The 105,839-nt window shown below is 46.6% G+C and overlaps 2 protein-coding genes and 2 long non-coding RNA genes across 7 annotated transcripts in view; 2 read left to right on the forward strand and 2 right to left on the reverse strand.

Annotated features, from left to right (window-relative positions):
- Positions 1-536, reverse strand: part of MMP7 (matrix metallopeptidase 7) — an 8,522-nt gene extending 7,986 nt beyond the window's left edge. Inside the window, exon 1 of one of the 2 annotated variants that reach the window (XM_035008805.1) lies at positions 270-536. In XM_035008805.1, the coding sequence (XP_034864696.1) occupies positions 270-380 (111 nt within the window). In that variant the 5' untranslated portion in view covers positions 381-536. The remainder of the gene's footprint in view (positions 1-269) is intronic. The other variant, XM_035008804.1, reaches the window with a different exon arrangement.
- The window catches only part of LOC118013153, a 17,205-nt gene extending 1,320 nt beyond the window's left edge, over positions 1-15,885 (forward strand). For 2 of the 3 annotated variants that reach the window (XR_004679931.1, XR_004679933.1), the window contains 3 exons: positions 13,900-14,228; positions 14,501-14,644; positions 15,229-15,885. This is a non-coding gene — a long non-coding RNA (uncharacterized LOC118013153). The remainder of the gene's footprint in view (positions 1-13,899; positions 14,229-14,500; positions 14,645-15,228) is intronic. The other variant, XR_004679932.1, reaches the window with a different exon arrangement.
- An 11,472-nt stretch (positions 15,886-27,357) lies between these two features.
- Positions 27,358-29,608, forward strand: LOC118013154. The gene is made up of 3 exons (XR_004679934.1): positions 27,358-27,436; positions 27,874-27,979; positions 29,591-29,608. It is a non-coding gene; the product is annotated as an uncharacterized LOC118013154 (long non-coding RNA).
- A 3,916-nt stretch (positions 29,609-33,524) lies between these two features.
- Positions 33,525-81,559, reverse strand: MMP20 (matrix metallopeptidase 20). The gene is made up of 10 exons (XM_035008803.1): positions 81,434-81,559; positions 73,359-73,606; positions 70,086-70,234; positions 68,050-68,175; positions 67,112-67,273; positions 64,843-64,984; positions 52,879-53,015; positions 51,796-51,952; positions 34,822-34,925; positions 33,525-33,625 (listed from the first exon to the last, which is right to left on the reverse strand). Exons 1-10 carry the CDS (start codon positions 81,557-81,559, stop codon positions 33,525-33,527), a joined length of 1,452 nt encoding a protein of 483 aa, XP_034864694.1.
- Positions 81,560-105,839: the final 24,280 nt, after the last annotated feature.

Below are 105,839 nucleotides of genomic sequence, written 5' to 3' on the forward strand. Positions count from 1 at the left end.
CCTTCCAAGGGCGCGCGTCGGGCACGGACAGACAGACTGCCCGCCGAGCCCGGAGCGCAGCGGGGCCGCGGTCGCCCGACCCCGAGGTCGCGATCGGGACCCCGAGGTCGCGATCGGAGCCCCGACCACGCGTCGGTCGCTCCACCGCCCGGCCGCCGGGCCGCGCGCTCCTCGCAGCTACCGGACCGGACCGGACCGCCTGCGCCCGGAGGAACCAGCTCAGCCCGAGACCGCGCCTGCTCGCGCCCGGGGCGCGCGCCGGCACCTACCTGAGCCCGAGTCCGCGGCGGCCCCCGCGCGCCCGCAGCCTCCGCGGGCAGGGGCCCGGCCGGCCTGCGGGGCAGCAGGCACAGGGCGCACAGCAGGGCGGCCGGCCCCATGGCGGCGCTGGCGGGGCGCTCGGGCCTCGCGGGGCCCGGCCGGCCTGCACGCGCAGTTGGAGCTCGCGGCCCGAGCGTGGGGACAGGCGACTCGTTGGAGGCCGCCCTTTGCCTTCAGCGCCCGCGGAACTGGAGGCGCGCGCCCCTTTTCACTAATGGCAACAAGGAAGTTTTGTGTCCTCACTGCAGGAAGCACACGGTGCATTTGCCTTTCAGGGGATTTTTTTTTTTTGGCCCTGTTTGCTGTATAAGTTTAGCTCATCTTATTGGCTGGAATCAAATTGCTACTCAGACATGTCTTCATAATTTAAAATTTGGGGGGCATAACCCGGGACATACTGTACCACGCATCTTAAAAGAATTTTCAAAAATTTTGAAATGCATGGAAAAGTGCATAAGACGTACAAGCAATCAAGTAATTGTGAAGCAAACATTCTGTGACGGTCTCTGAAGCCAAGATTTGAGTCCAACTCCTTTATTTTTTATCAAAGATGAAGTTGAAGCCAAAACGACCGATTCGCTTATTTCCCCAATGGCACAGCTAGGTGAGAATAGTCCTGACTCCCAGTCCAGAGCTGCCCCTCCATTTTGTCATTATATTAGGCATTTCCCGGGAGAGTCCCATGGCTTTGAACTGCATTACATCATGGGAAACACGCCAGATATGCTGGAGCTGCAAAATTTACTTATTCAAATATCTCCTAAATCATCTGCAGATTGGGTGCTGTGACTTAGCAAAAGTAAACTTTCCAGAGCAATAAATTAAATTTGCTCTCTTTACATAGATGCCATACCTCTGTATCATCACAGTTCAGCTGTACTTGAGAACCTCCTACCTTTAGTCAGCATGTGGTATGTAACAGGTGCACAATGCATGTTTATAAAATAAATGAATTACTTATAGATCTGGATCAGCTAATACGGGTTTTATGAGGTTTTCCATGATCTTTGCATTGAAGGCATTCTCTAGATATTATATTTTCTATTTCTGTTAACTTTAGTAATTCAAAGAGCATTAGATATTACAAATATTTTAAATAAATTTGAGTAACTCTCTTGAACAGTCACGTCTGGATAGCAAGAAAGAAATCTTTTCTTGTCTTGTTCCTCTGAATTGTAATTAGTGAAAAATGAACAAACAGGATCAAGTCCGCGTCCCTGCCCAAAGAAGCTTATACTCTAGAGTGGGGGCACAGGACCCCCGGTACAACGGGACAAACGCTTGTAGTAGGCAATGTTACCAAGGATGGGGAACAGCTAATCCTTCCCATGGGAACTGAGGAACGATCCATGGAGGAGGTGACATTTTAGCTGGATTTGAGAGGATAAATAGGCATTCCCCTGGGTAGGCATTATAGGTAGAACACTCCAGAAGGGAAGAAGACATGATGAAGAACAAGCCGGTGGTGTTGCTGGGAGGTGAGTGGCTAGGAAAGGAGTTTGGGTTCAGGTTGTGAAGAGCCAGTCTTGTCTGCTAGGGGCTTTTGACTTTAATCCTAAACAGTGTCAAGGAATGTTTCAAAGGAAGAAAGTAGCATTATCGGATTTGTCATGTTGTAAGCAAATGTCGGTGGTTGTTGTGAAGATGGAAAATAATGCTTTTTTTATTGTAGTAAAATATGCATACTATAACATTTACCATTTTCACCATTTTAACTGTGCAGCTCAGTTGCATTAAGTACATTCACGATATTGAACAACCATCACCAATATCTAGTTCCAGAACTTTTTTATCATCCCAAACAGAAACTCTATACCCATTACACGATAATTCTTTCCCTCCCCGGTCTTCCTAGCCCCTGGTAATCTCAATTCTACATCCGTCTCTATAAATATGATTATTTTACACATATGAATTTATTCATATCAGAGTTGTCCTTTGGTGTATGGATTATTTCATTTAACAAAATATCCTCAGGGTTCATCCATGTTGTAGCAGGTATCAGAACTTCCTTCCTTTTTACGGCTGAATAATAATCCATCGTATGAATTTATCACATTTTATTTATCCATTTATCTGTCAACATCTTGGGCTGTTTTCACTGTTTGGCTATTGTGAACAATTGTGCAGTGGTCCTCAGTGTACAAATATCTGTTTGAATCCCTGTTTTCAATCAGTTTGTGCAGATACCTATGAGTGGAATTGCTGGGCCATATAAGAACACTATCATAAATAGATTAAATTCTTTTTTTTTTTTAAAGATTTTATTTATTTATTTGAGAGAGAGAATGAGACAGAGAGAGAGAGCATGAGAGGGAGGAGGGTCAGAGGGAGAAGCAGACTCCCTGCAGAGCAGGGAGCCCGATGCAGGACTCGATCCCGGGACTCCAGGGTCATGACCTGAGCCGAAGGCAGTCGCTTAACCGACTGAGCCACCCAGGCGCCCAATAGATTAAATTCTTGAGGAACCACCAAATGGTTTTCTATAGAGACAGCGTCATTTTACATTCTTGCCAGCAACATAGGAGGATTTCAATTTCTCCACATCCTCATCAACATTTGTTGTTTCCCGTGTTTAAAAACTTTTCTTAATTATAACTGTAAAGTGGTATCTCATGGTTTTGATATGTATTTCTAATGACCAGTGAAGGATGTTGAGCATCTTTTTATGTGCTTGTTGTCCATTTGTAAATTTTCTTTAGAGGAATATCTATTCAAGCTTTTTGACTGTATTTTTAATTGGGTTGTCTTTCTCTTGTTGAGTTGTAGGAGTTCTTTATATATGGTGGATGTTAAACCCTTATCAGATATATGCTTTGCAAATACTTTCTCCCTCTCTGTAGGTTGCCTTTCCATGTTCTTGATAATGTTCTTTGATGCACAAAAGTTTCTAATTTTGATGAAGTCCAATTTATCTATTTTTTCTTTGGTTGCTTCTGCTTCTGGTGTTGGATCTAGAAACCCACCACTGAATTCAAAGTCATGAAGATTTCTGCCCATATTTTAAGAGTTTTATGGTTTTAGCTCTTATATGTAGGTCACTGATCCACATACTTTATTATTTTTTTCTTTTTTTAAAGTTCTTATTTTAATTTCAGTTAGTTGAAGTACATGTAACTAACATTATTCTCGGGTGTACAATATAGTGAGTCAGCACTTCCATCTACCACCCAGTGCTCATCACGACAGGTGTGCTCCTTCCTCCCCATCACCTGTTTCCCCCATCCCTCCACCCACCTCCCCTCTGGTGACCAGCAGTGTGTTCTCTGTAGTTAAGGGTCTTGTTTCTTGGTTTGCCTCTCGCTCTTTTCTCCCCCCTATGATCGTTTGTTTTGTTTCTTAAATTCCACATATGAGTGAAATCATATGGTATTTGTCTTTCTCTGACTTATTTCGCTCAGCATAATACTCTCTAGCTTCATCTGTGTCCTTGCAAATGGCGAGATCTCACTCTTTCTGATGGCTGAGTAATATCCCATTGTATATATATATATATACCACCTCTTCTTCATCCATTCATCAGCCAGTGGACACTTGGGCTGCTTCCATATCTTGGTTATTGTAAATAATGCTGCTATAAACATCAGGGTGGGTGCATCCCTTCGAAGGCATATTTTTGTATTCTTTGGGTAAATATCCAGTAGTACAGTTGCTGGGTCATAGGGTAGCTCTGTTTTTAACTTCTTGAGGAACCTCCATACTGTTTTCCAGAGTGGTTGCACCAGCTTGCATTCCCACCAACAGAGCACGAAGGTTCCCCTTTCTCCGCATCCTCGCCAACACCTGTCATTTCCTGTGCTGTGGATTCTAGCCAGTCTGACAGCAGTGTCCATGCTTTACTTTTGACAGCCTTCCTTTCTGTGCCTTTGCTTCCCCCTGCTGTAGTGTGATTTTCTGCTTTGATGTTCTGACCAGACAGACTTGTTGTCCTACGAAAGGAGGTTGCTCAGTCCTGGTCAGTCCCCTAGTGTCATAGTGACTAAGTACCTAACCTCTCTGTGCTTCAGATTTCTTATCTGAAAAACAGGGAGGGTACCTTTCTCTTTTGGTTGGAGAGGGGATTGATGAGGGGACTAAGTGCGTAAGCACGGTAAGACTTTTATAAACGCTGGCTGGGATTGCTGTCATTGTCATTATGCGCTGGGCGTTTTTATGTACGCTAACCTCTATGAACCCAGCATGATCATCAGATAATTAGGTGTACAAGAAAAATAGGACGTTTAAGTGGTCTTGTTCCAAAAATTTTACTGATGCTGATAATGCCAGTGTTTTCTGAGACAGAGGGAACTATTTTAAATATTACATTGTGGCATGTTATAATAAGTAATTAAAAAATCATCTTATCATAGGTGCTATTGACTTTTTACTTTTTAAAATTAAAAAGATTTTATTTATGTATTTGAGAGAGAGAGAGAGCGAGAGAGAGAGCATGAGAAGGGGGTACGGAGAAGCAGGCTTCCCGCGGAGCAGGGAGCCCGACGCGGGGCTCGATCCCAGGACCCCAAGATCATGACCTGAGCCGAAGGCAGACGCCCAGTGACTGAGCCACCCAGGCGCCCGGTGCTGTTGACTTTTTAAATAAGAAAAGCATTTGTGGTATTTATCAATAAAATCTTTCGGTGCACAGTACGAACAACAAAACGTATCCAGGAGAAAAAGTCACAGCGATGAAGACAGAGTCCACCAGATGCTAGCACAAGGACACAAGTTTAATTGTAAGTGCGTGGAAACACTTCCCGTCCGGGACAAGATGGGTTTCCGTGGAGCGAAGGAAGTACCTTCGTGGAGGCGGTGGCGGAGGTTGCGCGGCCCTCCCTCCTTGTCCGGTGACAGGCGACCCCACGAGGTGGCGTCCGAGCCTGTTCTGAGGGTGGTTGGTGCTGCGCTGCCTCTCGGCGAGGTCACCACACGCTGAAGCCCAAGCGTCACGCACGGAAAGTTCTAGAATTGGGAAAGAGGAGGGGGAAGGAGCAGAGCGAGGAGACAGGGGCAGACAGGGTGCCTCAGGGCCTACAGTCTCTGCTCGCTCCTGTTCTGTGCTTCCTACCTCGTCCACCACCGAAGGGAGAAAACAGAAGCAGAACGATGCTCTTCCTCTCCACCCCTTTCTTTCCCCCGACCGTACCTGCTGGGGTCTGGACCTTGCGAAACCGAGCCCACCTCCCCTGCTTGCATGAGGAAGGGCATGGTATCTTTTCATCGGAGCTAGGTATCTTCCCTCAGTGTCGGTTTTTACAGCTTACACCTTGGAAAGAAAGGGAGTGACCGTGTCACCCCAGCCCAGCCCCGTGGACGGACGTCACTGTGCGTGCTTGACCTCCTCCGAGGGACTCGAGCTGGAGGTCTGCACAGATTAAAGGGTAGGGGGTGATGGGAGGCGGGTCACAGCCCAGCACAGGACCGCGGATAATGTGCAAGTCCGTGCCAAGCGTCCCTGTTCTTAAAAAAAACCTCACCAACGTCTTCTGCTTCTTGCCCTGCTATTTCTACGGCTTCCAACCCTACACTGTGGTTTTATTTTACTTTATTTTTAAAATTGGGGGCCTCTTAGTAATCTCCAGATTGTCTTCTTAGGATCCAAGCTCTCTGGGCCTCCCTTTCCATTCCTAAGTCGCTCACCAAGGCGTTTTTCTGGGGAAAGATGTGGTTTCTGCGGAGGAGCTCCGTGCCTCCTGCTGAAGCGGGACTCAGCCCCTCAGCCACATCGAACAACACGAGCTTACGGGCTTTCTGTGCTTTCAACAAAACAGAAGCGAGTAATTGTCAGGTTGTACCTGGACCCGTGACAGCAAACTTCCTCTGAATGTCATTTCTGGGGGGAATGGTTTTGGCTTTCAGTCCGTTGCTCTGCGAATATTTGCCCTACTCTGGCCCCTCTTCTCTGTTTAGACTGACACTGAAAATTAATTAGATTGGTGCTTGGAGCCCGAACAGTTATCGGGACGTTTAATGTGTTGTTTTATGTCTCTACCTTTAAGTGGCTTGAAAGACTAAAACCAGCAAGGGTTTTGAAGACAGCCAAGCGTCTTGGGGCGTGGGCTGAGCCCCACGGGAGGAGGACGGCCACACCGGGCCTCTGGCCGCTCCCCGCTGCCAGCTCTGTCCCCTCGGGCAGTGCCTGGCCGCCTGGACCACACCCTCCGGTTCTCTTGAGCCCAAGACTGCGGTTCGCCAAGGGTGACGTCCTCCCTCCGTTTCCTCCTGTGGTCCTGGCTCAGGGAATTTGCGGGTTTAAGTCTAGATCGGAGCCGCTTCCACGCTCGCTCTTCTCTCGGCCCCCTTCCCTCCAGCGGACGCCCCGTCAGTCTCCCAGAGGCTCCTTCTTCCTTCCCTCACTTCTCAGACATCGGCCAGGAGTGCGATCCTTAACCTCCATGAATGGCCGCAGGTTACTTGCATTTTAATCCTGTGTCTCTAACTGAGGACAGTCATTACTTTTTCAAGAAATCACAGACATGAGTGGATAGCAAGGGTCGCTGGGAAGGGACCTGCCTCTGCCGCCTTCACTTAGTCCCGACATGGTTTCTGGGCCTTTATCACCTGAAAAAAGTTTTATAACTAGCTCCTTATTGCTTACACCTGTGTTTCCCAAGGCTCTCTACTCAGGTGCCCTTGGGGGTTCTAAGGGTGCGGTCCAGAGTCGCTCACCGTGGCCAGGGAGATGTCTTTGATGCTTTATGTTTGGTTCTATATCCGAATATTCGGTAACACACTTGCCAAGCCTCCAAGGTCTACCGCCAGACCTACGAACTTCTCCAGCAGCATTTCCCAAGAACATAAAAATGCAGGGCATGAACAGATGCTACGTAGAAGCGCACCGTGGCAAAATAACTTTGGGAAAGGATTATATTAAAACAAGTTACCAGTCTTGCTTCTTGGAAGATTTTGTAGAGCCTCCAACGTGTAAATCCGTGTTCTGAATCTGTGATTTTACTTTTATTTTTTCATTTCCAAACTTATTTGACCAAGGATTTCTTTCTAATTAGGCATTTCTAAGACGCAGGGTTCCGGTGAAGACCGTGTGGGGAGGGGTGAAGGTCTCGTGCTGATCAGGCTACTTCTTGGTTTTCACGAGGGGAACCCCCCCACTGTGGGGTGCAGGGCCACTCATCCCCTTTCCTTGGCCAGAAGGTTCGTCATTTTTTCCCCTTTCTTCTTGCCACCCGAAGTCATTAAGTCTTCTCAAAAATTTCCTCAGTGTTTTGCCATTTTGCTTCCTTATTTGGGATGGGTATTTCAGTATATCCTTTTGCTGATCTGACATCCATGTGCTGAGTTGGCGGGAAGGGGGGATCATGTCTAGAAAGACAACTGAGTCCAGAGTTGAAGCGTCATTGCCCCTGAAGTCTGAGCCATCGCTTTGCCAGGATGCACCTGCTCTCACTGAACACAGCTTTCGGTGATTCGCTTAAAAAGGAGCGTCACACAGACCAGCTGAATATTGGGTGAGGGCAAGGAGTAATGGGGAAGGGACTTTTCCTAAAACCAGCTAGGAATACTTCCTAAATTGTTTTGATAACTCTTCCTTTGTAGATACATTTTTAATTCATCACAGTCACTTTCTCATTTGTGTAGAAGACTCCATTCGGGAGAGAAGGCCTTTCCTGATCCCATCTTTGAGCTGGATGGATTCAGCCCCATTAAGAAGTATATATCTCTGGGGCACCTGGCTGGTTCAGTCGGTGGAGCATGGGACTCTTAATCTTGGGGTTGTGAGTTCAAGTCCCATGTTGGGTGTAGAGATTACTTAAAAATAAAATCTTTAAAAAAAGCGTATCCCCAGATTTTTTCATAAATTTTAAAAAAATTTTAAAAAAGTTTTAAAACATTTATTTATTTGAGAGAGAAAGAGAGAGCACAAGGGGGGGATGGGGTGGAGAGGCTAGGGGGAGAGGGAGAAGCAGACTTCCCACTGAGCAGGGAGCCCGATGTGGGACCTGATCCCAGGACCCTGAGATCGTGACCTGAGCTGAAGGCAGATGCTTAACTGACTGAGCCACCCAGGCGCTCCTATATCCCCAGATTTATTCATTTATGCAACAAAAACATTAATTTATCCATTATATGAGCTTTGTCCTAGGGATAAAGGAGTGAACAGACATCTACTCTGACCTCAAACATCTTGTGGGGAGACAGAATGGGACCATCTTACACATGAAAGTATAAATGTGTAACAGCAGAGTATAATAGGGGACTTTGTTGCTACATCTGGGGGACTCTTCTTGGTCCTTATGGAATTTAATCACTTGGAGGCAAATGACGCCCTAGATTCCTGCTTTCTGTCCTACCCTGCTCCCCGTTTTCTTATTCACACCCCCCCTCCTCTATCCATCTCCTAACTCCTGGCAATCTTCAAGGTTCGGTCCCCTTTCTCGTGTATGAATGTGCCTTGGGTGATCTCATCGATTTCAGAGTTTCATTTACTGTCCACTCCATGATCAGTTCCTGGCTTGTCCAGTGTTGACGTGATCGCATCCCCTCCTTGAATTCTGGCTGATTCTGACTAGCTGTGCGACCGCAGGCTTGCACAAATGTCTCTAAACCTCATTTTCTTGGAGATAATAATATCTCATCACTTAGTTGCTGTTGGGATAAAGGACATGTTTGTAAAGCACTGACCTCATTCCCTGGCCTAAATTTGTCCTAAATCTGTCCCCTTTAAATCTGTATTTCCTGTTGCCTTCTAGGAATGTCCATATGGATGTTCCATAGGAACTACCCATCCAACATGGATGTTATGATTTTTTGCTCACCAGTTTCCTTCTCCTCTGTGTTTCTTATTTCAGTGAATGTTACCACAATTTACACTTAGCTTCTGTGGTTCTATGGGCATGATGTAGACTGTGGCTCCCAGATGCGTGGGGAGAAGCTCAGCCGGGGGCATCCCAGGACCACGGATGCACAGAGTAGCTTGCTGACTCCTAGGCTCCAGGCCGTGGACAGAGTGGTTTCTTTGGTCAGTTTATGGTGTTGTTCTGGGAGTCCTTCTCAGAGGTCTGGCCTTTCCATGATTTTTGTGAACAGGTAATTCCCCGTATTTCCTTTCTTCTAAAACTGGCGAAGGCAAATCCTGTCATTCTCAACTGAATCCTGACTGATGCACTACTTCATGGGATGATTTTGAGCAGTGAATGAAATAATACACATGCACATTTAAAACCACGCTAGACACATAATAAGAGCCCAACAATTGGTCTTTGAATTATTTTTAAGTTCCAGTCATCGATATCGTTGAAACTGATTGCTCTGGGCTTTTCTGCTTCCCTTAGCAACTGCTATATATTTTTGTACTTTATAATATAATCATAATAGTCAGCGTTCTTATAAAGTTCACCATGTCGTTGGCTTTGTGCTGTTTTATGTATCATTAAATCCTCAGAAGAGCCCAGTGGTGGGTAAGTGGTATCATCATCCCCCTTCACAGATGAAGTCACTGAGGTGCAGAGTCTAAATAATTTAGCCGGTATCACAGAGCTGGTCCGTGGAAGGCACGGCCGTCTGTCCTGCTAGTCACTGTGTAACTGCTCCTGTCGTGGGATGAAATGCTGGTTCATGAAGTGTTTCTAGGTTATTTCCCATCTCAATAGGACGGTAAGGTCCTCGAGAGCAGCGACGGGTCTTTTTTTCTGCGTGTTCCTCTCTGGAGGTCCTCCAAGTATTTTGCTCTTTTGATATTTGCCGTAAAAAAAGCTTTTTCGCTCAAAATAATTTTGTATTTACAGAAAGATTCCAAAGATAGAACAGAGAGTTCCTGAATACACTGTAGCCAGCTTTCTCGAGTGTTAACATCTTACCTGACGGCGATTCATTTATGAAGACGACATACGTTACCATTGCCATGTCATTACTGACTAATCTACAGACCTTAATTGGATTCCACTCGTTTTTGCATTTATGTTCTTTTCTGTTCCAGGGTCCAGCCCTGTACAGCAAATTGCATTTAGCCTCTCTCTCTCTTAAATCAGCAAATGAGCAAGAGAGGAATGCTAACTATGTGAGCCAACTGGCTAATGATCTCAAAAGTGTCTGGGGCTGTGTTCCTAAGGCCTCACGGCCTAACTGAACGCTCAGAGATTGTAGCTCCCAGGGTCTCCTTGGTGTTCAGGGAGACCGGTGCAATTTTCTGTTTCCTAAATTAGGGTAGTATGATGCACAAAAATTCAACATTTAAAAAGAAGAGGGTTTTTTTTGGCACTTAATAAGGATACAATTCAAGTTGAATGTATAATTCTTGTAGTTACTCTGAACTCTTCCCCTTAACAGCTTTATTAATAATAACTACTATTTGTTGAATGCCTTTTCCTACTTAGTAAATGCTTTACGGGCGATTTTGCTGTTAATCACCACATCAGTGCCGACAGATAATTCTAGTGCGAGGTTGTTACTTTCTGGTCTGCTTGGTGGCTTTTCCTTCTGTGAACCGCGCCTCTCCTGCTTACCGGGTCCTTCCTGTGCTTTGACAGGCCCCCTGCCTCTCCCCAGGGTTTGGATACAGCGAGTAGTCCAGGAGTGGTAGGTGACCCCAGAAGTAGGTGTGAGGAGCCTTTTCTGGGCTTGAGGCACAAAACTGTTGAGAGAGTTCTTGTGTTTTGGAGCGTGAGCTGTAAGAACCTGCAAGCTTGCGGCAGCTAATGGCCATCTCGCTACCCCACGGAGAACCCTTGCCTGAGAATAGAACTGAGCAGAGGCCTCAGATTTCCAGTCACACCACTTGATTCCTTAGACTGGCCCAGAGCTGAAGGGGTTCTCACCACTTGAATTTCCCAGTTATGCAAGCTGATCAAACTCCCCCTATATGTGTGGGCTGGTTGGTTCTTGAATGTGCTTGTTTGGGTCGGTTTTCTGAGGCTTTCCACCGAATCACTCGGGAAGCTGTTGTTCTCTCTCTCTGAGTTTCAGAGGTCCATCGGTAACGGGTGGTAGAGCTGGGATGGGAGCCAGGCCTGCCCGGCTCTGAACCCAGTCCTTTCTGTCGCCCATGCTGCCTTTCATCAGTTCACGCCCATTCTGTGGACACGTGCAGCCTGTTTGTTCCGCACCAGCCCCTGGGCTAGGCCCAGGGCTGGAAGCCACATGACGGGCTTCTAAGACTAGGTTTTTGTGTCATTGTGATCATCACAGTTATTAATACTGGATAGGTAATCAAATGGTTTCACCAACTGCATTACTGTCTGGTCTGAGTCTCTTTCCATCCTGATCCCAGTGTGGTTACCAAAAGCTCCCTAATCTTGGTGTGGGGACTCTAACCAGGGCTGACATGGTGAGACTCTCCAAACCCACGGGCACTGCCCTACTTATGGCCCTTAGTATCCCTCACTGGGGTGTTTGGGTGAGTTTTTTACTTATTCATTTATTTGCCAGGTATTTATAAAGCCTATGGTGTGTGGTCTGGCCTGGAGGTAAGGCTCGGGAACCCATGAAGAGTGACCCCTGGAATCTGCCCTCAAGAAGTGGGTAGCTTGGTTGAAATAGACACACAAAATTAGAACGCTACGTGGTCTGCACGATGATAAAGTGTTTGCTGAGATACTGAGGAGTGGGGAGGAGGAACAGTTAGTCCAGCTTGGTGGTGCCATGAAGATAGATTCATACCTTCAACATCTGATTTAATCAACGTGTCACAAGTGACTCGTTGGTCCCCTTGAGGAACGGTCCCATCCTGGGGGCTCAGATTCTGTGTTCAATACTGACAAGTCAGACCTGCAGCAGAGTAGCTAGATCGATGGGAGTCGGGCTCATGAGCAGCCCCCATGGCCATGACCCAGCCCTGAGGCTTGTGGGCCCATCATGTTTACGGGCAGAAGCTGGTTGACCTCCCCTGGATGCGTCATCCCATCCACACAGGTGTTCAGTGCTTGCTCCTCAGTGCGAGTTCTCTGGGGGCGCTCAGGTGAGACACAAAATCCCACATTGTGTGCTCACCTGCACACGTTCATTCAGGGGACCTTTCCCAGGCCTCCCTGTCTCTGATCTCATCTGTCTGTCATGCTCCTTCCAGACCCTGATGAACCAGTCAGGTGACTTGTGAGAGCCCAGAGCTTTATGTCTATTCTTACTTTTGCCCTCTTCCCTTCCCACGCTGAGTTAATGTCTGCTTATCATCATCGACATCAGCACCAAATGTGCTCAGGGCTCTGCTTACTGGAAGTGCTCTCACGACGTCTTTCCTGTCTTCCTAAGTCGTCCCCATGTGAGGTGACCGTCAGTAATCCAGGCACCAATGTTTCCCTCCTCTTCAGTGTGTGAAGGAGAGAGAGCACGCCTCCCCAGAGTGTGTCACTTTGGCATAAGGATTATTTTGAGCTGAAGGCAACTGAGAAGAAGCCCTCCCCCTCGTTGCCTAAAAGCGGGCCATATACCTGTAACCTCCCGCCCCTCCCCTCTCTTCCAGGAAGGACAGAAGGTAACCACCCAGGACACCGCTAGCTAGACCCTTACCAGCCTAGAGGGGCCCCAGAGGAATGTACATGCTAAACTTTACTAACTAGATTATTTCTTCCATTGGTCCCCTGATATATTTACCTTCCCCCAGTGCGCTGCCCCTAGAAACTCAGATTTCTTTTCCTTTGTCTTGTTTCTTCTCTGAAAATGTATATTTTTTTATTAAGATGTGATATAAACCCTGATTCTAACTCCTGACTTCTCAGCTGGTGCCCCCATGTGTCTACATGACACACATGTTAATAGACTTCTGGTTTTCTCCTTCATCTGTCTTTTGTGAGTCTAATTTATAGGCCCCCCACCTGGAGAACCCAGGAGGCTAGAGGAAGTTTTCTTCCCTCCCCTACAGAACTCACAGAGAACCCCACAAGATTACAAGTATGAGCTGGGGGAAAGGCGTTGGTGGACGCCAAGTTCTGGCCATGTTCATGGGACGCATGCTCTCTGGACCAGGTGGGGCCACCCCAGGCGCGTTTCCTGCCGTGAACAGGTGTCTTGCTCCAGAATCCCAGGGGTCTGCACTGCCGCTTTTGGGGGCTTGTTAGGTGTTATAGGCGTGAATCTGTAATACAATTATCCCTCTATTTAAATCTGACCCTATTTAAATCTTGGCAGCCTTGTCATTCTTCCAAATAGGTCAGAATGATACCTGCTATCCCCCAAACCTAAAGATTGTTGTTCTTTTTTCTTGGTGGCAGGAGTTGGAAGGTGCAGCAGCTTGCTGTTCACCTGGGAGGGGATATTTTGTGGGGTACAGGCCACTGGACCCAGTATTCGCTGAACAGAACCACCTGGAAGAAAAGATAACTGGTTGTCCTAATGCCATTAATTAATTAATTCATCTTTCCCACTGAATTAAACTGTCATCTTTATCCCAAATTAAATCTTTATACACTGTCATGGAAATGTCTCCAAATACACAAAGACGTACGGGTAACTTAAAAGCAAGTAGCTGAACAATATGGTTAGTATTTACATACATTCCAGTTACAGAAATAAAAATATATTTAAAGAAAAAAACGTGTGTAATAGTGATTTCTTTTGGCGAGGGGAGGGCAGTGGGATACAGGTAGAGGGAAATTTTCCCTTTTTACCTCATAACAATTGCTAAAAGCTAACATTTATTGCACGTTTCAGGCCCTGTTCTGCAGCTTTGCCCATTTTCTTTCCCGACTCTCGACAAGCCTGTGAGGAAGTTAGGAGGGCAGCATCTCGTAAACGACACTATTCCCAAATTCACACTGTGTGCCTCAGCTTACGGACAGACTATCTGACTGTGACCTGAAGCCGTTACTTCCATCCTCACCAGCAAAATGTAAATAGAAGTGGCCCTTAAGGAATGGGGTTGTTGTGAGGACCGCGTGGGATGCCCAGCAGTCCTCCCTTTACCTCGGCGTGGCTCTTGGGACTTCCAGTGACCTGAAGCAGATGGTCCTCCTCCTGCCGCCGGGGCTGGGGGTCTGCAGGTGCCTGATCCCATCATTCTATTTTATTATTAGTTACTGCTGTTAACCTCCTACTGAGCCTAATTTACAAGTTAAACTTCATCATAGGTGTGTACGTGTAGGAGGAAACACCTGATCTGTAGGATTCGGTCCTACCCCTGGTCTCAGGTGTGCACTGGGGGTCTCGGGCCGTCTCCCCTGCGGGTGAGGGGTGCGGCACATGTAGATGGCAGCCCCAGATGCTCCTGAAACCACTGTCACTGTTAATGATCATCATTGTCTCCATTTCACAGATGACAAAATTGAGGCACAAAGGCTTTAAGTGACTCGCGAGTAAGAGGTAAAGCCACGTTCTCGACCCAGTCTGACACCGAAACCGACGCTCTCCATTACTAATCAAACTGCCTTCCCAATTCTCCTGCATCTTCGAGGATTCTGTAAGCATGCTTAGGAATGAACGCATGTTACTCACGTATCTTGGAGAAATTTAAAACTGCCAGAAATGTGAAAGGAGCATAAGTAATTTTCTACAAGATGGACAGAGATTTCTAAACTATCACCTGTGTGATTTTTAAGAGAGCCTTGTAGATATTAATAGTTTTATTTAAAAACAGCTCTACCGAGCTACAATTTACATACCATAAAATTCACCAGCTAATGGTGTTTTTTTTTTTTTTTTTTTTTTAAAAAGGGAAGAATCCTAGTTAGGAGTTTTGTTTTGGCTCATGGTACAGTTTTCAAAGTCACTCTGGTATTTAGCTTCGTGTGCAATAATTTGATTCAATTCAACCCACTCATAGTTGTGAAGCACCAAGAGGGGAGAAGGCCTTGGGGAATACAGCAGTACCTGTGAAAGTCCCCAGGCTTCCCTCAAGTTTAATGCTGGTGTTTTTTGATAATTTGCATTTCATTATTTTTGTCCTCCGTTCCTCTTGATGTAAATCACGATTAAATTAGACACAATGCCCCTGCTCTTCTGTGCGTGTGATACTTAGTGATCCATTCACTGTTTCTGTTTCAGGATTTTCCTCTTCCTTCCTGTTTGTTCTGAAGAAGCTGCACTCACTCGTGGTAAAGGGAAGACTTCTCTGATGTTTACTATATTCCTTGGAAGTAATTCCAACCTCGTGTCTTAGGCTGGTCATTCTGGTCTCAGAATCTCCCTAGTCAGCAAGATTCCTGTGGTTACTATGAAACCCCACCACGGGTTTCATACTCATATTCGCGGGACCCCTTCGTTCTGAATTTCCCACATCCCGTGTCTGGTCACAGCCCAGCCTGAGCTGACATCACGCCTCCGTGCATTCCGAGCAGGGTTACTTTGTACCGGGGATAGTCCTTCTCCCTGGGGACCTGCGTCTGGCGTGTGCGACGAGCCAGAGAAGATCCAGGGGAAAGCGCACGGAGGTTCCGGGAGAGTTACAGATCGTGGGGGTGGACGCCGTGATGCTGGAACGGTTGGTGTAGCCATCAGGACAGAGTTCACAAGCCGCCTGGGGCAGAACCCAAGTCTGACCCTCTCGGTTCCTTGGTGTCGACGGAGCTGGGAGGAACACGGACTCTGGACTCAGAAACTCATTGATCCAGATCTCAGCTTTATCACCTTGGACAGCTTACTTAACGTCTCTGGGCCTGTATTCTCACCTCTAAAGTGGGTTAATAGAGAAGTTTAAAACTTTCTTGTTTCTGGTTTCCTGGGTCTTAGTAATTTTTTTTGAAGTGCCTTTGGACCAAAAGAGATGTCCAACAGTCCTATTGATGAAGTAGTTAGGTCCAAATCAACTTAAAAATTATTTATGTTCCCGGGGCACCTGGGTGGCTCAGTTGTTAAGCGTCTGCCTTTGGCTCAGGTCGTGATTCCAGGGTCCTGGGATCGAGCCCCGCATCGGGCTCCCTGCTCGGCGGGAAGCCTGCTTCTCCCTCTCCCGCTCCCACTGCTTGTGTTCCTGCTCTCGCTCTCTGTCTCTGTCAAATAAATAAATAAAATCTTAAAAAAAAATTATTTATGTTCCCCAAACGTAGAAACTATTTGAAAAAATAAACATAAATTGAAAGAAAAATTATTATTATTTTTAAAGATTTCTTTATTCCTTTTGAGAGAGAGAGCATGAGTGGGGAAAGGGCAGAGGGGGAGGGAGGCTCCCCACTGAGCCACGTGTCCTCATTCTCCTGGCACTTGCTGGGACAAACTCTCAATCTCTGTGGGCCTCTGTGGTGCTGCCCATTAGCTGAGAGAAATAACCCCTCCTCCCAGGACTGTTCTGAGCCTCAACCCTTGGCATTGACTAGAACAAAAAGGGTTCTTTCACAAGGACCACAGGAAAGAGGACCTAAATGTCCCTCGTGTGAACATCATATATCTTGACGTTGGAGTTGTGTTTTCGATCTCAAGCATATTCTTCTGTTTGCGACAAGAGTTTGTCACTCAGTTTAACTCTGCGCGTTTGCTGCCTCTTTTGTGTCGGCCCCATGATCCAGAGGCGTTTTACTTTCCCAGGGGGAATAGGGGAGAAGAATTGTTTGCCTTCTCCGATAGGTCCAATCCTTAAACCACGCAGGACACATGATTCCTCTCTAGGAAACGGTGCCTTGAGAAGTATTTTTACCCATGAGAGAGGAGAAAAGAGTCCCCAGCTCTGATAGTTGACCAGGTGAGGGGGCAGAGCCGACGACTCTCCTTCAACCTACAGACTCCTGGTGGAGGAGAAGACAGGTGCTTTCACGGGGAACGAATGAGACCTGAACTGGAGACTCTGGTTGTCGAGAACGGTTTCAGAGATCTGATTGACTGCTGGGGCTGGAGGCCTGGGGTGGACAGTTTTGTCTGCCGAATATCACTGATGGCGTTTTGATCATGAAAGTCAGGGTCCAGGAATTGGGAATAGAGGTCAAAGAAGCGAAATTGATCTGTGTGATAAAGTCATGGGAATTTCCTGTTTTTCCTGGTGGTCCCAAAAATGTGTTCAAGGGCCTCTGAATTTGGGGAAACAGACAAAGGGAGGGTACGGGCGAGAGGGAGGTGAGGGCCCGAGAGGAGAAGCAGCAGGAAAGAATGCCGGTGTGCCACGGGGACCAGAAGCTTTGACAGTGAACTGTGGCTCGTCTCCTCTTCTGCACACCTGTCTTCCCCGTCAGGTTGCCATCAACCTGCTCCTCAGTGCAGTTGTGACGGGCCGGGCGTGGGGAGCGGGGGCTGCGCCCTGCCGAGGAGGACAGCCGGCCTGGAGGGTGGCAAGCCCCAGATGCCCGCGGCGAGGCTCCAGAAGGAGCGTGGAGAAGAGACGCTGGGGACAGAGAAGAGGCAGAAGAGATGGTCGGCCTGCCGGGGCGTGGAGGTCCTCAGGGGCTGAGGGGCGCTGCGGTCCGCTGGGGGCCGGGGGAGGGCAGGGCAGACCAGGGGAGGGGAGGCAGATGGGGGGGCTCTCATTTTTGTGTTCAGGTTGTTTGAGAAAAATTGAATCGCAGCCGGCTTGGCTGGCTCGGGGTGCCCACCCCGTGAGGAAGGCCAGGCCCACGTGGGTCTCACAGAGGCACATTGTCTCCCGGGCCCTCCCCCCCTGCAGGGACTCCGGGAGCTGTGAGAGGGGGACCTCGGTGATCTGTGCACCACGGGGAGCTGGCCAGCCAGCCAGAGGCTCTGGCTCCCTGCCCGGTTTCACCTTCTGCCCCCCCCCCGGCTCCGGTCCTCAAAGAGCCTGCCCGCGCCCCCCGGGACTTCCCCGGGCGCCCGGCGAGGAGGACCGACCGGCACCAGAACGAGGAAGACAGGAAGAAAGTCCCCTGCACAAACAACAAACAGAGCCAGAGAACAAAGTGTGCAGTTCCAGGAAGAGATAGCAACCACGTCCCTGGGGACAGGTGGAGCCCGCGTGAAACCACTCTTTCATCCAAAGCCCCGGGGTCCATGTTATTCTGGGGAGCGTGCCAGAAAACCAGGCGGCTGGCGGCTAAGGGTGCAACCGTCTCCAAGTCAGAGTCCTCCACCTCCCGCTGGCCTGAGCCCTCCTTCCTCCTCCCGAATCCCCGCGCCATCTTCCCACACCGACGCCCTCCTGCAGACTCTGTCTGTTCCCATCAGCCTGCTGACAGATGCCTGGAGCCCAGGACCGGCTGCAGCTCTCTCTGTTCAGGGTGTTATGGGAGGGTGTGTTCCTGTGTGTGCGTCCGTGGGCCCTGCAGTCTTTCTCAGGGAAGGCTTCATGGCTCAGAGCATCCGTCATGGGCTGCACTTCGGGCTCTTAGGGTTCACTTAGCCTGAGAACAGAGACACCAGTGGTACCCAGTGTAGTGAGCTGCCGTGAAGATCAAAGGAAACACCTGTAAACACGTACTAGATGCTCAGTAGAAATGATCACCCACTGGATCTCACACACCACTGGGGCGAGTGTCCATTAGGACACCTGATATATCCAAGGGCGCTTGGGGCTGTATGCCAAAGCTGAACATATGCACAGCAGGTGCCCAACAATTCTACCCCTGGGTCTACACCACCCTTGTCTTTGTTAGCGTCTACGACCACCGTCATGGGAAATACGGTCTGAGTTCTGAAGAGCCAACTGACAAAGTTTTGACTTACAACCCATTCACAACTTGGGGCCTGTCTGTACTGTATTTTAATAGTTCTGTGGTTTGGTGCTTGTTGGTACTCAAATGCTCGAGCTTCACTGGCCTGCAGTTCTTGGCACAACATGGCCAGGTCAGTCATGTAGTCATGTTTTGGAATTTGGGGCTCTGTCATTAGAAGAATAATTAAATCTTGGGTAGGAATTGGCTGACATCCCCAAATAGACAAGGGCAGGTCCCATGGTGCTGGGCCACTAGGCATGGGTTCTTGGCATGACAGGTACTACCCTGAAATTTCACCGTCAAGGACACTCTTACCTGCATAAGAATCAAACTCTCATTTGGTGAAATTTAACTCAATGGTCTTTTTATTCTCTCCACGGTAGAATTTTTACAGTTGGTTGCAATGTTCCACAAATAAGGCCTTGTTGAAATAATTTTTGGTGTAATTATAAAATTGTCAGCCAATTCTACTTTGTTCCCAATTCCTTCCCTTCTTTCTTTATACCTCCTCTGTCATCTGCTTTTAGTTATTGTATATAAGTATATAATACATAAGTGTAAATAATATAGGAATGTAATATGTATATAAATGCATAGGGTAGAAATGCATGGACGTTTACATAGCATATAAATGTAATACTTATGCACACACTTGACAGATGACTTAAGTTGTGGCATCTTCAGTTTGGAAACCAGCCGAATGATATTATTCACATGATAAAAAGTTTGCATTTAAGGCACGCGGGTTGGGAAGGCTATGTCCCGGGGACCAGGCGCCCCAAAATGTGGTCCACAGAGCAGCGCCTCTGTGTATAAGCTGTTTGCTCCCAGATGAGACCCCGAGTCCACAGCACTCGCTAGCGAGCATTTGTAGCTTCCGTAAGCAGGTTCTCAGAGCAATTCTGCGCCTGTTGAATCTGTCTGTAACAATGTCTTCCGAGGACAAGCAAGGGGTTTGTCCTATGCTGCTTCTCTCCTCTTCTTCTTTCCCTTGTCCTCCTCCTCATCTAGATACAGAAGTCCGCTGTTCCCTGGGTGCGGGGGGCATAGATTGTTGCTTTCAGTTTGCAACAGTAACAGTTGACACCATTGTTGGGAAGGTCACGGAGAGGACGTGACCCCCAGGCGACTCCTGAGCTCCATCCGGGCCCTCCGAGGCCCCTCACCCCCTGCGCAGCCCGGCCCCCATCTGGGGGTGTCCATCCCGCCTGCCGGCTTCTGAGGACCGAGCCCAGCTGAGGGCTGGCGGTGACCCCTCCCGTCCCCATGGCAGGTGCGGGTGCGGACACGTGCTGGGCGCCCAGGACGAGCCTGCAGGTGAGTGGCCTTCTGGTGTCCCCCGGGGTCTGTCTGCAGCCCGTCCCCCCCCCCCAGGTCAGTCCCTGCCCTGGTGCCCTGGTGTCTGGGGCTGGTTTCAGATTTCACCGGGAAGCACCTTTCCCGACCTTCCAACCAACCACCATGTAAATACTTCCTTTACTCTGAAGCTCCATAAAAAAAAAAATCCCATTGTGTAACCAGCATTTTTAAATTATTAACTAAAGTCGACTTCTTCAGCTTGATTTTCAGGATCTTTCACGATGCAAGCCCCATGTAACAGTCTGAACACCTCTCATTTCTCCTAAAGAGTTACAGAATTTTCTCTTTATTGTCTATTTAAGCCACTTCTCTTCCCAGAGCGTATTCTCTGCTTATTTGTTTATAAATGTATTCTCCGTGTCATGAATATTTATTTAGCGTTTACTCAGTGCTGGGCAGGGAGCTCCATCCCCAGTCCTTGTTCAAACATGCACCTGCTCTTGGGGGACGCCCTGAGGCTGGCCTTCCCTGTGAGTACAGTCGGAGAAAGTACTGATACAGTCAGAGGAGAGTCGGCAGATTCGGGTGCAACCTCGGCTGTTCGGGTCACCTCACCTGCGGAGTCTCATTTGTGCACTTGTCTGTAAAATGGGGATGATAGTGATCTTTTCCTCATAAAGATTCATTTAAAAAATGATAATGAGGCAAAAACGCTTGGCACAACGTATAATACACTCCCTGTTACTTTACTCTTTTTCCTGTGAAAAAAATTTGCTTTTTATTCAATCCAATTTGGCCACCAAAGGGATGTTCTACACCAAACACCACACCAGTGCTGTTCCTGTCTTTCTGGTCCAACGTCCCTGTTTTCTGGAATACCCACTCTTGCTTTCCCATCCGCCCCGATCCTATATGTCAGGATGGGATTCAAAACCCCACCCCTCCATAATTATTCGTGGGCCCTTAACTTTTCTGGCATTTTCTTATAGAACTCCTTCAGCCCCTGGCTGGGTCATCTCTGGTGTCGTTGCTCACCTTATTTACGGGATCTTGTCTATCTAATAAGAATGAATATTCTTGGATGGCAAGGAGGACTTCCTGTATGTTGTGCGTATTTTTCTGCTCCGGGGAGCGCGCAGCGTACGGTGGGTAGTGAAGGACACGAGGAAGCCACTCTATAATGTCCATGTCCAGTGGCCCGCAGGACGCACTGCTCAAGCGTTTCTCTCGAGCTCACCGTCCTCATGATGCGAGCGTCCCAAGCCTGCGCTTTAGCAAAACAGCAAAGCCAAGTCCTCGGACATTTGTGCTTGAAGAAAGCTTTAACCTCAAAGGTGAACATTTCAAACGCCAAGGGGTTCTTATGCTTTTGATAAAACTGGTTGTACCCAAAAATACGTGATAAAAAATTTTCATTTATCCAATTAGTTTGGTATTGTACTGCCTCAGGAATAGGCTTCTCTCCAGTGTCTCTCGGGTGTGGGTTTGGGGGCCGGGTTCTGGGTGCATACAGACAAGGGAGGGGCTGCCGGTCCTGGCCTGGAAGCCTGGGGCTGGGGCTTTGCCCCGGATCCGAAGCAGCAGGGGCTGCCGGATGCCCAGCACTGTGTTCAGCTGCTCGGATGAACGTCCCTGGCGCCATCGGCCGTCGTCAGAGGCTCTGCTGCAGGAAGGTGTCCCTTCCCTCAAATGTCCCGCCTTCCAGGAGCGCTAGCCTCTAACCGACTTTCTGAAGAACGGTGTCTGGGAAAATGGGAGGAGAAACTGGTTTTTTGACTTAGAGGGCCATCTTTGAATTAATTTTCACTTTAGATATATTGTTTTTATTTGTAAAAATAACCTCAAAAGGAAATGAAAAAATTAAATACAAAGTCCTACCATAATCTTAGGAACTAATGTTAGAATTAACTTCCAAATAACGTTAGCCGTTAGCTAGCTGAATGTGGATAACGTAGCAGTGCGGACTTTTCTTAGCCCAGACGGACATTGGGAAGCCGACTGCTGGCCCAAGATCAGCGGGACAAAGAATTAATTCTATAGGACTGAATAAACTCAGGTGGGAAATTTCATTTCTGTTACTTATTTGACATTTTAGGAACAACGATTAGACTTGGAAATGGGTCAAAAAGAGAGCGCAATGAGTGTTGTTTCTGTGAAGTAGGGCTGAGTGCAGTCTAGCTGATCCAACAGGAGTATTCAATGCTGTTTCGTTCTTGACCCTCTCAGACCCGCTGGGCTGTTTTACAGCTTGCAGAAAACTAGTAACAATGCACGTTCTTCCTGTCCACAGTAACACGAACAATCTTGTCCATAGAAAGGCAAAGGCATGTCGTCCCATAGAGATATTAAAATGCAAAAATTATATTTTATGATATTAACCAGTTTTGCATTTATGAGCACGATCATGTTAGCATTACTAGTCGCACATATGTGTTCTCCAATGTCTCTTACTAGTACCCCCATTAATTAATTGAATAAATAAATTCTTTGACATATGTTCATTTTATGTTTGAGAATCATGATTTTACCTTTGAGGAAATTATAGTTTAGTAATATTGGAGGTTCCACCAAGAAGTCTGAGGTTTCTTGATAAAGTTTTCTTGACAAAGTGTCAAGTAAACTGTGTTTCCTGAGTAGCTCAGTCATGTTTGCTCAACCGGGCACATCCTTTCTTGACTTCCCGAGTGAATGCCAAGTAACAACAGAACTTTAGCTTTGCTTACTCTCTGTTTCTATGGCTTTTCGTCTCTCTCTACTGTGTTTTGTTTTTCTTTCTGATTTGCATAGTCAAGAACTTATTTTCAATTGGTTGCATCAATGATTCGGAATTTGGTTTTATAGCATAACCATTTGGTCAACTAGATGGTAAAGATGAATTCTCTGTTGGATGAGAAACAACATAGAATCTAGTTGATTAGTCTTTTTTGCTTGTCTGTTCATCAGTTTGTGAGCTCAAATCAGTACAGAATTTTGTGCCCACTTGGAAAGAGAATAGCTCTGAGATGTAGACCAGTTAATTTTTGTACTTCTGTGTTTATTCTTGACTCCTGGCTGAAATGTGAGACTGAAACTATAAGCTCTCTGGGTGCTTATGAGTCTGTATGTGTTTGTGTCTGAACTAAAAAAAGGCTCTACCTTTAATTGTGAGAGTGGGAAATGTTTTACAAGTTCTGGAAGGCATTAATACTGGAGGGTATTAAGGAGTTTGATTATAATGTCTTCTATTATTATTTTTTAAAATTTTATTTAAATTCAAGTTAGTTTATATGTAGTGTAGTATTGGTTTCAGGAGTAGGATTTAGTGATTCCTACCCTACATACAACACCCAGGGCTCATCACAGCAGGTGCCCTCCTTAATGCCCATCCTCCATCTAGCCCATCCCCCACCCACCTCCCTCCACCCACCCTGTTTGTTCTCCAACGTTGAGGGTCTCTTATAGTTTGCCTCCCACTCTGTTTTTATCTATTTTATTTTTCCTTCCCTTCGCCTATGTTCACCTGTTTTGTTTCTTAAATTCCACATATGAGTGAGATCATATGGTATTTGTTTTTCTCTGACTGACTTATTTCACTTAGCATCATACCCTCTAGCTCCATAATGTCTTCTAATTAAAGAAGCTCTGTTCTGATGATTTTTGTAGAGGTAAATAAATACTTATATAATTCTAATATTCCCACAATTCACAGAAAATAAGAAAAGTGAATTTTTAATATGGTAAATGTACTAATTTTTAAAAAAAAATCCTTTTTTAAATACAGGGACTGTACAGTCAGAAACATCTTAAGAATTAAGTTCACATAATAACGCTAAGTCTTTGGCAAATCAGAATAGTTTAATAATTGTGACTTTATGAAAAAAAGCTAAATCTTTTCTCTGATTTATCACTGTGAAGTGTAATACAAGTATGCATTTCATTTAATTTTTAAATAAGAAATGGGTTTGTTTTTTTCATGAAAATACTAGTTAATTTGTACCTTTTCAGTGAGGCTTTCCCTGGCTTATCAGACTTAAAATTACAAACTTTCCCCCCAACCCCCTAGTCCCAATCCACTGACACTGCTCTACAGTTATTTTTTCCCTTAGAATTTATCATCTTTTAACACACTATATAATTTTTTTTTAAAGATTTTATTTATTTATTTGGGACAGAGAGAGGGCACAAGCAGGGGGAGGGGCAGAGGAAGAGGGAGAAGCAGACTCCCTGCTGAGCGCGATCCCAGGACCCCGGGACCATGACCTGAGCAAATATCAAAGAGTCGGACGCTTAACCGACTGAGCCACCCGGGCGCCCCCTAGCACACTATGTAATTTAAGCACTTGTTATGTATACTGCTTATTGCCTGTCTTCCTTGGAAGCTCCCTAAGGGCAGGAGCTCTTGTTTTGTTCGCTGATGTGATCCTTGGGTCAAGAAGATGCTCAACAAAAGCTGTTGAATCGGTTAATGTGGAATTGATGCTGGATGCCAACACAGAGCAGAAGTCACTACCAAGATGCAGAGTCAGCCTGACCAGCTCCTGGAAGATCCTCTCTCTCACTCTGTCCAGACCAGACCCTGGAAACGTACAGACACAGCAGCAGCCCCCAGAAATCCGCAGAGCCTGATGCTGAATTGCTGAGACGATTCCGAGAGGGAGATCCACTGATGAGGCTGATCGATGAGAGTGGCTGAGCCCAGACTTCATCCCTGAGCACCCCGCCCTCAGGTGCCTCAATTCCTTCCCAGTTTCTTTCTTTCTTTTTTTTTTTTAAAGATTTTATTTATTTATTTGACAGAGAGAGACACAGCGAGAGAGGGAACACAAGCAGGGGGAGTGGGAGAGGGAGAAGCAGGCTTCCCGCAGAGCAGGGAGCCCGATGTGGGACTCGATCCCAGGACCCTGGGACCATGACCTGAGCCGAAGGCAGTTGCTCAACCGACTGAACCACCCAGGCGCCCCTCCTTCCCAGTTTCTAAACTCAGCAAGAAGGCCAAACTGAGATGGGGGCCTTCACCCTTCCCATAGCCAGAAACCAATAATCCCATGGAAATGGGAGCTCACAGAGGAAATTAGTGAGACATCTCCGGAGAGCAAGATGTCCAGAAACAGCTCACACCCTGAAAAACTATGTCTGAACACGCAGAGAGCATTGATAAGAATTTGATCATGTGTTAAGTCAAAGGACAACTTGTCTGGAATGGACAGTTTCTCCAAAACATATAATTTCTAAAACGGACACTGGGAAACCAGAAGATCTGAATAGCCCTAGATGAATGAAAGAAATTGGGTTTATAATGCAAACCTTCCCAAAGAGAACTCCAGGCCCAGGTGGCTTCACTGTAAATTCTATTAAACATTTAAGGAAAAAAATACTGACCATAGACAAGCTCTTTCATGTAGTGGTGGAGAAGATACTTCCTAACTCGTTGAGAGAGACAAGCATACACCAAATATCGAAACCAAACCAACGCCAGAAAAGAAAATCTCTGGCTGATACCCCTCATGTACACAGATGCGAGCATTTTAAACAAAACGTTAGCAAAACAAAGCCTGCAATATATAAAGAGGATAATAACATCATGAGTAAGTGGGGTTTATTCCGGGAATCGCACAAGGTCTGTTGAAGATTTGGAAAGTCATTTTATTTAATTGATAATAAAAAATAAAGGGATAAACACAAGAAGCCTGTTTCTTTCAGTGAAATCTGAGCCGGCTGAAACTTGTTCACATGTTTCTGTGATAACTTGTAATTGGCAGAGGAAGAGAAGGGGGGATTGAGAGAGATTGATAATGTGGTTGCACTTCTTCTGGAAAGGTGTAAGTCCTGTTGGTGAAACCTAACCCCCGGGTGTACTGATGTGAGAAACGACAGAGCTGAGCTCGTGTTCCTTTGTAGGAAGGAGAATCCAAGCCTTCTTTTCTCCTTCCTTCCGCCTCGCCACGTTGAGCTGCTTTGGGTTCCTGTAGCGGGTGTGGTCCATGCGGCTCACTTGGCAATCCCTTAGCATCGGCGGTGCTCCCCGCACGAGCTCACGCCCCTTTCGGGTCTTAGCACGTGACTGTGAGGGTAGCACACCTCTCGGGGTTGTTGTGAGTCTCAAAGCACACAGGTGTGCAACGAGGCTTGACAACCAATAGTTCTGGGGCGCCTGGGTGGCTCGGTCCTTGAGCGCCTGCCTTCGGCTCAGGTCATGGTCCCAGGGTCCTGGGATCCAGCCCCACGTCAGGGTCCCTGCTCGGCGGGAAGCCCGCTTCTCCCTCCCCCACCCCCCCTCCTTGTGTTCCCTCTCTCGCTGAGTCTCTCTCTGTCAAATAAATAAATAAAATCTTTAAAGAAAAAAAAAGAAAGTGTTTGGGGCGCCTGGGTGGCTCGGTCGTTGAGCGCCTGCCTTCGGCTCGGGTCATGATCCCGGGGTCCTGGGATGGAGCCCGCATCGGGCTCCCTGCTTGGCGGGAGGCCTGCTTCTCCCTCTCCCACTCCCCTGCTTGTGTTCCCTCTCTCGCTTTCTCTCTCTCTGTCAAAAAAAAAAAAAAAAAAGCAAAGAAAACCAAAAGTGCTGACTAGAGTTCTGGGACACCAGCCAAGTGGTGTGGGGTTCGAAGCAGGGTTAGGAACCCATGTGCTGGATAGGAGACTGAGGCAGAGGCTTGGCCGCATACCCTAGGTCGGGCAGGAAAGGGTTTCCCATCTGGCATTCGTCCCGGCCCTTGGCACGCTGATCCGCTGGAGAGCAGGACAGACCCTCCGAAACAAGCTCCACTGGGCGCCCGGACTGGGTTCCAGGCATGAACTTTGGATCGAACATTGATTTGGGGACCGGGAAACCTCGTGGCCTGTGGTAGAGACACAGGGACTCTGGTTTGCAGGTAAAGACAGAAGAATCTGGTAGAGACCTTGCCAGTCACCTCCTCTGTAAGGTCTGCTGACGTTACAGAGGTGTTTTCACTGTAGGAACAAACGGAGTTTTGGAAAGTCTTGAAAGTTCTTTTACTGTATTCAGTTAAGATTCCTGGACGACGAACAACTTTCTTCTAGGGGAGTGATCCTTAAGATTTTGTGTTTTCTTTTGTGATTTGTGCTTTGATTTTTGCACCGAGAAACATAAAAACCAAGAAAAAAAGAAAACCCAAGACTCTTGTTGAGCATTAAACCATGTTCTTTTTTTCTATAAGATTTTAATTTATTTGACAGAGAGAGAGAGAGAGAGAGAGATTGAACACAAGCAGGGGCAGAGGCAGAGGGGGAAGCAGGCTTCCCACCGAGCAGGGAGCCCGATGCGGGGCTCGATCCCAGGACCCTGAGATCATGACGCTTAACCACTTCACCGACTGAGCCCCTCTGGCGCCCCTGAACCATGTTCTTGAAGTGGGGACAGAGAACAGGTCAGTAGACTGAGCACTGCATGTGATGGAAAACCACCTGAGATCGTTTTCACCTGCCTTCTCACTCTTGTAGAATCCATTTTGCCCCGAGTTCCATGCTAGTGTGTGGGGTGGGGGTTCCCGGGGTCGTGGACGGCAGCAGGAAGGCGGTGACTCGCAGGGTCTGTCTCCAGCCCCACCTCCTCCTGGAACTCACGGGTCCCCATCTGTCCACCTGGTCCGGCCTCCCCCCTGGCCCGTCGAATGGGCAACTCACACCCAGCTGATTCCAGATTGCACACCGCTCTCCCACTCACTAAGCCCCGAAACCTTAGAGTCATTCTTTACTCTGTGCTTTTTCTTAATTCCATAAAACACGTTAGGAGCAAGTCCTGCTGGTTTTACCTAGAAATTCTCCTCTGTCTGACCATTGTCTGTGCGGCTGTTTCCTTGGTCAGCGCCGCCCCTGTCTCTGCCCTGGAAGAAAACCACCGTCTGGCGTCCCCGCGCCCCCTGACTCTTACAAGATGTTTGCCACCCAGCAGCCAGGGGATTCTCCGAAACGTAAGTGAGATCATGTTATGCACCTGCTCAGAACCCCGCTTGTCTACTTAGTGCAGAACTGATCTCCTTTGGTGGCCAGCGAGGCTTGTGCCGTCCGGCTGTCTGCCCTCCCCACCTCCCTCCGTCTGAGTGTCCTCCCCCCACGGCCTCCCGCCAGATGGACCTTCCTTCCTGCTGGGCCTCAAATTTGCCCAGCCCCTTCCTCGCACTTACTGCTTCCTCGGCCTCAAACTAGGGGCCTCCATGGCTCCCCCTTGCCTTTCCTCACGTCTCTGAATGAATATCCCCAACTCAGTAAGTCGTCTCCCCAAACACACGTTAGTAAAATGGCACTCCAACACGCTTTACCCTCTTCCCTGCTTTGTTTTTCTCAAAGCACGCTCCATATCTTTCAGTACATCTACAACTATCTAGTCACTGGAATAGTGACTGTCTCTCCCATCAGAATGTGTGTGTTCCTTGGGGGCAAAAGCTCCCGCCGGAACACAGCTGAGCCCAGGTAGGTGTCAGCATAAAGTAAACGCCTCGCAAAAGTTCTGAATGGACTAAGAGTGAACGCAGAGGGTGGAGACACTGGGTGGCTAGATCCTTCAGGAAGGCCAACGGTATTGTTTATGGAGATAAAGCTCTTCTAGGGAAGAGACGAAATCTTTCAAAAGCAGCTGCCGGTAACATCCCCGACGTCCAGAAATTGGCACTTGGCAGAGTCACCATCTACAGTGTGGAAACGTATCCGCCACAGGTCAGCGGTTTTCGTGATGGGCTCGCGTTGGACTCCTGGCCTCCCGGCCTTGGGAGAGGGAGCTGTAAACACATCTACTGCCCAGCCCCAGAAGCTCACATTGCTCATTGTTGCTTTACAGGCCTGGGATTTTCTTTTAAAGATTTTATTTATTTATTTGAGAGAGAGAGAATGAGAGACAGAGAGCACGAGAGGGAGGAGGGTCAGAGGGAGAAGCAGACCCCCCGCCGAGCAGGGAGCCCGATGCGGGACTCGATCCCGGGACTCCAGGATCATGACCTGAGCCGAAGGCAGTCGCTTAACCAACTGAGCCACCCAGGCGCCCCTCACCTGCAGCTGCTTCTATTAGATAGGACTTTGGATCTCAGGGATGTTATGAGGTTTATTAGAATACGAGGATAAAACTGGCAGACTCCATGTATGACCTGAACACTGTGACTTCCAGTAATGGGTTCCATGAGGGGACAGACTTATTTATTTATTTATTTATTTTTAAAGATTTTATTTATTTGAGAGAGAGAGAATGAGAGACAGAGAGCATGAGAGGGAGGAGGGTCAGGGGGAGAAGCAGACCCCCTGCCGAGCAGGGAGCCCGATGCGGGACTCGATCCTGTGCCTCCAGGATCATGACCTGAGCCAAAGGCAGTCGCTTAACCAACTGAGCCACCCAGACGCCCCAGGCCTGGGATTTTCAAGGATAAACAAATTGCTGGCTACTTACACAGACATGCTTTTTTTCCCCCCTTCCCACTGCTGATGATCTAAAATGGATTTATATGTTCCATTTCTCAACTGGTCTCTGCAAATGTCTTCTCATTGAGTCGCTCTGTCCTTCTCTCTCCTCATCTCTCCTCTCCCTCTTTTGTCAGGACAACATGCTGCATTGCACAACAGAAGTTTAATTTCATCCCCAACCATTTGAAACGATGCCCTGAATTAAAGGGAGGGATTCATGGCGGAGAGATGAAGGACGTGTGCATTGTAAGAAGGCTCGTTCGGAACCCAGAGTCATTCACCGATTTCCTGCTATAACTTATTCACCAGCAGTCTTCCCGGTTCTGTTCTTATTTCAATGACAAGAGTGTAGGTGGTGGGAGCAAGGCAGGGACGTTATGGGTACAACAAGATGTGCTTTCGTCTGGTCATGCCCACAATCCACTTGGGGTTGGGAATGGCACCAAGGACAGGCTCAGCAGATGGAAATGATTGGAGGATCGTTCTCTTCCTTTTACTCGGGTCTATAGGGGTGACGTACAGAAAATCTTTGGCTTGGACTCTCCTGTGCTCCGTATGGGAGTCTAAAACTCCAACCTGTTGACCGGCGTTATGCATTTTTTCTCAAATGGCTCTCTGTTGGGTAATTTTAGCTATGAATATTCACAAAAAACCTCCCGTATCATTGTCTATAGAAGGAAATGGCTAAAACCAAGAATAAGAAGACACCTGGATAATATAGAAACAAAAGCACTTGAAGGTGCTGTGATAATTTAAACATATATCAAACAGAATTCCAGATTAAAACCTGCATAGTTCGTTTGCCATCTGCCCCGTGAGAGGGAGGCCTAAGGCGTTTCCAAATGACCATGGGGAAAAGAAGAGAGGACCGGACGGACCCGCTGGGTCTGCCGTTTCACACCAGGCTGACTGGAAGTGAGCTTGGTTCTAGCCACAGAAAACTTAGGGCAGAGCTCTTAGGGAAGCTCCCCACCTGGGCGAATCCACTCGTCCTTAGTAGCCCTCTGGTGCTTTCTAAGAGCTTTCCGGCCGCTCATAAATAGTTACCCCTGAGGTTAATAGGACAATGACAGATGTCATCAGAAAGAAAACTCCATTCTGCTTACTCTTGATCTCAAGAGGACCCACTGAACAACACTGTGTTTGAAACTGTTACTTAACAAAACATGTTTGCCCTCAGTTACTCTGAAGCCAAGTGAGGAATATATGTCATAAAGTATTTTGACACAAAATTGTTTCAGGTGAGCACGTATATATTCCAAGTGAGTTTTTATTATTTTTTTAAGTTATTTTTTATTTTTTTATTTATTTGAGAGAGAGAGAGAATGAGAGAGAGAGAGCACATGAGAGGGGGGAGGGTCAGAGGGAGAAGCAGGCTCCCCGCCGAGCAGGGAGCCCGATGCGGGACTCGATCCCGGGACTCCAGGATCATGACCTGAGCCGAAGGCAGTCGCTCAACCAGCTGAGCCACCCAGGCGCCCCCAAGTGAGTTTTGACACAAACACAGTCACTGTTTCTTGTGGGCTAGAGAGACTGTCTTTCCAGAATACAGACCACTGTGTCTGGGAGCCAGAAGTTCTCTGACTCAACAAAGGAATAGTAATTTATAAGAATTAGTCTTGGGGGATGGGAGTTAACAACAGTCAGGATATTATTTAATTATTGATTTTATTTGGAGTTTGGAAGGGAAAAATTTCAGGTCAGTGGTCATCAATCTTCGTGGTGCCATATAGCTCGTGTGTCTTCAGCTATCTCGAGCGATATATACAAATTCCCCGAAATATCTCAAAACAAAATTATTTCGAATTGCTTCAGAACAGCAATTATAGAGCCCCTGAAGAGCACCAGGGACTATCTAAGGGCTTTGTATATTTCGGCTTATATATATATAAGCCTCTCAATATCTCTAGGGCGTAAGGACTCTTCCATTCTAATTTTACAAAGGAAGAAACTGAGACCGAGATTAAGGAACTGACCGACACCACACAGCTAAAAAGAACAGATCTGGGTTCGAAGCCAGTCAGACCTCAGAGCACATGCTGTTTTGCTTTCAGTAACGTTCGTCTATTTAGTGAAGTGTCTACACTGTGCATGCCCCCGGGTGAGCCCCGGGCACCAGGGTAAGTCTGGCCGGTGGAGCTCAGCCCCAGATGTCTTCGGGCTAATGCTTCACTGCCGTGTGGTCCCTGCCCCAGTTAGCCAGGGCGCGCCATGCAGAGATCATCACATAACCTGGAGCTCCTTGCTTATTATTATTATTATTAAGACAACAGGTTTATTGAGATGCAGTTCACAAACCATCCAGTTTATCCACTTAAAATGTACAATTCGATGGCTTTTCGTATATTCACAGAGTTGTGCAAACATCACCATCATCACTTCTAGAACATTTTCATCACCCCACGAAGAAACCCCCGGCCCCTTAGCGGTCACTGTCCGTCGCCCCTCCCCCAACTCCTGGCAAGCACCCATCAGCTTTCTGTCTCTGATTTTCTTATTCCAAACATTTCATAGAAACAGAAGCCTAGAGTCGGTGGCCTTTTGCGTCTGGTTTCTTAGCGTCCTGTTTGCAAGCTTCATCCACGTTTGTGCGCGTGTCTTCAGGTCTCACAGCTGTGCGTCCAGGAGTGGAACCGCTCATTTATTGCTAACTCTGTTTTAGCATTTCGGAGCTCCAGGCTGCTTTTACTCTGTGCTCATTGCCATCACGCACGTCTCCTCCGCTGGCTGTTTTTGCAAAAGCGGCTTTGCTTCCTCAATCAAGGCCGTTGACATGGGAAAGCAAGCGTGCTAGAGTTTGTCTTCAACCGTCAGGGTCAACATCTGCTTGTATAAATAGCCACTTTCAGTAACAGAAACCAAGTGGGAGGCTGGGAGTCACAGCCAGGAACGGCCCGACCCCTCCTTCATCCGGTGACCCCAGTTTAATCAGTGATGGTGACAGCAACAGCTAATGTGTGGAGTGCTGTGGGTATTCCGGGCGGCCCATGAAGTACGCTAAATGTATTTATCACCTAATTTTAGACTCACTTAATCTTTAGAATCCTTACATTTTAGAGGGTAAGGTTAACAAAAGTCATAACAATGACAAACAGCTGTGTTTTCCCTGTACTGATGAGTAGGTAAGAAAGAGAAAAGGCTTAGCTTGAAGTAGGAAAACCTAAACAGAGAGACTCCCCTAAATGGAAAACCACTCCGGAGAGACTCCCTCGGAAGGGTTAAAGACGGTTCTCGGTGGGTGTTTTATTGTCAGGAAGCAGGACATGCAGTGAGTTACTGTTACTTCTCCTGGGTGTGCGTGCTCACAATACTCTCTTGGGTTTTGGGTTTCCGTGAGGTACAGTTTGTTGCCAAATAAAGTGTGATTGAAGCTAGTAAATATTAAGAGAAATGAGGAACTGTTCTTAGACATTTTTATGGGCTTTTGTTAAAAGTTTTCCTCTTGCCAAGTGTCCATCTCTTGCCTAGCGTGAAAATTCATTTGAATAGGTTTGCCTGCTATGACCTACTTCAAAGACCAGTGAGTACACGGAGCTAATCAACAAACAACGAGAAACAAGATTTACACGGTATTTTGTTTGTGATGTGTCCAAGGTAAAGACAGACAGATTTGTATTCATCACAACGAATGCAGAGGCCACAAAAGCCACTGCTTATAAAGAGTAATTACAGTTTGTACGGCAATGATGTTGCCTATTAGAGTTATAATGCATGTAGGGAATCCACAAATAGGTGTCTTCTTGGTAACAAAAACCAAATTTATCAATTTGCCTCCATATATTAGGTAAGAAAAAAAAGGCAGTGGGTGTCTCATGGAAGAGAGCATTGTGTCAATTCTGATTTTATGTGAAGCTGACCATACGGAAATTGCCCATTTAGATTAGATTTATGAATCTGCAACCATGACAACATTTAGAAGCTTAATTATTTTCGATGAACTCTAAGTTGCCCTTAGGATTGAAGGCCGTGGGAAGAATCCCTATCCTACATCCTGCTTTAGTCCTTGCGGTCCAGGGACCAGCTGCTGGCGGTCATGACCACTCCCCAGAAAACACTAGACCTTTCTGATTAGCAGCCAATCCAGGAGCTAGATTTCAGCACACTGACCACATCCTCCTTCTCTGTATCATACTTGTACGCTTTTGGTCCTGAAAAGAAGTAAATGTAGCCTAAAAGAGACAAAGTTGAAAATGTCGTTACTGGAAATGACTTGCAGATCCATAAAGGGAGGGTTTGTAGGTGGCCCCAGAGGGGGTCTGGGGACGCGCCAAGTGGTAGCTGCCGGTCTGCGCCCGGCTCTCACAGAGCCCGGGGGCCCAGCACCTCCCTCTTCTCCGTCCCCGCTCCTCACTTTCTCCCAGGGGTGCTTACCCAGCAGGTGGGGCTCAGCTGTGTTGGAGCTGCTGCTCCCCTCCAGGGATCCCCCCTCTTCTGTCCCTGCCCAAACCTCTAACTCGTCCCTAAAGCTCAGCTGAAGTCCCACCGTGCAAACTCCCACTGTGGAGGCCGGTTCTCCTCTTTCCTTTCTCAGCTCACTTCTTGCAGTCACTGTGAGGTCTGCACTCCACTCAGTACTGGTCATAGACTGTCTTGGTTCTGGTACTGTGATCTCTGCTGGACGGAGGGGCATTTCCCAGAGCTATTAGCCATCCCACAGGAGCAGGGAACGTGTCTGGAACTCTCTTTGAATTTCTGAACAGAGGCCAGCTCTGTGCTCTAGACTCAGGAAGAAGGTGTCGGCTGGTCCACGAGATTCAGTCACATTTACTCAACCCTGTTCAGTTCAGCTTTCCCCGCTCTGTGTTAAATTTCAGGAGTTGGGTGAGGGGGTGGGGAAAGGCTCTGGGAAGGTTGACAGTATGTGCATTTTCAAGAGGAAAGAGGCCGTTTTGACTGGGTGGACTTTAAGACGTAACCAACTTGGGGCGCTTGGGTGGCTCAGTCGTTAAGCATCTGCCTCCGGCTCAGGTCATGATCCCAGGGTCCTGGGATCGAGCCCCCACATCGGGCTCCCTGCTCAGCAGGAAGCCTGCTTCTCCCTCTCCCTCTCCCCCTGCTTGTGTTCCCTCTCTCGCTGTGTCTCTCTCTGTCAAATAAATAAATAAAAAATCTAAAAAAAAAAAAAAAAAGACGTAACCAACTTACGGACTGAAGCTATACTTCTAAAACTTGCTATTGGCAGAGAGAGAGTCTCGATGGTAGACATTTTGTACTCTTTCTAATAGTTGACCTGGTTACCTAAATTTGTAAGGGACTCGGAACCAAGGACTCCCATCTGGAAACCTGTTTTGTCATAGGTTAAAGCAGAGCCCAGATTTCCTGTTACAGTTCTTCCGCAAAGAAAGATTTTGGTGGAGATGCTCACCATTTAGTTCCACGGCGGCATCTATTTGGCCATTAACTCCTGAGAATTCCTCTTCTGTGTTCTTTGGGTAGTCTTTTTCCATTTTCCTTTTTCTTTCATCATAGCTGGAAGAAGTATTATTCCATAAATAATGTTAACAAGAGGTTTTTATTGATTGTAGGTGACACAGTGCATCGTTAGCCAGGCTGACATATGACTTACTTTAGATGTGTGTCTGTGTGTCTCTCTGTGCCTCGCCTGCCATACACACGTGCACCCACACGCACACGTGTGCACCCACACGCACCCACACGCACACGCACACTGTATCACTTCTCTCCCAAGTTCCTTAGATTCTAGGACTGCTCATTTGCTCTAAATAGTCTGTAAATAGACATATTCTTAGAATTAGTCTTAGAATTATTTATATATTATAGCAACATGTTCCTATAATTAAAAAAAGATATGTTGCCTTTCAAAAGGAACTCTACATGTATTTTTGCTGCTTTATTCTCTGTTGCAATGCTCCCCCACCCCACTCCATGTAAGTATTTCTGGGCTTGGATTCTTATCCAAGAATCAGCTGAGAGCCCTTCGTGGGCTTTTATCCATGGGCTCCGTTGCTCTGTATCGGTAGAGGGACTGGGCAAACAACGCACAACGAATGAATAAACACATATGCAAACAGTCAGTAGGTAAAGATAAGTAGCAAGAAAATCTCAGATAACTGAGCCTCTGCCTTTTCAATCAGGCGAATGGAATTAAATTGCTTTTGTTTCCTGGGAACATTATACACCTGACCAAATAGTAGATTAGGTTTCTCTTTCTGGATCAGCAGCTACCATGCAACGACAACTCAGAAGACTGTTTAATGCACGTCTTTGTGACCCATGCTGCCCCTTGTACAGAAGACTGTGACTCGTGTGAACAGCATGATGGGTATGGGCTCAGGACGTAGGCAGTTAGGCAGTCTCAAGAGTGAGAAAGTTCCTTCTTCATCGGCGCAGAGCCCCCGGCGGGGGCATTCCCAGGGTGGACACCCCACTCTTTTCCCACCAAGAGGTCAGACAGTTTCTGCTGGTGCCTGGAGCCCCGAGCCATTTCCCGCAGCCGCAGACGCCCACCTCCTCTCCCATGGCCGGGGACAGATCCTCTTGAGCCTGAGCAGGACTGCACGTTGGCAAAGAAGGGTTCGGGCCAGTGTGACTAGCGGGTTGAGCTGCTTGGGGGAGTGTGGAGGAAAGAAGTGGAGGCTGACTGTTCCAGATGCCCTTTTCGGGCGGGTCATTAGAACCTTCCAGTGGGCCAAGGGGAAAACCGAGCTCTGCGAGTCACTGTAGCACAGACAGAGATGGAAAACATTCCGTGTCCCCCTCATCAGAAACGCCGATACCGCGTGCAGGACGGGCCCCTGTGTCATCCGAGAGACTGCAGCGTCTCAGGAGTGCAGTCAGGGGAGAACGGGAAGGAAAACAAAGGAACAGCCTGGGCACAGTGCCCCACCCCCCATGGCCTGCATCTCTTACGTCCGCCTCCTTCCACCATCTGAAATCTGGAGTCCCTTATTAAAAATTGTTCACACATTAACCTTCGTTGGCTAGGCTGCTTCCTTGGCTCGCTTCCCTGAGACAGTTGTGCGGAGGAAACGGAAGCTTTGGCAGGAGAGAGTGAGGACGATAATTCTAAAGGTTCAGTATTTGGGGAGGGGGATGCAGGGGAGAGGGCAGAATGAGGACGGGCCTGCAGGTGCAGGGGACAGTGCGGAGGGAGGGGCTGGAGCACGAGACCCTGTGCTCAGGGAGAGCGGTGGCCCGGCTTTCAGGTGTCCATTCACCTCTGTCTGCTCTGAACAGAGGACTCGAGGCTGAGCTTTTAAACTAGGGCTGTGCCCAACCTTTGTGCACGGTAAGCAAACATTTGGGAGGGATGTTGAGAACGTCATCACCATTTATATTGTTTTATGGCAAAATGTGTTCTCAGTTCCCAGCAAGTGACTGATTAAAGACTCCCTGTAGGGAGACTATTCCAAGTGGGGGTCTGCTGTATTCTATTTACATTGGATGGGGAGGACTGGAAAGGATCAAAGGACAGAGCAAATAGCTTTTTTCTTGAGAAGAGAGAAACAGTTTAAATACAGGAGTATGTTTTAAAGAGAGAATAGTGGTTATTAATCCAATAGAAAGATATGGAAGAAAGATCTTTCTCTTTTATCTGTCTGCTTAGGTTAGGTGGTGGTGACGCCTAAAATCTTATACCTGTTCAGAGGATAATGGAGGTAATAATATTATATGTAAAAAATGTTCCAGTCTGTCAAGTGGCTCAGTCTGTCAAGCCCCTGACTTTAGATTTTGGCTCAGGTCATGATCTCAGGGTCTTGAGATCAAGCCCTGCATGGGGCTCCGCGCTCAGCATGGCATCTGCTGGAGATTCTCTCCCTCTGCTCCTCCCCCCAGTCACGCTCTTTCTCTAAAATAAAATAAATAAGATCTTAAAAAAATTTTTTTCAGGAGAAATTTTAGAGAAGCAACATCTAGCTGGGAATTTTAATTCTCAATCACATTTATAAAAACCCAGGCAAAATGCTTGGGGAAATTGTGAAATCACTGTTTCTTTTCTCTGCTCCTTCTACCGCTTATGTATTTAACAGACCCATTCCCTGTGGGCTAGCCTCCTCTCTGCCCTTTGCTTATCCTGTAACTGCTTTCTAAAGAGTATTACTCTTAACACAATCTATTTCAAAGTATCGGTCTGAAACACAAATCGCCATTTCGGGATTAGCTGATAACATATAAATATTTCATTTGGACCTTGTTGGTAGACGTTATGTAGATGGGACGTACAAAGCTACCATAGAGTTACCTACTTTTCGTGGTACCAACTAAGGACATTACCATCAGGCCATCAAAAAAAAAATTACCACCTATTTTCATTATCATTTCACAAAGAAAAGAAACTTTAACACCAAAAAGGCAGAAAGGACATAATCTCAGCATAAAAGATGGTTCTTGCCAATAATGTGTCTTTATACTGACCCAGACTACACCCCCTACATTTATAATATTGTTCTGTTCTTATTTTGCTGTGGATTGGTGGAAACTTTGTGATAATCTAGCCCTTGGTTTGTGGACAGATATTTGAGGATTTCTGTTATAGAGCAAAGAGCATATAATCGGATGGCTCCGGGTTTGAGATGACTCTGTTATCTCTGGGCTCTGTGATAGGGGAAAGTGCTCTGAGCTCCGGTTTCCTAATCTGGAAAACAGTGGTCATGAGGATGAGAGACAATTTGCACACACGCGTGCACATGCCTGGTACATAGACACGCTCAGGGCCCCAAGAACCATTAACTGACTGGCCAGGATGAGCGCGAGTAAACTTCGTGATTTGATCCGAGCTCCTAAGTCATCAAGGAGTTTAATCTTTACCTGATCTTCCAACACACCTCCTCCTCCGGATAACATTCTGCAGTAGAGGCAAGGTTGAGAAGAGGTGGAGAAAGGAGGGCCGGACAACGTGGAGGTAGTCCAGAGAACGCAGGCAAGAAGGGCCTAGGATTGAGAAGGTCTACTATTCTGTTGCAGATTTGGTGGAGGATTATAGAAAAGGAAGTTAAAAGACAGGGTGAGAATCACCAGTGTGGGTGTTTGACGGTAGATACGTGGTGAAAAGAACGAAGAAGACTGTGTGTGGTCGATGGAGAGGGCCTCCGGGTCTGGACTCAGAGGGTGTGAAACGCAGACTCAGGTGGACCGCTCGTTAGCTGGGTGACCTGGAGCTAATGACCCAGCTCTCGGAGATGCCATGTTTTTAACTGTTTCATGGAGATAGGGATGCCTACTTCTCAAGATTGTTGAGAAGGCAGGGCGCCTGGGTGGCTCAGTTGGTTAAGCGACTGCCTTCGGCTCAGGTCATGATCCTGGAGTCCCGGGATCGAGTCCCGCATCAGGCTCCCTGTTTGGCAGGGAGTCTGCTTCTCCCTCTGGCCCTCCTCCCTCTCATGCTCTCTGTCTCTCATTCTCTTGGTCTCAAATAAATAAATAAATAAATAAAATCTTAAAAAAAAAAAAAAGATTGTTGAGAAGGCAGATGGGAGAACGAGAGAATATGAGGAAATACTCAGCAGGATTCCTAAGACATGATAAGCCATCAATAAATACTAGCTGGATTAGAATGTTAAGGGAAGAACTGCCTTTTTATTGTGCATCTACTGTGTACCAGGGACCTGTGGAAATCACTGCATGCATTTTCTCATGACTGAGGTCTTGTTTGTGAAACCTAAATACCAAGTAAAAATGATCGACCTGTAACTAGGTTTCTTTCCTGTATGGGCTGCTGTTTGATCACTGACTATTGATTAATGGGCGTAGACAGTACAGAAATCATTCCTGGCCGCTAATCTTTACTGGCAATGTCCCTAGCACCATAGATGTGAGGTGCTTTTCTCAGATATATTACCTTACTCTCCGCCTTGGTCATCTAAGGGCTTCGGGACTATTTTAGTAAAGTGCCTGCATGTTGTTTAATCTTATGCTCTGAATTTAGATTTGTTAGGAATTTCTGGTGTGTCAATTACGATGATTTCTGTCATACAGCCGTGGCAAAACTGACCCCATCCTGCCTCCTTTGAAGTACCAAATGGGGAGTTGCGTCTGCAAAAGGTTGCTTACGGAAAATGTGAGAAAGGAAGGCATAAAGGGGAATTTATTGATCTAAAATAGATGTTTTCAAGAAGTTTCTTCAAGGAGACCTTTCTAGTGAAATGGAAACCCAGAATCCCCTTTGAAATTCATAATCCACTTCTAGTTGGGAAAGACAAGGCTTTCAGGGAGGATGGGACCTTTGTGATTTCCCTGGAGAAGGAGAGTGGTCAGGGATGGGAAGGGAGAAGAGTGAGAAGCTGCCCCATACCCTCCAAGATGTGGGTTAGGAACCCTGCCTATGAGGATTTTGAAACAAGACTATGTAACAATGCTGAAAAATATCGATGGCCGGATTGTTTGATGAAATGCACATTTGTATTACCAGCCTGAATTCTCTGAGCTCGAGACCTGAATAGAGAACTCTCTTCTGGACATTTCTGTTCTTGGGTTTCACCAGCGTGTCACATTCCACATGTACAAAATGGAACTCCTGAGTATTCATTTCTGCTTTACTTCTTCATTTTATTCTTTCCCCATTGAATGGCCTTAGCATCTTTGTCAGAAATCAGCTGATCATAGATATATGGGTTTATTTCTGGACTGTCAATTTTATTCATCTATATGTCTATCCTCATGTTCATATCACACTGTCTTGATTACTCTTGGTTTGTAATAAGTTTTGAAATTGGGAATTCTGATCCTCCAAATTGGTCTTCTTTTTCAAGATATTTTGGTTATTCTGAGTCCTGTGAATTCCCATATGAAGTTAAGATCAGCTTGTCAATTTCTACAAAGAAACCAGTGGTATTCTGATAGGGATTGTGTTGAGTCCTGTAGATCAATTTGGGGAGTGTTGTCATTTAAAAAAAAGGCTTGGGGCGCCTGGGTGGCTCAGTTAAGCATCTGCCTTCAGCTCAGGTCATGATCCTGGGATTGAGCCCTGCATCGGGCTCCCTGCTCAGTGGGGAGTCTGCTTCTCCCTCTGCCTCTGCCCCTCCTCCCTACTCATGCTCTCTCTTTCTCTCTCTCTCTCTCTCAAATAAATAAATAAAATCTTAAAAAAAATTAAGACTTCTAATCCACAGACATGAGATCTCTTTCCATTTAGATTGTTTAATTTCTTTCAACAGTGTTTTGTCGTTTTCAGGCTATAAGTTTTCTACTTCTGTTAAATTTATTTCTAAATATTATTTTTCTTTTTGATACTATTATAAGTGGAATTGTTTTCTTCATTTTTGGATTACTCATTGAAGTGTATGAAACTAAAATTGATTTTTGCATACTGAACTCATACCTTGTATATTTGCTGAACTTAGTTCTAACAGGTTTTTTGGAGGATTCTTTAGGCTTTTCTATATAAAAGATCACATGACATAGAAATAGTTTTACTTCCTTTCCAGTCTGAATGCCTTTTATCTTATTAATTCTTGCTTAATTGCCCCAGCTGGAACCTCTAGTACAATGTTGAATAGAAGTGGTGAGAGTGAAAATGTTTGTCTTGTTCCTGATTTTAGAGGGAAGGCATCCAGGCTTTCACCACTGAGTAGGAGATCAGCTGTGGGTTTTCATAGATACCTTTCATCAGGTTGAGAAAGTGTCCTTCTGTCTCTAGTTTGTTGAGTAGTTTTTATTTTGCAACAGGGTTGGATTTTGTCAAATGCTTTTTCTGCGTTTATTGAGATGATCATATGGCTTTTGTTTTTTATTCTATTGATATGGTGTATTACATTATTTGATTTTCAGAAGTTAAACCAACCTTGTATGCCTGGGAGAAATCCCACTTGGTCATGGTGTGTAATTCTTTTTATATGCTGCTGGATTTGGCTTGCTATTTTTTGGAGGATTTTTGCATCCGTATGCACAAAAGATACTGCTCTGAAGTTTTATTTTCTTGTGATACCTTGGTCTGTTTTTGGTATCAGGGTAATGCTGCCCTCGTACAATGAGTTGGGGAATGACCCCTCCTCTTCTATTTTTTAGAGGAGTATGTGAAAAATTGGCATTAATTAATTTCGCTACTGAAACATGTAGGTCTGGGCTTTTCTTCATGGATAATTTTTTTGATTATGAATTAAACCTCTTACCTTGTTATAGGTTAATTCAGGCTATTTCTTCTTGACTCAGCTTCGTCACTTTGTACCCTTCCAGTAATTTGTCATTTCAGCTCAGTTATCAAATTTACTGGCATACAGTTATTCATAGGACTCCTTTATCGTCCATTTAATTTTTGTAAGATTGGTAGTCATGTTCCCTTTTTCATTTCTGATTTTAGTAATTTGAGTCTTCTCTTTTTAACTAGGTCAGTCCAGTGAGAAATCTGTCAATTTTGTTGATCTTTTCAAAGAACCAAACTTAGTTTTGTTATTTCCTCAAATTGCTTATAATATTTTCTACGTCATTTATTTCCACCACAATCTTTATTATTTCCTTCTTTCCACTTGCTTTAGGTTTCATTTGCTGTTTGTACCCAGTGTCGTAGGTGGAAGGTTAGGTTATTGACTTAAGATCCTTTTTTTAATGGGCATTTAGAGACATAAATTTCCCTTGGGTCCTGCTTTCACTGCATCCATATGTTCTTAAATACTGGGTTTTTGTTTTCATTCATCTTTAATTTTCTAATTTCTAATTTCTCTTGTGGTCTCTTCTTTGACACATTGATTGTTTTAGAGTATGTTCATTTCCTCATGTTTGTAATTTTTCCAGTTTTCCTTCCCATATTGATTTGTAGCTTTGTTTCACTGTGATCAGAAAAGATATTTTATATGATTTCAGTTGTTTTAAATTTTTGGAGATGTGTGTGGTGGCCTAACACGTCACCTCTTCTGGGCAATGCTCCATAAGCATTTGAGAAGAATGTGTATTCTGCTTTTGTGCAAAGTGTTCTGTAGACACTGCTAGGTCCTGTTGGTTTATAGTGATCTTCATGGCTTTTGTTCCTTATAGATCTTGTTGTCTAGTTGCTCTATTCATTATTGAAAGTCTGTTTTGCCTGATATTAGCATATAGCCACTCTTTCTTATGGTTGCTGTTTGCGTGATAGATATTTTTTCCATCCTTTTACTTTCAACCTATTTGTATCTTTGAATATAAAATGTGTCTCCTATCAATAGCTATAGTTGGGTCTTGTTTTTTTTTTTTTTTTTTTAAATCCAGTCTAATAATCTCTGTCATTTGATTATATTGTTTAATCCATTCACATTTAATATTATTGATATAATTGGATCTATATCTGCCACTTTACTTTTTGTTTTCTACATGTCTCATGTCTTTTTGGTTCCTTTTTAACTCCTTAATGCTTTCTTTTGCATTAGTGAAAATTTTCCAGTGTACCATTTTAATTTCTTTCATGATTTTGTCACTACATTTTAAAAAGTTATTTCCTTAGTGGTTGGCAGAGAGCATATCATATATAACTTAACTTACCATAAACTGTTTCAGATTTATACTAGCTTAATTCCAGGGAGATTCAGAACTCCTGTAAGTCTATTCTTTGTCCCTCCCTCTGATGGTCTTGTTTTTATATATCTTACATCTGTCTATGTTACAAACCCCCAACAGACATTGCTCTAATTACAATTTTATACAATTTGATATCTTCTTAAGAAGCTGAAAGGAGAGAAAATACATATATTTATAGTCTTTGATATATTAACTTTCTTATTTATCATTTCTGTTTTCTTTTGCTGCTCCAGGGAATTTGAGTCAGCATTTGGTATCATTTCCCTAGCTTGACACAGTTTTCCTCACACCCAGTGCTTTTGTGCTGTTATTGACGAATATATTATGTTTTGGTATGTTATAGGCCCAACAGTACAGTTTTATATATATGAACATATGTGTGTGTGTGTGCAGTTTTAAACAGTTAATTTTAAAATCAGTTAAGAGAAGGAAAGGGAGGAAATATACCTTTAGACAATCTTTCATGATTACATAGTTACATTTACTACTGCTCTTGGGTTTTTAATGTGGATTCAAATTACCGTTCAGGGTCACTTGCCTTCACCCTGAAGAACTTTCTCTGGTATTGCTTCTGAGGCAGGTATGCTCCAACAGATTCTCTCCGTTATTGTCTATCCGGGGATGTCTTCTTTGGTCTCCATTTTTGAGATAGTTTAGCTGAACGTAGGATTCTTGGTTGAGAGTTTTTTCTTTGAGCACTTTGCAGATGTTGCCCATGACTTTCTGGCCTCCCTGGTTTAGCCGACTTCCCATCTTGTCCCCCTCTGCTCCCATCACGCTGTTGCCGGGAGGGTATTTTTACAACACAAACCTTCCTGGGTTACTTGCTTACTTAGGACAGGTAAAGATATTCCTTTTTTTCTGTAAATTCACACTGGTCTCCCTGGAAAGGCATAGGCCCTCCATCATCGACACCCTCTTTCTCCTTGGGCCACGTCTCTCATTCTAGCCCATGCTGTTCTCATGCTGAACTGCTTGAGGTTTTCCCCACATACACAGGTGATTTCATGCCCCAGTGCCTTTGCTTCAACTGCTGTCTCTGCCTGGAAGGCACACTGCCCTCCGGCCTCTGGCCTGGGAAACTCCTATTCCCTTCTCAAGATGAAGGGCAGTCCTCACTTCTGAGGGTTCTTTCTTCACACCTTTACTACTGTTGGCCATTTCCTCTTTGTTTTGCCTCACTGATCTCCATCCAGTCTTCTCTCAGGGCACCTGTCACACTTGGACTACTCTTAATTATTTCCCTGTGCACTTACTCTCAACTGTAGGCCTTGTTGAGTGTGGATAGCACCCAACACAACCAACTATTTATCATGTGATGGGAGTCTCACAGTTTTCTCCTCCATTCCGACAGCCTATGAAGCAGATGCTATTTCCATCTCCCTTTTGAAGATGATTAAACCAAAACAGAAAGGCAATCCAGGTTGCCCAATGATGGCTGTGAGAGTTGAGATGAGCACTCTGTTACTCCTGCCCACACTTTCAGGCAGCAAACTCTGTGCTCTCTCCTGAGTGATAAGGTCCTAGTACAGAGCCTGATGCATAATCTTGCCCAATACACGTAGATTGAAAATGGTAGTTCAGTAATGCAGTTTAAAAAATTTAAGATTAAAAAAGAAGATCTTGAATTCTACCCATCTTTCTTACTTTATTACTTATTACCTATTTCTCTATGGTGACTAGCTATAAAATCCTTAAATAAACACTCAATTTTCAGTATACATGGGGCATCTAGGAAGGAGAGAATGTGTCCTACTTTGCATCAATCATCTCTCCAGTCTGTCTGCATAGAAAGACTGACTTAGGGATAGAAAGGGGCCAGGGCCCCTAGATTTGCACGTCACTTTACACAAAATTCAGAAAACACTGACTGCCTCCAAGGATGATGGAGTTGAGGGATCCCTGGTCCCCAAGAACTCCCTGGTGTAGCCACTGCTCTGTTGTTGGTAAGCAAGAGAGAATATCTACGGGGAAAAATTAGCCAAAGGTAATGGAAGTCATGTAAAGAAAGAAAAACTGGCTGGATCGTTTGGGCCTGCCAGGAAGAGGAAAGGAAGGAGTAAAAGCCAGTGGACGAATGGGGAAGAAGCCCTTGGTGAGTTTACGCGGCACATCATGTAATGTGTGGTGGCGTTAGCATGGTAGGCTCCCTTTTGGATTTACCTTGTAGTTCCCTGGGGCTGCTCCCTGGGGAGTTACTACTGCACCGACATGTGGGCTCTCACTCCTAGAGCCTGAACCAACCTGGCCCCAAGCCAACCCTCCATCCTCAGTGGGGGATGTTCTTCAATAGCATTCCCATGGCCCGTCATTCGTTAAACTGGCTCCACTCGGGAGTTTATGGAGACTCTCCCTGACAACAAATGTATCCAGAGACTTCTTTTATCTCGACACATCATTTGTGTCACAGAGTGACCTAGCATGAAGACCGACGAAGGCCGTGATGAACAACTAAGGGAAGTAAGTCCTAACATGCTGTCAAACAAATTCTTGGTCTATAACTTGGTCTATAACTCTGGCCTTGTGTGTTTTTGAGTATGGCCCTGTGCTTTATTGACAGAACATCTGTCTCCTTTGATTTTTCCTCCCATTTCCTCCTTCTTCCTGTTTAGAAGGAATGAAGTTCATTGACCACTTGAGCCTTAGGGCAACCACGAGCGTTCCATCTCCATGTTAACAGTAGAGCACAGTGTTAGAAGGAACTTGAGTCCCTGGTGGTGGTGGACTCACTGTGTGAGCTCTAGGTCTGTTAAACTTCGGATGTGTTATGTATGTGAGAAAAACAGTGGTTTTTTTAATGTGTTTATGTGTTTCAGCCATAGTTACTTTTGGGTCTCTTACCAGCAGTCGAACATAATTCTCACCAATACATGGCATAATGTGACAGTACGATGTTCTCCCTGTGAGGCTTTGCTAAAACGGGGGTGTGCAGTTTGGCGGGTTCATTAATGGAGTGGCTCACAACACCTTTTCTGAACTTCTAAGCTGTAGGTCAAGGTTGTTTGCTTTACACTTTGGTGCAGAAACCAGTGTGTTGGAGGACGTCCGACAGAGGACCCTCACTGGTGAAGGACCGTCCATGCTTTGCCAAAAGCAGGAGTTTCAGTGCAATGTTGGGGCCTTCGGTCTTTCAAAAGGAAATTCCCTCTGAGCTGCTCTTTGACTGGATTGCTGCTCAGAGAACTATTGAGGTTTAAATGATCATTTGTTAATTATCACAACTTTTGAAGCAGGTATTCGTTGATTGCCATGTAAGTTCCTACAATTACTGAACAGTTACTCTATTTGAGCACCTACTATGTGCTAGTATCTACATGCGTTATTCACTTAATACTCTCAAGAACCTCAGAAAGTTAATTTTAAAAGTGCCTTCTGTGGTTTCCTTCCCTTAACATCAAAATGAGTCTTTGATATTTCAGTTAATCCCTTAGACCAACTTTTTAATGAATCTGTTTTATCCAGATTACTAAGACTTTTCCTTAATAGACACTCACAGAAACTTAGTTGGAAAGGTGCATTGTGATTTCCTCAGCGGGGAACCAGGCCTCATTAAAATCAGAGACACTCTCCCTCCCCAAGCTTACATTTACAGAGAATTAAAAACCTCTCATCAGGCCTCTGGTGTTAGCCCTATAAGCCTCACTTCTGCCTGGCTGGAGGTGCATGCTTTGCTGGTGGATGGTAGATTAGTCCAAAGACCAGGCACTGAATGGAGAACTGAAATAATAGGAGAGTGGATAATCCCCCCAGTGAGAGTCAGGCTGTGAGCAATCTTTGAGAAATTAACTGAGTAATCATAACATAAATGCCCTCACACTCCCACACACATGCTTATATGTGCATCTTTCAGTCTCATTCTCTGAAAATCCACAGTGGGAGTTGGGTTTCTCAAAACCTGTCTTCCTGTATGTCAGCACTGTGATTATAGTCACCTTCCCTTAGAGAAAAGACTTGGGAGAATCTGCCCAGCAGATATTAGGGGCTTAATAAATGAATTACCATCAGGAATCCAGAGAGGAAGTTCTAAAGAAAAATAGCTGGCTTGGTGGTTTAATCATTGGACTGGCAGTGACAAGTCAGGGCACCACATGACACTCTGAGCAATGCTCCCAGGGCTTGCAGGGGCCTGGAGTCAGTCTACATTTGTTTGGCATTCATTTCTAGAAAATAAATTTTCCTCTTCATGAAATATATCTGGGATATTGTTTTCTCAGGGCCAGACTAGAGAAGATACCAATCAGGTGGAAGAAGATCATAATGTACTTATTTATAAATTTCTTTTATGCCATAGAAATGGTTATTGAAAACAGGTGAGATGCCGGTAAAGCTATGATTCAAAACAGAAGGAGAGTTGAAGAGTTTCCCAGACAAATAAAAACTGAAGGTGTTGGTGACCACTAAACCAGCCCTGCAAGAAATATCGAAGGGGCCCCTTTGAGAGGAAAGGAGAGACCAAAAGTGACAGTATGAAGGCAGAAAACACAAAAGCAGTAAAAATGAATATTTTTGTAAATAATCAGTCAACGAACTCACAAAGAAAGGATATAAAATACAGTAACATACCTAAAACGTGGGGAGGAGAGGAAAAAAGAATGGGTTGAAACTTAAATGACCATCCACCTAATACAGACTGCTATATGCCAAGGAGGTTATACACAAACCTAATGGTAACCACAAATCACAAATCACTAATAAACATGAAGAATACAGAGAAAGAAATCCAAATATATCACTAAAAAATATCAGCAAAACATGAAAGTGACAAAGATAAGAAAGGATCAGAGAAAAGCTCCAGAAACAACCACAAAACAAGTAATAAAATGGCACCAAGTACATATCTATCAATAATTACTTTGAATTTAAATGGACTAAATGCTCCAATCAAGAGACATAGGGTGTCAGAATGGATAAAAAAAATAAGAGCCTCTTGCCCACAAGAGACTCATTTTAGACCTAAAGACAGCTGCAGATCAAAAGAACCATCTCTCATGCAAAAGAAAGCCAGGACAGAGGTACTTCTATCAGACAAACTAGACTTTAAAACGAAGACTGTAACAAGAGATGAAGAAGAGCACTATATAATCATCAAGGGGACAATCCAACAAGGAGATCTAACAATTATAAATATTTATGCACCCAACTTGGGAGCACCCAAATACATAAAACAATTCAGAACAAACATAAACAAACTCTTTGATAATAATACAGTAATAGTAGGGGACTGTAACACCCCACTCACATCAATGCACAGACCATCTAAGCAGAAAATCAACAAGGAAACAAGGGCTTTGAGTGACACAGTGGACCAGATGGACTTCACAGATATATTCAGAACATTCCATCCTAAAGCAGCAGAATATACATTCTTTTCGAGTGCACATGGGACTTTCTACTGAATAGATCACATACTGGGTCACAAATCAGGCCTCAACAAATACAAAAAGACTGAGATCATACTGTGCATATTTTCAGACCACAAAACTATGAAACTTGACGTCAACCACAAGAAAAAAACTGGAAAGACCACAAATTCATGGAGATTAAAGAACATCCTACTAAATAATGAATGAGTCAACCAGGAAATCAAAAGAAGAAATTAAAAAATACATGGAGACAAATGAAAATGAATACACAATGGTTCAAAACCTTTGGGATACAGCAAAGGTGGTTCTAAGAGGGAAGTATGTAGCAATACAAGCCTACCCTCTGAAGCAAGAAAAATCCAGGTACACAACCTAACCTTACACCTAAAGGAGCTGAAGGAAGAACAAGAAGTCTAAAGCCAGCAGACAGAGGGAAATAATAAAGATTAGAGCAGAAATAAATGATAGAGAAACTAAAAAGCAATATAACAGATCAATGAAACCAGGAGCTGTTTCTTTGAAAAAATTAATAAAATTAATCTCTAGACAGACTTACCAAAAAGAAAAGAGAAAGGACACAAATAAATAGAATTACAAATGAGAGAGAAGAGGTCACAACCAACACCACAGAAGTACAAACAATTTTAAGAGAATATTATGAAAAACAACATGCCAACAAATTGGACAACCTGGAAGAAATGGATAAATTCCTAGAAACATATAAATGACCAAAACTGAAACAGGAAGAAATAGGAAACTTGAACAGATTGATAACCAGCAAAGAAATGGAATCAGTAATCAAATATCCCCCAACAAACAAAAGTCCAGGGCCGGATGGCTACCCAGGGGGATTCTACCAGGCATTTAAAGAAGAATTAACATCTATTCTTCTCAAATTGTTCTAAAAAATAGAAAAGGAAGGAAAACTTCCAAATTCATTCCATGAGGCCAGCATTACCAATACCAAACCAGATAAAGACCCCACTAAAAAAGAGAACTACAGGTCAATATCCCTGATAAAGATGGATGTAAAAATTCTCAATAAAATACTAGCATATCGAATCCAACAGTACATTAAAAAAATTATTCACCACAATCAACACGATCGAGTGGCATTTATTTCTGGGCTGCAAGGGTGGTTCAGTATTCTCAAATCAATCAGTGTGATAAACTATATTAATAAAAGAAAGGATAAGAACTATATGATCCTCTCGATAGATGCAGAAGAAGCATTTGACAAAGTACAACATCCATTCATGAGAGAAACCCCCAACAAAGTAGGGATAGAGGGAACATACCTCAATATCATAAAGCCCACATATGAAGAACCCACAGCTAATACCATCCTCAATGGGGAAAAACTGAGAGCTTTTTCTCTATGGTCAGGAAGAAGACAGGGATGTCCACTCTCACAGCTGTTATTTTTTTTTTTTACAGATTTTATTTATTTATTTTAGGGGTGAGAGGCAGATGGAGAGGGAGAGAGAATCTTGAGCAGACTCCCTATTGAGTGAGGAGCCCGATGTGGGGCTCAGTCTCATGACTCTGTGATCATGACCTGAGCCCAAATCAAGACTTCTGACTGCTTAACTGACTAAGCCACCCAGGTGTCCCTCACCACTGTTGTTTAACATAGTCCTGGAAGTTATAGCCTTAGCGATTAGACAACAAAAAGAAATAAAATTCATCTAGATTGCAAGGAAGAAGTCAAACTTCCACTATTTGCAGACAACATGATACTGTATATAGAAAACACCAAAAACCTGCTAGAACAGATAAATGAATTCAGTAAAGTCACAGGATACAAAATCAGTGTACGGAAATCTGTTGCATTTCTATATACTAATAATGAAGCAGCAGAAAGAGAAATTAAGGAATCCATCCCATTTTCAATAGCACCAAAAACAATAAGATATCTAGGAATCTACCTAACCAAGAAGTTTAAAGACCTGTACTCTGAAAACTATAAAACATTGATGAAAGAAATTGAAAACACAAAGAAATGGAAAGACATTCCATGCTCATGGATTAGAAGAAAAAATATTGTTAAAATGTCTATGCTACCCAAAGCAATCTACATAAATGCAATCCTTAAACCTAAAGTGTGTATGGAAGCACAAAAGACACCAAATAGCAACCTGGAAGAAATGGAAGAGGGTTCCCTTTCCTCCGCATCCTCACCAACACCTGTTGTTTCCTGTGTTGTTAATTTTAGCCATTCTGACTGGTGTGAAGCAGTATCTCATCGTGGTTTTGATCTGCATTTCCCTGATGATGAGTGTTGTTGAGCATCTTTTCATGTGTCTATTGAGCATCTGGATGTCTTTCCTGGAAAAATGTCTATTGTCTTTGGCCCATTTTTTCATTAGATTATTCATTTCTGGGGTATTGAGTTTAATAAGTTCTTTATATATTTTGGATACTAACCCTTTATCAGTATTTGCAAATATCTTCTCCCATTCCATAGGTTACCTTTTAGTTTTGTTGATTATTTCCTTCTCCGTGCAGAAACTTTTAACTTTGATGAAGTCCCAATAGTTTATTTTTGCTTTAATTTCCCTTGTCTCAGAAGATATGTCTAGTAAGAACTTGCTACCTCTGATGTCAAAGAGGTTACTGCCTACGTTCTCCACTAGGATTTTGATGGATTCCTGTCTCACATTTAGGTCTTTCTTCCATTGTGAATTTATTTTTGTGTGTGGTGTAAGGAAATGGTCCAGTTTCATTCTTCTGCATGTTGCTGTCCAATTTTCCCAACACCATTTGTTGAAGAAACTGCTTTTTCCATTGGATATTCTTTCCTGCTTTGTCAAAGATTAATTGATACATAGTTGTGGGTTCATTTCTGGGCTCTCTGTTCTGTTCTATTGATCTTTGTCTATTTTTGTGCCAGTACCATACTGTCTTGATGACTACATGAGTCAGTTAAGGATAGAAACCCAGGGGGTGGAATGAGGTGTGACCCTGTGCACAGCGACTGGATGACAGATGTCACCTTACTCAGGTCTGCAGGACAATTGTGTATGATCCACTTTGGGTAAGAAGAGTCTTCACATTCTGGGTTGGATAAAAAGACTTAGCAATAAGGGCTTTTCCTTTCAGCAGAACTTTCCTTCAAAGAGCCCCACAGTCATGACCACATCCATTTTGCACAAAATCACAGAATATTCTGGGATGCATTGGTACCCACATAACAAGGAGTCAGTTTTACCCCGAGGCATTCCCTGTGGCTAGCAATGTATTTGGTGATGCTGTGTCCACTCTTTTAGGCCACTAGAGGTCCAGTTAATAAATGCATGAAGGATTAGAATGTTTCATGTGCTAGAGAACAAACAATGGGATTCATGAATGAATGTTTCAGTTATTTGGGTGGTTTCATATCTTAGAGACCGTGTCAACCATGAGTAAATGGCATCCCAGGGGCCAAGAGGAGTCAATAGGCCTATCGCAAACTTGCTTTGCATTCTTTTCTGCAAAAGGATTTTTTCTTCCCATTGAATACATCTGGACAATCAAGAGGAGAAAAGCCATACCTGTAGTATTCATCTCCCACAAAGAAAAGGGTCTTCTGCACATCCTTGAGATAGACAGCAGCATCTATTCGCTGCACATATCTTGGGAAGCCAAAGTCATAAATAGTTCGAGGAGGACCTTGCATTTGGAATCCTCTTGTTATCCAGTAATGGGGGCCTGAAAACAGAAATTAAAGTTCACAAAAACTCTGTACCACTCGGCGATGTACTTCACTCATGAGGATTTCTATGCAGGACCCCAAATGGAAGTAGTTTATGGGATAGTTGCCATGGCTACAACCCAGTGAATAGGCTTTTATTCAATTGAAACTACTCTGGAGGCAAACATCTCTAGTGATGCCTTAGCAAAGTAATAATTTTGATACAATTGGGTCTTAAATTTCACACATTAATTTTTTTCAAGATACTTTTCATGTGTATAGCCTCATTTCAGTCTCATATATATGCATGGGAGAGAAGGGGCATGTGATAGACAAATGCTGTGATTTGTAAGCTGGCATTGGCCTTGTACCTTCATCCCCCAGCATCAGGAAAAATAAGCTAAAATTGACAGGTACCACCTATCGGATAACGCCCATTGGTTAGCCACCATCGCATCTCTGAGGTTGATATTACTATAATCACTTATAAGCCCAGGAAGACATGAAGGCTCAGAGCAGTTAGATAATTCCCCAAAGTCACTCTGATAGTAAAGGGCTGGAGCCAGAGACTGACACCATGCCCACCTCCCAGAGTCACAGGTGTTCTCCTCACATGGGGTGCCGTGTTGGCTTTTGTTGACTAGAGGCTCTCAGTGGGGCATGCCATGCCACCTTGAGGGGCAGGGACCAGGTCTGTAGCCCCCCTGGGCACTGTCACTTAGCATGGTGCCTCTCCAGGGCAGAGCGTTGGCTCTGAGAACATTGTCAGAGTCATTGTCCTTCCTGCCATTGTTATAGTTCAACAGAGCGGCATTTCATGGCTGACCTGAGGAGGAGTGACCCAAGCACGCTCCCCGATCCCTGACTGAATGCTCCCAGTACTAGCTGTTCCCAACACGCTGGACACCCCACCGTTCCTGTACCTCACGGATCTGTAGGGTACCTTTGAAGAAGTAAGCGGTGCCCCTGTCGGACACTTCGTAAGCTGCGTCCACGTTGGACATAAGCTGGGGGAAGGAGCTGGTAATGGTGCTGGGCCGGATCCCCGCCATCATGTGAACCTGCCGACGCCAGAAAATCCTGTTGGGCAATCCACAAGAGCAGGGGTTGATTTAGATCTTGAGCGGGGCGTGGACCGATGTGTTCTGCAAGCCACACTGCAGGGATCATTCTCAGTGCCTCTGCCTTTGCCTTGTTTTTAAGGAGAGCATGAGTTTTTCACCTTAGTAAATAGTTCTTTTCCCTTTTTGTTCTTTGAGCCTCCCTGCAATCCGCTTTCCTTCATTTACTTAAGGACATTCAAAACATGGAGGGATACGGCAAGGAGATAACCCTGGTGTTTCACACATTTAAGCTCTGCACCTTCCAATTCCAGGTATCCCTTGATACAGATGTCCTTTTCCTATTCTGATCTTTTAAAAACTAAAAACTCACAAAGATAAAATACCATCCTGGTGGACATTATGAATATTACAATTGCACCAAATCTTTGTGGTTGGGAGGTGCGAATTATTCCCAATAAAGCCAGCAAGAACATTCACAATTATCAGTTATATTGAAAGTTATCTATTGAATACTTATCTATGGAAAGGGCTTATATCCTCGAAATGGATGGCTAGTTAACAGAAAATCTGGTACACACCAATTAACTCAAGTTTTAGCGACTCATCCATCCACTCTTCCAAAATTATTTCCATAAAACTGTGGCAGTATTACAAAGGTAATGGGCTGAAACGTTCAGTGTACATGGGGTCCGTTTTGAATTTTGGAGGGGAAAATCATTTTTATAAAATATGCGAAGTTTACGTGACTCTGTAGAAAGTAGACTCCATACATAAAATTATTTGTGGACAGGGAAACTATAATAAATTTTGACATTTAATTTTCTAGGTAGTTAGTGTAGGAACTCCTCCATCTTACGTTGAGTTTTCCTGTTCAGTTAATTTAACAAATATTTACGGAGCACCTATCAGCAGGGGACTGTGGTAGACATCAAAGATGAGATGCTGAACGAGACCCTGGTCCTGCCTCGGGGAGCTTACAGCCCAGGAGTGTAGACAGGTACGTGATTCGGCAGTTAGGATTCAGACAGGTACGTGATTCAGGAGTTAGGATTATAATCAGGTTTAGGATGCGGACACAGAGCATATCCCACAGGAGGGAGATTCCACTGCATTCGGGGATTTGGTGAAGGTGTCCCAGGTGGGGCCGTGTAAGCTGATGATGAATTTGAAAGGGCCTTATGGAGAGAGACATGTCTTTGTTCCCTACACGGCATCATGATGCAGAAGGAAAAGCATATCGTGCTTTAGGAGATGTAGACTTGAGTTCTAACTCTGACCGGCATCTCCAAGCTCAGTCTTATCATCTCTTAGATGCAAATAATAATACCTGGCCTGTCTCGTGAGGTTGTTCCGAGGATCCAGGGAGAGAATGCATAGGAAAGTGATTATAAACCATAAAGTGCCATAGAGCTAGATATTGTCCGTTCTAAACATTATAATTTGCCTAGGCCTTACCCACCCGCTGACTGGGCACCCACCATACACGATACACAGGGTGGCAGGCATCCGTGGCAGGTGCAGTGGCTCGCCCCATGCCCTACACATCACAGCCTGCTCTAGAATATCTGTGCTAACAGATGAAACACCGAGGCTTAGGAAGGCTCGTGGGCCCAAAGGTCGTCTGTTGGTTAGGGGCAGACAGAGCCGGCTTAGACTGCAGCTGTCTCGATATTCATCTCCACCTGATCTCATCTCCTTGTTCATTCCCAGCCTTGCCCCAGCCTTGCGATATCTGCTTTTCTGTGTTCATAATTTGCCACCCACCCCCCGCCACCGCCGTCCTCAGATCTAGGCTTTTTGAAGGCACGAGGGACCGCCTTCCCCTTCTCCTTCCTCTCTGCCACCACAGCGTGAGCACGGGTTTGGGGAACCCCACAGATTTGGGTAACGAAAATGGATAAACGCATCATGTCCATAGCCTGTCATCTGATTTTTGATAACAATGCATTAATTGGAAACCTGATGAGAAATCTATAAAGCGAGTGTTTTTCACTTAATTCAGCACATGGTTCTGAAATGCTGACTCTTCACATCACTGTGCTGGATGCTGACCCAGGCACCGAGGTGCGTTTCTGGGGACTGCGGTGGTGGGGGTGAGGAGGTGAGGAAGCCGGGCAGGGGAGGCTCTGTCTGAATCACGTTTCTGATGAGGTACGGCAGACTTCCAGGCACTTTATCCTTGGGCACCTAATGCAGGGAAATATTGGCTTTCATTTTTCACTTAAAAATCGACAGGTGGCTCTAGGCAAACGTAAGCCCTATCTTTCATCAGAAGTTAGGGCATGGATGTCCCGAGTGACTCAGTAGGAGAGGCGGTAAAATGTAGTGATGAAGAGCACCTGCGAACCGAAAGTGTGCTTTTGGAACTTTTCTCACGTGGTAGAATCTAAAATTCCTTTCTAAGTCAACCCTGATTTAAGGCATTGCAGGCATTGTGAAGACTAAGGGGAAGCTGAGCGGTCATTCTAAACCCAGAGTGATTTTGTGCCCCGGAGACTTTGGCCATGTTGGCGGACAGTTGTTCTATCGGCCTCCAGAGGGAGAGGTCCACCAGGGAAGCTGCTCAGCATGGCTCCATGCCCGGGACAACCCACCCAACAAAGACCGGTCTGCCTCAAAGTATCAGTAGTGGCAAAGTCAGGGGAGCCTGGCTTAAATGGTGTTACGACGTATTAAGATGTGTAAACCGTGTGCGTAAGGTAGAAATAAATACCATCCACCACTTACGGAACGTTGTGCAAGTTCCAGAAGAAACTGTAATTGGGAAAATTTTCAGTACTAATGGTTGGGAATGAAGCACCAGAACACGTACCCAGAGGATTTACAAGCTTGCAGCTATAGATTACAAATAGGAGTTGAAATGGACCCCAAAACCCCAAGTATAGCAAGTAACCTCCTAATACATCTGGAAATGGATTTAAAGTATAAGCAAAAAGAAAACCAATCTGTGAACCTATTGGAAAAGAGCAGCTCCAGGGTGTGTGGGAAGCAGTCACGGAAATAAGTGAACACTTTATCGGGAGTCTGTCATCTGACCTTTGATGAGGAGGGCGAAACAATGGCGCCTATTGATAGTAGGGGATCTGCTGATTATATATTTAGCTGGACTGTTTATCTCGTGCTCCCAGGAGCCAACGCTATGCCTGGCACATAGTCAGGGCTCAATAAATACTTGTTGATTCAATGAATGGGTGCCAGGGAGTGAGAGGAACTCATGAGATCACCGATTTTCATAATCCCTGAAATTTTCATTCCCTTTTCTCAAAGAACAGCCGCTAATTCAAGTTTGAGACTAGCTCGCTGGTAGCCTTCACCTGAGGCAGGGTCATGATTATCCGTCTTTCTGTCCTCCGGCTTTCCGGGCGCCCGGCACACCTGGGGACTTGACCCACAGTTGCCGAACTTCCATTCTTCCTGTGTTGTGCCCAACTATCTTCACCCCCGACCTGTGGAAGGAGCCCATCACCTCCTCGTTGCTGGACCGTCAGGGGGATTCAGCAGGAGCCGAGCGGGGACTTCACGGTTCATCATCTTCAACACTTTACTCTCCTTGACTCTGTTCTCGTTCATCCCGTGCCCTCGTTTCAGGGGGAGGAGGGATCTCTCTTCTTTCTGTTTTTGAGGTTTGCAGTGGAATTGCTGCTTATCTCCCACTGGGAGCTTGAAACCTGGTTTTATCATTGGATGTGGGACCTTGTGTGAGTCATTCAATTTTTGAGACTCCGTTTCCTTCTGTCCAATAAAAGTGAGAATACTAATAACATGTGCTAACACTTCGAAGCATGAATTGAGACAATGCATCTGAAAGTGTCTTATAAGCTCTCGACTACTCTTAACTAATTTGTAGATACTGTAGAAAGGCATGTTTTCACTCTACAAATGTATTGATTGGTGATAGGTAAAACTTGGAGTTTATCAACAGAACTGTTTCTTTCTGAATTTGCCTCACTGATATAAAATTTTTGTCACTGGAAACTCTGAAACACAAACACTCACATCCTTGACTGACAAGCACTTGTTTTGGGGGTTTCACTAACCCCCTTATGTCAGAAGACATTAGAGCCCAAGAAATCAAACATGTATCGTTCATCTCATTGAGCCCCAGAAAAACACAGCTTATAGAATTAAAAACCCAAATGTAGGTAGTGCTTAAAAATAGCCAGAGCTGTGCCTAGCATGCCTAAATTGTTTATCCCACTGGAGGAGACTGTGGGCGCCCCTGTGAATAGGCCATAACCTGTAAAGGGCCCCATCCCGAGCCAGCAGGAGGGAGCTCAGAGGAGGTGACAATGAATCATGGGTCGTAATACACCTTCTGCCTCTTTGTCTGAATTCTTAACATATAACCCAGACTCAGTCTAGGCAAATACAGTGCCACTTGTTGACTTTCCATGACGCAATCTTAAAACCAGAAGGGACACGTCCCCGGGAGACAGAAGGAGGACGATGTCCCCCTCCGTTGTGCAGGCTTTGCTCAAACCCGTAGACCCTGCAAAATGCCAGCTTCCAAAGGTCCTGTCCAGGAGTAGGAGTGACTGATGTACTGTCCCTCCTTCCCCTGGCCCCTTGCATTTCCGTTTCTCCACCGGCTCCTAGTCCTGTCTCCCAACATGTCCAGGTAGTTTCCAGTTTGGGAAACTCCTGCTCGGACCCTGCTGCCCGTTCCAGCTATGATCAAAACGGACCTCTCTTTGTTACTAACACAACTCTCAGGTGAATGTCCGTATCACCATTTCCATGCGCTCCCTGCCTTCCGCCCTTTCGCTGCTTCACTCCTCAGGCCCTGGACTCCCTCCTCACAGCTCCTCTGAAATGACACATGGGGATCATCCTGGCCAGTCTGTCCCTTTTCTTCTGTCCTCAGTCTGATGGCCCTGGCATCCTTTTCCACTATTGATCACTTTGAAGATTTATTTATTTGAGAGAGAGACACAGAGAGAGAGCGCACATGAGCAGGGGGTGGGACAGAGGGAGAGGGAGAACCTCAAGCAGCCTCCCTCCAGACACGGAGCCTGGCGCCTGACACGGGGCTCAATCCCACGACCCTGAGATCACCACCTGAGCTGAAATCAAGGGTCAGATGCTCAACCAACTGAGCCACCCCGGAGCCCTCCAGTACTGATCACTTTGGAAAAGAAATCCTCTTGTCCTTGATTTATGTGGGGCTCCATTAAGGGATTCTGTCTCCCATGTCAAGTGGGTTAAAATTCCAGCTGGGGAAAATACCACTGGATTAAAGGAGTGTCGGGAAAATGCTCAGCACAATGCACAGCACATTGTAAGTGACCGTGAAATGCCAGTTATTATTATTAGAGTCCATTTTCAGATCTTTCCCTGCCTCCTCCACATGGGAGGTTCTATAACCTGTGAAGCCTCCAGCTGTGAGTGCCCCCCTGAGCACCGGCCTGCTCTGTAGAACCTGCTAGAATCGTCTTCGCCTTGAATGCAGCACATCTAACACTGAGATTTTCTGCATGTGTCCAGTAAACCTCCTTGGCTTTCCTGTCTGCTCTTTGACTCTTCCTTTGCACTGTTTCCTACACTAAATGAGCCTCTAAGTCCTGCTGGGGACTCGCTCAGGACCATTTCATCCTCATCTTCCTTTGCTAACTGCCAAGCCTTAAAAATGCTTTCCTTTGCCTGCTGATCGAAGATACATAACATCTTGCAAAATGTGACCATTAGCAACTGACAGATATTTTGAGGGGAAAACAGAATATGGACCAGCCTATCCAACATGTTCGAGACACCCAGATGGTCTAAGAACTTTCTTCTCCTTGTGGCTGTTTACCTGACCGGCAGGTGAGGCCCAAGCACAGGACCCGCCGTCCCGTGCTTTCCCCACAAACTCAAATGCATACCCGTCAGAAGGCCTGAGTTCATTCAAGTCGAAAGGCACTACTCGCCCCGGACGTCCCAGCGCAGGGCGAGCTGATCTGTATGAGTGACAGGATCGGCTCTTGACCGGGACCCAGAAGACGAGGCTGGCGGGAGCACCTTAGGCTGAGACACAGACGGGCACACCTTTCTTCTCTCCAACACGAAGGATTTGGACACAGGCTTTACGCTTATTCCATGTGCAAAATGCTGTTACACCTCTGAGGTCTATTGCTGATTGTGATACGCTTGATTTTATGGGTAAAATTCAATCAGGTAAAACCCGCGATCATCTGAGAGGGGCAACTTGCTTCTCGTCTTCCTAATGGCCTGGGGAATGGGACACGACCGTACTACCTGCCTATTACTGGAAAGAACGAATGTACATGCATCCAACATACAGATACAGGCCCATGTAAGTGGTAGGTATTTGCAACTTTCAACTTACTGTGGCTGATGCCCATTTGTCTTCAAACACAACGCTGGAAGCTGGAATGCACCCATGAACCTTTACGTGCGGTGGACAGCGGGCCGCAGTCTCACGGTGACTGGGAAAGGTGCTGCACCCCATCCTGCTCTGGAAACACCCTATGTGCAGGTGACGCCCACGCATGGGAATGTCTCCTCAACAGGCTATTGTCGGTGACGGGGAACTCCAGGCCAGACCCCGAGCTTTCCCAGCCATCTGCAGATTGCATTGTCGCTGTGGCTTGAAAGAATTCTTTGTTCTTTGTCCAGGCTTTGCCAGCACTTGGGGACTTTCTGGTGTAGGCCAGTTGGGGATCAGAGCTACGGAGCATGGGATCCTGGCTCCGGATGGCACCTCGGGAGGCAGGAGAGCCGGGGTGCGGGGGGCTCGGGCTCTGGTGGGTCCTAGTGTGGACGTGGGTCCCAGCCCCAGCCCTCCCTCGCTCCGTGTCCTTGTGAAAAGGGACCAGAAATCCCTGCCTCATGGGGCCCAGGTAAGGGTGTGATAACCGAGTGCTCATCGCAGTAAGTCCTGCTCCCAGGGAAGCCCTGTGACATCAGAGCGCCTCAGTCCAAAGAGGATGGAGAGGGACCCATGGGCCCGTGGGGAGTGGGTGGCAGACCTGGGGCTAAAAGGGGATCTCTCCTTACTCCCTGCCTCTGTGGGGGCCAGCAGCCTGAGCTGGTCGACAGGCTGAACACACTCATGTCGCCGCGTCCCTCCCTCCCGACCTCTCCTTTCTCTGCGTCTCCTGCCCCTGTGGATCCCTTCCTGTTCCCACCCTCAGGATGTTCAGCCACGACTCGGCCAAGTGGCCGCTAGCCATTGCTCATAGTTTGATAACGAGGGGTTTTAAACATTTTTTGCTTTTTAAAAGAGATCAGTTATAATTGTACATAAGGGCCTAATATCTTTGACTTCACGGTCTCCTTTGCACCTCTTACAGCCGCCGATATTGGGCACAAGAGTAATCTCCGTGCTACACGGCGGCCAGCATCTCATTTCTTGGTCACGGAAGGAGCACTCCCTGTGCCAGTCTGGGCCATGTGACAGGTGACACGTGAAGCTCCTGGGCTCCAGGGTCCACCTGCTCTGCCCCTTGCCTATCACTCCTGGTCAATGCCTACCAATTCTGTTTTGCTTTACTTTTTGCTAATAAGAGAAAGGAAGTCAATAATCAATAAGTCTCCATAAAGATCATTAAAAACAAATAATGATAAAAAAATACTTCAAGTTGTTTCTAAACCTTAATCCACTGTACAGATTGTCCGATTCTCATTCCTAAATATAGCGCCTGCCGTTTATTGAGCGCTCACTGTGTGTTTGACACATTATTTGCCCGGGGTCACCTGCTCAGTAAGAAGCACGGCCAGAATTTAAGCCAACTGAGCCTGATGCTAAATCCCGGGTTCCGGGCTCTGCTCTAAAACGTTTCAGAAAAGTGGATGTCCATCCACTGTTGAAGGTTGAGTTCAAGCTGTTCCTAATTTTTAAAAATTAGAAACAGTTTTGATGCTTAAAAGTATGGGATTGGTTGAACACGTGATGATGTATCTACTCATTGAATAATATATGCATCTATATAATACAAATAAAACTCATTGACATGGAAATATGAGATATTGCTGAGCCAAGAGTTTATAAATCAGCACATCTCATAAAATCCCATTTTTGCGGACATCTTACTTAGTACTTAGACTGTATCTCTCTATACAGAAAAATAATCTGGAAGGAAATAGATGTTGAAAAATGTGATTATTCTGTTATGGGCTGAAGGTCTGTGTCCCCGCCCAGTTCATATATTGAAGCCCTTCCCCCCAGAGTGATGGGATGGTGATATTCAGATGGGACCAGTATGTGTGTGGGGGTAACCAGGGTTAGATGAGACCCTGGTAGTGGAGCCCTGGTCTGATGTGATTAGTGCCCTTATAAGAAGGGACTCCAGAGAGCTTTCTCTCTCTCTCCCCATGTACACAGAGAGGTCGTGTGAGCACACAGGTTGATGGCAAGGTGTTTGAACGTCTCACTCCCTTATGTAACTGAGGTGTGCAAAGGCAAGGTGAGTGTTGATCCTTCTTTATATCTCCAGCCACTACAGTGGGACTTGGCCCCCCCCATATGGGCCCAGTGGCCACTCTTCCAGTGAAGAAAAAGGAATAAAAAGTATTCAGACATACTATTCCTGAGCTACCACTGCCTATTCTGGTGTGAACGAGCTCTGTCCCTGGTAAAGAGAGGAACAGGGATGAGTGTTGGAATGTCTTTTCCTCCAAGAAAAGAAGTGACCCCAGCAATCAGTCATGGACACAGCCCCATGCTCCCTGCGAGCCAGAGTACCAGGAGAGAAGAGGCTCTCTAAAGTAAATGCATGAGCTTTCCAACAAGTCCGCATACTTGACCTTAATCACGACCTCATTCCACTAATTGTACTTTGTCTAGCTGCAACTGGTAAATCTGCCCAATTTGGCTTTCACCCGAGACCTCCCTTTGTCACTGAAGACCCAGGGCCGGTCTCAGCTTTACTGCATTTGAGTACAATAGTTGTAGCAGGTGTCTTTTTATTAATTCCTTCCTACCCAATGACAGGAAATAATGTAACTAGTCAAACATTAACCCTCTGTCTAGCTGCTCTACCACGCTGTGTATGGCAATTTGCTCTCACCCAAAATGACATTGGAAAGATTGTCGCCTTCTTTACTTGAAGCTGGTTAGGCCTAGTAATGGTTACTACTGATATTAACCACCATACCCAGCATTCCTTCACTTCTGCACACAGACCTGTTTTGAATCCATATTATTTATATGCTGTGGATCTGTTACTGATCACTTAAACGATGAACAAGATATCCAAAAAACAGGGGGCTTAAAGCTTGACCCTTTCCTACAACCTCATTATTGGAAGAGGACTAGCATTACAGGTAGGACTTTCCTTACAGACTTTTACTCCACAGGCTAAATTATCAAAACTGCTAACACATCTGTGATATTGTGATTTATAATAGGAAATATATATTTGGTCCTCCTCCTGGTTTCTGGCACAGAGCCTGCTAAATCCTTTGGAATTTCCGGTGATGAGAGGGACAAAGGTGTCCTTTGTTATGTTAACAAGGTGACTTTTGGAAAGCACCTGCTGTGAGGGGGGGGGGGGTGCTGGTTACCTGAGGGCCCAACCAGGTAATTAGAGAGTTGGAACTTTCAGTCTCAACACCTACCTCACCCCCTTCAGGGAAGGGCCAGGGGATGGAGGTTGGATCAGTCACCAATGGCCAATGATTTAATCCGTCATGCCTCTGTGATGAAGCCTCCATAAAAACCCCAAAGAAGGGGGTTTTGGGGATTTTTTGGGTTGGTGAACACATGCAGATGTGCAGATGTGGGGGATTTGCACCTGGGGGGTGGTATGGAAGCTTCGCTCCCTTTCCCCATCCACTGTTCTGGGCATCTCTGTATATGGTGGTTCCTGAGTTACATCCTTTCCTAATAAACTGTTAATCTAGTGAGTAAACTGGTTTCCTGAGTTCTGTAAGCTGCTCTAGTAAACCAGTCAAACCTAAGGAGGAGTTCATGGGAACGTGATTTACAGCCAGTCAGTCAGAATTGGCCTCTAAAGTGGAGGGCAGTCTTGTAGGATGGAGCCCTTAACCTATGGGGTCGGCTGATGTTATGTGCCGGTGGGTGGATGGCGTCAGAATTGAGTGGAGTCGTAGGGCATGCAGCTGGAGTCTGAGAATTGCTTGGTGGTGGGAGAACCCCCCACATCAGAACCAGTGAGCAGAACTGTCCTGTCCGGTGTGAGCGCTCAGCCCTGCGAAGTTTGCTGCTTCCCAGCGGCTGTCTAATCCCACAGTTACTTTCTTTCCCCTGCTCAGACAACCTTGCTGGTTGATGCGAATTCCAATCGGTGAAAATAACGCTCCCCTGATCCACGCTAGGAAGTGCCTTAAGGAAGAATTTTTGCTGGATTTTTATTTCTCACAACATGACCCCAACAACTGTTCCTCACGTAAGGATGCCTGCTACCTAGGGTCTAACGGGCTCCACTCTCATTCCAGCACTTGACCGTAACCTTAGAGCACAAAACATAAAATATAATTCTCCTTCACCCTTCTATGCATATTCCAAACTCCTTGGGTTTTTCCCAGTGATTACTCACCACCTCTCACCATTCATCAATCTTTCAGCCAACAAAAAACTAACATTATTTTTAGTAGACATACTTCAACTAGAAGACATTATCACCAAAAACCATTTCCTGTCTTCTCCTGAAAACTTCCACATTAATTTCAAACCTGAAAGGCTTAATCAAATTTCCTCTCTTTCCTTATTACACTAATCTTAAATTTACTTCTATTTAATTTCCCTGAGTGATGGTCACGACAATAAAAATACTAACAAAGATCAGTTCTCCCACGGATCAACTCACACAGCTATTACTACAGCCCGTCCCTGAAGATCCCAGCTTCTCCAGCAGCATGAATTACTCAATCTCCTATGCCATTCAATTTATTTTTAAACTTATTTTAATTTTAAATTTTTTTTAGAGAGAGCGAGAGAGCATGAGTGGGGGAAGGGGCAGAGGGAGAGGGAGAGGGAGAGAATCTCAAGCAGACTTCCCACGACCCTGAGATCACTACCTGAGCCGAAACCAAGAGTCAGAGGCTTAACCAACAGCCCACCCAGGCGCCCCTCCTATGCCATTAAATTTAAACACCAGCTCCACCTCACCATTAAACTTCTATTAATCAGTCCAAAGGAAACATTCCTAAAACAACAGTATTAGATACTCAAACCTCAGGGTATCCTTCAGGAGCTCTAGCTATAGAAGAGCCAATACCCATCAATATTCCTCCCTTCCCTAGGCTGTCTGATGGCTTGCTGACAGTTGAAAAGTCAAGGGGCCTTGAGAAAGAGGGGTTTCAGCAGAGTGATGACTTTGGAATTAGCTATCCATCCATCCATCCCTCTGATCATCCATCCATCCATCCATCCATCTGTCCATCCACCCATCCCTCTGATCATCCATCCATCCGTCCATCCACCCATCCCTCTGATCATCCATCCATCCATCCATCCATCCCTCATCCATCCGTCTGTCCCTCTATCTACCCAACCCCCATTACTGAATATTTACTGAGCTTATACTGTGTGCTCTCACTAGGGATACAGTGATGGACAAAACGGACATCAGATAAATCTGGGCTGGTGTTGAACTCAGCCACTCAGTGAAACTCTTACCTCAGCAGAGCACCTTGCTCTCTTTGAGCTGCTTTCTGCATCTGTAAATCGGGGATTCTAATCTCTCCTTCGCAGTGAAAGGGTTAGAAGGACCTCACGAGTATGGAGAACACGGTGCCCAGTGCCAAGAGCGTGGCAGCTGCCCCCTAGGCGGTGGTTTGGGCAGTTCTGTGGCTCTGCAGAGACCTGTGCCCCCCACCCTGGTGCCGCACAGGACGGCGCCTCCGCACGGTCCTCGCGCGGGGCCGCATCTGAGGCTTACCGGTCCCGGAAGAGCAGCAGCTCCTTCCCCAGCATGGTCACGGCATCGAAGGGGGAGCTGGAGTCACAGAGGTCCGGCTTGGATGGATTTTGAGGCGGTGTGTGGGGCACCGTGGGCTTTCCCAGGAATGTTTTCCGGGGTCCTAGGATTCAAAGTGACTGGGTCAAAATGGAACCAGGAACCTAGCGCGTGTCCCCTCCTGCCCCAGAGACCCCCGTGGGCTGAATGGCAGGTGACAAGGCGCGTGGCTGTCTGCGGCAGGTGGACCCGCGTTCGAATCCCAGCTTCGCTAGTCCCTGAGTTGCCTGATAAACGGGCGCATCCGTGAGCCTCTCCAAGCCTCCGTTTCTTCATCGGTGGAATGGGAGGGGCGAGGACAGTACCCGCCTCAGTGGGTTCTGAGAAATCAAGTCTGAGAAGCGCTTGGGAGAGCGCTTGGCACATCGCAACTGTTAAACAATGGTACCCATTATTTTGTTGTCACACAGAACTTCTCCGAAAGTTTGGGGCGCCAAATCAGAGAGGTTTTTAAAAAGTTGCCACTCTTATTTTTTTATTAATTAGAGGTTGCCACTTTTGTTTTATTATTTCCCGGTAATTAAATTCTTTGTTCTCAATCAGATGCAACTTCCCTGTGTGTTTTCGTATTATTTTCATCAACTTCCAGGCATCGTGCACGGATGAGCCTTTTATCAGGCACCCGGGAAACACTGAGTGAGTTCCTGTGGCAAGGAGGTCCCCTGGAGGTGTGCGCTGGATCCTTCTGTAAAGCAGGGGCCTGCTCCTTGGGGAGAGCTGCTGGGGGGTTTTCATCCCACTCCGTGCTCCTGAGGCCTTCTCTGCCATCGGCGAGAAGTGAGCTAGGGCTGCGCGGATCTCTGCTCTTGAGTAAGTCCCCGTGGTGCCCAGAGGGAGTGAGGCACAGGGAGGACCCATGAGAGAGAGAGCTGGGTAAGCTCTGGGGTGGCGCAGGGTCAGCAGTGCGGTGAGGCTTTGGGAAAAGATCAGAAACTGGAAGGTCAGGAATGTGCTGTGGTCTTTGAACACTCACTATGTGCCAAGCCGCCTGCTAAGGTCAGAGGTGGCCAGGGCCGGGCGAGGTGTGTGCTCCCTGACCCCGTGACCGTGGCTGTCAGCATGGCGGTGACCTTCCAGTACGGAAGGATCTGTAAGGCGCAGGCGAGCACTGGGGCTCGGGCCTTCTCGGTGGCCTGCGGGAATTGCTTCACCTTGTCACCGGGCCACTCGGTGCTCGGGAGCCAAGTCTGTGCAACGGAGACATTCACGGCCCCGATCTCTGTCACTCAGAGGCAGGACAGAGTTCACATGGACCCTGTCTCTGCAGTGGGGAAGCTGGCTGAACGCTTCCCTGGAGGAGATGGGTCTCCCTCGCCTCAGGTGCTGTCCGCAGAAGGTGCGCTCATCTCTAGGCGGCTTGGCCAACCCTCTGGGCTGAGGGGGGCCGAGAGCCTCCGACAAGCGAAGGCCGAGGAACCAGCCTCTGAGGCTAAGGGGAAAACCTGGTTCTCGGGGTTGTCTGCCTTTGATCCGTGAAAGCAAAAGGGTGAGGGTCGGAGTGCTCCAGGATTCCCGCTCAGGGCCTCTGGTGAGGAAGGCAGGGTGTAGAGCTTCCAATAATTCTTTATCATCTTTGAAAGACAACTTGCAGAGTTATCTTAGTTAGTTAGAAACCTAACTCCTGAGATAATTGTGATTATCTTGGGATGCTTGCTGTCTTTGTCAACTTTCTCCGCCGTTCAGGGAGGGACACCCTGGCAGGGATGGTGACGCCCCCGAACCCGTGTGCTAAGGGGCAGGCCATCCATGCCGTGTAGGCATTAACATCACCCTCACCGTTTTTAGGAAGATATAAGGTCAATGATCTGCAGACGGGTGAGAACCACATATAGGAATTACAAAATGTACCCATCCTCTCCAGCTACCTAAATTCTGACCCATGCTCAAAAAAAACCAAACCCAAACAAAACCAAACTACCAAAAACCCAGACAAATGATTGCATTTTCTATGGCTCTTGAGGAACCAATGTGCGCTGGAAGAAAGATGTACAATTGAATCGTGCATCTTAGAAAAGAAAGCTGTATTCATAGCTGCTAAATAATCTCTTCATAAAAGGGCACAAGTGGGGCTACGGTCCCCAGCTTGACCTTTCTGTGCAGGTAACTCCTGGCAACACATACCTTCTCTAAGTTGGAGACCGAATGCCTGTGGCTTTCAGGGTTAGTAGCCAAGGAAGGGTAGTGACTGTACCGTACAAGGCCTGGATCCCTTTCACGTCATCCTTGGGCAGGTGGAATCCATAGGGATGCTGGTACTTATACGTTGGGTACATCAATGCTGATGGGTCTGTGGAATGGGCCAGGCCCAGCGCGTGGCCAAATTCGTGGGCAGCAACGGTGAATAAATTGAAACCTGCACAATAGGAGACAGAAAAATACAGCATCGACATGGGGTTTTGTTTTAAGTATTTTCTGTCTTAACAGGAGAATTGATGCCCCAATCACAGTAAATTTGTTTTCTTTTCATAACCAGATTCTTCAAAGGTTGGTAGGTTATTCGGGTGCTGAGCTTTGCTGACGATACTCTAGCGCTCTCCCCCTTGGCTAGAAGGGGCTTTGGGGTGGGGAAGGATGGAAATGTAGATCAATCCTTTTGTTCCTCGTCAGCCATGCTGGACACAGAAGGACCTAATTAGAGCCACCAGGGGCAATGAGACACAGATTAGACTGAAGATGCTTCACCAGTTCCCTGCCATGACACGCTACCCCCTGTCGTCCACACACATTTCACAGGGAAGACTTGCAGATGATGGGCACGATATCCTGGGACTTTAAAACCCATTCCCATCACACTTCGCAGGAGATGAAGTGTCATCTCTGAACAGAGCCTATTTCCAAGTACATGTAAGAGACAGTAAATGCTACGTAAAGAAAGAGAGCCGTGGGGAGGTGGGGTCGCTGCTCCTCGAGATCATAGGCATGAACCAGAGTTCAGACAGGTCTACAACACACGTGAGGGTGGGTCTTTTCCCTTATGGTGTTCCCTTTTGGATTTTTGGCTTACTTGTTTTTCCTAGCCAGCCTCCCTAGTTAAAGGGTGGCTTGGGATGTTGAACCTCGGGGTTTCATGGTGGAGGCCCAGAAGAAGGTACAATATTTTCCAGGTTATGGTGAATTGTGCATATATACCATTCATTCCCATAGTCCACTTCTCAGCATTGTCGAAATGGGTGTCGCCTCCCAGGCCTTCCCCAGGTGCAAATGCGTGGGCGAGAGTCCCTCGAGGGCCATCGAATGGATAGGAGTCCCCGTGATCTAAAGAGGTGGGGAGAAACGCCAACAGCCATGAGTCCTTCTAGCAATTTTGGGGACATGCTTCACATTACAGGGAATGGACACTTTTTTTTTTTTAATAGTGTTGGCACTTCTCATACAAATAGATTTACTTTCTAATATTCATTTTGTATAAGAAGTTTGCATGTCGGGCGCCTGGGTGGCTCAGTTGGTTAAGCGACTGCCTTCGGCTCAGGTCATGATCCTGGAGTCCCGGGATCGAGTCCCGCATCGGGCTCCCTGCTCGGCAGGGAGTCTGCTTCTCCCTCTGACCCTCCCCCCTCTCATGTGCTCTCTCTCTCCTCTCATCCTCTCTCTCAAATAAATAAATAAAATCTTTAAAAAAAAATAAATAAATAGAATTATCTTTAAAAAAAAAAAGAAGTTTACATGTCAACGAGTAATCGTCCATTGAAAAATTAAGAGGGATATTTGGCATTTCAAAGACAGTTAGCATTTAAAATAAAAAATGTCCTTTTGTGACTGTTTTTATTGCAATGCCTACGTCGTGTACAAATGTCTTACAAAAGAAGTAGCAAGCAACCCCTACAGGCTGGAATGTGTGTGTGTGAGCAGGCTGAGCATTCATTGTCTGATTCAGCTAGGACAGCAATGGTACATCGAGCAAATGTGTGTGCTTTCTGTTTCTCCCGTGCAGTACAATGTGCAGACGTATCCAAAAGGAGAAAGTTGCTCTGGAATTTCAATATGCTTTCCTGTATCAAGCTCACGCAAGCAACAAAGGTGTCTATAAAATCATAACTTTTAGTGCTTTCTGTGTTTTTGTTTTGCTTCTAATTAACAGTTTATTATAAATTTGATAAAAGAGGAGAGAGAACAAAACGAGGCATGTCGTAGAAGCCATGTTTCCCGGTTTTTCACAGGGTTCTGGTGCGCCATGTGCCCGGGTTCCTGGATGGTGGGCTCTGAGGACCCAGGGACACGCAGCGCAGCCCCCGCTCAGCTTGTGTTCGAGGGGAAAGGGCGCAAGCGGGCAAGATCAAGAGAGGGGCTGATGCCAACGTCACGGCCTCCAAAGCTGCCATGAGCTGCGCAGCCACGTCACTGGGGTGGCCCTGTTGTCCGGGGGGAACAGGACCCGCCATGGGCCAGGTCACACGCAGGGCCGCCTCTGAAGGGCTCACACTCAGGACCTGCGTCACCTTCTGTCCCCTGGCTTCTGAGCATGTACTTCCCGGGACCTGAGCCTCAACTCAAGATCAAGACTTAAAGTAACCGGGACCCTCAGCAAGGGTGTCTGGCGGGAGGAGGCCGGGGTGCGCCCTCCCCGCAGCTACTTGGAAGCTGAGAAATCAAGGAATGTTGTGACCCTTGGTTGGTCTGCTCCCTAGACAGGCGGCTCTGGAAAGGGCCAGAGCCGGCCACCAAGCCCTGCGCCCAGTTAGGCCTCCACTCCTTGCCAGGGTGAGCAGGGGGTGCGGAGGTGGGCGGGCTGGGGCAGGCCTGGGGGCTCCAGAAGGTGTGGGCAAGACAGCAAGGCCGCTATCCCGACCACAGCCTGCCGCAGGGGGAGCGTGGTCAGGACCTCCGTGGCGTGGACTTCCTTCAGTGGGGATTCGAGGTGGGGGACTCCTGGCGGATATGGAAGGCGGTGCACAGCGGTGAGTATGGCCATGGGAACGAGGTCGGCTGGCCTCCTAGCCAACGGAAGGAGCGGATCCACTCTCCCGCCCCGTCCAGCATGACCAGACATGCTGAGAACTCCCCCGGGTCTACGTCCTGGCGGGACGCACTCGTCACCTTGCCGTGACCTTGAGCCCTGCCCATCACACTCTGTGTGGATGAGGATCGCTCGCATTAAAGGTTGAAGGAGACACGCGGGGACGTGTGTCCCGTGGATCAGGAGGAACATCCAAGAAGCGCCACAGTACCTCCAGTTTCAAACGATATCATAATGTCGGCCTCTCCCGCGTTCACCCTGGCGAAGCTCAGCGGCACCGCACTGCTCCAGGTCTGCAAGGCCATCTCTACTGCTCTGTCCACCTCCGCGGAGGTCATGGAGGGCGTGTATTTGGAGATTCTGCAGAAACAGAAGGAACACGGCTTCCTCCGTGAGCCCTCCGCTGAGGCGGTATCAACAGTCGGAGGGGCCAACGTGAATCTGCGGTGGGCGTATTTTTCTCCCAAAGGGTAATGCTTGTTTTGCTTTTGTATTTGCTACGTTACTGGACTGTGAGGAGCAATCGGGAAATCACCTGCCGCTGAAATGGTTGGGCTCTCCTTGTTGCGAGATTATCCCGAATTTTAAAGACCATAACCTGGGGTCATTTCACAAGGGGCAAGAACCCATTTCCCCTAAAATGGCTTTAATGGAGAAGGGACCTCTTTTTCCCCAAAAGGGACTGAAAATTTTCAATTGTAAAGAATTGAGTTTTGAGGTTTTGCACATTCTTATTCAAAGGCCACCTGGGATTTCCCCGGGGGTGGGGGTGGGGGTGGGGGTGGGGGGGTGTTTGTTCTTAAAATAATGTGTATCTTAAAGACGAAGCCTTGGCTTGAGTCTTTCATGAGGTCCTGGTAGGACGCGCTGCCCCAGGCTGCAGGGGCTGGGGCTTCCTGACAGCAGGCGGAGGGAGGCAGGGACAAGGAGCTACCACCCGGGGCCTCGGCGGGACCTCGGGCGCAGCCGGCACCCTGGATGAGGGCGAGCGCCAACCCGGGCAGCAGACACCTGCCCTGCTTTCGCTCTCCAGCTCCTCATCCACCCCTCGCACCTTGTAGGTGCTTAGCAAACACTTGCTACACGGATGAACTCCGGAATAAAAGCTAGTGGTGTTTCAGGCCTTCCGGGTGGCGTCCAGTTCTAGCCCCTGTGAGGACTCCCTGAGAAGCTGGGTAAATGCACACACAGGTGTGACCCGTAGACCTGCATTTCAACAGGTATCCTGGGTGATTCGGACAGAGGTGGGGCTGCCTCCACCAGGAACCAACCGGGGCGATCCTAGGGGCCTGAAGGGCAGGGACCGGGTCCCACAGAGGGTATGGTAAATAGCGACCCTCAGTGGAGAGGGAAGGAGCACAGAGTCCGCACCTGGAGACCCAGGACACAAGAGGGGTAACTGTAAATACTCTGTGAGCCCATGCTCCGCGCTAGACACGGGCCCGGGCGTGCCCCGTCTTCACAACGACCTTAACAGATAATGATGATGTGCATTTTATGATTAGTCAGGACTGGAGCCCAGTTCTGACTCCAAACGTCTGCACATAAGCACTAAGCTGTATTTTGTCTATTTTAATCCCCTGGGTTCTGTTAGAAGAGGTTATTCTGAGTACTTGGATAGCGTCCAGCGCGTTCTGTGCTTGCTTGCTTGCTTTCTGGGGGCAGGGGGGCTGCTCAGGGGCGAGTGGATGGGCTGGGTGAGTGTGCTGAGGGGGCTTTGGAGACGTCCAGGGAACCCTGTCACAATAACACACTTCTCTGAGTCTCCAGTCAGCTAGATGGATTCCCCTTGTCTATGCTGCGCATCGTTACAGACTAAAATTCTGTGATACACTTTAAGAAAATAAAGGGAAAGACTTCGTGGATTTATATACGTTTTTCCTGTTCAACTCCTTATGGGGCGCTTCTTCCCCAAATGTCCCGACTTCCGTGGCCTTCTTGGGCGTAAGCGGAGCGATAACTGTGTGTGGAGCGCCACCTGATGGACTCAGGCTGGTCACCGCCAACGTGCGGCCTGGAGGAGCCTTCGGGGGCTCCGGGCCCTTGCTCGACCCCAGGGACTCAGGACCTGCGGCTGAGCTGCTGCAGTTTGACAACAGGCTCCGCGACCAGACTTTCTCATCTGAGGGCTTTGCTGATGCCCGTTCTGCACCGCTCTCCCTAGTGGTAATTTCAAGCCGCCCCTGGCCCCACAGGTAGTTGGAAGAGAGGAGTAGCAGCACGCGGCTCCCATCGCGGGATAAAAAGGTGAACAGCCTCATGAACACAGACAGTCGCAAAGTGTGGTAGAGTGATCAGGAGGCAAAGTGTGGTCACCTTTTGTTTTTGATTCCATATAACATCCACAAGGTAATACGTAATGGTTGGTGTATGAATATAATTTATTTAATTGCAGGGATGAAGAGCTTAATTTTTGATAATGGCTCTGTTTAGCGACCAGCTTGCAAGAGGCTGGGGCAGTTAACAACTGGCTGCAAAATTCCAGACAGGTTCGAGACCAGCTTCTGTGAGCCGTGAGGAGGGGACTGTTGGAACGGCTTCTGTGAGCCCTGCGGGGACTGTTGGAACAGCCCGGCCTCGCCCCGTCCCCAGGTCTCGGCCAGCTGTGCTCTTCCTAAGAGCAAAATCTGGCCCCACGCCTGGCCTGGCTCTCGGCTGCCCTGGGCGGCACCTGCCCGCTGGGCCACCCCACTGCACGCCCTTAGCTGCCGGACTCCTCTTGCACTGGGAACACCCTCACCGTTGGCCAGGCCCCAGGGCTAAGATGCATGCACAGGCCACCCATTTGCAAGGCCACATCTGTCCAGCAGGTGCAAGGCCCAGGCGTACAGCAGGGTCCACCGCCTCCAAGCTGACCCGCAGGTGGAGGGGGTCCCCCAGGAAGGAGGCCAGCCGGCCTAGCGGTGGGTCCCCGTGCTCCCTCTGGGTGCTACCACGGTTCTCTGCTTAGACCCTCAGGCTCACACCTGTCACGGGGAGCCACGAGGATCTGTTTGCTTGTGTGTCTCCCGAAAGGGGCTGTGAGGGTCAGGGAACAGGATCGGCTCACCTTTGTATCTCCAAAACTCAAATGTCTACAGTAGGCATTTAATAAGTCAACAATAAATTATTTTTGGAATAAAAAAATTACTTAAATAGGTGAGTTTTATTGTTTCCTTCTGATTGAGGAACTTGTTTTAAAAAAACTGGTTGGTACTGCTATTAATCCTAAACTAGGTTATTTTTCTTGAAAGACAAGTGTGTTGTCTCTAATTGATAAAATTGTTTGTAGTGCCCGAAATGGCCAGTCATTAGGATAATCCTGACATCATATTTTGTAGCGAGTCCTCCAATGTCCCTGTCTAAAGCTGAGCCCTAAAAAGCCTTCCTTATGGTTGTGATGAGTCGGGACTTGTATACAAGAACGGAAGGAAGAGATTTCTAAAAGAAAGGAAAAAGAGAGAGGGTGTTTCTCTCTGACTTTGGGAAGACTCCATCTCATTACCTGTATGTCAAAGTATTTTTTTTCCATTTGGGTTCACCTGGGAAGAGGCGATAGTTTGCCACGTCGGGAACTCCACAGCGAGGCCTCTTGATGACGTCCATCGTGGGCTGGTCTAACCTCCCGGTGACGCGGAGGCCGAAGAAGGCTTGCAGCTCCTTGATCTTCTTGACCAGGGCTCTGCCTCCTGGCGCCCCCATCTCGCCAACCTGGGGCCCTGCCTTCCTGGTGTAATACTTGTCAAGATACGCCTGGAACGGAGAGGCAGGCTGACATGTCTGCGGCAGGTCTCTGGGAGAGACTCACGCTCAGGTTAGAGAAGGGGACAATACTCTCGACAAGCTAAAAATAGCGTGGACCGAGTACTCCCATCTTTGAAAAATATTAAATATATTCGCCTAGATAAAGCTTCGACAGAGATGCCACGTTATTAACAATGGTTATGTCTGGGTGGTGAGGATTGTAACAGTTTCTTTTTTTACTCACTTGCATTTTACAGTTTTCCTATAAGGACTAGTTATTCTAAGAGGAAAAAGTAACGGAAGGAAGTTAATGTGAACACTTTCCCCACAGAGCATTTGTCATTGAAATCTTGACCCAATTTGCAAAACCAAGACTAGTCTATTTCCCAAGAAGGCAGTCACTGGTACCATGTTTTCCTTGTACATTATGCAAGATGGATATGTTTTTAACGCTTGGAGGCCTTCTGTTGCAGCCTCTCATCTTATACAAAGGCAGACGGCCGTCCATTTCCCTGCTGGCTTTCCATCGCTCAGCGAGCAGAGCGTGGGCTTGAACCTGTCTGTCTTCCCAGGGCAGCCTTCCGCGACTGGCCCTTTGTCCCCAGAGGCAAGTAAAATTACCCACAGATTATAAGCTTTTCATGTGCACATTAAGGCTTAAAACCTCTAAATTGATCATTCAAGACACTTTTCCAGGACTTCCTGGGTGGGGTGAGAACCAGAGCCGGCTGCTGGCCCAGGGGTTTCGACTGCCCGCCTGATTTCAGGGAAACACAGAGCAGATGCAGATTTATGTGTATGTTTTATTTTACGTAAAATTTTATATTTATATATCATACACAAGGTGCACATAAATATTTGTCTATCACATTAACTATATATTTCTATATAAATTATGTGTATGATTTATTCTATATGTACATATTTATATACAATAGATAATAAAACATTGAGAGCAACCTTAATATCTAAGAATAGGGGATTTGTTGGATATATTATTACATATTCATATGAAGTAGTACTAGACCTCTAAGATCCCATTTTTGAAAAATATTTAACGGCATGGAATAACGCACTCAGTATAATGACAACATAGAGGTGAAGTCTTTATACAGATTAAAATCGTAATTTCAAAAATAAATCAAACCCTATATATGTATACATATTATACTCCTGTTTGTTATCTACGTATATTAATATAAGGTTAATGTGCAAATTAACGTTGAAAATTGATGTCAACTGATATATTGATACTTAACATATGCATGTAATTTGTATGAACACGAGTAACATCAATAATGGAAAGAAATAGGTCTGTATCAGACTTGTTTACCTCTGGGTTGTAATACCATGGGGTGACAACTTATTTTTCGTCCTTTCCTAGATCCCAAAGTTTTCTGCTGTGAACGTGGATTGTAGTTGTTCAGGAAATAATTAAAAGGAGCAAGGCTTTTAATTACTAATTAAACAAGCTGGCTTGTTTGGGCAAGGTGCTCCTGGGGGGTCACACGATCCTCACTGCCCCCCTCCACCCCCACCCCTGCCCTGTTGGCCAGGGAAACTCACTTCCCTAGTGGTGGTTCCTTGCGAGAATCTTAATGGGATGAGGACCCAAGGGGAGGAGAAGGGGGCAGCGTGGAGCCCCAGCCCTGGAGCCTCGGTGAGGGGCGCTGGAAATGGCTGGGGCTATGCGGTTTCATTCCCAGCTCTGGGTGGGCCATTGTAAGTAAGCATCTTATGTTTCTGATCTTTTTTGCAGGATGACATTTTCGGAGCCATTCCTCTTTGCTCAAGTTGATGCTGTGAGGACAGAGCACTCGCTGTAAGTCTGAGTTACACTCTTTAAGAGATAAGCTCAGTGCAAAGGGCCAGATGTTCCAGAGCTGAGATAGTTTGGATTTCAAGTATTTTGTTCCCTTGTTAGGTGATGTGTGATGCATGCTGTGTTCTAATTTTGGTTTACAAAATATGGTCCTATGAGAGAAGATGCTCATGATACATTACGTGGAAATAGATTTACAAGTACTCTTACAGGATAAGCCCTGTTTGTAAAGAAAAGTGTGTGCGTATGGATACACACACCGATGTATGCTCGTAAACCTGGACCAGGGCGAGGAAGACAGGGGTCGCCAAAAACTCAGTATTCAAGAATAGCAATACTTAATGCAACATTAAAAAAATCAAAATTGATGCAAAGAAATCCACGATGAACAAAACATCAATATTTTAAATAAAGATGGAGTCCAATCCTGCCTCATTCCTGCAACCTAGTCCCAGCCCGGAGTCATAGCAAAGTGTTTTGAAAAATATCAATGAAGGGATGAGTAGTGGTTTATCTTAGTGATGGAACCGAAAAGGATTCTTTTTTGTTACCTATGTTTTATAATTTTTCTACTTGAACATATATAATTCTACAATAAAATGTTTTTTTTCTTTAGAATATGTAGAAGGTGCCAGACTTGCAGGTCAAAAGGCTTATCCATAAAAGGATGAAAACGGTACCTAGTTCTGTTCAACACAGTTCTAGGCTCAGAGTACATGTTCAGTTAATATTCGGGCTCTTTTTCTTTAGGTAAAATATGCAAGTTTGTTTCTTTGAAGACTTATCAGATGTTCTGAGTACTCAGGGCCCAAGTTATTCTGAGACCTTTCTTGCCAAAGTTATGGACAAGGTTTTCACATCTTTCCAGACTCCAAACGTCCAGGGAGGCACTTAGATGTTCCATTTGTGTGAATTCTAACCCTTGGGTGTTGTTGGCTCAACACCTGACGCTGTTGGGTCAAGAGTTTTGGGACCCCCCAGAATTGTCCTGCTTGCTCCCCACTTGCCCGTTGTTCAAATGACAGGATTTTAGGGTTGGCTCTCCCGTGGTTCTCTCTCTGATTCTCCTTCAGCGTTGGAGAGAGTAAAGTAATAGAGACCCCGTGGCCTGGCTCCCCAACTCCAGCTCTTTGTTCAGTGTGCGCTCCTGGCATCCTTCTTGAGAATTAAGAACTTAAAGCTCAGGGTCACGTGTGTCTCAAAGCATGAGGTTCAAGATGGCGTTTCTTCCACATTTCCCTCCATTCGGCTGGGCCGCAGGGAGTCATGAGGACTTGGGGCGCTGGGTGAGGAATCCTAGCTTCTAACAGGCTGGGCAACGCCCTTCATGGCTTGGGTTTTCCGTGCACTCGTCTACAGCACGAGGTTGGAACTTGTTCTATGGACCACACCAGTGTCAGGATCCAGGGAGGGCCTCAGTGTGAACAGGCTTTTAAGCGCATGGAAGACTTTAAATGTGTGCACCCTTTCACACATGAATTGCTCTTTGGGAAATCTGTGCTGAAAAAATCATCCTTTAGCTCAGGCTGGTGTATGGAGATGTTCACAGCAACACTATTCGTATGGAAATAATCCATGGGTCCAGCAAAGGAAGCAATTAATTACAACTCACTTATATTCTGGAATATGTGTAACTCCTTATAGTGATGTGTATGAAAACATAAAAATGAAAATTTTCTTAGGAAATAATAATCAGTGATAAAGTTAGGAACCAAACATACTAGTTAAAAAAAAAGTCTCTTCATGCACAGAAAGTAAAATGGTAGTAAAAACACCTGAATTTAACAGTCTGTATTTGGAAGCTTCCAGTTTTTAATTATCTTTAATTACAAGTTCATAGTAATGTGATAATAAAAATTTATATTATTTTTAAGGACAATTTAACAAACTGTCAAATGTTGTTTTAAATGTTGTATTGATATTACTGTTTTTTTTTTTTTTAAGATTTTATTTATTTGACAGAGAGATAGGCAAGAGCAGGAACACAAGCAGGGGGAATGAGAGAGAAGAAGCAGGCTTCCCGCTGAGCAGGGAGCCCGATGCGGGGCTTGATCCCAGGACCCTGGGATCATGACCTTAGCCGAAGGCAGAGGCCCAACGACCGAGCCCCCCAGGCGCCCCAGGACCACAGTTTTTGTGTGTGTGTGTATTTTTTAAAGATTTTTATTTATTTATTTGACAGGGAGAGACACAGTGAGAGAGGGAACACAAGCAGAGGGAGTGGGTGAGGGAGAAGCAGGCTTCCCACTGAGCAGGGAGCCCGATGAGGGGCTCGATCCCAGGACCCCGGGATCATGACCTGAGCCAAAGCAGACGCTTAACAACTGAGCCACCCAGGCGCCCCACCTAGCTTTTTTCTTCATAGTTAACGTGAGGCTTTTGGGGAAGAGTATTTTTGAATGTTATTTTTTTTTTTTTTAAGATTTCATTTATTTGACAGAGAGAGACACAGCGAGAGAGGGAACACAAGCAGGGGGAGTGGGAGAGGGAGAAGCAGGCCTCCTGCTGAGCAGGGAGCCCGACGTGGGGCTCGATCCCAGGACCCTGGGATCATGACCTGAGCCAGAGGCAGACGCTTAATGGCTGAGCCACCCAGGTGCCCCCCCCTTTTTAAAAAGATTTTATTCATTTATTTGACAGAGCGAGAGATAGCAAGAGCAGGAACACAAGCAGGGGGAGCGGGAGAGGGAGAAGCGGGCTTCCCGCCGAGCAGGGAGCCCGATGCGGGACTCAGTCCCGGGACCCTGGGATCATGACCTGAGCCGAAGGCAGACGCCTAACGACTGAGCCCCCCAGGAGCCCCAGTATTACTGGTTTTAAAAGCAAACAAAAATAGAATAAAACTCTGTTTTAAGAAACTAAGCATTTTATTAGTCCATCATTTTCAAAGCCTTTATGCTCATCAGCAAAGCAGAATGTAAAAGACACAAGTTGGCATTAAGTAAGTCAACTAAAAACCTGCTCATCTTTTTAAGTGTAGACTATTGTGCTCTGACTTGGGGAGAAAGCACATAACATTTGAAAATTTTGCCTGTCTGGTGTTTACAGGTGCAAGAAGCAATACGTTTTCTCTGGAAAGAACAGGGCTGTGTGGAAGCTAATTATCCTGACCCCGGTTCCCAGGCCTCCCTGGTCCACCGGCCATCTGGCTCTGGGGCCCAGCCAGGCCCACTGCACACGGTCTCCCAGCTCCTGCCATCAGCCGGATGCGGCCCCCAGGCTCCTTCACTCCAGATAGTCAGGTGACCGGCTCTTTCTTACAGTTCAGGTTCACCTCGAATGTCACTTCCACAGAAAAGCCTTCCTGGACCACTCAGGTGACAATGTCCCCCACTGTCCCCCAGTCACTATCATCCTGATTCATTGCCCCCCAATACCACTTACCACTTTGAAATAATCTCGGGTGCTTGTTGATTAACTACTTGCCTATGTCCTCCCAGCTTATTCCTCCCAGTTTGAAATAGATCCTGGAATTCTGAGCTACGTTATCTTGAATTTAGTTTATCGAATGGTGAGGGCTCAAGTCAGAGGGAGTTTGGGTTAAGAGCTCTGTTCTTGGCATCCGCTACCTTGAGATCCCCCAGAACAGGGATTTGACTGGTTTTGTTCACTGTTTCTCCAGTCTTAGAAGAGACCCTAGCACATAACACACAGGAAGCTGTCCATAAATAACTGTTGAATGCACGGACTCAACTGCGTCTTTCGCATTGTCATCCGCTGTACTGTAAGGTGGTTACGTATAGAAGTGCCCCGAATCTGCAGAGGATACCATCCGGAGCTCCCAGCAGGGGCCTGGAACTGCGAATAGTGCTGAACCCTGTTTCTCCCTATACGTACACACCCACGATGAAGTTAATTATAAATTAGGCACAGGAAGAGGTTAGCAACAGTAACTAATAGTAACCGACGACCATCACAACAATGTACTGTGCTGACAGTTATGGGAATGTGAGCTCTCCCACAGAATCTTACTGAACTCATCCCTCTGGTGATGATGTGAGGTGATGACATGGAGAGAGGTGAAGGACGCGGGCGCGGCGACGGGGCGGGAGGCTACTGATGAACCTTCTGACGGGTCAGACGGCGGGCCATCCACCTTCCCGCCAGGGGTGACCGTGGGTAATGAAACCGTGCACGGCAGGTGGGGGGGGCTGTAGTTCTATAAACCATAAGGTGGGACCTTAGTTCTTTCCAGTCACTAGGACCCACTTTAGTGGTTTGCCCGGATCACGCTAGGCTGCTGAGGAGGGCGCCTTTCTCCTGCCCGGCGCTGGCGACTGGGGCTGTTGCCGGAGAAGGGGCTGTTTGCCAAGGTTCCCTGGTCCGTGGACGGGGGTCTTTCTGAGAGTGGGATGTAAGGGAGCTGAGGAGAGCAGACTTCTTTTGGGGCGGAAGTCGTAAGGGATCCCCAGCATCCCAAGGCCACTTCATTGTTCCCAAACAGTCCTAGCAAGCCTATCTTTTCCCGAGACTTTCTGGTCTCATTCCTGCACAGACTGCTCAGGGCTCAGCTACTTCTTGCTGTGAAGGGCCGATAGTATTTTCGGTTCTGCGAATCTCCACCACTGGGGTGCAGAAGCAGACGACACGCGGACGAACATGCCTGGCCGGTTTGGCCCGAGGACTGTCGTTTGGACCAGGACTAGAATCACGGTCTTCGACCCCTCACGTGGGTTCTGGCCTCAGCGTCACCCTCCTTCCGGAGGTCACAGCGACTCCAGTTTCTGAATCAGGGTGGCGTGACGCTAGGTGAGGGAAAATTACATGTCGGGGGAAGGGACCCAAAGGTACATGGTACCAGCGAAACCCAGTTTGAAATAGACCCTGGAATTCTGAGCTACGTTATCTTGAATTTAGTTTATTGAACGGTGAGGGCTCAAGTCAGAGGCAGTTCGGGTTAAGAGCTCTGTTCTTGGCATCCGCTACCTTGTCTATAAGCAGGGCTGATATTATTATGCTCAGTGACGGGTACGGCGGGGGGCTGACTAATTAGGATGGATGGGTGTGCAAACACTCGGCGTGTGCGTCCACAGGGGCAGCGGGTGGGCGGGAACGCCAACTGAAGCACGGCCGGCAATCACAGATGTGCTCCCGTTCGACGGACAGTCGAGACACAGGTCCTGGCCCAAACACATCTCATCCACACACCTCCACTAACGTTGGGAGTTCCGTCGTTAGACACTTCCCCCCCCCAGATTTTAAAGTAATCCCTACACCCGACGTGGGGCTCGAACCCACAACCCCGAGATCAAGGGTCGCGCGCTCTGCCGACGAGCCAGCTGGGCGCCCCTAGAGATGTTTCTTTAGATGACAGATCGCCACCTTCTCTTAAACGCAAAACCCGCTTGGAAGCAAATAAACATTGAATCACTTTGAGTCACATAATTGTTGCAAAAGTTTTAACCTGACTTATTTGTATCCCATCCTTTCCAACCAGTTCCGAGAGATCTTTGAGAAAGAGGAAAATACAGAAAGTGTCCATAAAGCAGGTCCTTGGGAACATGCTTTAGAGAGGAAAGGCTCTCACGGGCGGAGCGGGTCGGCGCCCGGGACAAACGGGTCACTTTAGATCTGGATCGAGTCAGCGCAGAACGCCGGAGCCCTTTTCTAACGTGTGAACCCAGGAAATCTCTCCGGTGCCGCCAGGAAGCTTGGCACTGTGCTGATAACCTACCTCGCCCATGCAAACTTACGCCTCGGGGGTGATTTTTCTGCCCTTATTTCCCCCTGACAGTATTCCTCCAATACTTCGTCTCTTTTGTCTTGCTTGGGTTTTTGCAAGTCACTTCAGTTTCTGTATGAAGCGAGCTACCTGGAGACTCGTTCATTTCGTCATGGCTCGTGCACCCCCCGTGAGCACCAACATGGGTCTTAGCCGCGTGGGAGGTAGTCTCTCCTCGGCCCCGGTGCGCTTATGAGCTGTTTTACAACAATAACGATTTTTCCTTGCTTTCTTGTTAGACCCTCGCAGGGTTTCCGGGGCGGGAGGAGGAATTGTGTAAAGGTTCACAAACCTGTGCGAGGCGGTAGCTGTTCCGTGAGGTCCTGGGAGTGGCTGCAGGTAGGGAGGGGGCTGCCGTGGAGAACTCGAGAGCCGTGGTGAGCAGCAGAGCCAGGCCCGAGGCGGGGAGCACCTTCATCTCCTCGGGGCCGCTCGGGGTTGTATCAGCCCGGGGCGAGGCGGACAGTGCGCAGTTGCACTTCGACCTCGAGCTGCTTTTATAGCACCAAACAGGTCTGGGCCCTTGGAGCAGGGATGACTCCTGTCTCGAAAGGTAATTATACAGCTCGTTTCTCTCCCTGATGACGGGGTAACACAAGGGTACACGGGAGTCAGGGAAAAGCTTCATTCCTTGCGATTTACTAAGCCACAAAGGCAGAAAAACACTCAGGTTTAACGAAGTTTGTCAGCTGCTTCCACAAACTGGGGTAAACTTGATTAATTTTAACCCAATTCAATGGAAACGTTTGATGAGTCTCAGTGTGGGGGCCTTTGTCCATTCTGAGGACAGAAGAGGTCAGTGGTTAGAGTACAGTTTAATTCCTCCTTGGTAACGGCCCCCCCCCCCAATTCGATCGGCCCCCTGCATCTTCTGCAACACCCTCAGGCATTTCTCAGTAACGAGCACTCTTCCTGCGATGGTTCTGGGCATGCAGGATCCTGAATCATCAGGGAAACATTGCATCAGACTGTGCTGACTTCGGGTGGAAAGTAGCCCCCAGCTGTTAGAAGACCCTCGAGTAAGTTAAAGCACGAGATGCAGCTTAGTTAACAGAGACGTTGCACAGACCTAGCCGTTCTCTGCACACTCTGGTTAACGGGGGTCCTAGTCTTTCTCCTGGCTCTGATTAAGATAGATCTCGATCTAGAGAGCGTGGAGAAATGGTTTTTATGGTGGGAAAAGCACTGTGGCATCAGACAAAGTGAGGTTCAGTTTTAAGATACTTCCTAAACTGTGTGACTTTGGGCAGGTTATTTGGCCTCTCTGAACATCAGTTTTGTGTGTGTACGTGTGTGTGTCTTAATACGCAAAAGACTGACAACCATATGGTGTGCAAGCTCCTCAGTGTTGTGGGAGAGGCTGAGCATACGGCGGGGTGTCCGATGGCCACTCGGCATCCGGCAGACACAGATTCCAATCCCCGTTCTGACACCGGAGTCCACAGGTCTTGGAACAGGTTTCTGGATCTCTTCCAGCTGTGGTGTTTTCATCTGTGAAACGGAGGGAAGGATTTGTTGGATTGTCATAAAGGCGTAGATCGGGTCATAAGAAAGCCCTTCGCGGGCGCTCATTGGACACCAGCTCCTACAAGATAATGTTTGACTGAGCTTTTTACTTTGGTGCCAGGCCCCTGACAGATCTGAACAAATGCCTTTCGAATGATGAGTGGATGACTCGATCAGTGATTCCCAAAGTGTGGTTCCTGGACCCGCAGCATCACCGGGACCTGGGAACGTGTTGGAAATGCCAATTCTCAGGCCCCCCCAGACTTACCGAATGGGGCCCAGCAGTCTGTGTTTTCACAAGCCCTTTGGGTAGTTCTGATGCACACTAAAGTTGGAAAGCACTGGATTAGTTGAGCAAACAGCATTGTGGGGGCTGGGACGAAATGAAAAAATGTATAAAAAGTGCCAAGAATATTCTAGGCACAGAAAGCATATTCATTACTACCCTGGCCTTCTAGAGCAGTGATTTTTAGTGGGGACGTATCGCGTATCTGACTGTCATTTGTGAAGTTTGTTGCAAATAATTTATTACTAATACTCGTTAGCCATGAAAATGTGTAAATGACTTGGCTTCTCACTTAGACTAGATTCGAGGTTACTCCCCTAGTGATCTCTCTCCCTCTCTCTCCCTCTCTTTCCCTCCCCCTCTCTCCTCCGTCCCTCTCCCTCTCTCCCTCTCTCCCCATTGCGTTCTGGTACACTTTCCTGAGTGGGAGAGAGAAGCCCGTGTTGGGGTCTAGTGAGCAACCCGGGGTCCTCAATGAGGATTTGTCACATGTGTGAACATCCTCTCTGTCTTGCACTCTGAGACTCTGCTGTAGAACAGAAGGAAAATCAGAGATCAACGAGACTCATCCAACTCACTAAATTGTAAGATCCTCAAAGACCGAGTGATACAAAAGTCACAATCAAGTTTGTTTTATAAATGAACGAATGTATAGCATATACTCCTGGTCACTTTTGGTCTGAGGACAGGAAAAGATTTCAAAATTTGCACTGACATGCTCTCCCATTCTCTGCGGCTCTGCCCCACACTTCCATGCTGCTGCAGGGATTAAGGAACAAGGACAGAGGCCTGGAAACCCTTCCACTTGGCCATTTTCTTGGCTTGTTTCCCCCCCAGATGATTGCTCCAAGTCCTTGCGATGGTCCTGAGCCAAAGGCAGCCAGGGAGTGGAAGACAGTAAGGAACTCGGGCTCAACAAAAGATATTCTCACCCACAGAACTTGGAGAATCGCTAAATTCCATTTTTTGGAAGCAGATTGAGATAAACAACGGTCTAGGGGGGTGATCTAGGTATTTCTAGAAGGTTTCAGTATCCGTTCTTCTAATGCATGAATGCAATCAATCCCAGCATTCGCACCACGACTCTCAATTGTAACGTGCAAAAACTGAAGAGGATTAGCAATTTATCTTCTCATAAGTCATTTACACATTAGTGTGAATAAGTTTCACTGCAAGGCCAGTGTTAGGTGACATCCTTGACCTTTCAAAACAGAATGACACACTCAGGCTGGTAATTTCCCACTGTTTCCTTTTCCTGCTTCTCTTCTTCTTTACAGGGGAGCAAAGTCTGCTTTCTTTCTGTCATTCTTGTATTAAACCTAAGCTTAAAACCAAATCGTTCCAACCTACAGAGATCCTTTCAAAGCCAGTCCGTGACTAACAGGACATGAAATGAGAGACCGTATCACAGGACTGGGGAGCGCATAGTATAGCAGAAAAAATAATCCGCATGGGACAGGAGGTCGGTAGCCTCGGGGCAGAGGATCCTGCAGAGCTCCCAGAAGTTTCCATGCACCACTAAGACAAAGGGAGAAGGCTTTTAAATGACGGAATCGAGCGCTCCACAAAAAACTGCTTCTTGCCAGGTCCCGGCGGAATTCAGTCCCACGTTTGGGTTCTGAGATGGCGCTGAGACATGGGCAACGGGCTGAGGATAACTGTCGAATAAGTAACTGATCCCCTACTTGTCTTACTTCAATGAGAGGCGCAGACTTTGTATTTAGACAGACCTAGAATCAAACACTGACCCGGCCACTTTCTAGATATGTTAGCTGTCGGTGTTTTGAGCTGTGAAATCCAGTTCTGGCTGATTTAAGAGAAAAAAAAATTTTTTTTTAAGATTTTATCTATTTGAGAAAGAGAGCACGAGCAGAAGGAGAGGCAGAGGGAGAGGGAGAAGCAGGCCCCCCGCCGAGCAGCGAGCCCGATGCGGGGCTCGACCCCAGGACCCTGGGATCATGACCTGAGCAGAAGGCAGATGCTTAACGGCTGAGCCGCCCAGGCGCCCCTTTTTGGAAAAAAAATATCAGGTAGCTCAGAGAATTAGAGCACCAGGCTGGGAGAACCAGGAGGACCAAGGGTGGTAGAAACCAAAGCCAGGAGCGATGTGTTTCTGGGCCCTGACCTCTTATCACCGGACAGTTTTCCCACTGAGTGGTTGAGGCCACTGTGGCCAGGCTCCTGGTTCTCACGGTCTCGGTCTCGTTCCCTCGGCGCTCGGAGCGTGCAGTGGGAGGGTCTGTGGTTGGGTCTGGGCCATACGCCTTCGCCCTCTGTCCAGAGGCAAGAAGCAGGAGGACCTCCGTAACTTGGCGTCCATACGAAGAGGCAGGACACGTTCACGGAGACCACCACAAATACATACAATGGGAGTATCTCCCAGAGAGGAAGTCTGCGCTGGGCGGCTGAAGAACACATCAAATCCAAACCCGGAAAATATCTCCCACAATCTGGGAAGCCTCCGGAGCTGCCTCTTGCTTTGTCACGTGGAGAATAAAAACCTCAGAAGCATGTTGAGAAGATTAAAATGGCTAATGGATGCTTAGTGCTCAGTCGGGTCACAAAGGGGAAACTCCAGAATTACTTTTGGCCATGAATTGCAAAAATGTCCCAGAAGTATTGGGATGGGTTAATAAAAAATGAATATAAGACATTTTTTTACTTCTAAGATACTATTGTTCATTGAATTGAGCGTTGATTCAGAGAACAGTTGTGGTAAAAGGTAAAGCATTATGCCATTAAATGCATGCATTGACATGCTATAGGTTATGTGTCTGTTGTCTGCCCTTTACCACTAGAATGTAATTTCCACGAGGATCGGCGCTCTGTTCTGTCCACTGCATTATCCCAAGTACTTAGAACAGAGTCTGGTACAAAACAGATATGCCCCCAACAGTTGTTGCATAGATGAATGCCTGAATGAGTGATTGGATGATAAAAGCAAGGAATAAGAAAACAAGACTGTCCTCAGAGAGATACATTTCAGATCAGCCCATATAAGGAATTAAACAGAGGTGTGTAGCATTCCCCTAAGGTGTCAGAACTTTTACTGAAACCCATATTATATGCCAGACATTGAACCAACCGCCAACAACTCTAAGATATCTCATTTTTCTTTTTTTTTTTTTTAAGATTTTATTTATTCATTTGAGAGAGAATGAGATAGAGAGAGCACGAGAGGGAAGAGGGTCAGAGGGAGAAGCAGACTCCCCGCCGAGCAGGGAGCCCGATGCGGGACTCAATCCCGGGACTCCAGGATCATGACCTGAGTCGAAGGCAGTCGCTTAACCGACTGAGCCACCCAGGCACCCGAGATACCTCATTTTTCAACTAAAGTGATGTCTGCAGGATTTTAACCCAGACCTGCCAGAGCTCAAAGCCTGTGTCCTTGGCAGTTACGGGGAGCAGACAGTGTGTGGGGGCACAGGGGACCTCGGTGGCTGGCCGGCAGACCTCTGGGCTCCCTAGAGCTCCTGTTGAGAGTCTTGCCCTGCAGAACGTGGCCAAGCAGTTGGCCCAGCTCCCTGACTGATGATGCTCTTTCTCAATGCAAACAATCCAATTGTTATTCTGGTTTTTATATTTCAATCTCTAATAATCTAGCTTTCCTAAGGGTTTAAATTTCTGGATTTCCAAACAGTTCAGTCCCAACCTGGAAGAATGCCCCACAGTGGGGCCGGCTTCTCGCAATTAGCCACCAGCTAGCCTCAGCCCCCACCCAGGCTCCGTCCTTCCTTCAGACTCCTCCAGTAAATACACCCACTCTGAACGCTGGACTTCTAAAAATTGTTCATTTATTTAACCTGTAACTCATGTAATATTTTATAGTTATATTATGACTTTTTGAAGCTTAGAAATTTTTAAGATTAGAGAAAAATTTTATTGCAGCAGTAGATAAGGGGGAGGGGGAGGGGCGGGAAGAAAACAGACCTATCTATACCGTAGATGAGTTTGGTTAGAGAGATGGACACAAATAATCTTTTGATCTAGCCATCGCTAGCATTAAAATGAGCTATTAAAGAAGTTTGTGGAGTTGCTCCCAGAAGTCTTTGACTACAGGATAGAGAAGGTGTTATGTGGGGTTCTGCCTGTCGGCTTGGGTTCAGGGTGTATGTGGACAAGTTAGATTACATAAATATAAATAAAAGCATATATAAAATATATATTCACTATATTCAATATATTTTTTTAAATAAATTCAGTCAAGTTCATTCATTCATATCCATTTATTTCATTTAATTCATACTCAATCTGTTGACCATCAGTTACGTTTTAGTTTTTGAGGCGGTTTTTATATGCTAGAAGCTCAGATCTGCTGTGATAAGATTGAGGACCTGGAGTAAGATCTTAGATTAAATGTGGACTCTTTATGACAAAAACATGCCTTCACACTGCAAGTGGGTAGAATCTTTCTAAAAGGCAATTATGCCATACATATCAAGAGCCATAAAAGGGATTATACTATTTGGGTCCTATTCCATCCCTAAGAGTTTTCACTAAGAAAGTCACTAAAAGAATAGAAACAGAAATGCTTATTTTATGTCTAACCATAGAACAAAAACTTGGAAGGCACCTAAATGTCTGAAAATAGGGAAGTGGTTATAGAAGTTATAGCAACTCAATATAACATAATTTAGTCATTAGAAATAAAATAGCAATGTATAAAATATTAAAAGAACAATTTTAACCAAAAGAGCAAGCTACAGAATTGGACAAATTTGGTGCTATGTTTGCTAAAGAAAAGCACAAACATGTAGGCAGAAAAGTTGGAAGGAAACCAACAGAGCTGAAAATAGTGGTCTTAAGGTGGTAAGAGTTTATACTTAACCATTCTTGCAAATTTTCCTTTAATGCCACGCCACATTTTTAAAAACAGTAAGTGGAATTTCGAGCGACTCTATCGACGGGCCTTGAAGTTTAGTTTGCATTTGAGGAAACAGAAGACCCAAACGATCGACTCCGTGGCGTGCTTTGCTTATTCATTTGTTTGTCTGTCCTTCATCTGTACACTCAGTCGGAAACTCCTGCATTTATTCTCTATGCCAGTACCAGGCTCATTCTGGAGGCACAAGAGGTAAACGGAAACCTGTTCCTGCCTGCCAGGGTCTTAGAGCCTCCAGGGAGAGACTCGGCTGTAAGCTCAAAGTATCCTACCGTGTAATTAGCGGAATAATAGGGGTCTTGAAAGGTTCAAATGAGAGCAGAAGAGGGAACGTGTTTGTGCCTGGGCTGTTGAGAATGGGAGAGGGGAAACGGGTCAGGGTGGGCTTTCCGCAGGATGGGGTTTCGTCCCCCCTACACCCCCCCAGTGGGGTGGGTCGGGGGAGCAGGAAGGACGGTGAGGGTGAGCGGGGAGGGGGGAGGTCCACGCTGAGGGGATCACGGGATGAGGAGATGTCAAGGAGCACCTACTCTAGGAAGCCGAAGGTATTTTCATGCACAAGGTGATTTGGGGGCAGCAGCAGGAGATGGGGCAGAAAAGGTGGGCAGAGACCTTTCTGTTGGAGGACACCTCCCACCCACGGTTCTGATGATGCGAGCGGAAGGCCCAGGCCAGGGGTCTGACCCACGCTGAAGATCTGAGGGGCAGAACTGAGGTGAGCTCCAGGGCTCAGAGCTCGACTGCGGTGGGCAAGACGCAGACGGCAGATGGTGGGAAGAGAGGCTCCCAACGAGTCTGCAGCAGCCGCAGGGGCGGCCACGGCTTCTGAGGGCTTGCTGAGTTTATTCACAGGGCCAGGAGAGGGGAGCACAGGGCAACAGCACTGTGGGGCTAAGGCATCTGGACGTTAGCAGTGGGTGACGGGAAGCCCCTGGAGGGCTTCCTGTCCCAGAACGGCAGGACTGGGTCTGCACTGACAGAGGGACGGAGGCGAATGGGGGTGGAGGTGAGGGGGGTCACCGAGGAGGGCTGTGGGAGGCCCGGTCAGGGGGCCGACAGTATGTGTCCCTTAGATCAGGACCCGCGAAAGACCAGCGCATCCTTGCAGTTAGCAGTTGGTTTGCTGGCGTAGATTCCAGGCTGTGATGTCACGATCAGCGACGTGAGCGTTTGAGGTTGAGCGGGAAACGAGTTTCCAGCAGCCTGCGGACAGGCCGGGTGTCAGGAGTCCGTCAGACCACGGGCCACCTGCCCAGCGCGCTGGCGAGACAGTTCGCTCCGTCAGAGGCATTTCACGTCCCTGCCCAGGCATGGCTGCCCGCTTCCTTCTGACCCCCCAGTCCTCCCTCTAGAGTTCTGGCTACATGTAAACACCCAACCGTTGGGAAGGACCCCCACGACCTCCCCGCTTTGAGTTTCATTTACATAGGTCCGAAAACGTTTGCCGAGCGTCCTCCGGGTGTGTGCAGGGGAAAGAAGTGGGAGCAGAGATTTGAATGCGCTGAAAGCTCGGAGTCCCACTAGCATTTAGGGGGAGGGATGTTCTGGGCAGAGGGAACCGTGGTTGGGATAGAGCCTGGTGCGCCTGGAGAAGAGCCAGGAGTGGGGCGGAAGAGCAGAGTGGGTTCTGCCTGGCCCTGGAGTCCTGTGCTGGACTCTCCACGGGATGGGACACCCTGCAGGGTCTCTGAACAGAGGTCACAGGATCTAACATGCCTGACGGGGTGGAGCTCTGACTCCAGGTGGGAGCAGGGACACCTGGTCGGAAATGTGATGTAATGTTGAACGTATGCGGAACAAGTCATCTTAAATTGGGAAAATTAAATAATGAATTTCTCTATTTTCTGAATTTGTAAGTATCTCAAAAGTCGTCTCAATCTGCATGGTGGAAACAAGAAAATGATGAGCACGTTGGTATAGAGAGACCTACCGTCCCCATGCTCGTTGCCATGGCCTCGCCCAGCATTGCAGCCGTGTTAGACGTATCAGACCCACGTTCCTGGGCTCCTTCTGAGTCTCCCTAATCGGATTCCTTTTCCTTATGCACCCTTGAAACATTAGTTCTCATGTTAGGGTGCATCTTCAATCATCTCATCTGAGTGTTCGCTCCCACATATTCTCAGCTTCTATGCGTTGTCTCCGGTCACCTCATCCCAGGAAATAGGCTCCCATTTTCCCGGCCACCTTGAACCGCTGCAGGACAGGGCCCATCGGGGACCCCGGTGAAATAATGAGACCGTTTTCCAGGATCACTGAATTCGGGATTAGAGACTGAGCTCTTTCTGGGAATGGAGATGGGAGGTTCTGGGGTCACTTGCGGCCACGTCCCCCACAGGGTGGAAATGCCAGGTGGTGTGGGAGAGAATGAAGCAGAGCAGTATACCCATGCACGTGTGTGTGTGCATGTGTGTGTGCGAGAGAGACCGCAACCTACAGGGCTGGGGTGCGGCCTGGGAGACGGGGCACGGCTGGCTCATCAGCACCCAGGACGTGATGGTAGATACGCATTTATCGTATCACGCATGCCAACACCTACCCAAATCAGGAATTTACCCTGGATTCTGCTGGAAACACCTCTGTGTTTCCTTGTTTTTTTCACTTTTGAAAATTCCTTACTTACATTTTTCCTCTCTTTTTTCATTTTGATATCATCTCAGGCTTACAGAAAAGTGGCAAGAACGGTACAAAGAATTCAGCTGCACATTTCCCCCCGATTCTCCAAATGTAAGCATATTATATACCCTCAGCCCAAGTGTCAACATCAGGAAACCAGCTCTAATACGAAACTGTCCTGTAATCCGGTGGTTGTCATAGTGCTTTCCTGGGGGCGGGCGTCCTCAAGAGCCTTTCAGGGAGCCCGCGGGTCCATCTCCACTTAATGTTAAACATTACCTCCTTGACTTCCGGCCTGTCACGAGAGAACAGTGTAGGAAAGGCTACAACAGATGACATGCACAAGCAGATCCGAGAAACCCGTTTCCCTCCAGAAAGCCAGACGTTGAAGAGATCCTCGAAAATGTCACACATGGCCAGTCTTCTATTGTCTTTTTAGAAAATACTTATTTTTCATAAAAACATGTTACGTTAATATGTCATGCTGCATTATTATTTTTAAATTAATTATGAAATCCTTTCCCAGCTTTCATTTCTAATATGCTTGATGTTTTGATGTGAGCCACATGAGCAAGGGCTCTTTGGGGTCCTCAGTATTTTTTGGCAAAGTAATCGAGGTTGTGGGACCAGAAGTTGGAGCACCACGATCTCCCAGTTGCCCCCGATGTCCCCTGCTGTCCGTTCCTGGCGGGGCCCATCCAGGACGGTGCGCTGCCTGTGGTCCCCAGGTCCCCTATTCCCCTCGAGCCCAGGAGCCCTTGCTCGGTCTGTCTCTCGTGGCCTCAGGACTGGGAGAAGTGCCGGCTGGGGGTTTTACAGGCTGTCCCTCGATGCGGGGTTTTTTGCTGCTTGCTCCTACGCCCGGAGCCAGAGTAAGTGGGACCAGGTGACAGGACCATAGCAGCAACAACACGTCCTTCAGCCTGCAGTCGGATGAGCAGAGCCCTTCCTTCTGCTCCGTAAGCTGTCCGTGCATTGAGCACAGTTCATCTGAGAAAGAGCAGGGCAAGGAAGACAAAGGGAGCTGGGTCCTACGGTGGCAGAGGGAGGCCAGAGTGGGACTCAGCGAAACTCACACTGTGGCCTGAATTTAAAATCAATTTGACAATAATGACTTAACTCGATTCTGGCCCTCTCACTTTATTGCTCCTCGGGGCCCATTATGATGCTTAATGCTTCTGCCCCAAGAATAGAAAAAATTAGATATTGAAATTCTGCAAATGCGGTCGTTTGAAAATCTCCAGGGAGAGGATTCTAGAGAATTGAGGAGTCACTGAATATGAAGATTTGTATTTTTGGATAAGGAAAGTGGTGGACAAAGTGCAATGTGCCTAGCAGTGATTGCAAAGAAGTGGGAACAAATAAAGCCTCGCGGCCCCAAACCACACCGCTGTAGGGATTCACAAGCACAAATCTTCCCGTCCAGTGTCCACAGCAATTACAGATGTTGCATTCATCCAGCTCCTCAAATAATTTTATGTCAATCTCTAGGACATCAGAGCCACAGATCTGTCCATTCTGTAACCCCAAAGTTCTGTCAATGAGCAGTTTCTCAAGACCCAAAGCATGGCTAAATAAAATCTCATTTTTGTTTTAGAAGCCTTTTCCCTAATAATTTGGGACAGAGTCAAAGGAAACAATTCCCTAGTTCCAATGCACTTACAATTAACCAGATTCTAAATGGGGGCAACATTCCATTTGGGGGAAGGAATTGTTGTTCTGTTTGAGACACAGGTGATGTTTTTGTAAGAAAACAGCAGTCCCGGCAAGCTCTTTTTAGGGCACCTACTTTTTGGACATGTCTGTTTCTGCATAGTGATGGGAAGTTTCAGTTAACTTAGTTATGATTTCTCGGACTATTTAGATGTGTACAAGGTAAGGAGGCACCGTGGCTGTGTGGTCTTGGGCACGTGAGCCTTCCTTTTTTAAGATTTTATTTGAGAGAGCGAGAGCAAGAGAGAGAGAGAGAGCGCACAAGTGGGGTGAAGGGCAGAGGGAGAAGCAGACTTCCCGCCGAGCAGGGAGCCCGATGTGGGACTCGATCCCGGGACTCCAGGATCCTGACCCGCGCTGAAGGCAGATGCCCAACTGACTGAACCACCCAGGCGCCCAAGTTAGCCTTCCTAAGCTTTAGTTTCTTCATTATGAAGTGAGGATATGGAGAAATTGTAGGAATTGAATGAGACGGTGTGTGTAGATGGCTTGGTACCGTGCCCGGAACCTAGAAAGTACTGGGTACTGTTCGCTGTTATGATACAGCATTACGTGTATTATATCACATATCACATACCATTATGTATTATGTTCACATACAACCTACAATTATAATTTAATACCATAGATAATAATTACTATAATCGTAAGATATAATTTATCTGCAAAACCCTCCCAATTTCACTCCCTTTTGACTTGGGTCCCTTCAGATGTGCTTAGAGCTAACACATGCATACAGTGTAATGAGTGGTTATAAGAATATTCTGTTTCTCGTCTCTTTTTCCCTCCCAATCTTTTAAAAGTATCCTAAATTTATCTTTCCTTCCTCTACCCACCCACTGCACAGTTAAGAAGCATTCTCTTTGAGGACACGGGGCTATTTTTTCTTTTCCCTTGGTCATCTCTACCGTCCCCAGAGCACTGCTTACGAGGTTTCTGCCAGCAAAGGATGAAAGAAGTGCTGATGGAAGTTGACAAATGTCCCAGTTGCTCATGAACTTGACAAAGGGCCGCCGGCTTGACGCCAGCGATGTGGTGGGAAACAGGAGCCCCAGCAAACTGGTCCGAGAGACAGTCATACAAAAGGGCAATCCTAAAACAGGACTCAAGGGCAGATATGGGCGGTGATGATTGTGGGGTTATTGCAGAGGTCAGGGAGGCCCTGCTATGTGTGTTGGGATGGGCAGCGGTGAACCAGCTGGAGGAGAGGACAGTGTGAGGTGGTCCGGTTTGTGCAAGAACGTGACAAGCCGGAGTTCCCGAGGCCGAAAGGGCGAGCAGCATGGCAGGATGCAGGCAGATGGGCCGGCGGGCTGATCTCGGGCAGTCTTGTGCACCCCACCCCAGCGCCTGAACTTTATCTTGGAGGTGAGGGATAAACACTGAGGGGTTTTGACCCGGCCACGCTTTCAACTTTAACTGCTTTACTTTTCCTGTTTGTATGTACCTTCTTCCTTTGTTTCTAGTATCAAGAATAGAATGTCGGCTCTGGTTGAAATTGGAGCCCAGGGGAGGGGAAGCAAGCGGCTGCGTGTGCTCATCGCCTCCCACCTCCGGGTCTGAGTGTAGAGCGCTCCGTGGTCCTGACTCCAGCACCACTCTGCACGCCCACGCACCAGCCTGCGGAAGGGGCAGATTGCCTTTTAGGGCTTCTTTCTCTTCCCTTGATGTTCATCTTCACCTGATTTCATCCGAATGAAGCGGTGCTGGTGCAGTGAGCGGAGCCTCCTCACGGGGCTCTTTCTGGGGTATTTTGTGTCTTCTAGCCCCATTTGACCTCTTGAATAGTGAGGCCACACTTTGGCTTCCCCTGCAAAATAAACCTGACTACCAGGCAGGTCCTGGATGGACTGATGCTCCAACTCCGGGTTCAGAGTCTTCTTCTTCCTCTCGGGAGGCGTCATTGTCTACCGTCATAGTTTTGTTGCTTCTCTCCACAAGCCTGGGACTATAGTCGTCATGTTCTGATGAGAAGGATGACAGGATAGAACAGCACCCAGAAGACAAGGCTTACGATTTGCAGCTGACATTTTTTCCCACGTCTTAAATAAATGTTTCCTATAACGCAGCATTTCCACATAACTCTTTCAGCATGTACCTCCTTTAATTTGGGTTCTTTATCGTATTTCTGTCCCCCAACTAGACTGAGTTCACTAAAAGCAGAAACCATATTTCACTCACCTTTGACATCTCATCCCCATAAGATCGATACAAACTGCAGAGAGCGGTTTAGCAAATATTCGTTCTGTCCAATTATAGCAACAGCGAGAATATTGCCTGGGAACCAGAATCATGTTCTCAATTCAGAAATATTTATTCCCCCCCCCGCCCCGAGAGAACCCAGGGTCTTTTTAAAAATGCTGATTTGCAGTCTGAAGCAGCTTAGGTGAAAAATACAAGAAGCAGAAGAGATGAAGCAGCACTTTTGGATGTTGTAATTAAACCTAGGGCTTGTTTTTATTACAGCTCTTCTGGTGTAATCATGCTCTCGAGTCCACGCAATGTCATAGAATCACAGGACTGAGAAGGTCTCAAAAGGGCGCTATGGAAACGGGAGTTTAAACTTCTGCAAACAATTGCTGACCCTATAGTTTTCTTTTAAAATATCCAGGAAAGGAAGGACACATAGAGGTCCAGTTTTGTGTTTTTTTTGAATAATATTTTTCTTTTTTAAAGACTGAAGTAACGTGCAATGTTATATTAGTTTCAGGTGCACGACATAGTGATTTGACAATCCCGTGAGCTGCTCAGTGCTCACCACGATGAGTGCAGTCACCGTCTGTCACCAAACATTGTTACAATATTATTGACTATATGCCCTGTGCTGTCTGGGATTAAGAGGTACAAATTTCCAGGTATGAAGTGATGAATAAGATTGTCTTTTTTGGTTGGGGCTTAACCATCTGATACTTCCATTCTCCTCAGTTCTTCCTTTTCTTGCTGCTTCTGGGGGCGCTCTGAAACCCTTTCTTTTTTTGAAGGGAACTTGAAATCTCCCACTTCTCTACAATACAGAACAACTTCACCATCAGTCCTTGTTTCTTGAGCATGTGCCTACAGGATGGGGGCCTCTCTCGGCTTTGGTCGATTCCAGGACAAAAGCAGCGCATTCCCTAACAGGGATTTGGGGATGAGATTTTTCTTCATCTCATTACTTTTTCATATACTCCTCTAAATAGATGAATGTGTTCCTTCACTCTTTCAACATACTGCTCCCTTTCCAGAAATAGGACACAACCCTGTTTCCTCTTTCTTTGGTCCCCTGCTCAGGTCAACACCCATCATCTGGATGTAGACTCAGAGCTGATGACAGGGTACTAAAAAAGGCCAGACCACTCCAGATTGTAACATTCATGGGTGGTTAGAAGTGCTGGTGACTCAGTTCCTGGGACCTGCCAAATACCACCATTTGCAACACAAACTCTGCTTTATCATTATTGTTTTTAAGTCTTCGTTGTTTTCCACCAGATTTCTAGGTTTTCCTGCTTACTCATTTTGTCCTATTCTCAGACTTAGTAGAGGGGGGGCTGTTCCTTTCTCTCTACTCTTCAAGGCCAAAGGATTCTGAAGGTCAGCACAGTGAGTGTGCTGGTTGTCCGACTGATTTTTTTTTTTTTTAAAGATTTTATTTATTTGAGAGAGAGAGACTGAGAGAGAGAGAGCATGAGAGGGGGGAGGGTTGGGAGGGTCAGAAGGAGAAGCAGACTCCCTGCCGAGCAGGGAGCCCGATGCGGGACTCGATCCAGGGACTCCAGGATCATGACCTGAGCCGAAGGCAGTCGCTTAACCAACTGAGCCACCCAGGCGCCCCATCCGACTGATTTTCTTTGGTCACATCAAGGTATATGGATTGTACCAACTCTCAGATTTGGTTGTGGACTTCCTGGCCTGCGGTCTTGAGAACGACTTTTGATAAATGTGATGGTATGAATACCAGTCACAGTGCTAAGGGGGTGGAATGGGAGGGGGAATTTAGTGGTGGGAGTCAGGAAGACTTCCTGGAGAAGGGGGCTATCTGGTGCCCTAAGTCTTGCCAAGGAGAAGGCCAGGTAAAAAGGACAGGATTGTAGAGGGAGGCGGTTCCAGGAAAACAGAAGAGCAGGTACAAAGGCCTGAAGGTGGGAGAGAACATGGCCATGTTCAGGCAAACTCGCTGAAGTTCAGCCTGGCTTACTCATCAGACACAAGGCTGGGTAGGTGAGGGATGAAGATGAAGCAGGGTACACACTTTTGTCATGCTGGGCCTTGCAAGTCATGTTAAGAAGGTGAGAGTGATGGAGAACTACCTAAAGGTCTTAAGATAGGAAATGGCATGATTAATTGTAATGTTAGAGGACTTACTGTGGTCTTGATGTGAAAAACTAGAGGCAGTGGGACTCCAGTAGCTGGGTGTAGCAATAAGCCCCTGGAGAAGTTGGCCGCCTGAACTGAGGAGGAAAAAAATTAGGTGAATTTGAAAAATGTAAATTATGTAAAATGGACAAATGGGACATTGCACGCTGCCACTCCCATCATATTTGTAATTAAAATTATGCAACAAGACTTGACCCCAACCAGTGGAATTAGGGACTACAGCCAGCTCTTGGGGAAGCCACAGTGAGGAGTAGGAATTCCGTGGTTTCTTTGATTGACAGTTTGCTTCTAATGGGCCTAGAAGTAGAGTGACCAGCTTTCTGGGGCATAAGATCCCTGCTTTGCATGTATTGTGGGATTGGACGAGCATCCTGTAGGAGATAAGTGCCGACCCAGATAATTCCCTGTCTCAGCACTGATCAGAACACACCTGAACCACTGTGACTAGTTCTAGAGTCCACATTTTAAAATGATCATAAGTGGAACCTCCACAGGGAGGAATCGGAAAGTAAGAGGCACTCAAAACACATCATACAAAGAAGAGGTCAAGAAAGTTAATTTATTAAGAAGAGAAGATACAGAGGGTGACACATAATAGTCCTCTTTAGATGCCTGCAGCGTTCTTAAATGTGAACTGTGTGGCTTCAGAAGGCTGACCTGGGGGTCAGTGGAGGGACAGAAGTTCCCAGGGGATAGAGAATAGCTCACCCTGAGCTCTAAGTCTGGGCCTGGCTACGATATGGAGGCAGTGTGCGCCCTGCCAATGTGGATATTCAGCAGATCAGGCTAGGACCTCAAGAGTCTCTTGGCTCGTGACTGCATCATTCCACTCCGTCTCCATGGTCACACTGACTTCTCCTCTCTGTGTCACATGGTTCTCTGCCTCTCATAAGGATAATTGCGAGTGGATTTAGTGTTTGCACTAATAATACAGGATAAGGTCTCAAAATCCTGAATTTAGTTGTATCCGCAAAGACTCTTTTTCTAAGTAAGATAGCATTTGTAGGCTTCTGGGATTAGCATGTGGAGCGATCTCTGGGAACTGTTCTTCAGCCTACTGCAAGCTTCAGGGTCATTTGCAGAAGTAAGGAATCACCAGTATTTTCTTTTATTATGTATCCTAGACAGCTGAACTCATTCATGGTCTTCTTTCCCTTCTCCTTCACCACTTTTTGTTATGGTTATCTTTACAAAGTTATCTATAGATTAAAGGATATTGAATGGAAAATGGGATCGCAACATAACCAGAGGAGAATGGACATCACTCAGAGATCCTGACCTTGACATGAAAGCAACAAATAATAGTAATACTTTGTGTTGACTATTTTTTTTTTAATGTTAGGACAAAGGGTGAGCATGTTTTCAGTTGGATCAGGGATGGTAAGTTCCATTATCTTATAAGAGCATTTGCTTTAGAAGTGTAGTATAGAAGAAGGGTGGATATTGGTGTAGAGCAGATAAAGGAGTGGACTTCTTTGGACTTTTTCACCTTTTGTGATTGCCTGGTATCTGAATTATTATCATATGTTTAGGAGATTCCCTACTTATGAGGCCAGATTAGCCTCCAGTGTTGAAACTGAAAATGCCAAGCATTTGCTTGCAACCAGGGCATGGTCAGTTTCTCCACACTATGACAGGAGGATTCCGGTGCTGCCCATTCACTCTGGGGCACCTGGAAGTTGCGGCTGCAGCTGCTTCCAGCTACCAGGGGTAGATTGGAAGAGATTCTAGTGACAGCATCAGCATCCAGTGGGGGGTGTCCTCGGCAGCACAAACTGTGGTGACTATGTCCAGTTATGGGGATGTAGCACCTTTATGGAACAAGTTCTGTGGGATTTTTGGGTTTCTTGGCTATTGTAGCCTTCAAGTCATGTATTCCATAATCTACCCCACATGTTTTAACTACATCCCCTTTCAGTTCAATTAGCCAGAGTTTGCCTCTTATGCTTGCAACTAAATACCCTGATTCAAACAAATTGGTTAATTTTATTAAAAATACAATAAAATGAAGGATATTGTCCTAAAAATAGGATAAAAATATGAAGAGGTAAAAAATGTAAAGGGAAAAAATAAGAAAGTTGGAGATCAAACCAGAAGAACGAGCATCTAACCAAAAAGAATTCCAGAAAGAGAAAAGTGAGAAAACAGGAAGAAATTATCAGAGAAATAAAGGAAAATTTCTCTTTTGAAGGCAGAGAGTTTCTAGACTAAAAGGGTCCACCAGTTACCCAGATACAACAAATGGAAAAAGCCCACATCAAGACATATTACTTTGAGATTTAGAAAGACAGATAAAGAGAAAAAACAGATTACAATCAAAAGATTGGAATTCAAATGGCTAGATTACTGGACTCTAGAAGATGGTGGAGAAAGGTCTTCAAAATTCTAAGGGAAAATTAGTTTAGGTTTTTATACCCGACCAATCTATCAATCCAGATACACACCAAGAAGTCAAAAAATCTATTTTCTGTGTATCCTGTCTCAGGAAGTTACTGGAGAATATGGTTCAGTGAATTGATAGAGTAAAGAAAGAGAAAGACATGGTATTTGGGATTCAGAGGAGAGAATACGGAAGAGAAATGAAGGGGAGTTTTAGGATAAATAGCTGAGCATCAAGGCTAGCGACCTACTGGGTCAGGATGGACAGCTTCATCCTCAGGAAAAACAGAGCTAAATTAAATGGTTGGATAGTATTTGAGTTGCATAATTATCAATAGGCATGCATTGAATCAGTTGGAGCATTTGAAAAACCTTAGAATGAGTACATAGAAAACTAAGCAATGAAAAATAAAGCAATAACTAACTTAGGAAAAAAAACTTTAGGAACAAAAGTTGTATGTCAATGGAAACTTACAGCAAACTATTTTGACTTCGAAGTAGACAATATTTACATAATCAAAACTCTAAACTGTTGATTTAATAAAAAGCTGTGATAGGAGTAAAGAGGGAGTGTAAAGAAGGGATGGAGATTACACATTTGGAGAAACTTGAAAAGGTTGGGATATCGTGGGTTTCTCATGCAGCATATACACCTTACAAGTCTGATGTTTGTGACTGCTGTTGTCTGTTCATGAACTTCTGCAAAATTAAGTGGAGCCACTGCAGATCAGGAGCCGGGGGACAGGTAGGGTGCCATTCCGTAAGTGCTGGGCGGGTTTGAGGTCTAACATGCTCCCTCAGATGATCGGGGCCTACAGTGCCAGCATGAAGGCTGTAATCCGTCTCCCTTCTGTACTGTTGGAAGACAGAACCGATTTCTCACAACACTCTTTCTGAGTCTGGACATGGCTTCAGGACTTTTTTCATAATGCAGCACTCCAGACAGCAACTCCTCATTGAACGAAGTTGTTCCTGCAGGTGAAATCTGTTTGCCTTCCTTAGTCAGTGAAGACCTTATTAAATGTAATCCTCAGTTCTCCACATCAGCATTCCAGTAAGGTCTGGCTTCTCCCCACTCTCAGATAACGGTATAGATTACAACATACTGTCACACATATTGTTTTATTTACTAGCATAACAGCCCTCTGAGCTATCATGTATTATTACACTCCAGGCATTATAAAATAGAATAACTTCAGTTCCTCTAGGGGAGCATTGCTATGCCCATTTTACCGATAGGAAAACAGGCTTAGAGACGTGGCTTGCAGAAGCTTACCAGTCGGTGAATAGCAAAACCAGGAGTAGAGGGGAGCTTGGACTTCTTGCAGAGCAAGTTCTCAGTTTCTTTCCAACACTGTTGCTACCTCCAGGTTTCCAGTCATTAAATTCCAGTCCTTGAGCCACATGTCTGGTGGAATGCTGTTGTTCAGTAGGACTTTTGCCTTCCCCATGGTTCTACCCTCTCTCTCTCTCTCGTGTATGTGTGTAACCCTCACTTCTTTCAGGCCCTTGAAACCCTACGAGATCTTCTATTTGGCCAACCACAGAATTTAATAGTCTTGCAAGCACAATTATTTTTCTTAGGAGACCCAGTTGTCTTAGAAAGACATACATATATGACTGGAAAGGAAATTCCCAACACCACTCTGCACCTGTGTGGCCTTGCAGACAGCTGCTGAGAGGGGCTAACTAAAGGGCGCGTGGGTGTTTAACCCTACATTAACAAAGTATCTGGGGCAATAAACGTGCAGACGTCCTTTCTTCAATGTTCTGGACTCGGTCTTTGCCATATATCTAAAGCATTTGGATCCTTACTGGAAAGGTATGTTTTAAAATGGAAACATGGTTATTATATCTAATTTTCTGTCTCTCTCACCCCTAGGACTTCCCATCAGACTGAGATTTCCAGGTACTTCCTTCTATTGAAATTGTAATTCTCTTTCTCTCATTTTCTCTCTCGCTCTCTTTTTCTTATGCAACTAGAATCTATCACTAGATATTATAACTGTTAGAAAATTTTTAAAGAAAAAAACCCCCAAGACATGGCACTTGAATATTAGAAGCAGTTATCATGAGGGCTGGGGGAGGTTATGTAGGACTGTTGTGCTTTTCCATTTGTGCTTTTATGTATTTCGTAATTAGGAAAAAAGTTACATAAAGATGTATTTTAGGAGCACCTGGGTGGCTCAGTCGGTTAAGCGTCTGCCTTCAGCTCAGGTCATGATTCCAGGGTCCTGGGATCGAGCCCTGCATTGGGCTCCTTGCTCCACAGGGAGCCTGCTTCTCCCTCTCCCTCTGTTCCTCCACCCTGCTTGTGTGCTCTCTCAAATAAATAAATAAAATCTTTTTTAGACTGTGCTTGTTAAAATGGTGATGAACATCTCTGCAACAAAATACAGATGCCAGGGTATGCCTGAATCTATGATATTTTTATGTTAAGCAAGTACAGACATACAGTGAAATAGCCAAATTCAGATGAATTTATAAGCAAAACCAGGCATGTTTAAAGGTATTTATATTTGCAAATCTGATTTGTACTACACCTATAACTACTTCTTTGTCAATTAGAATTATTTCCTTAGGGAACCTTGGAGGGAAACTCTGGGAAGCCATGGGTGTAAGGGAAGTGATCAGGCAATACCTAATAGGAATGTTCTAGAACATTTCAACACGGATAGGAGAAGATTGATGGCCCCTAAGATCCCTTTAAGTCTAAGGTTTCTAAATGCCTTTAAAAAGGCATGCAGGGCCAAAAAAAAAAAAAAAAAAAGCAAAGAGGAACGTTGTATTTCTAGTTTTGAGGTGATTCTCTCTCAAGGAAGATCATTTGTGTTAACTAGCACTTAACTTACGCAGCAACTTTCTTTTCTTGAGTACAAGATCAGGTCATACACTAAATGATGCTTTTCAAGGGCAAAATACCCCTTCTCCAATTGCTACAAGTTCATCATGTTTCCTCATGTGTGCAGTCTTGCTAGATTAACGCTCTAGCTGATGTTTGGAATTCAAACCTTCTATTTAAGCTGCAGATTCTGAGCTCAGATCTATCTGGTTTTATGGCCATGACCACCTTCTCGCATCTCTAGAGCGCAGCAAAACAGAAGAGGCGGTGTGGGAGGACTCCCCGTGTCCAGCCCTGGGCTCCACAGTCCGCTAGGACCACGGATGGGGCTCCACACAGAATCATCCTCACAGCTGTGATTTATTACAGGGAAGCATACCGAGGAAAACCAGCAAAGGGCAAAGGTGGAAGGGGCCAAGTTGGGGGAAGCCAGGGTCCCATTTCCATTCCAAGGGTCCTTTTCCAGTGGAGTCACATAGACACGCTTGAATCTCCTCAGGACCATATGTGTGAAGTGTTGTCCACCAGAGCAGCTCATTAAAGAGCGGGGGACGCGCCCCTCTGCCTGCTTCTGCCAGGCATGTTTCAAATTTCAGACTCCCAGAAGGAAAGCAGGTGCAGCCTAAGTCCTATTATTGGTGCAAACCGTCTAAGCACAGTGAGCTTTTCTTATCGATTAATGGTGGGAACCCTTCCAAAATCTAAGTTTCTAGAAGCCAGCCAGAGGCCAGCCTTGCAAGCAGAACTTTCTAAGGATAGCCGTTCAGGACTGTGATGTTCATTCCTTCCTGCACAGTGGTCCTTTAGAGGTTTTCTGAAAAAGAGGTTCTAGCCTTGCTAGCAAAGGAAGGCTTTTCTTTTATGGTTTTTGGAGGGAGTTTAACTACTCTACAAACTTCCCTTTCTTTCTAAACCAGAAAGAACAGGAACAATTATAGCGGGAGAATCAGTAGGAGGTTTTTTTTTTTAATCCTTCAAAGGGGACCAAATAAGTAGAGGCTTGTCCACATGAGCATCACGGCTTGGTGCAGGTAAATAGCCATGAAAGAGATCCCTTACCACAAGCCAGCATCTGCCTTAAGTATGTGTTGGAGCAGGAAAATATCCACGTATAAGGGCTCCAGTAAGCACTTAGAGGCATCCTGCTGGTGTACTGACAGGGCTAAGTGCTGACTTCAGGTTTAATACACAGTCATCACATTAAACAGTGTTTACTCGCCGGGATCCCACTGTGTCTGGCCGGGCCAGCTCCCTGATGTTCTTTCTCTCACCTGTGTGCCCCGTCTGGCCCTCCGTCTCTAGCCCTTTGACCTGCCTTCCTCATGGCTGCCGGTCCCCCGTCCATGTCCTAGGCACCCTCAGCCCGGGAACAAGAAAGTTGCCTTGTTTCTTTCCTCTTTGCTTATTAGGGTCTTGGAGAACCTGGTTGTACTGCTTATCCAGTAAGGGAATGGCAGCGGGAGGAGGAGGGGTCAGCGGGACTCTCCTCTGGAAAGCTGAGTGGGTTGAACCAGACGAACGGCCCCGTCCCCAGCCTCCTGGGCACTTGGCAGAGAGCAGTAGGGCCTTTTTCCTGGTGTCTCCGCCTCTCTGGAGAGACCGCGGTCCAGGACACTGCACCCCTCAAGATTGGCATATAAATGGAAGCCTTCTTCCTGGGACCAATAGGTTTTAAGTTCCCTTTAACTTATACAATAAGGTATGCGTCTTTTCCAACTACAACCGTATGAACCTAGAAACAAATCACAAGAAAAAAACCCTGAAAACACACAAACATGTGGAGGCTAAATAGCATGATACTAAACTACTGGGTCAATGAAAAAACCAAAGAGAAGAAGAAATACATGGAGGCAAATGAAAATATAGCACTGATTATCTCTAGCAAAATAAAGTTTTCATGTGCTTGACTTTCACTTACGTTGACAGAGATCGTAAAGCCTACTAGTAGTTACGTTTTAACTGTATTATGAACATCTCCAGATTGCCTGTTAATTAAGCACAGTGAGAAGCAGAATGCGCCGAATAAAAATGGTGCCCTGTTCTTCTTCAGCAAGGAGACACCACGGACACGAGTAAACTAATTCCCGGGGAACGTGACCGCCACCTTGGGCACCGCGTTGTCTGTATTTGAATTTGAATTGATCTTCACTGGGTGAGCTCTTGGTTAACTTGCATCTCGGAGGTGACTTTTGTGTGTGGGACCAGAGTGACACCTGGGAACACACCCCAAATCCTCAGCATATGGGACTGTGTAATCCGCAAGTGGGGGCCTGCCTTCTTCCCGGTCTCCATCCTGGACATGAAGTGCTGCGTCTCTTGTTCCCAGAGTCGAAGGTCCTGGGCTGCGTCTGCACGGTGACAGATGCCCGCGGCACAGACAGCTCCGCCTCTCTGGAGAGACCACGGTCCAGGACACTGCACTCCCGAGGAAGCTCGGTTTCCCTCGGCAGGAGCGATGCGGTCGGAATCCAGTAACAACTCTGGAGTACTGACCAGACCTTAGCACATGGTCCTGTGCTATTATAATTTGATTGATAGGAATGCAGGTTATTCATTTGCTCCAATAATAATTAGAAGTGCTGACTTAGAGTGCATTTCTCTCGATATTCTCTCACCGTGAATAATTTTCTTCTTCCGGTCTCGTGGACAGGGCAGTCGTGTGGTGCGTGGCATTGTTCACGTGGATGGATCACAGTGCAGACACAAAGCTGTGGCACAGCTGGGAGCCCCGAGCTGAGGTCCCACACACGGAGTCCCGAGCCCCCACCTAGCCGGTCCTGGCTCGCTCCTCCCCCACCCCCGTTGATCTTTTGGGGTTTTTTGCTTTAGTTTTTTAATTGCGGCAAACATCGCCTACATGAAAGCTACCTTCTTAACAAACTAGAAGCACGTTGTTAAACTGCGCTCCCACAGCAGATCAACTACTTCGTTCCTGAAAAATTCATACAAAATGAAACAGGCTGAGCAGCAGGGCTCCATACGGTGTTGCCCATGCACTGGGATGCTCAGTATTTTTAGATGGAAGATGGACACACATTTAGGAATTACTTTAATATGAATTGGGAGAATTAGCCAACACTTTGCTCTCACTTGGGAAAGTTTACATGTATGCTGTGATCATTTAAAGGACAGAGAGCCAAATTAAGAACGTTTAGTGAACAAGAGCACACAGGCAGCGTGCTGGGCCTGAGCCTGGGGAACCGTGAGCCTGGAGGGCAGGGACGGCCTTGGGCTCCAGCACATCGCCCTGACCGCGGAGTCGGGAACGATACTGAACCTCTCGGGCCTTAACCCTCTTCCCGGTCGGAGGCAGGACCACACGGCCTCCTTCTGGTGCTGTAAGGGTTACATGTACTATCTGTCATTTCCAGCACCGCAGCTGATACAGAGCAGACACCCAATAATACTTCAAGTCCATTGAAACTTTACTATGTGCCCTATATATATATTGCCCTAATTCTCCAAAAATAGATTAAAAACCTTGTGGGAAAGGTGCCATTATTAGCATTCTTTGCCGACGGGCCAACGGAGGCACAAAGAGGGTCAGGTAATGCTTTCCCAACACGCACAGGCAGTGAGTGGAGGGAGGGAGATGTGAGCCAGGCAGTCTGCCGGCTCCAGAACCTTCCTGGTCCCTAACATTCTAACATTGTAAGTACAGTCCACCATCGATAGCGTCTATCACTCAGGGGCCCTTCTCCAGGGGCCCTGGGTGTCCTTGACCTGTGCTCACAGGGACACCCGGGGTCTCAGCCAGGCTGGGAGTGGGTGGGACACGCAGACGAGTAATTGTGGGACACGCTGGTGACCTCGAATGACAGGGCAAGAGGCTTCGAATTTATTTGGTAGGCTTCAAAATGCTCCCGATTAATTTTTCAGGGCTGGGCATCAAAAAGACCCTTGCAAAGGAGTCAGAGGGGGCGCAGCCCTCGAAGACCCCGTGGTCTAGTGAAAAGGAGCGGACGAAAAGTGCACTGCACGAGAGAGGCCTAGACGTAGGAGAGAAGCCCCCATGGGGTACAGCGGGGTCCTGGCGCCGGAGGGCCGGTGCGCGCGGGGGGCCGGGACGCAGAAGGCTTCGTGGGGGCGGGGCCCAGAGGCGGCTCCGGCAGGGGGGCAGGAGG

Source organism: Mirounga leonina, unplaced genomic scaffold (genome assembly GCF_011800145.1).
Source record: "Mirounga leonina isolate KUSES-001 unplaced genomic scaffold, KU_Mleo_1.0 Mir_153, whole genome shotgun sequence".
Taxonomy (NCBI): domain Eukaryota; kingdom Metazoa; phylum Chordata; class Mammalia; order Carnivora; family Phocidae; genus Mirounga; species Mirounga leonina.

Excerpts from the sequence above, each read along its gene's own strand:
- MMP20 (XM_035008803.1), bottom strand. The coding sequence starts at position 81,559 with ATGAAGGTGCTCCCCGCCTCGGGCCTGGCTCTGCTGCTCACCACGGCT. Across the intron at positions 67,274-68,049 it reads GTGGACTATGGGAATGAATG|GTTTCAATTTATTCACCGTT; the intron begins GTATATATGCAC and ends CCTATTGTGCAG. Across the intron at positions 34,926-51,795 it reads GTGGGAGATGAATACTACAG|CTATGATGAAAGAAAAAGGA; the intron begins GTATGGCTTTTC and ends TACTTCTTCCAG.